Source organism: Cyprinodon tularosa, unplaced genomic scaffold (assembly GCF_016077235.1).
Source record: "Cyprinodon tularosa strain WSP-4 unplaced genomic scaffold, ASM1607723v1 ctg27, whole genome shotgun sequence".
Lineage (NCBI taxonomy): Eukaryota > Metazoa > Chordata > Actinopteri > Cyprinodontiformes > Cyprinodontidae > Cyprinodon > Cyprinodon tularosa.
In genome coordinates, this window is record NW_024038974.1 from 85001 (window position 1) to 195118 (window position 110118).

General features: G+C 37.3%; 1 protein-coding gene and 1 long non-coding RNA gene across 2 annotated transcripts; one reads left to right on the forward strand and one right to left on the reverse strand.

Moving 5' to 3' along the window:
* The first annotated feature begins 1840 nt into the window (after positions 1–1840).
* On the forward strand, positions 1841–104860 carry tnmd (tenomodulin). The gene is made up of 7 exons (XM_038289552.1): positions 1841–2040; positions 5398–5532; positions 67082–67222; positions 77285–77392; positions 95271–95430; positions 97910–98004; positions 104494–104860. The coding sequence occupies exons 1-7, from the start codon at positions 1906–1908 to the stop codon at positions 104701–104703; spliced, it is 984 nt and encodes a 327-aa protein (XP_038145480.1). The 5' UTR covers positions 1841–1905; the 3' UTR covers positions 104704–104860.
* LOC119786294 lies at positions 65137–65838 on the reverse strand. Its single transcript, XR_005281170.1, has 3 exons — positions 65802–65838; positions 65615–65728; positions 65137–65541 (listed from the first exon to the last, which is right to left on the reverse strand). It is a non-coding gene; the product is annotated as an uncharacterized LOC119786294 (long non-coding RNA).
* Positions 104861–110118: the final 5258 nt, after the last annotated feature.

A 110118-nucleotide genomic window follows, 5' to 3' on the forward strand; every position in this document is an offset into this window, starting at 1 on the left:
ATTCCACATGGTTCTCTTGTGCCATAAACCATGATAATAATTTTTAACATTTTGAGTCAATGTCCATGCTTTATATTAAACACAACCTTTCGATTGGGAGGATTAAGGTTTGCCTGTTGTTTGGACACTCATGCTTCTGCAACCCTCCCAAAGACAGTATCACAAGACATTCCTACAGAGGTGCGCCTTTGCCCAACACTGTACTTTAAAGACAAAGCAAATGTCTCATGGTCTTTCTTTTCCTATTTGGGGACTGCTCTTCACATCACAGAGACTGCATCACGGCTTCCGTATCCAGGGACCAGAGGCTGCAAGCTTACAAAAAGCTAAGTGGGTCTGATGGTGGACATCAGAACCAAATTGCTGCAAGACAGAATTTTGCAACATTTCTGAGTTTTCAAAAGCTTTAAGATGCTAACTTGAAGTGGGAGCTTTGAGAAAACTCCCCTGCTGTAAGCCTTCCATGCTAAGCTGCTAACACTAAATGCTGAAGAAAACTCAAGCCTTCCAGACTGATAAGCAGAGGTACATGTCTAGCTAAAATCAGGAAGAGTTTCCGGCTGAATAATTTGTTTCTTTGATGGATTTTGATACTATGATGTGTTTACTGTTTGGTAAAAACACTCTAACACATTAAATCACATTCTGACATGTTTAGAGCTGTTGTTTATGAAGCTAAATCAAACTTTATTTCACTAAGGGTTTAAACACTAATATAATGTTAACTGTCATGTGCTTTCTCATATGCTCATTAAATTTTGATTACCAAATTATAAGCAAAGTCATTTAATGGGAATCCTCTTCCTTTCTAGCTTCTAGGTCAACTAAAGAAGGCTAAGAATCAATTAACTGAAGGTTATCAATTTCTGATTAAGCAAGTCCTTTCATAAAACATATTTTCAAAATAATGTTTTATTGGATTTGCATTGTGAATTACAATTGCTCTTAACTAGCTTAAAGCTAATTTGACCATATTCCAAACTCTTCAAGATAAATTTGGTTCTCAAATATAAAACGCATGCCGAACTCTGGTATCATTGCACCATTTTATTAATTACGGTAGCCAAGCATGTTTTTGTTTACATGGCAGCTAAATTGAGCTGAATTTTGTAGGTTAGTCAAGAGTTTTTAACTGAAATATGTTCGTCTTGGAGCTGAAGGATTATTTTTAAACATTTTTATATTTTGAATGGAAGTTATGTTTTAAATGGTGAATTTATTCCATATATGTGCAGAGAGTTATCTGTTTGGTCTTGATTTGAGCTTGATTAACACTTTTGTTTGTTGTTCTAATACACGGACAGTAGGGGGTGTGTTCACAAACAATATATGACAGACAATTATTATGATTAAGCAACATATTTACCACCCTTACTGGGATGGGTAATAAATATATTAAAGTTTCACACCAGTTAAAATTTGTAGGTTTGCACATTTAAGCAACCAGGCTATTGTAGGCTTTATTCTACCTAAATATTTACCTTTAACAGATTTACTTATGTTTAGCTGCACATTGTCTAGGTCATATTATAGGAGGACATTATGTAAAAATTATTTATCATTGTCTCCCTTTTCTACTTGGTGAAAACATGCAGTAGTTCTTTACCAAGACTGTATGGAGAACCACTGTAATTATTTTCTGCTTAACCATTGTGTTTCAAGGACATTGGGATGTTGATAAGTCACTACAGTATTATTATCCAGCCATAGTTTATAATCTAGTCAACAGAAGGTTACTCTTTCAGGCAGATTTTTTTTTTTTCTTTTTTACCACTTTTAAAATGGGAGCGGGCCAGCAGGCGGGACATCTGCTTTGCTTTAATGGGTAACACAACTTCTTCAGTTATTCCACTCCATCTCAAACTCCCCTCCCTTTTCAGTGCACTACTAAATTACAGCAGTTGAATGAAGCTTGGACTCTTTTCCTCGAATCGGTTTGGTATTTTTCCTCAGCTGAGACGATCGGAAAGATTCCTCCTGTGGGCTTGCATCATGGAGGTTAGCAGTCAGTCCAGCAGTCAGCAAGTTTTGTGGAAAGATGTGAGTATATTTTATCATTTTCTATTTATTTTATCACAGTTAACTAATCAGCTGCAAGGATAGCTTGAAAATATGTTTTGTATGCATATTTTATTAAATCTTACTTGATGAACTTTAAAATATTAAGGATGATTAAATTAGTGGCAGGTGCAAGAAGTAGTTCTTTGAAAATATGAAAAAAATTGTGAAACTGGAGTGTAATATTACAATTAAATATTTTAGTAGTCTGGTTTTTAGTATCTTTATATCTTGTAGAATTATCTATGTGTTCTTTTCACAGAATTATAATTTGTCCTGGTAAATCCTTCAGGTTCTTTACCCTCATCTCCCCTCTTTTGTTGCCTAATCCAAACCATATTATGTACTTTAGCTTGTTCTTGCTACTTAAAATGAAGGATCAAAAAGAATTTTCTTTTGTTCTGAAACCCTTTTGCTCTGATTTCTTGTAGAGCTTGCATTGAATACAGCAAAAGGTATCAACGCATTGTTTTTCTTATATATAGGAGTATAAGGGATAATTGTTTCATTGTACTTTAAAGAAAAGGCCACCGCCTTTGCAAGTATAAATCCAGGAATATATAGTGACAAAAGTGGTATAAATATGAAATCACCTGTGGCCTAATTTAGCTACCACAGGAATTTAAATGTGGATATGAGCCTGGCCTGGTGAGGTGTACCACAGCTTAAGCTTGTTGGTTATGTAGGCGAGGAGAGTATTTTTCTGTTGTTTTCTTAAGAATTTGCTGTTTCTTGGCTTGATAACAACAGGAGGGCTCTGGGCACTTTTCCTCCCAGAGCTCAGGAGGAATTGCTTGGCTGATTCTGAACTCCTAAACCTTTAAACACTAGTTGGTGGGCACTGTGCACTCAGACTGCTCATTCAAGTTCCATCCCTGTCTTTATTTCTGTCTGACTGACCGTCTGTCTTTCTATCCCACCTTTTTCCACTGAACATTTTATATTCAAAGGCAGCCAGTGAGAGCTTTGTCCTCTAGTTAAGTTTCCACTCCTTATGCAACCTGCCACATGAGAATGAATTTCATCCAGTTCTTTCTATTTTTCTTCCCCTCCTCTTACTGAGGAATTCAGCAAGTTTGGAATTTCAGGCTACTGTAGATGTCTGTTTTTCATTGTGCCCTGAGGATTATTATAACTTTTATGTACCTCACATTTCTGTGGTTGATTTCTAAAATGCATCCAATGAAGAAATGTTCAGGTTGATTTCATATAATGGAAAAGCGATTGTACTTTTGAAGGCTGCTAAAGATTTTATCCAGAATCCAAAAGCACAGCTGTTTTTTTTTTTTATCTGAATAGTTAGTCTACTCTATCAAATAAATATTTTACATAACCATTCATTTAGAAGATATAATATATACATTTTATTACGTCACAACCCCAGACTTATGTTCTGTATTTAATGTATTTGGCAGAGGGTTTTATTCAAATTGACTGGAAAAATTAGACCCTTAGAAATACAAAACTTAGTTTTCACTACAGCAGTGGTCTCAAACTCCATACATTTAGGGTCAGTGTCCTGCAACTTTTTGATAGGTCTATGCTTACATTGCATGAATATTTGGAGTGAAGGATTACTGTAAAGACAATGACTCAGTGTAATCAGCCTGCTTTCACTTAGATGGACAACTTTTAACCAATTTTACTGCATGACTCGATTGAATTATCTCTCTAAAGTGCTTTAAGATGACATCCGCTTTAATTGGCTCTATGTATATAAACTAATTTCATCTGAATTGACTTAGCAGCTAGTGTTGGGCTACTGCATAATATACCAATAAGATATATTATAGTTATTGGTTCTAAAATGATAAAATATCACTAAGTTATGCAGTACAAATGTTTTCAAAGCACTGTATTATATTAAGAGTGAGTATGTAAATATACTGACCAATCCAAAATATGCTCATCCACAACACACAAGTTCAGCCCCCAAAAAAACGAAAGAAAAACAAAGCTGCACTATCATCAATTTTAAAGACACAAAGATAAGCAACACCAATTTTGTTAATTGAACTTAGCTCCTTTTTTCATGTATCTGCCTTTCTGTTGTCCTCTGAGACCCTAAAATGGTCCGCTGTGAATGAGAAGTTTTCATTTTCTCCCCGCTGGAGCTCCAGTGGAACAAAAGACTGTCTTTATTAATTTGTGTCCTTAAGCTTGGGGAATTGTTGGCAGCGGGCAGAGTTTTAATGCAAAAGGAAGTTTAATAACTGTAACCTTCACGTGACACATGTAGCTGTGAGTTTTTTTTCTCCTTTGGCTCTCTATCTGAGCCACTGCTAACCTTTTCAGTAGACAGTTTATTTTTTTTTTTAGAGTGACCCACATGCAGAAACCTAAAAATTAAATGCAAAGAAATGCTGTTGTAAAGTAAGATCTTGCCATGTGTTTTAAATACACTCAAGGCTAAATACGATTTCAAGGTACATTCAGGGGTTTTAGGCTAGAAAGGTCTGATCATGGGAATACTGGACCTTATTGGATTTTACCAAATTTCTATAAATTACCTCATCTTAAATAATAATCTTAAATATACAATCTTACAAAAAAAAGGAAACGTTGTGGTTTTTTCATCACAACTATAGGGAATAAGAAACAATAATGCTCTACTAACAATGATAAAGAAGATGAGGAAGCATAAAGATCCAAACTGACCAAACCGAATTGAGGCACAAAACTGGGCTAAAGTGAAAGCACAATGGATACATCAAAAGATGCAAGAAGCAAATGTATGAATAAAAAATACACAATGATAAGTGTTTAAAATGCAAAAAATAAAAATAAAAAATGTTAACATAAAAACTGTACACAAAAGTATTGACCGCCTAATTTTCTTTCTTCTTTCATTTTTTTTCCAAGTCATGAATCTTTATCTACAAGGATAAAATCTCAAGAGCTCAGCGCAGGAATTTTTTGTAAGGTTATTGTCCAAAGAAAACTAGTTTTTCAGAAGAGACATTTTTAAGCCTTGCTGAAGTATGCTAAGGACAGTCTTGTGAATGAGTCTGATAGTGAAGCAGGTTCTTTAGCCTCATGAGACAAAATCAGAGCTTTGTAGGGATATTTGAAGAATGTATGTAGCTGTAGCGCAACAAACATCATCTTCTTGTTAAAGCCTGTGCCTCATGCCACACTAAAATAATAGTGTTATTCAAGCTAAAGTTGCCCCAACCATGTATTTCATATATTGTACAACCACATACGTTTTTCAGTGGATCATTCTTTTTGAATCAAAAATGAAAAGTTCTTACTTAAATACATCATATTTCTGGTGATTTCTGTTTGATTACGTTTTCCCTGTACAAGTTTTACAAACACACTATGAACTGTTTACAGGTGGAAGCAGAAAAGCAAAAGAAGACCAGATTTCACAACTACCACTGGATGGCTCTGGTCTTGGCCGTGGTGTTTCTGGTGCTTGCTGTCTGTGTTTTCAGTCTGAGTTATCTGTGGGGCCCCAGTCTGGGAAAGGTAAGACTGAGAAGTATAAATTTCAGATATCAGTCTTATTGCTACTGTGTCTGAGGTAAATGTGGTCTTCTTGACGGATTAAAAACAACATGAGTTTCCACATCTGCAAATCATGAAGGATTCTACAAAGACATAAGATAAGCAAGAGGGGGAAACAGGAGGCCCCACAAGAAACCAGGGGCAGTGTTAATCTGGGGCCGATGGGTTACAGCTGTGTTTTCTCCCTCTCAGGTTTTGGCTGTCAGATCTATAGTTTTGTGGGTCCTTGGATCAGACCACAAACCTCTTTTAAATTCTTCATCCATTTATCCATTTATCTACTTTCTGCTCAGACTGTAAACATCTTTTCACAATGGAGGATCCTGGTAACTAAAAGCTGACCCTAATTGCTGTTGAGCAGAGTGGCTACAGGAGGACTGGAGCCTCTTGGCAATGTAATTGGGATAAACTCTTGTCCCAGCAATTTATCTTGTGAAATCCAATTCAATCGCACTTGATGGAGAACATTTTTCGCTCTCCTCCTTCTCCCCAGATTTTTCCCAAGAGACCAAAGAGCTAATTTACCCAAGTTGGAGGGAAAATACATCAATAATCTCACATCTAGGAAATGAATGCTGTGTATGTTCTAAGCTGAGTGGGAAAGAGAAATTATTTTTATGAATTGATAGAATTCAACACAATCTTAAAGCTGCTTTTATACGACTACTTTGTGTGCAGTCAAGTTCAAGAGAAGAAATCAAGGATGTGCAGTGTCCTCATAGTTGCTTATTTTAATGACAATATCATTGTTATATCTAGTAAACATTAAATCAGAACACCCTCTGCTGTCTGATTCACATTAAGGTAAAAAGTCATCTACGGAGTGCACTCTTTAGCTAAGGTTGGCAAAGGGTCACATGCACTTTCTGTAAGGATGGTATTGTCCACATGCTCCTTTTTCAACACAGATATAAATCACCTTTGAGCCATCTCCTTTGTCCTTGTTAAATATTTCATGCCGGAGGCAGAGCAGTCATTATTTCCACTTTAATAAGCTGTGATCATTCTCACGTGGCTCAAAATGTGTTGATGGCAGAGGTTGCCCAGGCGATGAATATCAAACCTGCAGACCCTGGGTTTTGCATTAATGGGGCCTTGAGGGGGAGGCTTATTGTCTGGTCTTTACATCAGAGAGTTAGATGAATCCACTTTAGAAAAATAATGGAGAAAAAAAATCACCTGTATGACAGAAGGAAAAGAAACTTTATAAAACATGGAGAAACTGAGCTATTGCACTGTGAAATGGCATCTGCTCCCTTAATGAGTTTTTCTGGTTTTGTTTTTTGTGACACTTAAAGATTTCAAATGAACATAAATATTACTAACAGACTAATCTAACCTTGATTGGTTAAAAAACATTATCCAGTATTTATCATTGTTAACTTTATCCTTAATTATTTGTAAGCATTGTGGCCCACTTGTTTTGCAGAATTGTTTAATTAAGTTGCACTGCAGGGTTTTGGATTTAAAGATCTTGTTTCAAGTGTTAATTAATTGTTTGGACTTTGACATTTTAAGGATTCATTTATTCTTATTTAGAAGTGTACTTATCACGGCTCAGAACAGATGACCCAGTATTCAAGGCAAGTTAGAATGTGGGATTACTCAAAAAGCATTAATTTAAAAACAGATCGGCGGTGCTCCCAAGGCAGGAACCTCTACAGGAGAGAAATACAGGTTAGTGACCATGATAATGACGGAGGATGGTTATGAATTTGTGAGACACTAACCTGGTTTTTTAGCTCAGTCCATGCCCAGAGAACAAGGTTGATTTCATTGACAAGACGCAGCGGTTGCCACAAAGAGAGATCCAGACACTAAAGCCTTGAAGATTTAAACAGATGAAGGTAGGCAGGATAATCCAGAGGGCAAAACCAAAGCCAATGCCAAGGGCATGCTCAGGATACAGAACCAGGAAACATCCCCAAGTTCATTAGACAGGAAAAATCCAGCAGGAATCCAAAGACAGGTTAAGGCCCATTCATACCTCACGTAAAAGACGGATACGGATACGTGTGGAGTGTTTCATACGTTCTAACCGTCGATTTCGTCCGTACTTTGACACGAAAATTGGGAGCTTACGCTTACGGACGAAACGGATCAATACGGAGCAATACTACCGGAAACGGTGGGGGCGCTATTGAGTTTTTAGTACAAAATGTCAACAGAATCAGGTCTTGGACCATCGCCATGTTTTGATCAATGACGAATCATTGGCGCCCAGCACTGCCACCTAGAGGAAATACGGGTTATTGCGCACCTCAACGGACGGAGGTATGAAGGAGTCAACGGATAGAACGTACGGACAGAAATACGGACATGCAGGCCAAACGTGAGGTATGAATGGGCCTTTAGACAAACAGATCTGAGGGGAGCAGGCAGGAGTCCAAAAATAGGTCAGGCAAACTGATCGGATGGGAACAGGAGGGCTCAGTGGTTTAGAGGCCAAGCAGGAAATCAGAAACACTAAGGTATCACTGGACACACAAACAGATTTATCATGCCAGCAGCGGTGGGGGAGAAAATAACCCGGAATGAACTCTGACAAACTGATCTGGTCTTCCAGTTTTGCTTGGGCAAAAATGCGTCTTTGCGCATGCGTGGCTCAGAGTCTGTGCTTTCTGCTCCACTCTAAAGGTTCGCTCTCAGCAGTATTGCTCTTCCTTCTCTCTGTACTTAATAAACTTTGTGGCTGATCATCTGCTAGCAAGCATAAAAAATCCCTTTGTCTAACTATCAAGATTTTATTTCTACCAGCTCACTAAACATTCTTTAATTTCTACAAAAAGGAATCCCTAAATTATATCCAAAGAAAATATTTCATTGTATACTGTTTATTTTTGGATAAAGAGCCAGGTGAAAAGGTAAATAGACCTTTGAATATTTCTCTCTCATTGTTCTCCGTTCTATCTATTTGAATATTATGTAAATGTTTCCTTGTATTGTCATTAAAACATTTTCTATGTTTACTTTGAATATGTCAGAATTTAATTTAGCATATTCATTTAATTTAGGTCTGGATTGCCATGAATTTTCTATTCCTTTTTATATCAAAACCCTGTGAATTTAAATAGACTTTGAAACCTGAGCAGTGGGGAAATTCTCAGAAATAAAGCCAAAATTGCCAAAGTAGAAAGAAGAATGTTTTTGTTCTTTGCTTTTTTGCTTTTTTTTTTTGCCATATAATCTCAAGAACGGACAAGTCGGCTCTGATACTTGGTAAATAGGGAGAGACGAGAATAATATCCGGGGACTCTGTCCGATATCGGTCTGCTGTTCTTGTAAATTGGAACAGTACAAGGGCTGAGGCTGATGACATTTCACGAGTACACGTGTACATGAGAACATACAAGTACACATATTGGGAAATACCCTAAGACTAAATCTAAAATGACTGTCAAAAACAACACTGCTTCACCGTGACTGCCAGCCCTGACACCTCTGTTGATCTCTGTTCTGGGAAAGCTGAGGTGTCAATGTTCAGGAGAGTATGGTGTGTCCATGCCACTGATCTTTATTTATTCACTGGATTGCTGATAGCCCAAAAAAAGTGAAGCCGTAGGCCGCCATATTGGAACTCCCCGCTCCCACAGAGACGTGACATAAAAATGCCATTTCACTGCAAGAACAAGTAGTTTTCCGGCTGTGGGAAGACATTTCACAGGTCAGTGGATGTACTAACCAAGACAATCCATATATACGCCGATCTATCCCATAGTATAATATGTAGCTTAATATGTCAATGGCTGACTAAGCCATTGACATTGTGTCTAATGTTAGAAAATAGAAAGTAGAGTAAATAGAAAGTCATTTACTGTGAAATTTCAATGTAGTAATTCTTTATTAAGTGGAATGTATATTGCATGTTATATTGAGGAAAAAAAGGAGCTCAAACACAGACACAAGGCTGATGCACAGACATAGCATAACAATATATGTCATTATGCATGCACACATTGCAAATAGGAAAATACTATAACATATGTGAAACGTCTTCTAGAAAAATTTACGTCTAGTTGTTTTAACTGAACTATTCAAGCTGTTTACTAGTTCTTTTCTAGAGTCCCTGGGCTAAATTTCTTCTGTAAAACTCAGAAAGAACAATGCAGGTAGTCTGTTTATCAAAGTAGCTCTACTCAACATAAAACTGTGGGTTTAAAGAGTGGGTCTATCTAGACATGTGATCTGTGGTTTAAGACCTCTAATTCGGAATGTCCCCTCCCAATGCACATTAAAGAAATGTGTGGGTGTGAGGACTCTATAGCAAGCTTGGCAGGGGAACCTCAGACCTCCTTTGAAGCTTCATCCTTTTGAGAGTTTCTTGCAGAGGGGACTAAGCTTTACAGTCTTTAAAGCAAACCTGCATCCTGTTAAACCAATGTTCAAAATAAATAGCATGACTGTGGCACAACACCGGTTACCAATTATTGCAAGTTGTCCCAGTTCTGAGGTTACAAAAAACATTCAGACCGTCACCATACGTTGAGTGCCATATGCATTTTTTTCATGGGCAAGAGTATTCGAAAGGAAGGAGTAATAGAATAAAAAAATGACTGCATACATTGATTACTGTGATTAGACTGAGCTTAATCAGAATTGTGCTTTAATTGAAAATGATGATTTATGGTCACATCGATATCCTCTAAACACATGTTCCAATCATGTTCTACAGATTAGGGTAAACTGACCTGATTGCTCTTGTTTGTGTAGGAAAGGTCAGCAGTGTCTAATCTATTTCTTACTGCTGAATCATGAGCATTGATTAAAACTGAGGTCAGATAGGATTACACAGTTTTAGATAAGCTCCCAGAGTAACTTTGGTAAGTTGAACACTCCTGAAAAGACAACAACTACATGGATACATTTTTTGGTTGATCAACATTTTTGAACCAACTTTCAAATGAATAATTGTTTTAGTTATTGGATGTCTTTAAGCCATATCTTTCTCTGAGTTATCATTGTCTGAGATTAAAACAAAAAGGTGTGACATAAAAGTATTTTTCGGAGCACTGTACATCTGTACATGATCAAGGTAAAACAACCACCGTCCTTATGGTTAACAGATGAATTGCTACAGTTGATTGATGGTTTTCTTGTTCAGTTTTGACATCTGACTGCTACACAGCATTTATTGATTCAGCAGCTAATCCTGAGCTGCATCTTTACATGTATAGAATTGGGGCATGTCATTCCAAGCTGCGGGATAAAGTATATTCTGTGTGTTTTAAACAGGAGTGATGCTGATAGCTGAACTCAAGCAATTTAAAAAGCACATATCAGCATCCTCAATCATGTTTAGTGATATAGGCATACTGTTTGTTGCCATGGCTCTCTCTTAGCTGCTAGGAGACATATTCAATTTATATTTTCACATCATAAACTTCAGGCATATAATACTCAATGGTCATCATAACAGATTCAATCAGAACATGTAATTCTTAAAAATCTTTTGTCACATATCATAGCACAGTAGCTGTGACAATGTAAGATTTAAATAAGATTAAAACACAGCTAAATGGTTGACTAACAACAAATCTTTCAAAAATGATTTGGGCTGGCATAAAATTAAAGGTTTAATTTCTCACTAATTTAATAAAAATACATACATTTGTAATTCATCTAATTGTTTTTATTTAATAGATACACATATATCTTTCTCTTAAAATTATATACTTACTATACTATAGATTTAATATAAATTATTGACATTGCTTCGGTATTTATATTAATTTCATATGTAGGTATTTAGTTTAAAAAAAAAAAATCCTGACAATAACTGTATTAACTCAGCCCTTTTTATTTCATGAACTCCATCCATTTTCTTCCGCTTATCTGTCCGGGTCAAGGGTGGGGCTGGTGCCTGTTGCTGGAGTCTATGTCAAAAGGCAGGTACACCCTGGGTGGGTCACCAGTCTATTGCATGGTATAGATAAACAGTTTCATTATCCCTGCTGCAAAGTCAAATGGGAACAACAAAAGGTAAAATGTCATGCATTGAAGGGATTAATTGGTAGAAGATTGAAAACATTTATTTAAAATGTGTCTTAAAATTAGGGTTTTAGATGTTGATTGGTAGCAATGCTTTGTTTGGTCCATCATCCAGTCTGACGATGGGGTCCGAATTAGTGGCTTACAGTATCTAAGGACAGTGCTATTTTACTGCATGATTACAAATACTGAAAAAATAATAAAACAAATGCAAATGAATACGTTTTGGAATAGATAGTTACTTGATTAAGGTTAGAATGGTAAAGCCCTTTTATTTGAACAAAAGTGCTTTAACATAATGATGGTGAACACAAAAAAGACATATATATAGACTTTGATGATTTTTTGTATGTAACATGCTTCAGTGGTTCATTGAGGTTAGTCTGTTGAATTCTACTAAACCCTGAACCTAACCCCAGCTTGAACTCAATTCACGTCTCTAAATGTGACCCCTGACCTTACAAAAGCAAATCTCCTTGTGAGTTTCAGGCACTGGGCCCTAAATGAGCAATCACTCACCACAACACGCTAATCTTCCAAACAAATGAAAAAAATTTCCCACATTTGACTTGGACAGATTATGAAAAGTTATTAAATAAATAAATAACACATCAGCACAGCTATAAAGCAAAGCCCTACTTTGTTTTATAGCAAAGCATCTGTCAAACCAGAACAGATAGCGAATGTTTAAATGGCTATATTAAAAACATAATCTACATCTAAAACTACATCTAAAGAAAATTAAAAAAAAAAACCACAGGAATAAATAAAGTGGGACGGTGTATCTGCATAGAGGCCATTCTCTGATAAACAGAGATTTTTTCACATTATTTGTGCAAACTTCAATTGTCACAGATGAAGCAATTTTTTTATGTAATGTATATGTTAACCACAAGGAATGAATACAAATTTTAAATGTTTTCATGTTTATTGACTTACATTTTCAATTTAAGATGCCTATGCATTAGTTTTTTTTATAGACGTTTATCTTACCAAATACATTTCTTTTAAAATAATTATGCTAAAAATTCGTAGAATTGTTAAACTTTGAAAAAGAAACTGATTCCTCATTTACCTCATCTTTATTTGAACAGCATTAAATTTATCTAAGATAATAATGTAAAGCATTTTGATTAGACTTCTTATTTAATGGACTTCTGGTTTGGCGGTGTAGTGAAAGGAAGCAGGGTGAAGGAGCTCCCGGCCAACTTTTCTTAAATTTCTTTAAAATAGGAGTTTTACACTTCGATCTTCTATCAAGCGCCAGAGTGACAGAACCACAGTTCGTGCATCTTTGTGACGTTACAATGGCCAGTGATAATCCTAAACAATAAAAGCTTTCTAATTCAACCAGGCGAACGAATAGCCTAGCTAGTAGGTAGCCTCAATGGCTGCAGCTTCCGCCGATTCTGGACCACCTGGCGAAAGTAAATGCGGACAACCTGGTTCCATGTCCCAACTGGTCACAGAACTATCCAAACAGCAGAACAACTTTAAAGAAGATGTGGCCGCATTAATTCAAGAGTCGATTCGGCCTCTGCAAACTTCGGTGGACGGACTTGCGGGATGAAGTGGGCTCTTTTCAGGGCCGCCTTGTAGCTGCGGGAAACCTGGCAGCCGATAATAATCCTTGAAGGAATGCCTGGAAAACCTTGAAAATCGATCTCACAATCTACGCATACTTAATATACTTGAAGGCATTGAAGATGGGCAGGATCCAACTAAGTTCATCTCCAAGTTGCTAAAGGATGTCATGGGGGACGACATATTTCCTTCTCCCCCAGAATTGGAGCGCGCTCAACGCACAGCTGGATACAAGCCAGCAGCAGGATGCCCACCGTGCCCTTTCATCCTTTTCGTCCATCGCTACCGGGAAAAGGAAGCCGCTTTGAGATGGACCAAGAAGCATAAAGTAAAGTTTCAGGGAACCACCCTGAGAATATATCCAGATCTCAGCATCGCTCTTGCAAAGAAAAGGTCGAATTTAACGATGTTAAAGGAGCGCTTTACCAGAAAGATGTGTCTTTTCGTCTTCTGTTCCCTGCCCATCTTAATGTCAAGTTAAAGGCAGAAAGCCACTTATTTGAAAAGCCTGAGGAAGCCCAGGTATTCTACGACCGCTGCGTTGCAAAATAAACATATGACGGCAGAGTTTTTTTTTTCAGGTGGGTTATTGTAACAAATTGCTTAGTTAGGTGTTGTACCTGCGAATTTTGCATTGTACGATTGGATAAAACATTTCAGCCTCAAGCGGATGCACCCCTTTTTTAAATTTTTTTATTTTATTATTTATTTATTTTTCTCTCTCTGTTGCTTGGCTTTCACAATTTAGTGAACTTCAGCCTAATATCTACATTCATAATTAAGCTGGTTATTGTACAATTGTTCTGTGGAGCTAATAATACCCACAGTTTATAGTTTATGGTACTGTTTTAATTGATCATACAAATGTAACTCCTGCTTGCTAAGTTTATGGGGAACCTTTTAAAGTCAGTTTGGGACAGTGTATGGCCTATTGGTAGACCTATGAGATGTTTAAGGGAAGGCAGCTGCCTTCGACCAGACTTGTTATTTAATATTAAAAATGTTTATAGAATTTGCTTCTCTCATCTGAAGAATACTGCAAAAATTTTAAATAGTGCTGCCACCACTCATCACAGTGGTGATGCTAATAAACATATCCATGCATTTCTTTCTTCAAAGTCTGACTATTGTAATTCTTCACTGTCAGTAACTGTAGTTAAATGCCTTCAGCTGATCCAAAGTACTGTAGCCAGGTTTCTGATGAAAATTAAAAAGAGAGAGATAGATCATATTTTTCCTATTAAAGCTTCATTTAATTGGCTCCCTGTTCATTTTCATTTCACTCTCAAAATGGGCCTCTCTGTGTTTGTTTTAATTTGAAAAGAAAAAAAAGAAACTGTAAATGTGACAAAATTAGAAAAAGATTAAATGATTTAGTGGTTGAAAATTTACAACATAAAACCAAACAATATTTAACTATATTTTCTAATGCTATTCAATTTAGTGAGTGCTCTGAGGTACTATAGAGTCCTTTTCAATTATTGATGCAAATTTAAACAGACAAGTCTGAGAATTAACAGGTGTGATTATAAACAGGAAAGAAGTTTTGGAATACTGATGGAGATTGTTTTACCAAAAACGGTAATCACACAATTTGTTATCCATTTTACAAATTACTTTTTTTAACGCAAGAGATGCAATTCTCAATCATATCTGAAACTTATTAGAAAACATTCTACATAATCTATTAAGTTACAAAAACTACTGGATCATGAGAAGACACAACTTTACACATACTACACAATACACAGCATGCATTAACTATTACACAGGGATTTTACTGTAGCACTGCAATTAGGCTGATTCCCATCTACAGCCATGCACGCTCAGCTGCATTGCAGTTCACCAAAGCATTGGATCTCCCACACCCATCTTTGTATGAAAACCACAGAAAAGTAATTTGCTCTGTACGTTGTATTTCAATATGACATGATAACCACCTGGGAACTCCTTTTAATTACCTGCAAACATATGTTGTTACAGGGGCCTGAGAATGATAGTTTGCGTTCATTTTTCCCATGGGATGAATATGTGTTTGAAACAGAGATAGAAAGAATATCAGAAAAGGACAGGGTGCCAATGCATGCAACATTTAAAAAAATGAGGAAACACTTAAGAGTCTGGATTAGATTTCTCCACATTCTCTTTTGGCTTACAGTGAACCTCTGTTTGCTGTGTGCTCATTATTGTTGTGGGCCCTGAGTATCACAGGGGGATTCTTCATCCTTGTAAATTAATCCTCTTTTATTACCATTTCACATCAGCAAGTCTGAGAAAATGAAATCTTACTGTTGATGTGAACAGATAAGGGAATAGAATAGAACAGAATAGAGTAGAACAGAACAGAACAGAACAGAACAAAATAGAATAGATCAGTTAACTGAAACAAAATTACAGTACACCGAGTCCCCTTAAGACTGAATAAAAGGGATCTTAAATTGGAAAGTAAAAGAAAAATGATTTACACCGTTTTTACAAATTAATCTTAAATATTAGGTCTCCCTAATTTAATACATCCTTCAAAAACTTTTCGTTAAAATTATGACAACTCTCTTTGAGATATAGCCAAATCCTGAGATATGTGCTTATCTGTCCTGATCATTAGTTAACATCAGTTTTTAGGTGCTGAACCAGTTTCTAGAGTGTAATTAGATATGCTTTGTTCAAAACCATCTCATTTTAGCTTGCAAGGGTCCTTGTCTGACAGGAAGTTTTTAGGCTTTAAAACAAAGGTCTTTAAGGCAGCGCCTTAGTAATCTGTTTGTTTGTATTGGCCAAGTGGGGGTGGAGGTTTGATAGGACCAAGATGCAGACACAAAAGCTTGAGGTGGTTACTTGAAGGTTTAATAAAACAAAAGGGTAACAGAAGCAAAAATCCAAAGAAATAACACCCTAGAATCCACAAAAATAGAGAAGCAGGAATACTTAAAAAAAAAGGGGGGGGCAAAGAAATGACAAAGATAAACCAGCAAAGAGTGACTGGACTGGAGGAGAATATATGGCAGAGAGAAACAAAGACGAGGCTATTTAGCAGATTGGGAGCAGGTGTGAACAGAGGCAGGAAGGGAGCTAGGGAAAGTGAGACTGACACAAGAGAGCAAACAAGAAACATCTAAGAACTCAAAAACAATCAAAAATACCTAGAACACAAAAATGGAAATAAGACCAATGAAAACTCAGAGATAAAACTTGAACAGAACCAAAACCAGGACAGTTTTTTTATTTGATGTAGAGCTGAATGACATGCCAAAGAGTTATTTCAACTTGTTTAATCTTCCGTTAGAATATTGAAATATGCAACGCCGGCCTGGTCTACAAAGAGTCTAGTTGGGCACATTTGGTCCACAAGGTTTTCTCCAAGGAATGCTCCACTTAGGTTATCAAGGTTTACATTTTTTCTTCTTGTTTTTTTTTTTTTTGCATATACAGCTATTTTCAGATCTTCCCATGGTTGTTCAAGCCTTGACTCTGGCTTGGCCACTCCAGGACATCTACTAAGTTGTTCTGAAGGTTGTGTTTTTTTGTATGGTCTGCATTTTGTGTAAACTTCAGGCCTTTTATTAATTATTTTATTAAAATATGAAATTTTTCTACCCGCATCTCTGTCCCCATTTCGTCATATTACACCCTGCTTCATCTATTGGAATGTATCCTTTGGGCCTTTCTGTGGAATCTGGTTTAAATATTCTCTGTAAAACAGAAAAAATGTTCAATACAGTACCGTAACTGACACAAAAAGACACACTTTTGAAACAGATTTTCATAAGATATAAAATGGTCCACAGCAGTTGGAACCCCTAGCATATTGGAACAGTTGGCCTACGTTAAAATGTGTACAAAGATTGTTTTTTAGGAGAAAATGGTTAGTATTTGAGACACACTGTTGAAGCCCTCAAAGTGTATTTTGTCCTTAATTACTCTGGATTTCTCCTAGCCTGATGGTATTATTTTGAAGCACAATGTCAAGGATTAGTCTTTGTTGTTGGGGGAAAACAGCAGTCCTCTCACCGCGTATCTTTCAATTCTACAAAGGGGGAAAAACAAAAGTATACACACAGTGAAAAAATAGTATTGTGATGAACCTTACAGTCAATTACCTGCTGTCTTCTCTGAATTTTCTGATGATGCTGCTACGGATAGCCTACGATAGCCTACGTTTCATGTAGCAGGTTCACCCAAAACTCTGAGTTGTCTAAACCTGAAAACAGGGAGATCCTGACATTTCCGGTTCACAAAGAGAGTTTATTCAACCTCTGTTTCGGTCACCATAGTAACATTCTCCACAGAGCTAACCTGGATGGTAGCAGTTTTTCTTCAGTATACTCAGAGTGTCCTCTGTCTCCACTCTACTTGCAGCCAATCATGCTGTTTTATTTTCTAATTTATTAGATTTTTTTCAAGTTTTGTGCAAATTATATATATATATATATATATATATATATATATATATATATATATATATATATATATATATATCATTCACTAGGTCCTTTACACACATTAGGTTTTAGAAACAAACATGCATGTCCGTTTCACAAGGATCTTATTTAAGAAGGATCGGCAGTTTTTCACAGAGAATTAAATATCTATAGGGAGAGGATTTTACAACTCAGGTAACAGGGAATAAGATTCCTTGTATTTGTTTTTGTTTAATATGAGCGAGATATGGATCATTTTATTTTTATTTAGTTATATTTACAGTACATGAAGAATTCCTGAAATAATTTTCAGATTACAGATAAATAGATGAATTAATTTTGTGGAGGAAAAGGAATTACTTTAGGATTAGGATTCACTCGATGATGACAACCTAATGAGCCTACTAGTTCAATCTGAAGCCATTCTATGGGACTGATGGCCGCTTATAACGGCCATTTGTCTGCAAACAGCCTCTGTACACATGTGAGTGTACATGTGTGTGTACATGTCTGTACATGTGAGATATTTTTTTGCAAATGAGAGAAGATGAGTTTTGCAGATTATGTATTCATACCTAAAAAGTGTTTGGGGTTTGCCCAAAAAAGTGTTTGTTTTTTAAAAGAAAAAAGGTTAGGGGATGAAAAATTGGTTTTTAGAATAGGGAAATGGTGTTTTGGCAATTGTGAAAAACTGTAGCAGGAAAATATGGCATAAGAACTATCAACTCAGTGGTGATAGATGCAGCTCCCAGCCCCCAAACTTCACATTTTCTATCACATTAGATTTGATACACTTGCTGCTATTTTTAATTCATGAACCACTTTCATTGAGATTATCTCTGGGGCAGCAGTCGTGTGCAGAGTAATTGTGAACCTGTGGATGTTGTAAACCAGTTTTTCCTGGGGAACCTTGAATAGATCGCAGGTGCTGTTGCTCTGTATGGTAGAACTGCCTGAGAAATTCATGAATGTCAAACTAGAGGAAAGTGCTCCATTATTCAAGTTGAAATTGCATTACTCACCTTGATGCCTTCCCCTCTTTGGTCCCAAGGTAGCTGCAGAGTTGTCGCTCCTGATGGCCTCTTAAAGGCCTCACTGTCAGCAGCGGCTGCTTTAATGAACACGGCTATTCCTGCTGCTTTTCTGCTGGTCACAGGTGTACAGCTTTCCAAGGCCGAGCTCACCTTTGTTTATTTATTGCTTGCTGGATGTGTACACCGAGCACCCCCTCTGAGTCCAGATGTCAACAGCAGAGGAAGAAACAAGATTTGATCAAGATATGATTCAATCTTTATGTCATGTGGTCTTTCTTGTTATTTTTGCTCTTCTGCAGAAATAAAACAATACATTTCAACTGGATTCAGTTGTGTCATTTTAAGGTAAGAAGGTGATTATTCTAAGGCAGCAACAGGCCTAATCTAAACAGCTGGACCTTGTGGGAGGCTTGCTCCTGAGTCTGTAATCTTTTCTGAATTCTCTTGTCAAGCTCATTCATTCATTAGCAAGCCAATGTCCACCGGTACTTCTCCCTGGCTGTTAAATTAGGCCACAACAGGCTCCCTTGTAAGATGATGCTTTATGCCTTCTTCGGGGGGAGCAGTCAAGAGGTTGGAAAAATGGTAATCTATAAAAAAAGAAAGAGAGTTGGCTTAGATTGTTGCCAGCAAAGTGCCTGAGGTAGCACAGTTTCATGGCGGCTGTGGCACAATGCCTTCTTTTAGAATTGCTGCAGAAAGTACTGGGATATGTATTTCAGCTAAATATTGATTTTTAGAGGCTGGGATGATACAAATGCGGGAGAAATCCTCTTAATTACTAGCGCTTTATTTTGCCAATCCAAAAGCAGCTCATATGCAGCTTGTTTAATGTACGGTATGGTGGGTAAACAGGCATAAATGCACGACTTTCCCTTTCGAGATTCTGTGTCTTCCTCCTCCCCATCTCATGGGTGTGACTGCCAAGAAGACTCTCTGCTCTGTTATACAATTTACACCGTGATTGAGCTTTCACATCCACTTTTGTTCCCCCAGTAAGTCTGTGCCACTCACGGGCTCAACATGCATTTACTGCCACAATGCAGCGGACTGGAATTAATGTGTCTATCTTTCTTTCATTATTATATTCAGTAGAAAATATAATACATATATTTTTTATGCTATATAAATTTTGATTCATGTTACTGCATTTGCTAATCAATTATACATTTGAATTTTCTGTTATTCCCAAAAAACCTATTGAGGTCCGCTTTTTGTAAGTCAGGTCCTCATTGGTAATTATGAACAATGAGTAAAAATGCTGCAATCCCTGCAGTTGAAATTGAGTTTTATATATTGACTTTGTTATCCTTGAACCACTTTATGACTATTTTGGGTGTATGCCTAATTGTATGTCTATTAGAAAAAACATCTGTCCCAAAGTTTCACTGGATAAGGTCTTAAGATGTTGTCATATTTCTTCAAAATAGTCTCTTGTTATGATATCATCTATTTTGTGAAATTCACCGTCTCCTATATCAGCATAACATAACCATTATAAGATTCTGCCACCCTTATAGTTGAAAATAGAAATGCTTGCTTTAGGTTCCAAGCTTCAATCTTTTTTTCTCTGAATGGAACAACTTTCATTGTAGCTAAATATTTACATTTTAGAATTGTCCAAACAAAGTTTTTCTAGAAAATTAGGATATTAGGCCACAGGCATTCCTAAAATCTATAATCTGGCTAGAAGAAAATATGCTTTTGGCATAGTGGCTTTCTACTTTCTCAGTGTCCATTTCAGCGCCTGTTGTCACATGTCATGTGACATCTTCATAATCTCCTCAGCTAATTTATAATGCACATTCTGGAACACACAATCTCACAAATTCATGACGTCCCCAACTTTAAATATAAAGTAATTATTGAGCATATTTAAATTCAAAAACAGAAATAAAACGATTTTCTAAAACAAAATTGAAATCAGAAAATATAAATATTTCTAGTCTTTCAAATTAAATTAAAATAAGAAACTCTTAAAAGATGTTTTTTTATATGCTAATGATAAATATCTCATAAAATAAGAGCAGTTGGAAGCTGAACGAATCCTTTAAAGATTTTTAATTTCATGTCCCTTTTAAAAGTTCTCTATCTTACTGGAAAATCCACAAATCACTTCTAAACTGTACATAAGTATGAGAAAGAAATTGTATTTCTTAAGCCATTTTGATCCAACACTTAATTCAAGGGAGAAAAATGTGCATGAACCCTCCTTGGATGAGAAGCAACCCACACATAGATCATATCAGGATGCTTCACTGATGGAGTGAGACAGGACTTTTTATGCATACCTTTTCTTCCCCAGACAAATGATTTTCCAGATTTCCCAGTGAGATGGAAAACAGACTGAGCTGAGAAAAAAATAAGTCTTCTGTTGTCCATCCTTGAGCTTTCTGCAGAAATTCAATCTGTCATTTATGTTTTCTAGGAGAGAGGGGTCCCTGTCTTGCACTATGTGTCACAAAACCACCTGGTGATAAAGATGAGTCAGCAACAGGATACAACATGGGTCACAAATAAATTGTATTTCTTTAGATATACCCTACAGGAAAGAAGCGGTTCTTTTAGGTTCAAGATAATAAAGAGTGATCCTCTATACCTGTTTAAAACAAAGCAATAATTGCTGCAGTTTTCTTTTGAGTTAACCATGGCTAACACAAGAAGATAATGATTGCAATCACATCTGACCCTCTTCTGCAGCAATCACTCTGCTAATTAGATTGATGGAGTAATTTTAGACTGATTTTTTCACATCATTACATATTGTTATAAAATGACTACATGGAAATTAGCCTAGATTAAGTTTTTGTATGGGCAGAAATACACCTTAACAACAATTAAAAGTTAAGGCTGTGGAGTAATTATAGTGAAATGGATACAGCCTGTATTGTCCTACAGTAGGAAAAGTAACAAAACCCAGAAGGAAGTGAAACATAATGGTAGCATATGCTGTAGATGAAGCAAACAGTATAAAACAATTTTGTATATCAAAACCAAAAAATAGGAATGTATAAAAGGACAAATTTGTGACATAAGAATATATACGTATCAGCTATTAGTTGTTATAAAAAGCATAGCCAGAATAAAATGTGTTCAGCTAAGCAGGTTGGCCTCAAGAAATTAGCAAAAAGGATTTGTAGAGGTTACAGTATGTGTGTTCTATTATTCAATTCATAAGAAAAAAATTTATTGATTTCAAATAAAATTAAAAAAAATTTTGTAAGTCATCAGGTTTTTTATTTCTGTGGTTTTATGCATCACTTAACTATACTGTAGGGGGCAACCATTTGGTTAATTCCCCTACACAAATTGCTGATTTTTGTTAAAGGGGTTGCTAGTTCTCTGCGTACTGCCTTAGACAACATAGCCCCTTTGAGAAAGAAAAACTTTAAAAGTAGTAATTTGGCTCCCTGGTTTAATGCAGAGCTGCACACCTTTAACCAAAATACTAAGCAACTGGAGAGGAAAATGGCACTTTACATGCCTACGGGGATCCTACCTAGTCCAGAAAAACAGTTTACTTCATAAAACTAGATCAACATATTCATCTTCATTAATATAGAAGAATAAGAATAATCCCAGATTTCTTGTTGATGGCACCGACATGCCGTTTGCAAGTGTATTAACCGATAGGTCTGTCATCAGTTAACATAATCGTAAGTCCTAATTGCAGAATTGCATAATATATAATGATGTAGCCTAATAAAATCAACAATTGCTCCTGAGAAACCAAAAATGTAGTCATTTAGTCAAAATCTAGGTCAGGATTACAGCTGACTAATTGCTTAAGACTCCTATGTAAAGTCTGGAGCACACATAAAAGTTGTTCTAACTTGAGAGAAGATTAGAAGCAGGAGATAATGATGAATGCAGCGTTTAAGGACAAATTTATTCTGTGAATGTTTTTTGCACCACGGCCATTGTCTATCACTGACACAGACGTGGACAAATTGTTATTAAGAACCTGACTTCTCTTCAGGTAAGAGAAATTTAAAATATATTCAGAAGAAAAAACAGAGGTCCTCTGGATGTTTCCCATAAAACAGCTCAACATATTCTCATCATCAGTTCCTTTGAAATCGTATGAAAAGTTATGCACAGTATTTCATACGTTTTGGACGTTTTTCCTCGAAAATACAGATCAGTGCGCATGTGCAGCCAGACAGACGAAAAAAGCAGATCCGCGCACGGACGTAAAACTGGGAAAAACAGTGCAATAATCACTTCTTCAGGTCTCTAACTAGGTTGCTTGCTGTGGGTTAGGGTTAATTGTAGGAGTGTAAATCACATCCATTATGGTGATTCGATTCAGTATCGATTTCCTGACCCAACGATTCGATTATTTTCGATACTCAAGAATACACCACGATTCGATTAATCGGTTAAATTTTTTTTTTTTTTTTTTTTTTTTTTACACCTTACAGGCTAAACAAAGTTTCAAGTTTGAAATAAATCAATGAAAGCTGTAATATCATTATGCATTTTCTTTAGAAACAACAGCAAATAACAGAAGTAGAAAAGTTGCATCAAAAAATACTGCAAAAATACTGCACAATATCAGTGTAATGAGTTCAATGCAAGACCTCGGCTCCAGAGAAACTGTCCAACATATTTTTTTAGAATGTAATAAATATACTCAGGAAAGAGAGATGTTGCGTAAAGAGTTAGACAGGAATAAAAATAAACTAGATATAAGGGAATTGTTTCAAAGGTAATCTGGGGATGTAGTTTTTGGGAGTATTTTTAACTTTCTAAGAAGAACAGGTATTTTAGGGAGAATATAATAGTTTGTCTGGTCCATACTCCATTCTGGAAGGTGGCGGTAATGCACCTATAAGTTGTTTGCCAACCGCCATTAAAAAAAAGAAGAAGGCTCCAGAGTGTCGACGTCACCGCCCCCTTGAGAGACGCTCCGCTGCACCTCTCCCAAATTGTAGCTGACCGCAAACAGTGCAGCAGACAGGAGGCCGGCTTGTTTTGTTTTTATGACCGAAATTGCGGAAAACAACTCGTGAAGTTTGACCCACTAGAAGAGCGAGGTGCGCGAGAACGCTGGGACCCTTTTTCCAGCTGGATCTCCGCTATTTTTGGTCCTCATGTCCCTCCGTCGTCGGACTAAACTCGCCCCCACTTCCTCACCGCCTCGGCCGTATCTAGACCCACAGTGTGTAGCTCAGACCACGCTTAAATACTGAGCATAATTTAACAATGTCTGTGTCAAGCTTGCTGCAACACACTGCTGTAAGAGTATAACCAGGAAGCGAGGTAGGAGGGCAAAATAGGTTTAGCGGCACCGCAGCACGGGAGGAGAATTACGCCCAGGAGCAAATGGATTAAAATAGACCGGAGGAAAAAAAAAACATGAATCGATTATCTTGCGGACGTGTCGATGCATCGGATCGTCGGCTTTTGGATCGATGCATCGATACAAAATGATTATTATTTACACCCCTAGTTAATTGTATGTTAAATTCTATGTTATTTAATGGTGCGTAACATGCGCATGCGCAAGGATATCTTGTCTCGAGGCAACACGTAAAAATACGACGAAATGCGACGAAAAAAACGTCTAAAACGTACGAAATTACTGTGCATAACTTTTCGTTCGATTTCATACGAACTAATAATGAGAATACCCTGAACAGCTTGATGGTTAAACCACATAAACTAATTCCACATTAGATGTTCATGAACAATCATCAATGTTTCCATCGTTCTACATTATAGAATGTTGAGCTAGCTCCAAAAGTGTTCTCCCTCTGACGTCATCTCATGGAGTGGAGAGGGGTTTTTATCTATTAATCAGAGCTTTACCATGGTTTACTAAATGTAGGATATTGGTGTTAAAAACAAACCTGTTTGATTCCTTATAACTCAGAACCAGCTGGTATGTCCTGGTGTATGATTTTAATGCAAAATTTTATGAACTCAATATCATGTCATCAATACTTTAAGGGAAAATAACCAACTTATATATGATTTTGCCTGACACTCCCAAAATTGGGTTAATGTACTCAATTCCAAAATGTCGTGCCATATTTTTTTGACTTCTATACTGATAAGCAGAAAAAGTAAGAAAATTATAACCATTATAATCCAGAGAGAAAGGAAAATCTTAAGAATTACCTTAATATTTATTAATCGCTTCTACAGTGACATTGCAATTACATTCTATTGCCATATACAATAGTTCCCTTTTGATTGCATGGGTGTAATTTAATTTCGGCCAAGTTATATAGAAAATGGATGGAATATGTACAAAAGAATGCCTTGAATTAGAAGATTTTATCAAACTTAAATATGTCCAGTTTTCTGAATTAATTACATTAGAGGAATGTAATAATTCTTGGTATTTGATATTTAGTAATTTTTGACACTTAAAATGTAACATCAGTTATATTTTAAAGCATTAATCCTCTGCTGAGTATTTGATTTTTGCCCCTGACTGGCTGGTTACTTATCCAGCAATCATCACTGCAAGTATGACTGATGAAAGCTGTTGCTCAGCTGCTGCGTCTCATTTGGCTAGAAACTGCACTTTGCTCTGTCAGCTAACGGTGATAACGCTTGTCAGGTTTCATTTCCTGGTGGCAGCGGCACTGACCTGCTGACCTGCATCAGCAGCCATAACACGAACAGATGAAACTGAAGGTGACTAATAAATGCTAAAAACCGTTTGAGCAGAAGGGCTGTTTTGATCTTTCTGCTCTCCTTCCTGGTTGAGTCCAGGCATGCTGTTGTCTTCTGAGCAGCTCCACAAGGGGTCCATGACTCCTTAAAGAACGGAGTGTCCTCTGGTCTTTTGTCTCTCACTGAGATAATATAAGGCTCATTAGCTTTGTGGCAGGAAAATATAATAGCCTGGGTGAAATGTTGCAGAGTTTAATTAACAACATTACTATTGTACACTAAATATTAACATCAAAATGATTTCATGCTGTGAAACAGATTCCCCTGCTGTCCCTCAACAGAAGCATTTGAGCATCCAAACACATTGGGTCAAATGGGACTTTTGGATTCAACTGCTCTTAATTAATAGCTATGCAAAAATATATTAGGATTTCAAAGGAACTGGTTGGTTCAAAACATCACTTGTTAAGAAAAAATCCTAATGTCACTAATTGGAGTAACTAGAACATGTAATTCCTTTTACCTGCATTATTTCTTGGTGATGTTAAAATCTATTAGTTGCATTATCAAAATTAGACGAAAACATCTGAAAACTGTATTTTCAAAATATTTACCGGTAAATAGGCTTTCTTTATTTTTCCAAAATCTTGCAGGAGGTCTCTATAAGTTGGCCTGTGTTCCAATGGGCAATATACCTAACTCCACTTTCTGGACCTCAGCCAGCTCTTTTGGCTGTTTTCAAATCCAGCGCCTGCGTCCCCCAAAGGACCCGGACTACCTGGACCAGGTCCTTCAAAGGCTGTAAAAATGACGATGCCGGAAGAGTACGGCTATGAATTCGAACGAGTCTAGCCTTATCCAACTATGACCACCCGTCATTCAGGGTAAACTGTGTTGCCTAGCAACCACGACAGATGGCACACAAAGCAGGCAAAGAATGGGAGAAAAACTTCTCATTAATGTTTTGTGTGCTATTTTCATTTCTGAGGAGCTTCAGCAGCAGTACCGTCATCGCGAATACCAGATTTATAGTCACCACATTGCACAGATACATGTATTGCAATATGGGCTTAAATGTCAACCAAACCCATTAGCACAGGGACAGATAAAACCTTTCAATAAACCAAACATTACCTACAACCTATTTGACTTACTTACCATTTAAATGAACTATTTTCTTTAATTTAAGACAAAACTGTTCACATACTTGTATTATATTAAACAGTACTAACAATTTTCACCACTGATTGTCGCCATTTCCTTTTTTCCTTTGGGCAAGGAGCCACCAGCTTGCTTCAACCCGCAATGAATCATGGGATACAGTAGTCCACGACGGGTACACCAGACCTGACTTTCCAAGGGAAAGATGGTTGCTTTGGTTGGCTGCATATGAAGGAGTCTTTTTTTTAGTTCAAACAGGCCATGTGATCGGCCAACGAATCTGGCTTTTGGAGGACACAGCATCCGAATTTGAACACAGTCTGTCTTTCATGACTGGACAAAATGATAAATCCAGATGTGTCATAGTTACTAGGGTCACACAAAACTGGATGAATCTTTTTGACCAGTAATGAAAGACAGAAAAACAAAGGAGCGGGCTGACATTCAGGTAGTAATTTAGTTGGGCATGGAGTCCCCTAGGTTAATGTCTGGTTTGATCCTCTGTGTTTCTACCTGGTTATTTTGCTCTCAGTCAGCAACATAAGTTAGTTTGTAACTTTGCTCCCCTCTTGCTTCGCATCATCTCCCATTGTCAACATCTGTTTTTAGCCTTCTATTAGTTCAAAGTTTTCTCAGTTTGTCGTGGGATCCTCTATGTTGCACTCCATGTTTTATCCCTAAGTTTGTTTTTCATTGTCTGCCTGCCTGCCTGTATTCCATCTCCCCTAATTCCTTTCTGTAAATAATTACTAGTTTCCCAATCATGCTGCTTTGCTCTGGTTTCCTTCACTTTGGTCCTAAAACCTACAACCACTCTGCTAATTATGAGGTTTTCTTTGGCTTCATCAACTCTGCTCATCATCTTCAGGACACAGCGTTGTTTCCAAATCAGAGTTCGGTATTTTCAGGCTTTTCCAAACCGACTCTTAAATGTTATCAGCTGTGGGTGTGACGTGTTAAACTCGGATGTTCTAATCAAAAGACGGCAACACATCCACCTCATTACACAAGTACATTAAATGTGTTTATGAATACATGACATGCCAGCTCTAATCGTTGTAGAAACAATATAATCAGGATCAAAGTAAATGGTCTTCATCAAACAATTTAACTACAACTGGGTACAAAAGCTGGTTATTGGCATGAACATTGGGTATCAGTCAGTACATATAAAATAGGATTCTGTTGATAACTTACTGTAAATACGTTTTTTGCTTGTTTTGATTTGTAACTTTCAAAAACTAACTAGTTTTCTGATAACTGAACACATCATCTGAACTAAATGCAGTTTCCTACATCAGTGGGGAATTAAATTAATAATAAGTTGTCCTCTTAGGTTGAAATGTCTTCCCTTTTAGTCGTTTTGATATACTTAACTTATGTGTCTGCAATTAAGGAGGCTTTCAGCGATTTCCAGTCTTACGTAAAAGTCCTTGAGGAACCTTAATTCTAGTTTTACTCTGGATTCACACGATAATTCTCTGGATTGTTCCAGTTGAATTTGCATCCTAAGGGGCGGACCAGTTCGTCCGGTTTCACTTTGCATGTTTTCTTAGCCAAAACAATCCGTGGATCATTCTTTGTTTCGTTTTTCAAATTAAAATTAAAAATACAAAAATACACTTTCTCACTGTTTGTTTCCAAAAAGGAAAAAACAGATAGTGAGCCATTTTCCATTATGCAATTTTGTGCACAAATGGAAAAAACAAATAACGCTGATTACGGATTGCACATTATCCTTTTTTTTTTTTTTTTTTTTTTTGATCACAAGCAAGTGGAATTACCCGGATATGATCTGGTTCACTTAAAGTCTGCTTGGAGATGCCGCAGCCAGGTTGGTAAAACAACAGAGCACCATAATTTTATGGCTCCAATGGAGGATCATTGTTATATGATAGAAGCACTGTTTAAGGAAGGTAAAAACGCTGCAGCAGTTAGGTGTTCATACATACTCGGAGAGGTCGCTGAAAAGATTCTGTGTCAACTTAGGAGAAAAAGACTTGTGACAGACGCTGACCTGGACACGACAATCCTATCATCAATAGAAAAGGTAACTTTAAGTGTTTATATTTTTAAAACCTTTAACTTTTGAATATTCACTAAAGATTTAAGACAAGAACAGTTAAAGTTTGTTTACTTTCAGAAGCCTACAAGCACATTATCCTACCATAGTGTTGCATGAACTCACAATCTTACTCAAAGCTTTGGAATATTGAATCATTTATACTTGGGTCACCAAATGCACACTTTTGCCCATTGTTCCACTTTAACTGGTGAACATCTTAACTGGTGACTGTCATGTAAATGTTCCTCCTGCTTAGTCTCTAAAGCAGTATAGCTTTTTAAGTAGATTATCATCAGAAAAATGTTCTGTACGTCCCGCCTCATTCGGGGAAAAAATACTGTAGATTGATTTCCTCAGAGAGAAGAGGATTTATCATTGTTTCTTTTTGGATGTTTTGATTCATACTTTAGTTTTGTACCATTCAGATTTCTTAGTTTATGCATAATAAATAGGTGCCCTATAAAATAAAAATAAAAAATTGGTGGTCAGTAAAACAGACAAAAATTATGGCAGCAACAACTTGTCCAGTGCAGGCTGTGCCTCAGAGAATCCAGCCAACTCATGGATGCTGCCCTCCAAGTTCACAGCACAACACTTTAGGCAGTAGCTGTTGTTCCACTCCGTGATGCATGCCTTGCACCCAACCAGGCTTATGCAGCAGGTTGCAAACATGGGCTTATCTACTGGACCTGTAGATTGAAAGAAGAATAAAGAAGCTGAATTTTGCTGACAAGTTGTAAGCAAAGTGACTGTGCGTTGACAAATGGTTAATATGCAGCGGGATTTCCAGCATGCAGAATACTTATGCAGATGATGTACCACAAAGGTAAAAACAGAAAGGAAAAGGTATGCGTTAGCAAGAAGTAAGGCATCCGATCAACGTCCAATCGGGAAGAAATGGCCATGTTGTTGTCATCTGTCAAATAGTTTCTTCATGGATCCCTGACAAATGTTTAGATTGAAAGATAATTATATGCGTTACTGTTCTCTTTCATATCAGCACATTTGTATACATAATGTAACTTCTTAAATTACATAATCAAAGTCTTGTAACCTTGCACTGCAGATCTTTCATTTTATTGAAATAGTATTGATTTTAATATGTTCTTCTTTGTGCTACTTATGTATGAAACATGCTTTGTAATTAAAACTTCCTTAATTCATACACCATTAAACCAAATAGAAGCGTCAAATAAATATAAACATAAAGAAACTAAAAACATTAGTAATTTCCCCCCCTCCTGTAATTCAAATTCCGAAACAAAGTCTAGTGGATTGCTGCAAGGAACATTCTTGAAGTTTTTGCGTGTGTCCCCAATCTTGACGATTACAGTGACTTCTGGTTTATTTCTTAATGCATGTTTTAATTATCTTAATGAACTGGAGAGCTCTTCAATGAAACGCAGCAATTTATAGCAGAGAACTTTTGAAAACGTATGACCCTGGCAGTTCCTTGAAGGGCTGTGACCAGAGCTTGCTGATTGTACACTTTACCATGCTGAAAACAATGTTTGCAACTGGTCTCCATGGTCTTATTTTAAAGCTTGTTAAAACATAGAAAGTACAATTATGCTTATTATTATGTTTTTAATGCATCTTTGGCTCCCGTGAAGCACTTTCTTGTTACCGTATGTAAATGCTGCATAAATTATATTTTAAATTCTCTGATATTCATACCTTTGGTGGGTTTAGGTTTAATGCACCCTGTTCAGTTTTTTTTTTTTTTTTCAATATGTTTCTCTGACTAGGTGTGATATCAACGTTCCAGACATTGGTAGGAAACCCAACCAACTCGCTCTAATCCCATTTCCTGTCTGTATTCTTTCAAAAATAATAGAATAAAGGCCACAAGAGCCTCAAATATTATAATATATTAACAAGATTTAGCTATCCAGAACTGAATGTTCCTCAGGGTTCTTCGTAATTAGCTGACATTCCAGGTTAACTAACAGCTTAACGCAACCGGTGTGGGAGGGGTAAAATCGATGGTTGCCTAAGAAAACTAGTGGCGAATCATTCACAAAAATTTAAACTGAAGGAACTCTTTAAGAAAAACTTTTGTTAGTTTTAAAATTGTGACCTTTTAAGATGTGAATTAAAATTATTCATTAGGTAAAAAAAAAAAAAAGACATTAGCCATTTCCCTTTAAGCAGAGCAAGCTTTCCTAATTCTTTTTACTCCGAGTTAGTTCGAAGAAATTGGCTTAAAACTACTTATATGATCTGACAAACAATTAAATTTTTTCTAATATTTTATGCAAAAAAAAAAAGAAGAAAAAACTAACCATGTTGAAGGTGTTTTTTATTTATTATTCTTGTTGGGAGTTGATGTTATGCTGTAAAATTACAGAACCACACCATTGGGAGTGTAATGTGTTGTTTTTCCTCTGTAGGTCTTTAGAGCAGTTTTTTCAGTGTTATTAAAAAGAAGGGAAGGCCGGCTCTGACATGCAAACTCATACAGCGACCATGGCAACAGACCAAGAGTTTCTCATCAGTACCCACATTCCCAATGCGACAGCCCAGTGTCTCTGCCTGGAATTATCACTTCCTCTTTTATTGTGTCTTCAAGGCAGAGCCATGGTGTAAACAATGTTTGAACAATTACGAGGTTGCATATCTCTCTGCAGCTCAGTTTAAAATTTCTTCTAAAGCATCTACCATATTATTGGGTTTGCTGACCTGTTTTATATGTAATAACGTCCCTCTGGAGAAGGTGTAAGGGGAGGGTTGTAGCTAAATCAGCAATGTTGTGGTCCTAAAAGACCAGAGGAGGTTGAAAGTTGATATAGCCACCCTGTCTTTGATCATCCTATCTAAACCAAAACTGCTATTTGTGGTAAAAAATAAAAATAAAAAAAAAATGTATTTCCTTCCATGATGGCACAAATGATATGCACAACCATTTTAAAGCAGACAAACTATCAATCAGCTGTACATTTTTCAGTCAATGTCTGTGTGCCATCACTACCTTAATACCAATTAAATTCAAGCATAGTATCTTTGCCCTTCTGAATGGCAATTTACTTTAAGTGTTTAAGTTGCTCGAAAACTTTCTTGGTCCCATTGATGTTGGTCATCTGGCCAAATTACTGCCTTGAGTCAAAATGATCCCAATTGCTGCCTTACAGGTTTCACAAGCTGTTTCTTAAATGCCACTTAGCTGCTGGATCCCAGAGTCTGCTCTTGTTGATTTATTAGGAGGTAGAATTGCTAAAAACCAGCAGAGCGACAAGGGGACACGTCCACTTTAGAGGTCACTTCACCGGTGACTGCAAGCCTTATGGTTCAAAGACACACAAACGTGTTCCACTATGTTTTTCTGCTTCAGATTTTTGAGATATGCATCTGAATACATCCAAGGTATACCTTTGATGAATATTTCATAAACTGCTACAGTCCTTTTATTACAGGAGATTGGTCATTCAAATAACGTGTTCACCCTAAACAATACACAACAGGATTCATTCAGAGCCTCTGAAAAGAAGCAGATTGTTCCTCAGCTTGGCACAGAGGTTTATCTGGCAGGGAAAGGCATGAAGCGAGCAGTGACTGGTCTGAAAAAAAGAAACAGCAAGATATGGTCACAACCCAGGCTTCTGTAATGTGAGTTTCATCTCATTCTTTAAACAACTTTCTACAGCTTTTTGAAACTCTTTTACTGAATATTATTTTGCAAAAAAATAAAAAAGAAAGCCTGGGGAAGTTACATAATTGTTCCATTGTTTTCAACAAAAAAACGTGACTTTATATCAGGCTCTCTCTGAACTCATAAAAAAAATTAAAAATCAAATTCAACCCAGTGCCTTAATAATTTATAAAATTATCAAAGAAAAATGTGTAACGTTTAATCCTGAAAGATAATGTTCTGTGAAGGCTTCATAGGTTTGTGGAACATTAGTGAACAAGCAGGATGATAAGGACCAAATCACGCCGCAGAAAGGTCAGGAAGAAAGTTGTCGTACAATGGCATACCTACGATGACATTGCTGTCCAACTAATCTGGAGAGATTAATCAGAGACCCAATCAATAGGCCTTTATTTTATTTTTTACAGCTTATGAGTGGGGCTTGAACTCAGAACCTCTGGATTCCAAGCGCAATGCCCTAACCTCTAGGCACCCCACTTCCATATTAATGCCAAGGAAACCACAAAGGTCTACACAGGGCATTTTCTTCAAACTATTAATTGTGCAAGAAATGGACAGATATGTGGCGTTAATAGAAGAGTGGCAGAAAAGAAACCAGCAACAAGATGTGGCCAAAATGTAACTTTTTGTCCTTTATTTGAAATGTATGTGTGGAGCAAAAGTGACACTGCACACAACACAGAAAACACAACGCCTTATGATCGGATATTGTGTTGGCAGCATCATGCTATGGGGGTATCTTGCAAAGGTTGATTGGGGAATTACATAATTTGAGAAAAATCTTGAAAGAAACTGTTCAAAACATCAAAAAACTTGACTGAGATTCACCAACAGGACATGAAATTCTAACCATGCAACCAAACATACAATATAATGTCTCAAATACAAGCAGAATCACTTTTTTATATGGGGTATACAAGAAAACATGGCAGTAAATAAAGATGAACAAATAATTATCCATTGAAGTGTGGCACTCGTCAGCCTCCATACAAACTGGGTATGACTTTGTGATGGTCCTTAATGTAAAGACGAACCGACTTTAGAAAAACACTCTGCCTTTCTGGGGAATCTGGAAAATGTTAGATCATTTGTCACTTCGAAAGAGTGGCTTAAGACCATCTTTATAACTTTGTGAAGTCTCTCTGTTATCTCTCAGTTGGCAGCTTGAGATAAAAATAAAAAGGATAAACCCTTCAAGTGTTTAGATGTTTTGTTTTTTTTGTATTGTTGACCTGAAGAAAAAAGGCAGTGTTTCCTCTTTTTAGTGTATCTAGGTCTTGACTACAACTGTTGGAGAAAAGGCACATTCACAGAAGATCAAACATCACTTAAAATAAAGTTAGACTCATGTTATTTCCAACCTGCTAAGGAACTCTGTAACATTTATGTGGTGAACATGTACAGTAACTTTATGCTCAAAATGAATCCCTGTTGGATATTTATAAAGCACCAAATATGCATCATGGATATTTTTTTTTTTTTTTTAAGGAATGCGGCTGTAAAGAAAAGTTAAAAAAGCAAGAAAAAATGCACTGTCCTCAGACAAAAAAAAAGTCTGAGAGGATCATACTTCTTGGATTTCTGTTTAAAGAACAAAACAAGGGGTGTTTTTTCACCTTGACTTTTATTGTGATCATAGAAACAAGCAACACATTGAAAAACAATATGTACTTTCCCTTGAGTTCACTTTACAATAGTCTGTTGACCAATAGTGCTGAATAGTTTCCAAAGTCCCCCCTGCACTCCTCCCATCTGAATGCAGCTCTATTATGGGCACAGTAGCACGCATCATGGTGATTTATAGCCACAGAGAGCTCAAGTTGTTTAAAATGACTGGTGTGATTAGTCATATATGCTTCAGAGCTGAAAAGGGGGTACACGGCGCTCCTGTAAATTAACAGCAGCTGCACACAGTAGTCGACCAAGGTAAAGTGGTCAAACGCGGTAAGCGTCAGAGTCGCACAGGGAAAAGGGCAGAAAGCGGGTCATTACACTCCTTACAGGTATCAATGGGTTTATGCAGGCGCAGAGATAGGCTTTGTAAAAGATTCAAAGTAATGAATTAAGTCTAAGAATGAAAAATGTACCAATAGAGGGACAATACCCTCAGAAGACTCACACAGTATAACCGTCTGGAGTTTCTGTAGAAAGGTGCACCAAATTTTCCACCAGCCCTCTGATATCCACACGCACCATTATTTCCCATTTAATCTACTGCCTGCTTCTTTTGCTTTCTTTTTTCATTCTTATCTCAACTTTCAACACGAGTAGGAGGTCTAAAGAAACATTCCTCTGATTCTTTGGTAACTCAATATTGAGGAAAGAAAATATTTGTTTGTGATATTTGTTAGAGCTTGCAAAAGAAAAAAAAGCTATTTATTTACTACTTAAGAATGAAATAAAAACAGTGATCCCACCATTTAGTCTGGGACTGAAGTAATAAGCCTTGAGAAAACATATCTTAGTACCGAGATTGGGGCCTCAGAAAGCAGCAAGCTCAACAGAAATCTGCCTTTGAAGAACATTAAATCTCACTGCTCATAAAGATACCACACCATACCCATGATGAGTTTTACTCATAGTAAAGTGTTTGGATATACTAAAATGATGAATCACCATAGAAATGCAATTATATATGGTATATTTAGTTGTGTATTTTTTTTCCCATTAATTCTAGTTTTGTTTGCAAATTCAGCCCTTGACTGTTATGAAATATGATAAATATAAAAATCGTGAGCTATTCTGTAAATTTGACTCAGAGAAGTTGCATGACATTTACCTACATCTAAATGCCTTTAAATCTCAAGCCACTGAATGTGCATGAATGTGTCCATTAAAGAGCTTTCATGCCAATTATAAATAGTAACTGCGAAAAAAGACCAGCACCCATTCAACACCAAAAATTTAATTAAATCAGAATAAGCTGCTTCTTCTTATTTGTTACAGAAGATGATGCATCTAAAATACAATTTTTCAGGCTACAGAAATGAACATAAATAATCCTCACCTTTGTAAAGTTTCTATGTCCCTCGCCTCACCCTTTTTATATAGTGGCTGTCTACTGGGATCTGTTTAAAATGAGGAGTGTGCTGTTGCATATGGACATAGTTCCATTATTGTGCCTAATGTGGACTTCTGTTTGAGTTTCTTTTTAAATTTTCAGTTCCACTTTGATTTATGTTATTGTGTGTTTTCTTGTTCATTGGTTTCTTTTCCATTTTTGTGTTATATTTAAAAAAGTGTTGTATTTTTTTTAGTTCCTCTCTGTTGCCCCCTTGAACCAGTCTCCTTTCCCTTTGCTCCTTCTGGTTACTTTTGTCTACAACTGCCCCCTATCAGATAATTAATACTCCCATTATTTCTGTCTCCCATATATACACCTTCTCTTCAGTTAATCTTTGCTGGTTTCTTGTTGACGTCTCCTGGTTTATTCGACTTCCTGTATTTTGCTCTTGGATTTTGTTTCTGTTGCCTTTTTTATTTCATTAAACATGTAAGGACTCATCTCTGCCTCCCTCATCTCTGCATTTTGGTCCTCAACCAACCTCCACCCAACTTTAACACAGAGTTTTGTCATTTTACCATTTTTTAACATTGATTTCTGACAATCTAGTGATCCATAAACAGTCTGTTAGGATCACACACACAGACTACCAAACCACCCTTGTTTTTGCCATGTTTACTTCTTTGGTTGATATACCTTTAAAACACAAAAGTGAAAAATAAGAAAACAAAGGTGGTATAGTTTTGTCTATGTCTCTGTTTGCCTTTTACTTTGCTACTGGTACACCTCAGTTTCTCCACAGAGGGAGAATGAAGGATATTTCTTTTCTATTTTATTTAAACTATATAACTGCTGAAAAGATTTACCAGTTAACAATAAAACTAAAATAGCTCAAACAAACTGACTCCTGATTTTGAAGGAACAGCAAAAACAACATATTACAGTAGTTTGAGGTTGATTGGTAGCTAGCTTCTATTGCTCTGTTCTACTGTTTGAAATCACTAAATTCGTAAGCCTCCCACTGAGTGATACATTTTCAGACACGAGTTGTAACAAACAAAGGGAAGAGACTGGTGTTAGTCCAAGTCTTTCTTTTCTGCCAGAGCACCAAGGGAGAATGTTTTTGTCATGATATGCATTTTAAAAGACACCCAGTGTTTTCATATGGGAAATTATGGAAAACATGTCATTAAAACCAAATAACCTTGTTTTCTCTACTAAAAATGAGAATTATTTTCTATTTTTTTTTAGTTAAGAATGAGAAATATAGCACCAGCATGTTTCCCTAGAGATGCCCAAAAACCATCTCTAATGAAGACCCTTTTATGTTCCTTTCTGTATTGTAAGCAGCCACCACATTCTCTCCCGTTGGGTGGGTGACTTACTGTTTTAGATGGTTATGCATGTTTCTTTTACTAAACTGCAGCTCTGCTTGAAATATCGGAGGGTGGCAACTAGCTTTAAGTTGGCAAATTGTCTGCTAAAATTAAACAAAACAAGCAAAACTCCCTGTCAGAAAACAAAACTGACAGAGAAGGAGGCCATGTGTTAGGTGCATTGCCAGTGGCTGTTTCTTTTTAACAGTTAATGTGGTTCAAGAAGATAGCTTCATTAAATGTTTGCATCTTGACACGTTGTATCGCACTCTTTGAAAAGCTACCGACCTTAGCATTTTGCTCAAATGGCCTTTGCCATCAGACGCTGCAAAACATTTTAACAACAAATTGATGCTTTAAGTAATTGCTTGGTTGAATTCCCAAAGCACTTTAACCTTATGCCAACCTAGTTCAAGCTTTCAATTTGATGTTGCATAGAACGCATAAAGCAACAGAGATTTTTGCATGACATCCAAGTTCAAACTGAAGTACACAACAACTTCAAAGATATTCGCTGATCAAAATTGTCTGTCATTAAAAGTCAGAGAAGTGAGTAGTTCAGAGGGTTTTCTGTTTCAACATCCCTGTGGCGTTTGTTGGCAGTATTGATAGAATTTCCTGGGGATAAAGAAGCCAAAAAGCTTTTTAATTACCAACATTCAGCTATTTACCTCCATCTACAACATAAACACACAGAAGCTTAGGCTAATTACAAAGAAGTCATGTTTAGGGGCCTTATAACTGTTTATATTTGGAACAGGGATCTAATTTTGAATCTTTTTATTGCAATGGATGCATATTTACAGCTTGTAGAAAAAAGCAACAACATGTTGTGGTTTTAAAATTGGAGGATGACAGTAGTTATTTTTTTCTGAATGTTAAGTATTTCAAAGGCTAAAAATACTTTTAAAAACAAGCATGAAAAATGTTAGTTGTTGTGAACAACTCCCACTACAAACTGAGCTTACTGTAACACAGTTTCAGGAAGGTTTAACATTAAAAGCAAAAGTTTTACCATTTCTTAGAGACATTCATCAGCTTAACTAATTACTGATCCACTTTTACCAGATTTTAAGCCGATTGGAGACCTTTGTTATGTAATGGAATGGGTGACATGCATCATGGAGCTAGTTCTGCAGCAAATGTGCCATGCTATCATGTCAATGTGGACCAACATCTCAAAAGACACTTTTTTGAACCTATGCAAAAAATTATTAGCATTAAGTCGAAAGGAGATGTAAAATTGTAGCAGCAGGGTGCAACTGATATAACTACCAACTGTGCACTAAGAAATATTGTGAGGGTTTAAGGTTCTAGTTTAAGGAATGGTAACTATACATATTTTTATTTTAAAATTTTTCAAAGCAACAACACAAACACAAACTGCAAAAGAATAGCATCTTAACAAACCGGACAAAAAATATAGTAAAAAACCTCGAGATTGTACAGATCAGATAAAAGGAGATACAAAAGGTGAGTAATGGTTAATGATCTAAATGAATGATAAAAAATTTATAAAACTAAATGAAATTAAAATTATTTTATAAAATAAAACAAAGATATGTAAAGGAAAATATAAAAGTTGACTAAAAGTTGTTTATCAGCAGATACTTAAGATTAATAAAAATCCACCGCAATTGAGGTTCAGTTAATGTTAAATTGCAATCTTTATAAGGATATAGCAACTAAAAACAAGCCTTACATTATTAGAGCTGGTTTAACAGCTTGAAGGACTCAAAGAATTTGATAAAATAATTTTAAAAAAAAAGCAAAATCCGTGATGCTTTGTTTATTTCCGGGTTCTTCCTACTCATTGTCACATTCTTTGAGAGAAATGTTTTTTGCAGTCACACAACATGCATCATACAATAAAATGGAATAAAATGGATTTAATTTAGCACAGTATTACACAAAATAGAAGCAAATCTAAAAATCAATAGTACAAAGTTAAACAGAAAGTTTCAGGCTAATGCATCATGATCCTTAAAACTGCTTTTTAATTTTTATTACTGAACCAACAGACAGGAGATGTACAGTATCCTGAATCATTATGCACAAAATTCTGTTAAGGGAATGAGTTAGAAAAATGCCAAATGACAAATTCTGTCTTATTCACTGAAAAATATGTCAAGTAATTTTATACTTGAGATTAGAAGGACTGTAAAAATGTTGTGCCAATTGGCCTGATATTATATTATTTAAAACGTGTAGCTGTTGTAGAAGACACCTTTGTCAAATGCATATGAAAAATATTCAAGAGCTGCTGTAACTTTAGTCACAGAACCACAATTTAAACACCTCTTTTGGTATTTTCACTTTTTTCAGTATTGTATATCAATTTAAACAGCCCATATATAATGATAATCAAACTGGTTTTAAGTAAACATTTTTTTTTATTTTCTCTGTGTAGGTGAGTAACACTACATTATCAGTCAGATTCTCCTTGACCGTTACTCTCTTACACCATTTATTTCAAAGTCAACCTGCTAAAAATGTATAAGTAGGTTTTAAAAACAGGACAGCATAGGATATACTGCAGAATATCACAAAGAAAATTTCTGTGCTGATCTCACCATAACTTTAATGTCAAACCATTACCACTTATCTCACCACAGAAATGTGAACTTTTTTCTTTTCTTTTTTAATTTGGGGAAAGTGAGCTTGGAATATTCATACCAAATTTTTCAAACCTTTTTAGCACAACACGAAAATCAGTCTTATTGTTTTTTTTTTCACTACAGTTAATTGACATTTGATTCCTATTGTAGGTTCTCACATGGGTAGCAGAAATCTCCATCACAATAACCATCAGTAAACTTCATCAGAAGCCATTGTTACTACTATTAGGTGCTAAAGCTTTGACGAGCTAAAAAGAAGTATGCACCAAATTCTTAGTTCAACATAGTAATAATGTATTGTTTATTTTTTTTGTTTATGTCTGCACACTGGGAGGATAATAAAACGGACATGCTGTAGGATCTCCTTGGATTTTGAAGCAGAAATTTTTGTTAATGTTATAAAATATTATATGATAGTTTGTCACGTATCGCACAGAAAACCTGGATACTGACAGGATGCATGAACTGGCTGCCAGGAAGTGGAATTAAAAAATAATTGTCAAGGGTCAGAGTCAGCTTTAGTGTTTTACTATGTTTGTATTTTCTTTGTATCTTTGTCTGCCCCATATATGTTCATTAATTATCTTCTCTGCTTTCCCGATTTCCTTCTGCTTCCGCTTTTCTAAATCTCCTGTATATACCTCAACTGGATCCTGTTGTAAATATACACTCCCTACATCAGTATTGCAGGTCCTGTTTTTATTTATTTTATCGTCCCTCGTTTGATTACAGTATGCTGTTACACTGCCCATTTCTGTCTCCGTGTGCTCCATGTCCTTCTTGATCTCCTTAAGACCTTAAGACTTTTTCAAAACTCATGTGCACACAAAATGGAGCCTGAAACTTGCATATGCTGCACACGCCATGTGAATGTTGCGATCTGTAGAAATTAAATTAGGTTGACAATGTGCTGCAAAATGTGCACCAAATCTAACCTATCCATATGAGTACACAGGTTTTGGAGAGTGGGGGATTGACAACACAGGATGTGACTGAGATTGCATCATAATTCATCTCAGAAATAAAATTTCACTTTATATAGAATTTTAATCATAGATTGACTTTATCTCAAACGTCATTGTGATGAATGATTTACTATCACACAAATAAAGAAAGAAGGGTTAATAAGCTGTTTTAGTTTAAAGTCCACATATATTTAAATGGTTCCACCCCATCAAATTCTTCTCCCCGATAAAAGCACATCTGTATTTTTGAGCACGTTGGATACTTTAACTCTCCTTGACACTTGGTAAATGAGAGAAAGAGGATGGAACTTGTTTTCAGGGATGACCAAGATTACCTGGAACATTATGGTTACTGATTTGTTATTGGATTATCCTCCCTCAATCATTGCTCTTGAATCTACTGTATGTGCTGAACTGGGTCTAGTTTGGAAAGACAGCTAATAACAAACAATCCAGGGTAGATGTAGAATTAAAAACAATTTTCATGATTTATTTGATAAGGGCAAAAACAGAGACTTCATGCCCAAATCAGTTTATCAAAGATCAACATAATTCACAAAAGATTAGGAAACATCTTAATATAAGATGATCGAGCTGAAAAGCAACCATTTTTTCCTGTATTAAATGCTACATATTGATGTACTAATTTTCCAGATTTTCAGCTTAATTTGTTTTTTCATTAATTACAGCTGTTAACCCCTCTGGGTGTTCTGGGAAATGGCTCCTACCAGCAAACCTGTAGGTTTTTAACATAGTCAATAATTAAATAATTTTCTGCCTGAGGAAACTTTCAGGAACAGAATTATTCTATGAGGCTATCCATAAATCTGAGATATCAAAGCCAGCAATAAGCGCAACACTACCTGGCTGGCCCTGGTTTGGTGAAAAATTTGGGAATTTAGGCCAGGGTTTGACTTTGTGTGGACGGGGCCTCAGATGCATCCCTGCTTCAACACAGCTGAATCAAATGAATGGCTTGAAAAGGTAATCAATCATTTGATTCAGCTGTGTTGAAGCAGGGATGCATCTAAAATCTGTAGGACAGTAGATCTTGAGGACCAGGGTTGGAGACCCCTGCTATATGAAGTTAAAGCTCAATTTTTAGACTATTTCGAAAACTTCTTAGAGATAGGGCCAAGGATGAGAGAGGTCTTGTTGGTCTCTGTCTCCATCTCCATCTCACTATACACTCTCACCTGTGTCCGACCTTTCAGATATTCTTACATCTTTTTCTGAATCTGAATTCTGACATTGTAGCATGGCATAGACAATTCGCGTTTGTAATTTGAAGATTTGAAGAACACCTACTTACTTCTGATGATTTCCTTTGGCACGGTCAGCACAAATTTGACGAATAGCTGACCAATTAGTGTTTGCGTTCAACGACTCATGCAATTACACTAGTTTTCACTAGATGTGAACGTTCTGCATTGGATGGCGCACATGACATGAAATAAATATACATAAACATAACCGAAGCCAAGAGTAACGAGTAACCTTTGTTTTATAATTGTAAGGAATAGAAAGTACAAATACTTGTGTGAATATGTAATGAGTAGAAGTCAGAAGTAGGAGGAAAAATGGAGTAAAGTATAAGTATTTGTACTTCATTACTTGACACCTCTGAATGTAATCATTCAATAAATCAAGGCAAAAAAGTTTATTATATATATTTCCACCTAACGGCTGTTGTCCAACTTCTTCGATCTGGTTGCCATGGTCATGAACAAATAACATTTATGAGCTGTTTCATTTGAGAATTAGCTTTGATTTATAAAAGCAAAATGCCTGAAAATGGTTCTTACGTCATGTTTACTTTTATAAGTAAGCCGAGAGCTGTCAAACTCAACCATTTTTTTCCTTTGCCCTCTCGAGATAATGAGATAACTATCTTGTTATCATGGTTAAACAATTAATTATTTTATCAAGATAACAAGATAATTATCTCGTTATAATGAGAAAACAGTTACTGATTTATCGTGATAATGAGATGATTAACCTGTATGAGTAATAAATTAGGCTGGCCAACAGCGCTGGATTCCCAGTCTTTCCATACCTGCGGTGCTAGTTGTGCAGTTGAGTTACCGCGTGTGCCAAATAATCAGTTTTTTAATTCTCTATTTCTTTCACTCATTGTCAGGTCGTGGTGGATCATTGGATTGCATGGACTAAAGTAGAAACAAATCTGACAGTATTTTTAAATGAAAATCTTTAATCTGGACTTATTTTGGGGGTTAATGCATCTTATACGTGTTACAGGGGTAACAGTGGGGCTGTTCAGAAAACACCCAGCTCTAAGGCACCGCAGGCATAGGTCTAAATGCTTATAAATCACAAGAAGAAGCAAATCATCAAACCAACAAAGTCGTCTCTTTACCTAAAAGTTAAACAAAGGATTATTTACAGAATTATTCTTAAAAAATCATCTGCTGTTTTGGTATTGAAGGATGTAATCAGTTTTAACGCACACTGATCATCATCGTAATAACGAGAAAATGGCTTTCGTTATCTTTAGAAAATGAGAAAATGAACTTGTTTTCCTGATAAAACCACCGTGAAAAAGTATCTGAGGGACACGACCGCTGTCGGCTTTCGTACTTTTAGTATAGATCCTACGAAAGGTTTTATAAATGATACTCCTGTACGCTCTCTGTTTAAATTATATTAAACTATACCTTTATCGTCACAGGAGTTTGTCTGTATTTTGTTCCAACTACCAACCTACAAAATAAATAGAGCAAACTTGTTTTCTTAATACAAGAGAATATCATTTACAAAACGAAAAAAGACTGCAGCAATGAATAAAACGAGATTGCCATCCTTATGACTGCTCAAGAGAGAACAAAAATCCCAAGATTGGGGTTTCATTTTCACTGTTCAAATATCGTTTTTGAAGACCAACAGACAGCCAAAAAGTTTTAAAAGCAAACAAAAGACATGTATTTAAAGGTACACTATGCAACCGGTGTTGATTTTCCAGCGAGGCTCCCCCCAGAGGGCGAAGGTAAAAGTGCACTGTCGTAAATATGCACAGCTGTTCTCCTGGTTTCTACGTCAAGCCAGGCGCGGTTGTTTTGAGCTTAGCAGACAGGCGAACGCAACGAATGCACACACTGGATGCAGCTGGCGCGACAGAAGCAGCGAGTTTACATGCAAAGTCAATGGTTGACGCGCGTCAAGGCGCAGCAAAAGGTCCCGTGGCGCGTTTTGAGCACCAGGCACAGCGCGTCTGAGCAGCTGAAGCAGTGTGTCGGGCGCGTTTAATCATCTGACGCAGGGAGAGAGACACAGCGCTGATGATCACTCCTCTTAAACAGTTTATTGACGCCTAAATTAACTTAAAATGCAGAAATCTGCCGGCAGAATATGCAGTTTGGATTATTTAGATGAAAAACACCTACCAGCTGCCGCGGTGAACCGCGAGGAGGCAACCCGGCCAGAGGCTGCTGATAAAGGGATCCCTACTGTCGGCGCCCCGCTGGTATGTGGGGGTCTGAGCGGCTCCGACAGAAATAATATTGAAGGCAGGATGATAATCTGAATGAACTGACTGCACTGATTATGTTTTCAGGTGTATTTTCTCACTTAAACACATATTAAAACTACTTTATTCCCACTGATCACAGCAAATATAGCTGCAAGGCAGAGAAAGGATAGTGAAGCTCCGCCCAACGCGCGTCAGACACACTTTTGCACCGCGCAGCCAGAGCAGCAAAGCTGCTTCAGCCGCGTCAGAACTAACTGGTACAAGCAGCAAAAAGGAAGCAGCAGACGCGATTTTGCTGCGTCTGATGTGAACGTAGCATAACTGCACAAAGATCGCCACTGTGCTAGCAACGAGCATGCTTTTAACTGGGGGCATGTAGCAGTTCTCGCCGTAAAGCAAGACTGACTCTCACAAGACTTCTGAGCCTGTGGGTGCGGGTCGGTGCTCCTGCAATTGCAAGTGCGGTATTTCCCCCACAGACCACCAGGGCGGCCGAGAATACCTTTGTTCAACCTGAAATGACTCATTTAATCATCCAAAACGTTATGGAACACATTAATTAACTGAAAAATGTTGCATAGTGTGCCTTTAAAACATGTATTTAAATTTTTTCATGTTTTTTTAACTACATATTCTATACAATAAATGCCCTAAAATTCTTAGATTTTGTACCAAATAATAGATTTTTTAACCTAATTTAACCTCATATAATTCAATAAGTGCTTTTATAAATAATTATCTTTATTTACTGTTTCCTTTCTATATGCTTTACTCAAAACTGAGAAATTGTGATGCTCTTTTTAAGTCTATGATTGATTGATTGATTGATTTTTTTTATTTCTTATTTTGTTTTTCATTGTGTGTGATACATGTACACATGGACCTTAATCCTTATTGATCTTGATATACTGTATATACCTTTATATACTGTATTGTTTATTCTTAATGCACCTTTTTTTCTCCTTGTTTGCACCTTCTTTAATTACTATGCCAATATGTGCTTGTGTTGATTGATTGATTGATTGATTGATTGATTGATTGATTGATTGATTGATTGATTGATTGATTGATTGATTGATTGATTGATTGATTGATTTCCAGTGAATGTCGTAAGATAACATGTACATTTTCACATAACATACAATTTATTGTCATGGCTAGAGAGCAGTGCTCAAACTGAGTTGAGGGAAGATGAATATCTTTGTTCTTTTTGCCAGACTTGGACTGCCATAAACATTGCAGCCCTAATTGGATCAGTCCACCTTCACAGCTGGTCACCTCACTACGGACATAGGGACTGAATAAAGGAACATCTAATTGAATAGCAGAGTAAGGCTTCTATATGTGTATTTAATTCAGTTTCTTTTCATTTTCTATCTTGAAACAATAGTTCTAGTTGATTTTCTGTAAATACATTATTGAAAATAAATGGACAAACCAGCAGTTTAACCTGACTTTTGCTTGCACAATAATAATAATAATAATAATAATAATAATAATAATAATAATACCCTTTTCCCCATTATTTGAAGATAAATTTAGAGGAAACTTCAAAGAAAATAAGACTAAACATCAGAAAAAGAACTGCAAATCTCTGCAATCCTGGTTCATCCTTGTGAAGCTAAATTCCAGATGCCTGAAGGTTTTTCTGTCCTCTTCTTATATACTTATGTCATACCCGTTGGAAGGAGATGATTTGTGGCCCGGAGATTAAAGTAGGTTTAGGAGTAAAACTTGAATCAACCCCATTAAAAAAAGAAAAGAAAAAATCTGAGGAAGGATATTTTCAAAATGCTTTAGGACTGTGGGGTTGGGAGTTACCAACAGCTTCAGTTGACTGAAAGGCCACTCAGTCAAGTAGAAGTCATAAATCCAAGTGCAACATGAAAGAACAGATTAAGTCAAGCATCTCTCTCTTTGCAGAATTGCCCTGCTGTCTAATGAAATTAAAGTTGTAGTGCTTAGCTATAGGTAGAATAATTATCTTCCAAGTCTGAAAATATCATCTCATCTGTATAGTGCTAGTGATAGTATCATGCTGTGAAGGTATTTTACGCAGAAGGGACTTAAGCAGGTGGCATGATTAGGAAATAGCATTATGTAGAAATATTAAAGAAATGTTTCAAGACATCAGCCAGGATGTTAAAGCCACAGTAACTACCATGTCTTCCAAATTGACAATTAATCCCAACATATCCGTAAACTAGTTAGAGAGTTTGCTAAAGAAAATCAATATTTTGGAGCAGACTTCACAAAGACTTTAGCTCCAGACACAGGAAATCTGAGGGAATAACTGAAAAGCTGTGTTGGAGCAAGCTGACCCAAAAAAAAAATGAGTCTGTCAGGAGGAATGGTGCAAAATTTAAGCAAAATGTTAGAACAGGCTTTTGGGGAGATTTCAAAAAGGTTTGAAAGATGTAAGGCATTTTAAAGGGCAACTCTATTAAATATCAAATATCTAATTTGGAAAAGATGTTAAAAAAAAACCAAAACTATTTATTTCATTATTCTGCCATTAAGTAAAAAAAATAAGTGTTATCCAAACTGGCCTAAACTGGCAGGAACACTGTAGTCTGATTTACTATCAGACAAAGAAAAAAAAATAATTTTTATACACTGTTTTTACAGTGTATACAAATATCTGGTTTCAGCTGTATACATTGAAGAGACTTTAAAACAGAGTGAAAAGAATTGGAAAGATGGAGTGATGATAAAATTGCTGCTCTACAAGCTCATATTACATTATTTTAGTTTGCAACATGTAGCAGCATACTGTAATGTTCTGTCAGGCTGTCTTCAGTGAGATTAATGTCATGCTCTGCCAGTGGGCTCATTTTACCCTGTTCTGACTAACTTGATGACGCATTAGTGACTGACCAGTATTTTCTAAATTGAATTTTCTCATGCTGGAGCCTGTCCAGACGCTGCTGCTTGTGTTCAGCAGGCATCCCTAAAAACCAGCCTGCATGCGTATGGCAGCGGCAAAGCATCGCTACTTCATTTATCCAAATTCACTAGACCTTGAGACTTGACAGGCTGTGTAATCAGTGTCCGCAAATATAATCCCTATGGTCGCAAGACAACAACCAAATTTCGGCAACCTCCTTTCCCTGTTTTATATTAGATTTTTTTTTTTCTTTTAAATTACCTAACAAGGGAGAACACATGCATAAATATGCACAACACATGGTATCAAGAAGCATGTGTTCACGTGTGAGAAGGCCATCTGCACTGCTGTTTCTGGGTGGGGGCTCAATGCCAGCTGTAATTATGTCCTTTGTGGATCCTCATTTTCAAGTAATATTTCCATTGGAGACTGTCTCTACTTTTTTTTTTTTTTTTTTTTTTACAGCCAAATGTGTTCTACTGCAGCAAATTCGTCTGTGTTTGTTTTGATATCTGTAGCATTTTTTGCATCCCGGGTAAACACTGTTTGTTTGGGTTTTCCCTTTCATCATCTGTATTAAAAGTGAGGATTAATCATTCTGGAAGTTGCTTTTTTTCTGTTTTGTAAAAGGTTATTCTTATACAGTAAAGATAAGTATGTAACAGCCACGTCCTGTTTTAACTTTAAAAAAATAAATTTTGGGGGGGAAAAAAACATCGCCAAAAGATCGACCCCACCGTACAAAGACAGTAACACTTTCCACAGGGTCTTATGAAGGAATTCATAGCATGTCAACCTCTTCTCATATATTTTTACATTGCAATCAAAAACTTTTTTCACAGAGCTTTAATATAGCAGACCAACATAAAGTAGTGTATTATTGTAAAAAATCAGGATGATGTTAAAAAAAAAAATTTATTATCTAAACGTGTGATATGCATTTGCATTCTGCCTTTTCCGTCAGTGCTCTGTCAGCTGCATTCATACCTGCAACTCTTGAGGTTTGTCTCTACCAGATTCACACATCCCAAAACGGATTTTTTTCAACCATTTTGCTTTGATAAATAGTTGAACAAATTAAATTGTTTTGATCGGAGTTCCACAAAACCTTTTTTAAGTCTTATTGATCATATATGACATTTGTTTTAACTTGATCAGTTTAAACTGTTCTACTTTCTCTCTCCCTGAATGTTAAGGGTTGTTTACTGTAGTAATAATCTCAACCATAATCCTATGTATTTTGCAAGCTTTAACAGATTTTCATTCAGGATTGAAATTAGCTTAAAGGTATAGTGGATGATGTTCTTTTTCTGGGTGGATCATCAAAATAAGTGGTCCTCCTAATTGTCAATCTGGCGATATGTTTACATAAGGCCATCCTCTGGCTCGCCCCCACTTTCACTTACCGGTGTTGAGCCTGACAGTGGAAAAATTGCTAATCTACTTTTGGAAAGTAAGCATGTATGATCGATGCAAACAGCATCTTTTAAACAGACCGTGCACAAGGAGAAATGGCCTTGTGCATGCTCTTGCACACCTTTAATAGGCGTTCCCTCTCAGGAGCAGGTACAGGGTTGTGTGTGTGCATTTTTTTTTTATAAAGTGGAGAGGGCAGGCCTTTTTAAACTGTGTGCTGGTCCATCACAAAAAGTCTGAATAAAATACTGTAAACATTATTAATAAAATAGAAAATGAGAGATATTTTAAGTTGTATGAATACTTTAACAACATTCTGAGAACGCTTGAGCTCTATAAATTTAAAACCACTGTGTTTCAGGCTTCCGAGGGGCAAAGAGTGTGAAGCTTAGAGAAATAGTTTTCTTTGAATCACAGGCAGGAAGGATGAGGTGATCATCGGACCTTTCCCGCTTCTTGAGTTTAAGCTTTGCCATAAGGAAAATAAATCCAGAATATTCCTTTTACAACTCAAGAGACAAACACAGCAGACTCACTGAAATCATTTATAAGGCATGCAATGCTTGAGCTGCAGTGAATCTCATTTTTTTTCTGCAACACGCTGCCCCAATATCATTTCTAAGGTGAAAATCCTGCATAGTCAGACACAAATAAAAGCAGTAAAAAGGTGCAGTAAATAAATATCAGTACTACTCACCTGGCTGACATTACATAAATAACAATAGTGCAGCTGAGAGAAGTCAGACTCAGAGTGACTCAGCGCCCATCCAGTACGTCTCTCTGCAGTTTATTGAGAGTGGCATTCAGGAGTTTTCTCAGGAATCCTTTAATGATGTCTCCTGCTTCAGACATGGATAAATGTTTCATTCAAAGTCTTGAGAGGGAGAGCTGTACTGTCATTGGTAACAAGGTTAGGTTCCTTTTTTCTACATAACTGTAACAAAAACTGGTATTAATGTATCTTTATCTGATCTTTAAACAGACTTTTTTATCTAACAACTGGCAAAAATCATAATATGGGTCAGTGAAGGGATAGTAAAAAATTTAAATATGAAGGCCTAAATTTAATAGGAGGATTATGCCCTAACACATATTTAATCTTTATTTGAAAATGTGGCCTTATTAAAGAGACCATTTTTAGTAAACACACATTTTCAAATGTTAATAGGGTGCTGCTTTTTAATGAACTCCAAAATACTGAAACATGGGAAATTTCATGGCTTTGCTGGTTTCTTGGGCTTTAATTGACTCATTAGGCCTTTTAAGGCAGGATAAAAAAAACGCTGACTGACATTTCAGAGGTGATCATTTCTCTGATATATTAAACCTAAAGAAAATTAAAAACGAAGGACTAAAGATATTTTCAAATATCTTACAGCTTGCTCTACACACTATATGAAGTACCATTAGCTCCTGTTTGACTGAAAAGCTTATAGGCGTATGAGTACCAAACATACTGTATATATATGGTATATATCAGAAACAACATAAAAGCTAATTTAAGACAAGGTTAAAAATAGATATATATTATTTTCTGTTTTGTTTGCATTAGAGCTTCTAAGGAAATATTTTTCCTCTGACCTTATTAACCATCAAATTCTCACCTAAAAAAAACATTCAGGAAGCCTCAGTTTATTTTTTTTTAAATAAAACTTATTTGTAACTGTGGCTAAAGCAAACACCTTGCAGGGTATTTCACTTAAGTAAAGTTAAAATAATAGATTTGGAACAAAATTATTTTTTCCTTTTTTGGAATATGGTTTAATTGATTATTTTTCAGACTTTTGTTATAGTAGTACGCAAAGTTTCTGCTATTAAATATATTCATGCTTTCCTATAGCATATTTTTGATGGTTAACTCTGGGTTCATTGGAAAATTTAAGCTGTTAAAGGGAAAAAAGTAATGCGATTTCGTGGCATAAGGTGGCATTCAAAGTAATGCCACCTTATATTGTAAGACTGCTTCGTAGTTTAATAGCATGTGATACACAGTGACACTGTTATATGTTAGCTAAACCAAGATGTTACACTTAATTTGTACTTTTTTAAAAGAATTTCAGACCTCATTAATCACACTTATTTGAATATAACATTTATGTATAGTATAAACTGAATAGCATCATGTTTTTCATCTTAAGTAGGATAGAAAAGTTATGGTAAAGTAGGCTATGTGAAATACCCATATTTAGGATGAGTGGTGGCCTAGCGGTTAGGGCATTGTGTTTGAAATCCAGAGGTTCTGAGATCAAGCCCCACTCCCACAGACTGCCACTCTGGCTCCCTGAGCAAGACCCTTAACCCCACACTGTACCCAAAAAGGATTGGTTTAAATGCAGAGAGTTAATTTCATTGCTCTGTACTTGTGACAGTGTACTGACAATTAGACGCTGGGAAAAAAAATCTATTGTAAAGCAACTATTAAATTGTGTTTATTGTTAATTTTTAGCATAGTTTTCCTGATCTTTGCTGTTTTGTAGTATTTAAATTGCAGTTAATGAGTTTGTTGTATTTTTTCTGTAAATATAAAGGAAAAACTATTTTCAATTACAAATAGTCTCTTTTATATATCGTTAAGTAGTCCTTAATTTTTTTGTAAGTGTATTGGTATTCACAAATATGATATTTTATATTATAGTCTTTCTATATATAATAATACTGGCCTGGTTTTGACATGTTTTTGTCAAATAGAGTTTAAGGCTTCACAAGTGCTGCTGTTTTCAAACCAGCAAAGACTTGGAAAGCACTAAAACCAAAAGGACACAATGTTAGGTGGTAAGACTGTCATAGCTGCTGCCCACCTCGATCTATCACAGTGCTGCCTATGGTTCCCAGGAGGCCTTGTGCAATGTGCAGCCCCCATGCCATTTTTTCACCCCCACATCCTCAAACTTTCCACCCCCTCGACAGCATCCACGGCCATTACCACCCTGCCATGAGTGACAACCATCCAGTTCCGCCTGACTGAAGCCTTTTTCTTCTACCCCTCAAGGACAACTAAGAGGACATATTGTCATCAGCTCATCTCTCTCATTCCCACAACTGCCTCCTCCACACACATACACACACGTACAAACCCAGAGCCAACTGCGAGCCACTCACCTGTAACAACATCTACGTGACCTTTGCTTAATGTCCTCCGGTGGCACACCACAACCCATTCGCACAAACAGCCTCCAGGACTGGCTCCGGCTGCCGCTACTCATTCGCTCCCTCTCCCTGTGAGTCTGTGCTTGAAACCCTCAAGGTGGGGGTTGTTAAGAACCACTTCAGATAGAAACCTTGAACAGAGGAAATAAACAAGCCATTGTCTGTGAAGGCTTCTTGCTCCAGAGCCTGAATGTTTTTCTTGGTGTGAATCTGAATTCTTTATCTTGTGCTCCACAGTCAGAGGGATCTTATGAAGTGAGTACTTCTTGAGAGCTATCTTAGACCCTGGAAGGAAGGTTTTTAAATGAATCACATGTATTTTACAAGAAATGTTCCTTTTACATCTGGTGCACATTTCACTGTGGTACAGTAGCTTCACTTTCTGCACAACTTTGAAATGTTCAAGTACATTTCTCAGCTTTGTCCAGCCAAATACACCACTGTATTGTTGCCTTACTGATGCTTTCTTATAAACCATCTCTGAGATTTGTTTTTGCACTTCAGCATGCTCTTAGATGTTGTAAGGCTGGTGAGACGTTTGGGACTCAACACTGAACTTGAGATGAGAGGCTGTTTCTTACAGCTGCAGTGAGAGCCTTCACATGTAAAGAGGAAAGTCCTTTGAATTCAGAAATGTCAGATTCAAGGAATCATGGGCTGTGATTTTCAGAGGGCTACAGGGCCTTTCAAAGAATGGTCAGATGTATCAAAGAAGACAGTTTAATACAAAATACGAGTTACAGAAATGTAGGCAGGGGGAAGAGAAGATTCACGTTAAATATACATTTTTTAGTAGAGATTTTTAATTTTAGGAAAGAATATTTATGTACAGGGAGGACTGCATCTCTTTGGTAACCAGTTTTATTCAGGCATTTATCTCCCACTTTTTAACTATAAGCAGTGGGGAACTATGCATATCGCCTTAGACTGAAGAAATATAAACCATCTTGAGTCAGTTTATCATTATAGTGGTTAAATATTTTCTAACTAAAAGGAAGTTTTACATTTTTGAGTTTATTCAGCATGTGTTCAGAGTGTGGTATTTGTTAACATGACATTGTAATATGGAATTTGAGTAAAAGAGACGGTACTAGCTTTAATGCAATGAGCTTTAACCAGTTGGCAATACTGACATTATTACCTTGAACACAAACAACACTGCCTTCGAGTAATATAGTAAATGGAAAGTTCATTTGATAGTAGCATTACAGTCAGGACACATTTATGTACAGATTGGTTACAGCATCTACATATCCCCTACACAAAGCATACAGGTGTATTTAGTAAGTTGCGTCCTTGAAACAGACTTTAAACAGCTCTGCCAAAGCTGCAATTAATTTCTGGTGGGTGTGTAAGTATTTGATTACCAAACAGTTGATTGCAGCAATCAATATCATTAGCAGAAATAGAGTAAAATAGGTGTCCAAAATTAAATTTTGCTCTGGAGCGCATGGAAGCTTGGACTGGCCCTGCATGGAGGGACAGAATCCCCAAACCTTCTTGGCTCATTTATTAAGTTGTAAACAATGTTTTGGTGTGCATCTTGGAGTTCTGGCACCGAGGCCTAAGGTATTCAGTAAGTTGCCTCCTGTGGAAACTGAAACGTCATTGATTACCCCCAAACAAGCTTGCTGCTGGTCTCTAAAAGTGTGTTGAAGGTTCGTTGTTTTGAAGGAGTTTGAAGCAGTACTTGTTTTTCCAGAACCTGGTTTAATATTGGCTTACATTGCATCTCTAGATCCATTTAGTACCTTTGTCTTTCCGTAGCATTACCCTTTTTTTATCTTTGTTGACTCAACCATAATTCTGTCCTACCACAAAACATCATTCTCATTTCTTGGTTATGTCATATACTTTATGTCAAACACTGCAGCTAATAAAGCCTTTGAATGACTGCATAAGTCATTCACAAAGTTTAATAGTAATTTAAAGAAGAATTCAGTGTTAGGGTGACCAAACGTCCGTATTTCCCGGGGCATATCCGTATTTCACGTCCTGTCCCGGGCGTCCCGGGTTTTTTTTAGAAAGTGAGGAAATGTCCTGATTTCACTGCGCACGACGCTCCGTGTGACGTAATCCCTGAGCCGCGTCAGTGCGGGCAGCCCTGTTCTTAATCAGAGGCTCTGTTCGAAAACCTGGGCTGCATCCTCCAAGGACACGGTCTACCTAGACTGGATCCTTCGAAGTCCTTGAAAATAAGGAGGCCGGAAGAGTTCTGGCTGTAAATTCGAACAGGTCCTCCCTTCGGCGGGTTTTGCCGGCGTATGCTCTGTTGCTTAGCAACCGTGAAAGTTGACACACAAAGCAGGAAAAGAATGAATACCGAGGTTTTCAAAACTGTTTGTTTATTTATGTTTATTTATTTTTTAAAAAGTTAAAGTGAACAAAGACTACACTCACAAGAATCCAGAGTGGAATAAAGGTTCCAACCAGCGGGAGCAGGAACAAATAAAATCAAATATAATGATAGAAACCTTAGTCAGTTAAATAACCTGCTGCTGTCATTCTGCACATCTCTGATGTTGCTGCTATTTTCAAATATCCATTACTGTAAAAATGTCCATAGCTGCATATTGGTTATTAATTCTCCAGTTTTATATTGTTAAAACACTTTACAGAATTTTATTTTTTATATTTTAACTCTTCCCTATTATGTTATTCTTATACATTTTTCTAAGGTCCTCATTTGTGTGTGACCATTTTCAATAATCTTTCTGCTGCTGTAAATTTGCCCATTGTGGGACAGTAAAGGGATTTTCTATTCTATAAAAGGGTTAGAAATATATAAGTAAATCTAAACAATGTATCTACAAAATATATCTGCAAAATCTCTAATATTCAACAACAAAAAATACTTAGTTAAGCATATTGTGCAAAACAACAATAAAAAAATAAAAATCCTATCAGATTTATAGTTCCCACTCTGCAGATCTATTAGAATCTGTCCTTAAATTACAGCCAAACTCATTTACACAGTAACAGATAAAAACCTTTAGATAAACCAAACATTACCGCCACATATCTGACTCAATAACCATTAAAACAACTATTTTCATTAATTTCAGACAGAACTATTCACAGAGTTGTATTATTATATTAAACTGAACTTCAAATTTTCACAACTGTTCTGCCAAGTAACATTTCCTCTGATCATGGAGCAAATCCCGATGATGAGATATTTGTTCTTTCAATACTGGAGTAGGCTTGCTACTTGTCAGACAACGGAAAACTTTGAACGTTGTATAATTTCTCTACTTTAGCAAAGAGTAGCGGTTTAAACGGAGGAAAGTATAGGACGCGGCGCGCCTTTCTCTGAAGAACTACTGAGCGGGAGAGACAGCCAGGTGAGGAAAAGCTGTTCTTATCTATCGATTCAGTATTTTTATCATACAGACATTAGGCTGTTATTCTTGTGTTTCCCTTAGCTTTGATTGTATGTCTCACAATTTTGTAATTTATCATTGTTCATTAAACTCTGAAAGCTATGTGACTTTGTTAATATTCTGTCCTAAAATGCGATAAGATGTGCCCTTTTTTTTTTTTTTAGCACCTGCCCCTTTAGTGGTCTCTGCACGGCCCTGCCAAGGTGTCCTGGTTTTCCCAAATGAAAATATGGTCACCCTATTCAGTGTTTACTGTTTAAGAAACATTTATAACAGTCATTTATTAGCCTCTTGAAGTCCTTCTTTTGTATTCTTTTACAAGCTATTGAAAATTATTGAGTTTTGCAACAACATCTAAGTGCCGGGGGTTGAATACTTTTAGATGCAACTGTCCAAAGTATCTATTTTGACTTGCTGACCCAACTGTTTTAAGTAAGTAGTAGAGGCTCTGGAAAACTATATTATAGTCACTCCATGACACTAATTCCATCTTTATTACTGCTGTCTGTTCTTGACACTTTAGCTCCTTTGCAATGTTAAGATTTTGTTGGGGGATGTTATTTATTGGTATTAATCATGTTGTTTTTTTATGTGTGCTTCATGAACCTAAAAAAATGCAACATGTAAAACTAGTTGTATGAACAGCTTATTTATAGCCCTGCAATGAGATTTCTAGTCAGGTGATTTTATTTAACCTGTTTTATTTTAGACACAGAGGTTAAAGATTACAAAGTCAAGAACTCCCCACAATAGAGTGATGTGATTTCTGATTAATATATGCTATTTGTACTTTGAGAATGATGAAAAAGCTGTGCTTCCAAGAAAAAAAAAATACATTTACTTAATTAATGAGTCACATTTTCACTTTTTCACTTTCATACTTGCTTTTTGTAACCCTAATTAAAATATATACTGTAATAGGCAATTGGTAGTAAGTGCTTAACAAATACTGTGCAATATGTTCATCTTAAACAGCTTAGAATTGTCACAAATAATTTACATTTTTTTTTCCCACCTTTATGTAAACAGTGAGATCTTTAGATAGATAGATAGATAGATAGATAGATAGATAGATAGATAGATAGATAGATAGATAGATAGATAGATAGATAGATAGATAGATAGATAGATAGATAGATAGATAGATAGATAGATAGATAGATAGATAGATAGATAGATAGATAGATAGATAGATAGATAGATAGATAGATAGATAGATAGATAGATAGATAGATAGATAGATAGATAGATAGATAGATAGATAGATAGATAGATCGATCGATCACAGCACTGACTACATTTGATTCCACAGACGCCTGCTGAGTGGCCCATCACAGACTGGTACTGGGAAATCGACCTCCAAATCACCCTTTTTCAGCTATAGGAACCAGGGAGGACCAGCACTTTAAAGGTTGAGCCTATAGGCTTCACCCTTGGAGTCTATCGCTGGTCGGTTAAAGGCAAAGCAGAATGGAGTCTACTGTATGTACATCTATATACGTCTATGTATGTCTGTCCAGCCTTCGTGTAACTTACGTTCTTTGAGGCTTTCTGCCCAACCAAGTAACAGAGGATCTCTGATCATATCAGAGCCAGAGAATCTGACTGCCGTGAATGATGAAGAAAAAGGTTATAAACAGTAACAGTACAGGGAAGTAAAAGAACAGATGCAAACCGAAACAAATCAGTAGCTAGAATATCCGTAATGACGCAACATAACAAGCCCTGCCTGCGTAAAGTGCCACTGCAGATGAAAATAAACTTGAGGTTTGATTAAACTCAGCTCTAGTTAATGATCAGAAAGTCGCTTTGTGTTCTTTGAGGGTTCAGGTCTCCTTAGTTGAATAGTCATAGTATTTTTTTTTTCAGTTCTAGTCATTTTAAAGCTGTTTACTCTAAAACAGAAGGTGACTTTTTTTCTCCTCTTATCCACACAGTGATCATATCTGCCATACTGTTACAAATTGTGAGCATCATACTATGAGACAAGTAATGAATACACTGTTACACCGTTTAATTGGATCACTCTGCACGATCACATGTACATATTTGCATCCTTTCCTCCTTCAATTGGACCTTGAACTGAAACATGAAATATTCTAGACAAACACCAATTGGATAGCAGCAGGTGTTATTTTACAGCACAGTCCTGCACACATCTGGTCATCATTCATACCCGGCTGTCAATATTCTATTTAAATGCCTCACTAATGAGAAAACCTTGCAAAGTCAGGCTGATCAGAATCTCTTTAAAGTTTATGCTATGCCTAAAATAAAACTCGATACGACTATCCTTGTAACTGTTACAGAGGTTGCAGTGTAGGAGGATTATGTTTTAGAAGTTTGTGTGCACCCTTATACTGTGACCACAAAATAATACATAATAAGAACATGTTTTTTTGCACAAATTAGTTTTTCGAGACAACAAATTAGTAATTCGTGGGCACAAATGAGTATGTTATGAGAATGAATAGGTATTTCATGGGCATGTTATATATTTTTTCCCCATATCAGTTTTCCTGCTTTGTAGTAGCACAACATTTGGAAAGGAGAATACTGAATAAACATAGATTGCTGTTAGACGCACCATTATTTGCTGCAGATCTGCATCAGCAGGGGAATGACGTGTTTGTACAGAAAAGTTAATAGCCTACATGCAGATTGAGTTATTATTGTTAGAGATAGTCAGCGTTCTTAAATTACTTCAGAAAGGGTATCTGTGAGTAATTTTGGTCTTATCTCTCTTTTTATTTTATTCCTGTGCTTCATATTTTCTGATCGCTGGTTATTTTTTTTACCATAGCCTCATGCTTCAGTTCTTTCAGACAACAGATGTGATATTATAATCATATCTGCTTCTTGTTAGACACCAGAGTGTAGACACAGGTGTGTTTGAAACTTTGTGATAATTTGTGGAATTCCTGGTTAAATGATACAGCAGTAAATTTAATTAACGCATTGCTCCTGCCTATGTAGATCTGTTTTTCAAATTCTACCTTAAGCCTGTACCCACCCACAGGTTCTATTTTCTCTAAATCAGGGGCCTAAGAGCATCAGATGGCTTTAGCTCTGCTGTCACTGAGATGAGAAAACCTGTGAAATGTGGCCGATTCAGGAAAGTGGAGCAGAGCTCTAATTTGGGGCAGAGCACAGCAGTAGGGTTTGCATTAATTTGTTTGCATCATCTGATTTATTCATTTGTCACAATCACTGTCTCATTCACAGCTGACTAGTAGAAAGTAATATGCAATCATATTCAATCAGGTGTAGAATGAGATTCTCAGCATTTCTCATGTGTTTTCTGATTTGTTGGTGCCAGCCTTGTTTGGTGCTGCACCACAAACCTCTGACTGTATTTTCTGCTATATTCTTGCCATGATCCACTTGCCACATGTTTCTGTCCTATTTTGCCCTTAGTAGTTCTAGTGGTACGGATGTATTTATTTTCTGAAATATGCATTAAATTTGCCATGTGTGACCATGAACATAAAATTGCAACCACTATGAGGCCTTGAACTATGTTTTTTTCTACAGAGCATGATGTATTTTTGACTGCTCAATTCTGTTAATATAATGGAACACTACCAAATTAATACATATTGTCCCTTCTTCCTCAACATACACTTAGATAGCAGGGCTTCTAATATGTTTCTTTTTTTATATCTAGCTATATTTTGTGTCCATATATCCAGGTTATGCCTGCTGTTCTGCTCACAGTGCTTCTGATTTCAACATTTGCTATCTTGTAGTTGCCTTCCTGTTACATATTGCTCAGGCTGTGCCCACCCAGTTACAGAAGCCAAGGATCTACTTTTGCTTCTGTGGGGAATTTTTTTTACCATGCAAACTGCAACTCCATGAATCTTCCTATGAGGTTTTTAGTCTCTCCTCTCCCCAGTGAGCAATTTTCCATAAGAGATCTGGCATGAGCATTGGTTTCAGTTAAGTTATCCCCTATGGTAATAAAGGTACTCAAACCCTTCTACTATGTTAGAGCATCTCTTTTTACAGCTTTCCCTGGGACGACACCCCACTAGGTGGAAATCCATTTTATAACCATCTTTGCCAAGGAAGTTGCAGGTCAGATGGGAGGTCGCATGGATGGGTGGCTGGAGTTTTACCAAATTGCTGCTTGAGATTTTCCTACTGGATAGGAAGAAAACATGTATGTGTATGTTAAACATATACTAGACCTGAATTAATGACATTTTCATTGTATATTTTGTTCTGTATAAAGTTGAATTTGTGGACAACATAATTAGACAAAACATCATCAATGAATATCAACGCTATTTACCAACTTTGGTGTAATGTCCTTAAAACAGACAGAAGAAGGATCAGTATTCAAATGTGACGTTGGTGAATGGATCGAGACAGGATGTTCCAGATGTGCTCAGTTGGATTCAGGTCTGAGGAACGGGCTGTGAGCTCAACCCCTATCTGTGGACATCAGGCCCTGATATCATCCTCATGGAGTCGGTTTCTAACTGTTTGTTCAGAAACATACACATTTGTGGCCTCCTGGAGGTCATTTTTCAGGGCTCTGACAGTGCCTCTTCTGACCTCCTTGCACAGAGATGTAGGTAGCGGTCTTGCTGCTGGTTTGTTGCTCTCCACCGGCCTCCTTCACGTCTCCTGGTGCACTGGCCTATGTCCTCATAGTGCCTCTAGCTTCTGAACATGCTGTCAGAAAAAGCAAACCTTCTTGCTACAGCTTCAAAAGTTTGGGGTTACCCAAACAATTTTGTGTTTTCCTGAAAAGTCACACTTATTCACCACTATGCGTTGTGAAATAAATAGAAAATAGAGTCAAGACATTGACAAGGTTAGAAATAATGATTTGTATTTGAAATAAGATTTTTTTTACATCAAACTTTGCTTTCGTCAAAGAATCCTCCATTTGCAGCAATTACAGCATTGCAGACCTTTGACATTCTAGCTGTTAATTTGTTGAGGTAATCTGGAGAAATTACACCCCATGCTTCCAGAAGCAGCCCCCACAAGTTGGATTGGTTGGATGGGCACTTCTTGCGTACCATCCAGTCAAGCTGCTCCCACAACAGCTCAATGGGGTTCAGATCTGGTGACTGCGCAGGCCACTCCATTACCGATAGAATACCAGCTGCCTGCTTCTGCTTTAAATAGTTCTTGCACAATTTGGAGGTGTGTTTAGGGTTATTGTCCTGTTGTAGGATGAAATTGGCTCCAATCAAGCGCTGTCCACTACGTATGGCATGGCGCTGCAAAATGGCGTGATAGCCTACCTTATTCAGAATCCCTTTTACCCTGTACAAATCTCCCACCTTACCAGCACCAAAGCAACCCAGACCATCCCGCATCTTTTCCTTTTTTCTGCGTCTCACAAACGTTCTTCTTTGTGATCCAAACACCTCAAACTTGGATTCATCCATCCACAACACCTTTTTCCAGTCTTACTCTTTCCAATGTCTGTGTTCTTTTGCCCATGTTAATATTTTTCTTTTATTGGCCAGTCTCAGATATGGCTTTTTCTTTGCCACTCTGCCCTGAACCCCAGAATCCTGCAGCCGTCTCTTCATTGTAGATGTTGACACTGGGGTTTTGCAGGTACTATTTAATGAAGATGCCAGTTGGGGACCTGTGAGGCGTCTGTTTCTCAAACTAGAGACTCTAATGTACTTATCTTCTTGCTCAGTTTTGCAACGTGGCCTCCCACTTCTTTTTCTACTCTGGTTAGAGCCTGTTTGTGCTGTCCTCTGAAGGGAGTAGTACACACCGTTGTAGGAAATCTTCAATTTCTTAGCAATTTCTCGCATGGAATAGCCTTCATTTCTAAGAACAAGAATAGACTGTCGAGTTTCAGATGAAAGTTCTCTTTTTCTGGCCATTTTGAGCGTTTAATTGACCCCACAAATGTGATGCTCCAGAAACTCAATCTGCTCAAAGGAAGGTCAGTTTTGTAGCTTCTGTAACGAGCTAAACTGTTCTCAGATCTGTGAATATGATTGCACAAGGGTTTTCTAATCATCAATTACCCTGAGCCAATGCGCAAACACATTGTACCATTAGAACACTGGAGTGATAGTTGCTGGAAATGGGCCTCTATACACCTATGTAGATATTGCAGCTAGAATAGTCATTTACCATATTAGCAATGTATAGACTGTATTTCTTTAAAATTAAGACTAGTTTAAAGTTATCTTCATTGAAAAGTACAGTGCTTTTCCTTCAAAAATAAGGACATTTCAATGTGACCCCAAACTTTTGAACAGTTGCCCGCGGGTGGTTTCCCTTTTTTCCTCAACGTCCAGGTCTTCTACCAGAGGCCTGGGAGCTTGGGGGGGTTCTGCGCAGTATCTTTCCTGTTCCTAGAACTGTACTTTTCTGGAGAGAGATGTCTGATGTATTTCCAGGGATCTTCTGTAACCACTCATCAAGTTTTAGGGTCACCGCCCCTATGACAATGGGCACCACTGATGCCTTGAACTTCAAGATTTTCTTCAAATCTTCTCTGAGCCCCTGGTATTTCTGTAGTTTCTCATGTTCTTTTTTAACTGAGGTTGCAGTCACTTGTTATTGTTACTGTATGTCAACCCCGATGGCTTTCCTCTGCTTTGTGTCCACCACCACCATGGACAAACTGGTATTTATATGCATTAGATAATGTACTATGTTCACAACAGCTTTTAAAAGAGTCAGTCCTCAATACAGGAAGGTAAAATACAATATTCTGTACAATATTCTGCAAAAGGCTCCTAACCAAAGTGGCATAAATCACACTGAAGGTTTTTCCTATGTTCTTGAGTAAAGGTATTAAAAGAGGCCTTACAAAGGCTATTCATTTCTATTTTCAGAATGCCAATTACTGTGCACAGCAGCAGCTTTTGCTATTGAACCAGTTTAAATCAAACTGTTGTAATACATTATTATCTATTTCAACCCGGTGTGCTGGGTAGATCCTCTCTGTTGGATTTTCATCAGACGAGACAGCCTGCTGAAAATGTAATTCACTGTTTTAGTATAAATCAATAAGCCCCCCAAATCTATTCCCTAACTCCCACCTTTATGTTAATACAAAAGAAATTCCCAAATAGGACTTTAATGCACCGCACAGACTTTCAAGGGGTTTAATAGCCTCTATTTTATCTATAACTGCTCAATTGACACTTAAATTTCGAGCCCATCTTAATTTGCCTTCTCTTGACAATTTTCTGTTCAACTTCTTTTCAGAGCGCAGTCCTCTGCAAGCCGTTTTAATAGAGATTTATTGGCTTGTGCCATTCTGACAGTGATCATCCATTAGGAATTATATCCCATTTGGACATCATGATTCCTTTCTCGCCCACAGAAAAAGAGTAGGTCTAGTGATCATTTTCTGTAATGTTGCACATTTAGCACATGTCTTAGAAGCTGTGTACAAGAATGCCAATACAAAGCAAGTTAAATACTAAATAAGTGGATACATTTAGAGTGAAAGCTAATTTTGCATTAGAACATTAGAGGACATTGAGATGGTTCTGATGGGGGATATAAATCCTGATGGACTCCCCATCCGAGTATCTTCATTAATCATGCGTCTCATTGGCAAGGCTCTGATTTGCCACTAAGACAGATGAAGATGAACTCAGCAATATATTTCTCATCATAACACAACCCTCACATAAATATTAATAGCATATTTTCAGCTGGTGGGCGTGAATCATTTTTTCAGACAGGGAATTTTAAGAGCTATCCATGCGTGTCCAAGAACAGTACATAAAGCGAGTGGTTGTGATAAACAACACCGCTTAAAGGCAACACACTGGAGAGAAAACCTCAACTGTAGCTGAGATTTAAAATGTCTTTATTATGATTTCTTGAGGCAAAAATCTAAAAGTGCATTTTTACATGTGACCTTTTAGTTTGCAAACACAAATATTTGACTTCACCAAATCACTGTTATCCAAAATAATACTTTTTAAAGGTATTTAAATTACTCACCACATAAATTATATTTCAAGGGGAAATTTTTTCCTGCTACACTGAGATATTCCTCTTCCTACTGCATTATGAGGAATCAAAAATAGGCGTGAAATTCTTATATTTTAAAGCTGTTCACTGTTAAAATTGTATCACCACGTCGTTTGAACCAAAGAGAACAGAAATGGAGATAAGAAGAGCAAGAAACAGTAGAGTCAAGCGCTTCATACATGGGGGATATGACCCCTATATAATAATGGGGTTTCACATTAAAGTCTAAATTAAATATTAAAAGTTTGGCAGAAAACTCATGAATGGTTCTCAGGCTATGATTGGAAAACAGAGTCATAGCAAAGTTGTCTTAAATAAATTGTTTTCATTTTGTCTCCAAGGAGAATTGAGCGATGCAGCAAACTAAAACTGTTATGCATTTTTTGCATACAAGCTTTCACACAACTCAACACACTGATGACATATAAAACATGAAATATCGAATATGAAATGGTTTAGAAAAAGTATTTCAAACCTAACTTTGGCCACCATCTCAAAACAGCTACCAAACATGTTTTTCTCAGCAGCTAAACCATAGCTCTCCTTCGGCCAACTGCTATAAGGGTAACACGCATGCCATGTTTTACTTTTTATTATAGGGCAAAGATACATAAGGAGCCTATTATTGCCTGTATTTTTGTTTGATCCTTTGTTTCCCAATGAGAAGCATTAAAAGGAAAGTTCATTAACTGGTCATTTGATTTAACAAAGTAAAAAAACAAAAAACCTCTCATGACGACTGGCTTAATTATTTATTATATTCACCTGTCCAAAACTGCCACTGCTCATCTGATCCACCTGCTCCTGCCTCTATTTAAGGCGCTTACATCCAGTTATCAGGGGCAGATTATTCTCTCTGCCAGTGGAGAGAGGGTTCTTAGCATTCATCAGTGTTTCTGATTACTTGATTCTGACCTGATGTGCCTCTCAACCACTCAGCCTGCCTGTTCCAGTCTGAACGCTTTGCCTGAACTGTCTTTGGACTCCTGGACCTCTGAACCAGCCTGTTCCTGTTCTGATCTGTTTCCCTGGCCTGGCTTTGGACTCCTGGACTTCTGAGCCTTCTTGCTCTGATATGTTTGCCTGACCTAACTCCGGACTCCTGCGTGTTCTCCTGGGCTGCAGCATCAAGGACACTCTGGGCAGTGGGGTTAAAGTTGTCTTAAATCAATTGTTTTCATTTTGCAGCAAACTGAAAGTGTAATGTCTTTGTTCCATACCAGCTTTCACACAACTCAACACACTGATGACATTAAAATTATGAAATGCTGAATATGAAATGGTTCAGAAAAAGTAATTCAGACCTAACTTTGGCCAACATTTCAGACCAGCTACCAAACCTGTTTTTTTTTCCAGCACCTTAACTACAGCTCTCTTTCGGCCAACTGTTATTGGGCTAACACATCTGCCACATTTTATGTTATACATTTAGGGCAAAGATACATAAGAAGCCTATTGTTGCCTGTGTTTTTGTTTGGTCCCTTGTTTCCCAATGGGATGTATTAACCCTTTAAAGCCCGATCCAAGAATAAAACAAAACAGAAAATTACTTTTTTTTGGTTTGAAGTCCTTATTTGGCCTTTTAACAAAATATGTAAAAAGAAAAAACAGAAATACATTTTTGATATTAATAATTTATTACTACAGTATGCGATAAGTCAAGATTATTTTTTGTGTAGTCTTCTGCCCTCTGTTATCAGGTATATCTGATTGTGTACAATAGGGTTTTGAGCAAAGTTTTTACCATTAAATTATGCAAAAGGTGACAGACGCAAAACATTTCAGAAACCGTATGTATCAAATATAATACAGTTGGCATTACAGGGTTAAAGGGAAATTTCATTAAGTTGGTGGTCATTTAATTTATCAAAGCAAAAAAAAATTCCAAACCATCTGAGTAAAAAATTTCATTTAAATGTTATTGTTTTTATTAAATAATCATCATCCACATTTTTGTTTCTGTAGTCACAGCTATGCCAAATTACTACCAGACCTGTAAAACTAGGAAATCACTTAAAAAAGAACCCATATGACATGATGAAGCAAAACAGCATGTCCAGCTGCAAATACATTCAATAAATACAAATTAATGTCTGTTTGTCCAGAAGCCATTTCTAAGGTCTCTGGGTTGAACGTTAAACAGAATGTGGCAGCAGGTGGTGTATACAGGAAAGAGAACCTGATACTAGCGATTTCTAATGGACCAACAACGCCACCTTGGGAATTTCACCCAAAGAATTAATTTTAAAGGTAGGATACGTAGATCCGTTCTACCATAGAGAGAGTCAGAGACGTGGTTATAATTTAGAAAAAACAGCAATTCTTTATTTAAACATGATTAAAATAACAGGTCTTGTTAAAATATACTACCCACACACACGGGAAGGCGAGGGGGGAGCCTGATTCAGGTGCTGAGGCTTACCTGATGGAGTGGGTCGAGGCGAAGTGATCCCAGTAGATAAAGCAAAACAGAAAGGAAGACACCCCAAATCACTCGTGGCAGCCACTACACACATGCACTCGGTAAAACAATGGACTAGAAGGGGGCGGCACTGCACACCAAAACGGGAAGTCCCCACCACCAGGACACCAGGAACCACCACGTCAGCTCTCAGCAACTGAAAGGACAAAGAGGGGCATAAATAGCTTTTCACACACAACGCACACACACACACACACACACACTATAAGGGGAGAGAACAAAAAAAAAAGAATAACCCAAAAAAACAAACATTAAGAGTCACAGGAACAATTGGAACCCAAAATGCAATTCCCCATGGACTCAGGCAACCCAGATAACTGAATAAACTCAGGATAAGAAAAATAATACCGGGAATAATAACAATCAAGAACCAGTCCAGTAACAGAGGTTGAACAGTTGTCACATAAACAGCCCTTTGAATAATCCAGCCCAGCCTATGCTGCTGGAAGAGGGCAATTTCTGCTGCAGGCGGGCTCCAAGTTTAACCAGCCACGATACCGGCTGATTAAGGCGTCTCAGACCGCACCGCCGTGGTTAAACAACAGTTGGAACCGAGGTGGAGCCACAGCTCAGGCGTCCGACTGCCGTGAGCTATCAAAAAGCTGCAGCTGGAACGTGTCAAAGCTGTGTTGTTTCTCCCAAGTTAACGCCGCTGGAATTCCCCAGATCACCAGGCCCCACACAGACCTGTCAACAAAATATTACTACTTTGTGGAGGAGCAGGAAGTGAATGAGTCAGATTGTCATACAGCATACATACCGATCCGGCCACCAGAGAAATCCCACTGAGGAAGAGGACGGAGGCAAAGCTGCCGATTACGGCCAGGTTTGATTGACGCGCTGATCACGAGCGCTGTAACCGGGAACGTCTTGTCTAACAAACCACCAAACATGCACATCAGCACCACAATTATCCATTGAGCGCACTAGCAGCCACTGCAACCTACCTGTACCGTTAACCAGCAGCCGAGGCGACCCGGAAGCAAAGAGGAGGAACCAGAGGAAGAGGGTAACCGATAATGCCACCACTCCCCTTTTATAGGGTGCCCCCCAGAGGCAATTGGCTGACACTGCCCCTGCAGCCAACACTCCTGCCTCCAGGAGCATGAGGAGATGTCCTCCTGCTACAAATATTAAAACTTCCCATGAAAGAAAACCAAACTCCATTAAGAACATATTAAATATGTTATCAAGGAGTTCATGAAGAGCCCAGAACACAATCTGTAGTTCTGCAGGCCTTGTTTGCCTGAGTTTAATGTTCATCTAACAGTAAGTGATAGATGGGACGGTAGTGGGACCTAGCCAAAGTCTGAGTTAAATATGTTAGCTACTGTGGTGTTACCTTAATCAAGTTGTTAATGCTCAAAAAAACAAAACAAAAAAACGTTTTTAAAAAAATTTGCGTGCAGAAAACCCTCAAAGACTAGGCCAAGTCATCCTTCACAGCCCTGCAAAACACTGACCTATAAAAAACACTTGATGACAGTTGTTAATAATAAAGATGGTACAAAAAATAATAAATTAGTCGAGGAAACTTTAACTTTTGTATGAATGGTGCTTGCTTGGACATCTCTTTCAGCTCCCACCATATGTATAAGAAAACTGCTTTATAAGTTATTTTGATCTATTTTTTGTGTAATAATTTAAATTTTTTGCTTATCTAAAACATTTGGCTGAGATAAAAATAAATCCGGCAGGTTATGAATACATTCACAGTACTGTCGCATTAATTTTAAACAGCTTCTTTGTGTAACATAAGCCTCTTTTGCATTTCAGATATTTATATATCTGACACTTCTGTTTTCATTTAGCTTTCTTTTTAATAAGATGCAAAGATTAATGTAACCCTACTAGCTGGTGTTTCTCTTGATATTATTTTGTCAACGTTTTTCTTTCTTTTATTTATTTATTTATTTATTTTAGGGGAGGGGGTCTGTTAAAGCGAGTCTCTATTTATTTATTTTTTTCTCTATTTTTTTTAAATCCTACAATACAATTCTCCCATGAACGTTGTTTCTGTTTTGCTTTTTATTTAAAGATCAGCTGTCAGTGTGATCCAGGCTTGTTTGAATTAGCTATCTAAGAACCTTTCAGAGAATTTTTGTTTAGGCCCATAGCTATGTTTGACACATATTTTAGCTGGGCTTCAGCAACAAAAAAACGTCTTAATGTTCTATCTCTTTAATGACCTCAACTATTGTATGATGAGTTATTCATATCATTGCAGGTGTATGACCATGGGTTTAAAGCTGTGGTGGACGGTGAAGAGATGAAGAGTGTGGTGGAGATCAAACCAGACGACCTCACTGAGATCCTTAGAATGGGAAACGGCACTAAGGAGGTTGTGGAGGTGCATGACTTTAAGAATGTAAGTAAAAGGTTAAACAAGTCTATATTGAGCTGACCCTTTTTAATGTAAAAGTGACACTTCAATTGTATCTTCAGTTCAGAAGGTAAACACTCTCAGACAGCTTTTATCTTTTGATCAGATCAATTAACAATTTTTTCTCTCAGGTTTTTTTCCATTTAAATTGAAAAATTGTTTGACAAACCACAGAAATATTGGAAAGATTAATAATTTCTTTTTTAAAATATTTAAAAATTTAAAATAGTGCTTTTTAAAAATATTTGTATATACACATGAGTAAATGGTGCTAAAGCAGAAGCAGAAGTTGAGATTTATGTGCATTCAACAGCCAGGAAAGCACAATCAGTCTTACTAAAAAAAGTGCTTTCTTCCTACTAATTCTATACAGCAACTTCTTTACAGTACAAACACAAACACCATTAAGAAACCCTTCTCTACGTGTTTCTCACAATTTTTTCTCAACTGCAATTTTGTCTGCAGTAAAACTCATTAACTTACCTTTCATTCCCAAATCCTGCTTGAGTGTGCAGCATGTTCCACATTCTGCACCTAGGAGAAAGGAGTGTGCAGCTTGACTGGGTAATGAATGCTCTTACTCTCACTCCATTATTTACTGTGAAATGTTGGGGTTGTGAGGCTGAATGTTACAGGATGCGCTTCATCCCAGACAAAAACAAAAAACATACCGAGCAGTTATTGTTTTTGTTACAATGGTGTTTGTGAGTGGAAAATGAATCAATAATGAAAATCAACTCAGAGAAGAACTACTTCAACTTCTGAAGTCTCCATCTTCCCCACCAATAAAAGTAATAAATGTATAAAACTAAAAATAAATAGGAAACATGAATAAACACATCTGCTTTTTGTTGTCCCACTTTCTGTGGATGAAAAGGAAACCATATAGATAGGTTTTTCTTTCTTTTTTTTTATCTGGTCCTTCACCACTAAAATAAAGAAACTAAAAACTGAATGCAGTGATTTAAGACTCGTCGTAAGAGAAGAAGCAAATAAAAAATAATAATAATAAAAGCTACAGTGGTTTGTAGGTAGCTTGTGCTCAGTTATTTTAGAATTGATTTTTTTAGGATAAGAAAGAGTGAATATCCTTGGTTGTTATAGGGACCAAATCACCTTCAAATATGAACTCAATCAAACCTGGGAGCTGTTGAGAGGAGTGGAAAATGAAACTATTATTCCCCTAGGGCGGTGAGCCACTCTCTTTGTACCAGCTAGGGAAAGAAGACACCCTGAGAAAATATTATCTGGTTAATCTTTATACTGCAGCCTTCAATCTGACTTTTTCAAAATATTTAAATGTATCAACTTTTAGCTCAAAATGGTCAAAACTTTTGGCTTTGTGCTTTCTATATGAGATTGCTATACAGAACAGCTTCTTAAAGGGACAATAAATAAGAAATGAACTGTAAATTTAACCAAAACCATTCTCATTTGTCACCAGGGATGGAAGTAACATTCCCGAAAAACCAATTTATTAACGATGTCTCTGTAACGTTTTTTTCCTTTCAAACCTAAAGGTACAGTCCGGAACTACTAGGGTGCAGTATATAGACCATGTTTACCTCCTGGTCCTGAGTTAATTATGTTGGTATAAGAGCAGCAGCATCTAAACATGGAAGCCAGCAAGAGAAGCAGTCCAGAAATGGTCTCAACAAAACCTAACAAACCTCGACATCCTTCTAAATTATTTGCTACTGACAGTGGCTGAATGATCTTGACCTGTCATCTTGAATTTAGCTGCATGAAATCCTTGTCTGTAGTACAGCCCCTAGTTTCCGGAGGTGGGGGGCTATGTGTTTGGTGTATTGAAATGCTAGGTGTCTTTACTACTTATCGCTAACACTTACTGCTATGATAATGTTTGCACTTACATTTCTAACATGTTGCTATATGTTTTAATCATCATAAGAGCATGCAAGGTTAATAAAAGATATATACAGCCAAATAAAATTGAAACCCATAATTCACAACAATTGCAAACCAACAGATATAAAACATAAGACCTGAAACGTAACAAAGAGAACTGGCATTTATACAGGAGTAGGAAAATGACTGGTGATGAATTGATGGAGATTTGACTATAAGGTAACAGGTGAAGCAATTATAAAACAGAACATTAAATGATCAATTTTCCAGGTTTGGATACATCAGGTATAAATAAGTTATAATTTCTGTAATTTGTATGATTATAAATTGTTTCTGAATTGAGGTATCAGTTTCTTAAAATGTCTTGCCTTTAAATAGGTTTGTATTTCATTATTATCCCTGTTCTTTTTGATATGGTCAAATTCAAATTGTGTTTAAAACTACAAGATATGATTAAAAAGTTACTGAGAAATACACAATGGATAAACCAAAAAATAAAGAGCCATTTCACTTTTTATATGTGAGGTATGGTTCCTTTGTGTAAACTCCCTATGGAACATGTTCCTATAGCAAAAGGTGAAATAAGTTTTAAAAAGAACAAAACAGTTTCAGTTTAAATTGTTTGTTTGGTTTTTGCCCTTAACCAAAATCTATTTAATGTACTAATACTTTAAAGGAAGTCTGTTCATATTCAGAATTCAAACTTTTGAAATATGAAATTGTTACATACTGTTCAATAAGTTATTAGTGTTTTTAATTAAGAGTAATTTCATTTGAATGTGCTTTATGGACACAGCCATGTTTGTCAAAGAGCACTACTGCATCCTACCGGTATGTGACGTCACGGTGTGATATCGGCTGTTGAGCAAGTCCTAATGCTGTATCTGGTATTTGTCAAAATGTGCTATTTTACAACTCATCTTGAAAACATTCGTCTTCCAAATGTTGGCTACATATTGATCCTCTCTCCAAAATCCTCCCTCTTCAAGTTGGAAATCCAACGACGAACTCGTGGTGGATTACGAATCAGAAAGGTGAAATAACACTTCTTTTTTTTTTTTTTCATTTTTACCTGATGTATTACAACATCCAACTGCCATGCACATTGGCATTGTCAATTTAACCATAGCTCTTGCGAATTTCAATGATGAAGTCCTCTCGAAATCTTAAATAATTGTTGTTGATTGCAGATGTGTCTAGTAGCTCCCATTGATTTTGCTTGTAAAGCGGGAAGAATGGCGCTAGGCTTAGAGCACCATGACGTCACTGTCGGAAGATGTCAGGAGTGAGGTGTTACTATATTTGGGCAAAAATGTCTGGTCCTGCACTCATTGCTTGCGACGAAAATTTTTTATTTTTTATTTCTTAACTAATTAACACTTAAATCACTGAAAACTTATTAGTTTTAGGTATAGATAACGATCCATTGACCATTCCTTGCTGACCGCACTTTTCCTTTCCATTCCAACTATGAAGTGTATTTCTGATCTTAGCTCGAGCTATCATGCAGAAATAAGCTTATATACTGAGGTTAAAATTAAAAAATAACTTTCTGGTACTTGTAAATACACTATATTGCCAAAAGTATTTGCTCACCCATCCAAATTATTGGAATCAGGTGTTCCAATCACTTCCATGGCCACAGGTGTATAAATTCAAGCACCTAGGCATGCAGACTGTTTTTACAAACATTTGTGAAAGAATGGGTCGCTCTCAGGAGCTCAGTGAATTCCAGCGTGGAACTGTGATAGGATGCCACCTGTGCAACAAATCCAGTCGTGAAATTTCCTCGCTCCTAAATATTCCACAGTCAACTGTCAGCTGTATTATAAGAAAATGGAAGTGTTTGGGAACGACAGCAACTCAGCCACGAAGAGGTAGGCCACGTAAACTGACGGAGCGGGGTCAGCGGATGCTGACGCGCACAGTGCGAAGAGGTCGCCAACTTTCTGCAGAGTCAATCACTACAGACCTCCAAACTTCATGTGGCCTTCAGATTAGCTCAAGAACAGTGCGCAGAGAGCTTCATGGAATGGGTTTCCATGGTCGAGCAGCTGCATCCAAGCCATACATCACCAAGTGCAATGCAAAGCGTCGGATGCGGTGGTGTAAAGCACGCCGCCACTGGACTCTAGAGCAGTGGAGACGCGTTCTCTGGAGTGACGAATCGCGCTTCTCCATCTGGCAATCTGATGGACGGGTCTGGGTTTGGCGGTTGCCAGGAGAACGGTACTTGTCTGACTGCATTGTGCCAAGTGTAAAGTTTGGTGGAGGGGAGATTATGGTGTGAGGTTGTTTTTCAGGAGCTGGGCTTGGCCCCTTAGTTCCAGTGAAAGGAACTCTGAATGCTTCAGCATACCAAGACATTTTGGACAATTCCATGCTCCCAACTTTGTGGGAACAGTTTGGAGCTGGCCCCTTCCTCTTCCAACATGACTGTGCACCAGTGCACAAAGCAAGGTCCATAAAGACATGGATGACAGAGTCTGGTGTGGATGAACTTGACTGGCCTGCACAGAGTCCTGACCTCAACCCGATAGAACACCTTTGGGATGAATTAGAGCGGAGACTGAGAGCCAGGCCTTCTCGTCCAACATCAGTGTGCGACCTCACAAATGCGCTTCTGGAAGAATGGTCAAAAATTCCCATAAACACACTCCTAAACCTTGTGGACAGCCTTCCCAGAAGAGTTGAAGCTGTTCTAGCTGCAAAGGGTGGACCGACGTCATATTGAACCCTATGGATTAGGAACGGGATGTCACTTAAGCTCATATGTGAGTCAAGGCAGGTGAGCAAATACTTTTGGCAATATAGTGTATATCATTCTAATGAGAAGAAAAATATACAATTTATTAAAATATGAATTAAGAAATGTTTATTACCAACATAAATTCAAGGAAAGAAGTATTATAAAAAAGTTTGTTATATATTTAAAGCTCCAATATAACCTTCAGATCTAATCTTGATTAAGTGTATATGTTATTAAATCATAATTAGGGGAGACCAGGTGACAGCAATTTAAAGCTTTATAAATATCTGAATGTTCAAACCTTGTTACAGCAATCAGCTAGCAGCACCCTAACATTATGAAAATTAAAGTAATTTAAGTTCACAAAGCTGTAGAAGACCTTAAAAGAACAGCAAAGTGATTTCAGGGGTCATTTCCTTGGTTTGTACGGTAATTAAGCAGTGGAAGTCAGCAGAAATAATAGTTTTAAAGTGGTAGACCAATAAATCAAAACAGCTTGTTGGACTGCGAGAGAGGAAAATAAAACCCTCTATCTGACTGCCAGAGGCCTGCTGGATGATTTAACAGATGCTTTGGTGTTTCTGCTGGGACATTTGACCTTGACATAGAAAAGCCTTCCTTTGTCCTCAAAACAAAACAAAGCATGGAATTTTTTTAGACTTAAACTTTGAAAAATTGTAAAACAAATAATATATTTGACAAATGATTAGTTTGGGTTTAACCGACCTTTAAAGACATACAGATGTAAAGATTACAAAAACTGTTGAGGCTGGTTTAAAAAGAGCAGTTTATATAGAAAAAATCAAAATATGTATATATATATATATATATATATATATATATATATATATATATATATATATATATATATATATATATATATATATATATTTTTTTTTTTTTTTTTTTGCTCCTTGTAATGACAAGAAATGTGTAGTGTTTCCTATGAATTTCAACCAATAGCATTTTTTTTCTATTTGTACGAGATGGTAGGGGGGAGCAATGTGTATTGCTGGTGTCTGACCTTAAATTGTTTTTTGTACGACTAAAGGGATACACGCCCGTTAAGGTATTTGAAAGTGTATTTCCCATACAAAAATAAAGCGTTAAATGCAAATCTGACTTCTTGCCGTGCATATTGACTATGGGTATGCTGGTCTGATGGGGTATACCGGTCTGACAGGGTACTCCAGTAAAGAATTCGTGCAGAATTTGAAGCAAAAACCATTGGTGCTCTTTTTTTTTTTTTTTTTTTTTCTTTTTACCTTATCTGTTATATTGTTTTATCTCAACTATAGAAGCAATTTACAACTTAGATCCATTTAACATGCATGCATTCTAAGTAAAACTCCATATGAGGGTAAACATCAATGACCAACCACTTTTTTAAATGTTCATGTGCATCAGTTTCATTTAAAACAGACAGAATTGTCTTTGTTCTGTAAAAGGAAAACACGTGTTATAAATGTTTCACTTCACCAGCTCATGTTAAACAAGAGTAAGCAGTGTCTCTCTTTCATTTACCACCTGGCAGTTTTTGATCAGGCAGCACAGACACAACCTTCAGACATGAAGGCTGCTACCTCTCTGCAAAGATATCAGGATATTTGGCTCCTTTTGTGCTGCAGAAGCTGTCAGTAATCAGTTTTGGCTTCCTTCCTTCAAATGGCATCTAGCCTGAAGTATGAGGTATCCAGCTGCAATAAATAAACACAGATGCTGTGAGAAAACAGCAGATGACAAACATTTTCAATAAGAGATGTTCTTGGTAATTAAGTTCTTAGTGTTTTTCTTATTTTTGGGGGGGCATTTAAATTTTATTGAACCTTACCCACAAACATTATATAGAGCATTAGGAAATAAAACTTTCAATCTCATTCTTTCCAGATTGTGCTACTGAAACGGCATCTGAAATGTGTTAATGTAGGTTTTATGCATTTTTCGTCTCAGATAGCCTTTAGCTGTGAGGAGATATTGGTCAAATTGGATTTTAAAAGAAATCTAACCTCTTTTCGTCTGCTATGACCCTACTGCCTCCTATTCTCCCTGCAAATGAAACTGAACCATCAAAACTTGCCTCCAGCGTTCATCCATCTGAAAATTCTTTGGAGCATCTTTTAAAATAAATTCATGACTTCTAGGAACTCTACTGATGATGGTGAGGATAGCCTACAGAATCATAACATTCTCCCTGGATTACTGTGGTTGAGTCCAAAATACAGAGAGCTGAAGAAGGACTGGATGTAAGAACAGATAGCTAACCTGAAAAATCTGGTGAAGTTTTGGTACAATGCATAATTCTAATTTAAAATATCTAAGAATGCAGACCCATCGGATAAAAATGTGTAAAATGTTAGAATATATTGGTAATTAATACAATCACTAGAGGCCATCTGTGTTTGTAAATCTCCCTTTTGCAAATGGGTAGTGAGGTTAGTTTACTATAATATTTCATTAGTTTGGAGCCTTCAAAGAGAGGGAACTTTCACCCATCCTCTTTCCCAATCTCTGTAGATGACCCAGAAGCCTTGGTCCTTATGCTCTACATTATTCAGCAGCTTTTCTATAGGGTTTAGGTTTTTGAACTGGGATTGCCATGGAAGGTTGATTTTGTCTGGTTAATCACTTCTGTGTTTTATAGACAGATATTTTGCATCCTTTTCCTGTTTGAAAATTATCCAATTTTAGTTTTCTGTTACAGAAAAAATCCCGGTTTATCAGAAGCCTATAAAGAACCAGAGTGCAACATGATTTTAAAGTCTATATTTTGAAGAACAGTAAGCCCACAGAATTAGAGGTCCTCAGTATACTAACGATTGAGCATGTATTTTTTTAACCCTAAACCCATGTGGGAAGTGTTTTGCTGAAAAGCTTAGTCTTAATATTAAATGAATAAATATTTTTTTTTTATAAGAGTCTCAGTGGAGTTTTAAAAAATGTCATTAAGGAGACCTAGTGATTGATACTAGTCCCTGTTTTGGTTCTTGAACATCAGCACTAGATGTTCATTATTGTGCTACATTTGAAAATAAATAATATCGACAGTTAGAAAAGCACTATGAGAGTGCAGCCCTCCACCAAGCAGGACATTTTGTCTGATGATCTGGATCATCACCATAAGGTTATGTGTTGTTCCTTAACATGAGGGACACCTTATTTAAAAATGTTATTGAAAACCGTCCACAACTTTTCAGTTTATCCTTTACACAGACAGACAAACAGACAAATTCTCCTAAAAACCAAACTTGCTTTGCTGAGGCAGCTGTAGCTACAATGTAGTTTTCTACCTTTAGTGTGTGAATGAATTGGTGAATGACTGAATGTACTTGAAAGCGCTTTGGTCTCTATACTGTACAAGTACCATTTACACAATAGTCTGCGTTAGCTTCTTAGACAGTTATCTGCTGCAGCAGATAATTGCATTCCTCCTCAGCGGCCACCAAGGGCTGCTGAGGCCTATTAAGTCAGGTTAGTGGAGGTATGGAAACACCTAAATATGCAGGACAGTGGGTCCTGAGGAGGAAGTTTGAAAACCACTGTTATAGAGCAATTACATTATTTTGTACATTCAACAAACACATTAGGTTTATTGTATCAGTATCACTAATACCAGACTGCATTTTACTTATCATATATAAAGGAAATTGGTGGTATCAAACATATTTTTAATATGATGAAAAGGACAGAATCTTTTTATTTTCATATAACACAGTTTAAATAAAGGAATTATAAAATGTATCAAATTATTTAGAATAGCTATTTTGCTGTCAGCGACTGAAATCTCACTCCAAGCTCAGATCAAAGGTAGAGAGCCCTATCTATCTTAAAGAAAAGGAAAGATATTACAGAAAGTACAATACGAATTCAAACAACATGGCTTTTTTTTCTATTTTCAAATGATTGCTAGGAGACCCAATATTTGGGCTATTGGGGATTTTGCTAAAAGTAGTCATTTTTTAACAGGGACATTTTTATGGTCCTGAATAAATGTACTAAAATCAGAGGTTGGATTTCAAAAAAGTTCTGCCTTTTTTGTTATTAGGGTGGATTTTTTAGGGTGTAACTAAATGTGTCTGCAACTTTAAATCAATATATTTAGCCTTTAAAGTATTAACCAAGCTAATACTTGCTGACAGCATTTTAGCTATTACTGAACTGGATATTGCAAACAGACACAAGCATTTTATGGAACGCTTGGAGCTTGAACATGCAAATATCTCAGCACCGTCTATTAAACTGAAATCACTTTTCCATTTCTTTTCTCTGTGTTAATGTGTCTTTCTTCATTTTCTGCTTGACCAAGCCCAGTAATCATTGTATCTCATCACAACGTCGCCCTCTTTCCTTCTGCCGCAGCTCACCAACACAGCTGACCAAAATTAAACAAAGACTCATCACAATAAAGCCTGGCATAAACATCATGCTTTTTCTGCACAGACCATTATTGTGCCATCCTCCTTTACTGCAGAGATAAAAATCACCAGTAGTAGATTATGACAGCCATCACTTTGTATTGTGTCTCCTGCAGCTGGTATCTAGTTTTTAAAGGGACAGTGCTGAAACACATGAAAAAAGGCTGACATTATAGCCTCATGGTCAAGTTAATAGATTTACAAGTGATGTCAAAACAGACGTGTGTTACTGTAATTAAATAAAGATGGAATCTAATCCATTATTGTGCCCTGGTTCATGCAACTTTTACTTCATACATTTTTAAATTTAAACTGTCAGATGTAGATTCAGCTGTCTGTTCTAATACAGAAAGCTGTGAAAGCTGCCATGCTCTAGAAAAAGTACGAACAAAAATAAAAAATGGATGCAGAATGAGCCCCAGAAAGTCTTTCAGCCATATTCTGGGTGAAATCTTAGATTTACACAGAATAGCAGCAAGTAAAAATCAACAGATCTTCTTTACGTTTTGAGGCAGCGTATGTCAAACTGAATGGAGCCAGGGTCCGCACAGTGGAGGATCATCATTGGAGCTGAAGAGAGCGTCTCCACACTTGACTGCACAGATTAAGAGAGTGACGGGGACCTATGACTGGCTAATTCAATAGGAGCACTCTCTGTAGAAAACACTTCATTCTCAACAATGTCACCTGGCTCTCCTGTGTGATATATCCTGCCATGAAGTATTATACAGCCACAGTGTAACATCCCCCCCCCCTTCCCACTTTTTTTTATATCAAGCTTTGAAGTAAGAGCAGTGTTTCAAAAGTCCAAGCAGTCATCAATTTATATGAGGAGTTCAAAACACACCTCTTCTCACTCATTAGGCTTAACTTTAACAACTTTGGCTATCAGTAAAAAGCTGTGTTTAAAACGAACGCCCCAGTTCTTACGGCACATCCACATCACAGACAGGCCGATGAATGATACATATATCTGAATTTCTGAGTGTCTCTTCATTTCTTTTTCCTTTTCAAAAGGGGATCACTGGGATAAGGTTTGCAGAACATCAGAGGTGCTACATCAGGACCCAAACTAAGGAACTACCCACGGTGACCGAGATGAAGGCTGAGGACAGAGAGATGCTGGTACAGTATGCCTTCACACTCTCCTATATGCCTCTTTTAAATTGCTGCAGTCCTGCAGGAGACTGTCATGCATATTGTCAGGAGATAACCAGAGCTGAGCTCAAATCCTCAGTCTGTCCATCTCATCCTATCTCGCCTTCCCTCTGACTGAGAAATAAACAGGAGTTTGTGGTGCCTGTGAAACTACCAGAAAGCAAACCACAAACCCTCTGCCTCTTTGTGGCCAACATCAAATGGGGCTTCACTGTCAATCTTGAGCCAACATTAATTTTTAATCATCTCCTCCAAAGGCTCTACCCAAATAGCCTAAAGGGGGAAGGGTTGTTGAAGAGGTCTGAGCAAAAGGTAACCCATTAAAATGGTATTTTTAAGCAAAGTTTTTCTTTATAAAATTCACAAGGCTCCCCCTCACCAAGTTTAGGGTGATTTATTTTAGTTATCTGGCTTCTTAAAGTTGAATGTGAACTTCAGAACAAGGAGTAGAAAAAAATTCAGTCAATCAAAATTCCCATTTTTCAGTGTCACACTGAAATTCAGCAAGTGGGCCACATGTTTAAAGAGAAAATCCTTTTCTCAAATGCCTCAGCTTCTAGCATACTCTCATTTACATTTCAGATTTCAGCTAAGAAGAAGTGGCTGGCAAATATCTGACGCTCCCCACTGCTTCATCTTAAAAAACAGAGTAAGCCAATTGTCACTCCAGCTTTAGTTTTTAACTTTAAGAACACAAGCTGTTACACCAAAAAGCACTGTTTTTGTTCCTTTCATCTTCATATTGTCTGATCCACGTTTACAGATACTAATTGCCCAGGCAGCGCCATATGTCCTTGCCATCTCTGTCTTCCTTTGTGTACTGGAAAGCCTAATTGGCTCAATTCGTAGCTCTAGAGTGAAGCATGAAAGCACTGAAAAGTGACTTGGGCTCATATCAGTATTAATGGACACCCTCATATTTAATGAAAAATAATGATTCAAAGGGCTATTTAAGTTGCGTTTTACTTTAATTTGCTCTCACTAGTGCAACCTTACCTTTAAAAGGAAAAGTTTGCTGGCACCCCGCCCAATTATATTGCAAAGGCTTGACTTAAATCTTACCCATCAAATGTTCTTATGACTAACTTATATTTTTATTCAATTTAAAAAAATCATATTTCTATTTCAGTATTCATCATTTTGTACAGTGGGGATTCAGATCAATCAAATACACCAAATATACTAATCCTAATAAACATAAATTATCTTTTTTTTAAAACACCTTAGGTAAATCCCATAGACAATGATCTCTAAACCCAGTACAACACCTCCGGATCAAATTAGGTGAAAATCTTGGTGAGGAGGTAAGCCGGCCATTTGAATAGCTTAAGTTAGTGCAGAAATAGATCTACACCTGCAGGGAATGTTAAACCCTCCTGTTCTATTGAGATATTTGGTTGGAAGCTGGTTGCAGATACGGCAGCAAATTATAAAAAGTGATATATATAAAACAAAACCAGATGAAAAACGTAGCACTCCCAAGTAGTTTTCAAGACTCAAGTAGCCTTGAGTCTAATCTAGGCATTATATAATTGATATTGTGTGAAGCATTGATAGTAATATGTTCTGGGTATTTTATTTTTGTTCTGGAGAACTGCAAAAGCATCAAGAGTAGATGGAGCTTGATCTTTGTTAACAGAATATTTTCTCTTACAGTATGACAAAGAGCCAAATAAGTATCTCTGATATTGGAGGTAGATGTTTATGAAAACGTTATAGCTGTTGTTTTCTAAATCAGCTTCTATTTCTGATTAAAATAGAGGATAAGGAAAGTCTATGAGACAGTGTTTTATTTCCTGTAGATTATCATTGATGTTTAAGCCAAGATCCAAAAGTTCTATGTCCCTAGGAAAGGTTTCGATTTGTAGAAAATGGATGCCATACTCATCCAGAAGACGATCCTGTTGATAAAATGGTAGAGACATTTGAACTGACCTCTGATGATGCAATGAAGATTAATCATGGTTTGAGTTTTTCAGTCTGATGCTGGTTAAGATAAGATTGGACTACAATGGTGACTCTCCTGTCCTCTAAGGGCTGACAAAGAGTCAGAGCAGAATCTGGATGGCTGTTTATTACTGCAGTTTGCACCACCTGAATCTATAGAGTCATATAATTGGTACTCTGTTAGCGCAGGACTAACCTGGCATCAGCTACATTGATATGCATAGAACATAGATGAGTTCTATGTTATCAAGCTGGGACGGCTGCCGTTCAGTCTGCATGTGAAAAGGAGGGACGTTTAATACTCCGAGCTGATTAGGTGAAGTGCCAGCTAGGGGTGTAAATCACACCCATCATGGCGATTCGATTCAGTATCAATTTTCTGACCCAACGATTCGATTATTTTCAACACTCAAGAATACAACACGATTCGATTAATTGGTTCATTTTTATTTTTTTTTATCTTATAGGCTAGACAATGTTTCAAATTCTAAATAAATAAATGAAAGCTGTAATAATGTTATGCATTTTATTTGAGAAAATACAGCAAACAAAAGAAGTAGCAAAGTTGTACTCCACCTAGGCCTATGAAAACCTTATTCACTGAAAAATAATAATGCCCCTGTTTTATAGATTCTGAAAGCAGAAAAAAATACTGCAAGGCATAAGTGCACCAGCAAATTAAGTAACAAAAATAGGCCTATACTACACCGCAGCACGGGTGTCAGAATTACATCCAGGAGCAAATGGATAAAAATAGACTGGAGGGGGAAAAAAACATGAATCGATACTCTTGCTGACGTGTCGATGCCTCGGATTGTTGGCTGTTGTTTACACCCCTAGTGCCAGCTAGTACCTACCTTCCATAATACGCTTTTAGCCAATCGTAGCATCGAATTGTGACGTTTTCACAACTAGCAGAGTAAGCTGATAAATCAAACTTTTCCTAAATCCTGTCAGAAGAAAAGCATAGACATCTTTCCCATCTACAAATGCTCCTTTTTTAAACTAGAAGTTGTCGCTATTTTAGCTAAAACCAAGTCAATTGCGGTATCGACAGATGAGTTCTCCAGCGTAGCCATGTTTGTTGCAATGCCCCTCTGACTGTCGTCATTTCTACATGTCCCGCCCCAAAACCCACTGCTGGCATGTCATTGATCCAACTCACTGGTTGTTACGAGAAAGACGTATTATTGAGAGTCCTTCAAAATTGATTTTTTAACTTTGCTGTGAGACTGAAAAATCAGATATCGTGACATTTCAGCTTGCAGCGCAAGGTTAGCACTGCAGGGATCCACAATTGCGACATTCAACGATTTCTAAAGAGTCTTTAGAAGTACTTTGCTAACCTAGAATTTCGAAATTTTGGTGAACCTTGCACTGTTTTAGGCGTTGGTTCAGGATCTCCTTATTTTGCCTACCCCATTTTGTTGAATGTGTAGGGACTCTGGGGTGGGGGACTGGCCCCCCTTTAGTATGTAGAGTCATCCTTTGTCAGGAGGTATTTTATCTTTTTAACCTCCTTCCACCTTATCTCAGTCTTTGACAACTTAAGTTTTGTAGCTTTTTCTTTATGCAGACATCTGATGTTTGGCTTGGAACTGAAAATACTTTTTAGATTCCAGTTGGGATTCATGCTTTTACAACAGGGTCAACTGACAAAGAACATCTGTAATCAGAATGTTTTTAGTTGGATTTTGAATGAAAGGAATCAATTCCAGAATCTTTTCATCACATAGAGCAAGGTTGAAGCTATTTGAATTATCCAACTCTTTTGCTGATACGTTGAGGAGGTTTGCAACTGCAACCCTGTCTCTCTATGTGGGGTCCACCATGTGTGCAGCCTTAGCTGTGTGGATTTTTGACTCCATTGTTGCTGACGGCAAAAGTTTCAAAATAACATTTTCAAGCAAAACACTTTCGCGTCAGTGCATGTCCAACTATATATGTATGTATTTATGATTTATTTAGAAACACTTTACATTCAGTGTTAAAGATTCTATGCCTTGCTTAAGAAATTATTAGCTGTTTATTATTAGCTCATGCTTGTGCACCAGCATGGGGGGGGTGCTGAAAAGTCTCACAGAGGAATGAAGTTAAGACTGGGGACCTGGAGCAATTTCATTACAAATCGATTTAGGTGATCCTTCTGTTCACTGATTTCCGTTTATCTAAGAATGGGATTTAATCAAGATAACCCAGCAGATATCCTCACAAGAACAACCCTCTCTAACTGATTCTGATAAATCCAAATTTGCTCCCACGCTACAGGGGAGATACTGTATATTCCCCACAGCTGCTTCCTTTACTCCTTTAGCATCTTCTTAAAGTAGAATGGCGATACACTGGTACCATATTCATTATAAACAAGTTTTAATTTTTGCGAAAACTGTGAACACCTCTTGCTTTTGGTCTACAAAAAGGAAACATTCTTTAAAGCAACCAAGATACCACATTCTACCAAAGCATCCCCAAGAAAATTCCTCAATGGCAAGTGCTCTCCCGATCAGCAGGACACTTGTCGACTGGACTAAAGAACTCGCTTGAACCAAGAAGTAATTCACTGAGCATGAAAGTCATATTGATCTAGTCCAGGGGTCTGCAACCTTTCATATTCAAAGAGCCGTTTTGACCAGAGTTCGACCAAGTAAAAGTTGTTTAGAGCCGCAAAATATAACATTTCTTTTACTAGAAAACCTTTTTTTCTTTTAATCTTATATAGGTAATTAGTTGTTGCCATCTCAAACAATCAAAAATTCATTTATTTTTAATGTTAAAAAATATAATTTACAAGCTAATTAGGGATGCACGATATTGGGATTTTGGCCGATATCCGATATGCCAATATTTTAAAACTCATGTAGCCGATAACCGATATCGATACCGATGTTAAAGCTGGACAAAAATAAGTAGTCATTGAAAATAGCAGTTTTGTTATCCATTTCTGACACTTTGAAAAATAATATACTCAAATATATTTTCATATGCTGATATCAAATAGATTTTTAAAAACGCGGTATCGATCTATTTTACTTTCAAAATCTGGTGAAATTTCATCGTTCTGTTACAAACTCTCGTGATATTTTGCAAATTCTTGTGAGATTTTGTTAGTAAAATAGATCGATACCGCGTCAATATATCAACATATAAAAATATGGCAACATTTGGTGAATTTTCGGGGGATTTCGTAGCATAACGATGACATATAGCAATATTTCATTAGTAAAAGAGATTGATATGGTGTTTTTAAATGGCAATATATCAGCATATGAAGATATTGGGATATTTTAATGGATCAATATTTTTTCCTCGTCTTTACACTGGAAAAACGATCTAGAAATAAGTAAAACTTTCTTAAATTAAGTGTATTTACCCTTGATTTCAGTAGGTAAATGAGATAGTTTGCCAATGGAATGATTATTTTTACTCTTAAAATAAGGTAATTAGATAATATTCACTTGAAATAGGAGAATGCAAATGTGTTTTCTTATTTTAAATCTAAATTGTCTTGTTCCATTGGAAAGATGTCTCTTTTATCTCCTCAATTCAAGAACAAATGCACTTATTTTAAGAAAAAAATGACTTATCAAGATTTAGTTTTTTGCAGTGTAGAAGTTAAGTCTGTAAAAAAGAAGTTTTTGAGGAAGAAGAAGAAGTAGCATTTTATTTTATTTTTTTTTAGACTTTAGAAACTCAGAAGCTGATCAAATATCGGGTTAAATATCGGTGGGGGGGCCGATGTCCGATATTCAGTTTTAAGGCCGATACCGATAGGAGGCCGATTATATTGTGCATCCCTACTTAAAACATATTTCTGGTTCTTTTAATCTCATTCTTTTCCATCTTATAAAAAACACTAAAGCTATTGATGCCGGTATATATTAAAGTAAATTATTTAGCTCTTTATATACATTTTAGCCACTATTAAGAGCCGCTGGAGAGGGTCCAAAGAGCCATATGTGGCTCTGGAGCCGCAGGTTGCAGACCCCTGATCTAGTCCAACAGTTAGCAAGGTCTGATTACTGAAGAAACCTTTGTCATTTTGTTTTTTCAAGTGCTGTCAATAAGTACTTCCCCCTTACACATTTCTTAAGGCTTTTTTGTCAAACTGAAATGCTTTGTATCGTCTGAAGGTTAGACAAGGACAACTATGGCGATCAGAAAAAAGCCTTTAAGAAATGATTTCATATAGGGGGCAAAATAAGCTATTTAAAATATACTGACCTAATGAGCAAATGCACCTCTCCCCTTAACCTAGTTAGTGATCATGACACTCTTAATGTAAACAACACATTAGTTATTGTGATAATTTATATCATCTTACATCGATGTGGAGAAATGTTGTCCCTCTCCTCCATGCTATAATTCAGTCACAATGGAGGGAAACTTGTCACACCACAGGATCAATGTCAGATTTAAATTTCTGTATTTGACAAGTTTGCTCCATAACCTTAATTTTGCATTTTTCCTTTCTTTTGATTTTGGTCCTTTAATGTTTACCATATTCATTTGAGAACTGATTAACAGATATTGTCCCTCAAGTCTTCCTGTAAGAGGCCAGAATTAAATTAAATTCAGTTTATTATATAGCTGCAATTCACACCGTACGTCATCTCAAATAACAGAGATTATTAAACCAGATCATACGGTCAAACTGATTCAAAGTCACCTATCTAAGGCTAACCACGTCGATTTATTTACTCGAAGGCAAGCCCTCACATCCCTCACTATACCTAAGTATCCACAGCTGCTTTCAATTTGGATGGAAGCAGGTCAGATGAGATCAGGAAAAATTGGAGTGCTTCACGGCGTCTTTTCTGTGCTTGGAACATTTTGAGAAAGATCGGATTTTGTATTTTGTTCAATCGTTGAAAGAGTTGTGTTGTTGTTCGGTGATTATCCGCCATAAGCAGCTGCTACCCCAGGAGTGAGGGATGTACTTAGCTGCTGTATTTAGTCAGACACAAAGAGATAGTTATTCATTTAGAACCTGCCGGTGTCGCTTCCAGCGCTTCCTCTTCCAGCTCCATATCCGAGCCGAGATCATGTTGAGGTTTAGGAAATGTTATTAACAGTAATGTTCTGTGATGAGCCGAGGCTTCGAGACATGATTCAAGTACTGTAGTGGAGTAGTTTTAGGGGAGGTGTCAAAAATAAATGATGTCCGAAACGTCGCTATATACCACGTGACCCCTTAAGGAATTGGTTCAGATCGCCCAAGAACTTCGACAGTCATTTAAACAGCCTCAGTATTCAGTCAAGATGTGGAAGTTAGTAGGAGAGTTGCAGTCAGTTGGATAGAGTTCGGATATATTCAAAGAATAGATTGCATTGAAAAACAAACAATCAAATTGGTTTAAAGTATTTTGGTTAAATTAAACATTATAATGATTAGAATCTGAGCAAGCCACTGGTTTCAGCTGTATTACTAGTATCAAGTAGTATTGCTTCCCGAAGAAGAGTTACTATTGCAAGTGGTATCAAGACTAAGTATGCCTTCCGGTCCAAGGGCTGATGGTTCAAAACCTGAGATCACTAAGGTCTGGGGTTTCATATTGTTTTGGGGCTTGAAACAGGCTGGACATACTGTAAAGGACAGCTGGAGTTACTAGCTATAGGCTACCTCTTAGGTATAGTAGATAATTTCTTGTAACAGTGGTCCTCTATACCTTTAAAGTGTTATATACTAATTTACATTTCATAAACTAATACCTGGTTAAACTATCTGTGCCAGAGGCATATCGAACCGTGTTTCCCTAACATGTTTCCTGCAGCGATCATATTAGCCGTCAACCTTCGGCTAAGAGTCTCACTCTGCAGGCCAGAGGTTCGCTCTGGATGGTTCTGACCTGGAAGCTGTGATGCCTCCATATTCCTTAGCATCACTACTCTCTCCTGAGTTTAAGCTGGCTGATGGTTCCACCATATAAACCAATTCCAGACTAGATGTTCAGGAACAATCATCAGTGTTTTCATCCATCTTCATTATAAAGTGCTGAGCTAGCTCCAAAAGTGTTATCCCTCATGATGTCACCACATTGAGATGAAGTTTTGCTAGTTATTACTTAGAGCTGTGCTGCTGTGGAGCTACTAAATGTAGGATATTTGTGTTAAAAATGAGCCTGTTTGATTCAAAATAACTCAGAACCACCTGGTATTTCCTGCTGCATGATTTTCATGCAAAATTACATGAAATCAATATTGAGTCATCAACACTTTAAGGTCTAGCATTCATTTTGTAAGTAAATTGCTTTTTTTTTTTTTACCCTGATTGAAATACTTTGAGCTACAAACTTTAGAAATAACATGCATTAGCTTTGAGTAGGGTGCAAATGCTCCATCATTTGTTTAGAATATTTGTGGTGTTCTCTAAAAATTAAGCATTTTAAGTCCTGCCTGTAATTTAAACAGAAAAATATATTTTTTTTGTGGCCCATTTTTTAATGCATGCAGCATTCTTAATTTAAATGTAATAAATGTAGATAGGTGCCATATACCTGCTAGAAAAGTATAAGGTACCAGTCTGCTTTTATGAGGGCTTTATAGATTGGATTAAATGGATCTGTTGTCTGTTATTGTTTGCAATGCAAAGTTTTATAATCATTAAATGCACAGGACCCTAAATGACAGACACTAAGTCATCTAAATTCAGATCCACAGAAATAATTGTCATGAAGGCACAGGAGGGGTGAATAAACTTCTTATTTCTACAGACTGATGTCAGCCGATAGAGAAGTAGGCATTGATAAAATCAAGAAAAACATAAGAAATACTGCCTTGTCTCTAAGTTGGGGAAGACTTGAGAGTGGAAAGGGTTCTTTTTTTCTACTGGATTGACTCCTAAGTGTTCCTTTCCTTCTATGGATAGTTTAAAACTTTCCCTTTAAAGGAATAGTACACCCAAAACATGATTAGCCTTCATTTTCTACTCACCCCCATGCTGAACAAAACTCTGGAGTACTTTTTTGATATCTCAAATGCATCTGGAGATCTGGGAGGCTTCTTGCTGTCTGCTGACATTCAAATAATGGAGGTCCATGGCGCCCGAGACAGAAAGGTCCACAAAAGTCCACAAAAACGTGTCAATATTCCTCCATACTGCTCGTCCAATGTAATCCAAGTGTCCTGAGTGGGTAGTATCCAGAATTTACTCGAAACGAAGTCATTTAGAACGTTTTAGAGCCTAAACAGTAGTGTATAGGATTTCCTAATAGCGCCCCCATGCGCGCTCACGATTCTACGGAAGCCGGCAGACCAAACCGGAAGAAAGTGCGCATTCAGCGTCTGCTCTGCCGATAATGCAAGCGTAGAAGAAGAAATGTGCTGTTTACCTGTGCAAAGAAAGAAACAACGAAAGAAAAATGTCTGAGGACTTCAGTGTTGAGGAAGAGCATGAGTTCTTTGCCGAGCTGAATGCGCTGGTTTGGTCTGCCGGCTTCCGTAGAATCGTGAGCGCGCATGGGGGCGCTATTAGGAAATCCTATACACTACTGTTTAGGCTCTAAAACGTTCTAAATGACTTCGTTTCGAGTAAATTCTGGATGCTACCCACTCAGGACACTTGGATTACATTGGACGAGCAGTATGGAGGAATATTGACACGTTTTTGTGGACTTTTGTGGACCTTTCTGTCTCGGGCGCCATAGACCTCCATTATTTGAATGTCAGCAGACAGCAAGAAGCCTCCCAGATCTCCAGATGCATTTGAGATATCAAAAAAGTACTCCAGAGTTTTGTTCAGCATGGGGGTGAGTAGAAAATGAAGGCTAATCATGTTTTGGGTGTACTATTCCTTTAAGTTTCAGAGATTGTCAAGAGTATTAAACTTCAAATGGGCCAACTCTGCATCTTTGCAATGGGGGACCAGGGATCTACTCTCTGCTGTGTCAGGAAGGAATCCTGGGTAAAAAAAACTCATATAGCGTTGCTTAAAAAATGAAATACAAATTACTTGATGAATGATTATCTCCTATATTTGCTCTTAGAACTTAAAACTTGATTTCTTCTCAGCTCGCCAATGAGGTCTATTAGGAAACTGCTTACAATAAAGAAGTAGTTATCTTATTAATGTAGCACACGCAGTATATCTTATTTATATAGTTTAATAAAAGTATATCTTAATAGAATTGTTTAAGTCGTCCCATCTACAAAATGATTCATATCTGGGCAAAGAAACAGACTATAATTTTAGTCTCTCTACCGATTATGCCACTGAAGGTATTTTAACAAAGGACACAATTTACCAAAACAAATTATAGCGCAATCATTATTGGCCTGGTATTCCTTAAGTGTACAATCATGCATATGTTGCCTGCTGGGTTGCATTATTTATTAGCTGTCAGCCAAACTTGATTAAAATCAAGTTTTAGATTCACTTTTCTGCTCACTTTTCTGTTTATTGTAATTTCATAGCAGAAAATTCACACTAAAAATGTTTTTTCTAACAGTCCTATCAATTCACGGACTTTATGAAGAATCTTATGAGACCATTCACATAGTGCACTGCAGGACTTTGATGTATTTACATCCTCTGCAGTGTTGTTGTTTCTTTGCACACAATTTTCTCTGTTTGCAGTTGTTGCCTGTGTGGGAGGTTTGGGGTCAGTGAGTGAGTGTTGGTCATCCATATTAAGAAGCTGTTTAATGGACCAAATAACATTTACTGACACTGTTAAAGGCTGTGAAGGAGGGAGTGGGGGATTTTTGAGTCAGACTGGGGGAACTGGGACGAAGCTCAGGGATTACTCCCTCAGACATTTTATTGAGAAGGAAAATTGAAAAGGGAAGAAAAAACCTGGCAAACAATTGGTATTTTTCACCTGGCTCCCCCTCCACATAGGCTGTGTTTCCTTATCAGCTGCTTGCAGTTTTTCCTACAGTTTTTTCTTTTGTTTTTCACATCAGCTCCTAAGCCTGCTGCTGTTCCTCTGAGCCCTCGTTTTTTCTTGAAAGCCTGTTGGGGGTTAAGCTGGGAACCATTACTGCTTAGATTTAACCCCTGTGTGCTCTGTGCTTTAACACTTGGAGAGGAACTTGTGTTGTGTTGATCTTTTGCAGGTCACATGTGGGTGGATGCACACAGAGGACCGTTTAGGGGGCCGCAGTGTGTGAGGACAGACTTGGGTCACTATTTATTTCCTGAATAAGTCCTCCCACCTACACTATATTGCCAAAAGTATTTGCTCACCTGCCTTGACTCACATATGAGCTTAATTGACATCCCGTTCCTAATCCATAGGGTTCAATATGACGTCGGTCCACCCTTTGCAGCTAGAACAGCTTCAACTCTTCTGGGAAGGCTGTCCACAAGGTTTAGGAGTGTGTTTATGGGAATTTTTGACCATTCTTCCAGAAGCGCATTTGTGAGGTCGCACACTGATGTTGGACGAGAAGGCCTGGCTCTCAGTCTCCGCTCTAATTCATCCCAAAGGTGTTCTATCGGGTTGAGGTCAGGACTCTGTGCAGGCCAGTCAAGTTCATCCACACCAGACTCTGTCATCCATGTCTTTATGGACCTTGCTTTGTGCACTGGTGCACAGTCATGTTGGAAGAGGAAGGGGCCAGCTCCAAACTGTTCCCACAAAGTTGGGAGCATGGAATTGTCCAAAATGTCTTGGTATGCTGAAGCATTCAGAGTTCCTTTCACTGGAACTAAGGGGCCAAGCCCAGCTCCTGAAAAACAACCTCACACCATAATCCCCCCTCCACCAAACTTTACACTTGGCACAATGCAGTCAGACAAGTACCGTTCTCCTGGCAACCGCCAAACCCAGACCCGTCCATCAGATTGCCAGATGGAGAAGCGCTATTCGTCACTCCAGAGAACGCGTCTCCACTGCTCTAGAGTCCAGTGGCGGCGTGCTTTACACCACCGCATCCGACGCTTTGCATTGCACTTGGTGATGTATGGCTTGGATGCAGCTGCTCGACCATGGAAACCCATTCCATGAAGCTCTCTGCGCACTGTTCTTGAGCTAATCTGAAGGCCACATGAAGTTTGGAGGTCTGTAGTGATTGACTCTGCAGAAAGTTGGCGACCTCTTCGCACTATGCGCGTCAGCATCCGCTGACCCCGCTCCGTCAGTTTACGTGGCCTACCACTTCGTGGCTGAGTTGCTGTCGTTCCCAAACACTTCCATTTTCTTATAATACAGCTGACAGTTGACTGTGGAATATTTAGGAGCGAGGAAATTTCACGACTGGATTTGTTGCACAGGTGGCATCCTATCACAGTTCCACGCTGGAATTCACTGAGCTCCTGAGAGCGACCCATTCTTTCACAAATGTTTGTAAAAACAGTCTGCATGCCTAGGTGTTTGAATTTATACACCTGTGGCCATGGAAGTGATTGGAACACCTGATTCCAATAATTTGGATGGGTGAGCAAATACTTTTGGCAATATAGTGTATATTGACTGGGTTTCAGTTGCGTAACAGCACATTGTAGCTTTTAAATCAGAACTACCGGATGTTTAAGATACAAAATACAATGATCAGAATCAATGAGAAGATAGAGATCATTTTAACATCATGGACACAAGTAATGTTATGCATGCCTTTTTTAAGGTGTTCACACAGTTAATGGATATATTCAATGATTTAAGAAAACAGCATAGCTCCCCGCTAAACACCAGATGTCATTTAGACGTTAGTTTTTAGGCTAAATCCTGTCGCTCCGTCATAAGCACCCATTTACGCTACCCTCTGAAAGCCAACCCGTGCTGAGTTCAGAGCAAGCTTGGATCGGTTTATCGTGCTGAGCTTGGTTCCTTAAGATCGCTAACAGATCGCGCAGCTCATTGTCCCCTAGTGACAATCTACGGTACTACTGCTGTCTAGAGGGAAAAGAGCAAATCAACATGGCCATGCCCGTATCACTTTTAGGAAATTTAGGAAATTTCAAAAATTCAAAATCTCAAAATTCGTTTGCGGAGAGTCAGGCAAAGAAGGCAAACTTTGGTGAATGTACTGGACAGAGTTGGCTTTGGAAACGACAAATGATAGTCTAATCAGGGCTTACAGATACAGGAAACAAAAACAGACATTGGGGTTCATCACACTGCTACGCAGAATCATCTCTGGAAATTGCATGGCAAGGTAGGGAAGCTAGTATTTTATGAATGTCTGAAAATTTCATGATTACGGAGGCTGACTGCAAGGAGATGACCTGGTCTGCTCATGCCCTCTTTGTTATCTAAGAACCGAGCCAGAACTGAACCGCTCCAAGCACTACTGATGAACTAGTATTATAGTAGCGTGGTTCGGTTGTGTCTGGCACGGTCCCATTCAGTTGTGCTTGCCATTTACACTGAACAGTTATCTCGGTTAATGTGCTCAGACTGATCTTTGCACGGTCTCAAAAAAGGTAGTGTAAATGGGGCTATAGTCTTTATTTAGTCAAGAAATTGTTGTTGAAATTTGGGCTGTGTTTGTTCACTCTTATCTGAAACTTACGGCTTTTCAGCTTTATTTTTTTAAACAGAAGGTAGACGATGTTTGAATGTAAATCATGCCGTATTTTCAATGTGTTTTCAACCAATTTTTGCTTTTTGGTAAAGTTCTCTCATTTATTCTACATTTCAGAGGACCTGTTCTTAATATTAATAATGTGGCCTAAAGGTAGATAGGACATTCTTTTATTTCTGCATGGATCATCTAAAAGAGTGGCCCTCCTATCATTCTGGTCACATGTTTACATAAGGCTGTCCTATGTGCTCGTCCCCATTTTCACTTACAGGTGGTGAGTCCGACTTAGTGGAAAAATTGTAAATCTTCTTTTGAAAATTAAGCTTGTATGAGTGATGCCAACAGCAACTTTTAAACAAATCGTGTACCAGGAGAAATGGGCTCCCGAATGCTCTTGCACGTGTTTAATGGGCGTTCCCTCTCTGGAGCGGGTACAGGGTTGTGCATGTGCATTTCTTTTTAAAGTGGAGAGGGCGGGTCTTTTCAAAATCGAAAAGGAGCGAAAATCCTCCACTATACCTTTAATTAAGCCGACAACATAGGCATAGTTCTATCTTAATCCATTAAAACTTCCATAGTTATTCCAGCTCTCAGTCGTTCTCCTGCATATTGTACGTTACTCCCATTTTCTCCCTCGGTCACTTAGCAGGAATATATTACTCTAAATGGAAGAGGTTTTTTGATGGCATGCTTTAAATGATTACATTTTGGTCTACAAAAAAAGTTATAGAAAATGTCAAGATTGTGTAATCAGCACTGTAAGCATGTTTGCATAGAGACCAAAACTGCATTTTTTTTTGTTTTGCAATCTATCTATTTTCCAGAATTTCTATTAAAACTTGTTAACTTTTTTTGTGCACTTGTATAAAACGGCCCAGCACAAAGAGGTTACTCCTAACACACACTAATTAAAGGCCTCCATTGCAGAAATAAAACCTATTATTTTCAGATATACTGTAAAATTACACTTAACGATTGTGTTAGTTGATTACATATGACAGAAAGGTCTACAGAAACATGTAGTTGTATTTTTAAAGCAATTTATCAGATTCTGCCACTCCCCCCAACATAAATATCATGCATCATAGCGATTTCCAATTGCATTTACATATCCTGTCAACATGTTAATTTTAGAGTTTCAAAAATTATTAAAAAAGTGCATAGTTTTATACTGTAACACATGGACTGGATCTCTAGAGAGTAATAAAAACATATACCACAGCAGCCCAATTTAAACATACTTTCTGTCACTTCAAATCTTGGAAAAAAACGATAATAACTGAACCATTAAAATTTTTCTCACATCTGCATTATTTTATTATGGCTTTCTTTTTAAAAAAAATTCAAATGTTAAGGGAACAAATGAATGTTTAAGGGTACAGAACCATTAACCAAGGACAGCTTAGTTAGTGTTTTTAAGAAATTCTTTAATTTTGCTTTTCTTACTGATAATTGTCATCATTCATCATAGGTTTGCTATGAAAGTGTTTTTGATAATAATCCATCAGACGGGTTGAGCCTAAGATATATTAAGCAATATGCTCAGATCACAGTTTGCTCGGTATATTATGTGTACCCATTAGTCTATCTTTGTTATGGATAGGGGTACTGTGATTAAATGATACCCTGGCACCAGCACTGAGCCTGGTAAGCAAAAGTATTTTGTTATCCAAAAATATCATAGCAAAAGAGAGACTGTGGAGAGGTCTAATTTACAAATCCTCCCCAGGTCAGATTTGTTTCTCAACCGGACTACCAAACAAATGGAATCCATCTGGATGGATTGCAACATCTAAAAACTGCAGATATTAATTGGAAAAATCACCAATATTTGTATTTATTATTATGTTAATTTCCACTGTGTTAAAACGCCGTTAAATTTCATAGACATGCATGGTTTGTGGCGCAAAGTTAGCATGCAATATTTACCATCTTCTCAAAACCTGCAGTATTGATGGCCCAGGATAAGAAGCAGGGGAAAAAAAGATCTGAGGTGTTGCTAAAAAATAAATCAACCAAACAGTGTGTCAAAGCCTGCTGTTGCTGGTCTGGGGAAGATGCATTTAGAGTGTATTACTTATTAAAAGTACATTGATAGCAAAAAGCGCTGTTTGGTCACAACTGGCATGAAAACGCATTTGGCATGAAATATTTACTGTTTCCTGAAACATTGTGGTAATGTCTAAAATATTAATGACACAATAAAAAAAATCAATCAAACACAAAAAAAAACACTGTGCTACACAAAAACTTACACCGCAATCTTTAAAAACAGTTGTTGCTGTTTCACTTTTGGAATATATTATTTTATGTATACATAATATGTTGTCAACATTACTATTCCTCATACAAAGGGTTGATAAATATAAATGAAATAATTCTTTATCTGGAGAGGGCAAAAATGGAAATACATATAACCTTCTGCACCCTAAAAGGTATATATATTATCTTTTGTATTAGTGTAAATAAGATGATGAAAAGGTTGCCCTGCGATGGACTGGCAACCTGTCCGGGGTGTACCCCACCTCCTGCCCATTGACAGCTGTAAATTGGCACCAGCACCCCTCACAACCCCAGCAGGGATAAGCGTGAAGGAACATGGATGGATGGATGATGAAAAGAGCAGCCTGCAGGATTTATTTTAGATATATTACTCTGTTTGTTATGAAATAATGTGTCTTCCAAAATTCACTTACTAGATAGGTAAATAAAATCAAAAAATCACTGTGTTGGATTTGGCATATGAAAGCTATTGGGTATGGTAGGAAAATCTTTGTTGATCTCTGGCAAACACCGTTTTAAACAATGTGTCATGTCGACAGGCTTTTCCCCCCTTGGGACACAGTGGCAGGAGAGGGTAAATTTGTTAACTACAGCACAACTGGTATATAATTAAGTTGTGCACTGTAGGCGAAAAGCTTACATGCTCCAGGAGCAGGCTCCTAGAAAACAAATTACCATCATTTTCAAGGTCCAATACATGATAAAAAGTTGCTTGTGTCTTAATAATATATCATTTGTCAATAGCAAAATGGAAAACCCTTTCAGAAGTGTGTACAAACTGGCAGTCTGTAATCATGTTGTCTTTGTGCTTGTCAACTGGCATTTAGAAATCCATGCCCCATGCTAAAATACTGACCTTTACCACTTCGCCCCCCGGGTGCGCTCTCTCTCTTTCTCTTGCTCCTTTAAGTTATTGGAATCGTTTCTCAATGTGAAGTCAAAGTCTTGTTGTGAGCCCAATGCCCTGACCTCCATTTACTTTCCACTGAGGACTTGCTTAGCTTCAGCGGTTAAGAGGTCCAATTAGAGAGTGCTGTTTATGTTCCCAGAGTTTGATTTTTAATTTCCACAGTATTGCAGCACCACCATCACCCCGCAGCACACGCCAGTCCTCGGACTTATCATTGGTGTTCTGGTGGGGGCTTCAAAGTGAAGAAGAGTGAGTCCCGCAATCAAACATGGCCTCTGACGTGGCTGAATACACTTAAACTGAGATTTTCTTCTTTTTTTTCTGTTTTTTTTTCTTCTTGCTGCTGCTGAAAAACAAAAAGAAGCACAGAGGGTGAGATTCTAATTCAACTGAGAGTGACAAGGGCCAACATGAGGGAGGGGGCAAGACCGTATAAATGATTCCCACTCCGGCTATTGCCCCAGGATTCTACATCAAGCTTAACTAATGTGCAATTAAGCTGCAGACTGGAAGAAAATAACCTTGTAAAAACATTTGTCAAGTGAACTGTTTTTCTGTTCTGAGAGGCTAATTAACAAGGGAATGGGAAGAGAGGGGTTTGTTTGCGTGTGTATTTACATATACATGACAAAAATAAATATCTGCATGATAGTGGATTGCTAAATGCATTACTTAATCCCCTTCATATGTCTCTATTAGACAACACTGACATGTAGTCCCTATCATTAAGCAATAATAGTGTACTTTACAGCTCATGAACTACAGTGTCTACAAATTAAGCCCTCTGATGGTGCTAAGTGCCAAGTGGAGTAAAGGCGGGCAAGAAATTGGGGGAGAGTAGAAGGAGAATGCAAGACTTTATTGTGTCTGTGGCATTAATCAACATTTCAACCACTCTTGCAATAATGAAGACCACTTCTAAAGTCATTTAAAAGTCAAATAATCCCTGGATTTCAATGATGTTTAATAGAAAGAGGCTTGCCAGCAGCTTGAGAGGAGGGTGAGAGTCATGGCAGGGCAAAGGGTGTCAGGAGGTTGCTCTCCTCTCTGAAGACACAAAGGTGATAGATGGAGCTACAAGATGGTAACCACCCCAGGCAGAACTGTGAAAATGCAGGACATGTACGTGTGTGGGGCAGTAGGTGTTTTAGCAGGGGCCAACAAGCTTTTTAATGTGTTTTTGTTGCATATGTGTGACAGTAAGTGAGTTTGTGTGTGTGCCTGTGTGTTGTTGTCTGGCAGGTTGATGAGTCCGAGGCCACGGATATGAAGGTGGAGGACCCCCGAGTGTGGGTACCTGCTGAGGAGCCCATCGTTAACCTGGACTTCCTGCTTGACTCAAAGATCTGGGAGATTTGCCAGCAGCTGCCTATCCACTGGATCCATCCCTCCCCGATGACTGGTGAGGGCAGGGGGCATAGCTGCCTCTAAATGCAGACTATTAAGACTCTAGCTGGAGGGCATCCCCACTGGCCATGTGGAGGTCCATAGAGGCAGCATGATTTCCCAGCTTTATGAGCAGCTTGTCCAGGCCCCTTTTTGTTTGTCACCAGGGTAATGAGACAAAGAGGAAGAATACAGACTGTAACAGACATCCACAGTTGAACTAGATTTAAACAATGCAGGGGGATGTCATATTACATCAGTAAAGAAGAACAAATATTCCCAAATTATTTTAGAAAATACCTATAAAACCACATTTCTATGTACAGTGCACTGTAAAAAAATAAGTAAAGTTTTGACTTGGACTGAAAGCCCACTCAGTAAAAAATAAAACAGTAAACCCCAACTATAAATTGTTGGAGTTTAGATAAACAGACAGAACCTCATATTGAGTTTTAGCTCCTTGTCAGTCTCATATCACAAAAAATCGACAGTCTGAAGTCAGAGTGAAGATCAAGATAAACACAGTTTTGACTACCAGCTTCACACTAAAGTTACTTAAACAGCTGTGAAGATCGCTGTTTTGATAAACACCCCCGAAAATAATGATTTAAAAACATGAATATTCACCTAATGATTAGACAGTTATCTTTGTGTTATTTAATACTGCAGGGAGCGGGAATCAAATTGTTTACCAAAAAGTTTGGCACATTAGCTGCAGAGGTGATATGAATATTTATTGAACAGTAGAGTATCTGAGAGCCATTCTCATGTTGTGCAACAATAGGTTTAGTTTGGCTGAGAATAACTATTAACAAGTGTCAAGTTCAATTATGGATAAAATTAGTAATTTTAATCAAAATTACCAAGTCGGAGCACCGGCTGATTATAAAGAATCCAAAGCTTAACAGTTCCTAGTCTATGTCATTTATTTTGTTGTGAATACCTGCCTAGTGAGATGAGGTATTATAGAACAATAGATGAAGGGGGGAATGTTTACACCAGCCTTTTAAATTTCTGCACAAATAAACGGAAAAAATTAAGATACAGGAAAAATAATCAACAGCTGTAAAACAAAAACAAAAAATTTAAAAGGAGAACAAATAAGAATAAACCTGATGCAGTACAACATGTAGTGACACCAAAGTTGGGTGTGTTCGGTGAATACAAATGTTTAGGAGCCAGGGTTTGTCAGAAGTCATTAGGGCACATTTCTTTAACCCATCAAAGAACAACTATTGCTAGAAGTTCTGAGATCCAGTCTCCAACCCAAACCAGAAGGGAAGATAAATCAATATTCTGATAAAAAAGTTGTCTTAAAATAAGATTGGCGGAATAGCTAATAAATATCATTTCGGACAGTTGATTTCTAATTTGAGTCAGTTACCAGTTAAAGTGATTTAATAGAATATGGACCACCGAGCAGGTAATGGAAAACAGACAAGGACTAATTTGATGGGCTAGGCTCAGGCTGAATGGCATTACATAGTTAATTGGAGACTATTTCATCTTTATATGTAGCATTTGCTGTTTGATGCGTAGCTTTTTGTTTTTGAATGTCATTTAGTTTGTTTGTTAAAGGAAAATGTACTTAGCTGAGATATGTTATTTGTGATCCTTTTTCTTAATAAACAATAAAAAAAGATTTAATCTTTTTCTTGGTGAGCAAGAAACAGACGTTTAAACCTGTCCTGCCAAATGCAGCCTAAGGAGAGCTGTGCACAAAAAGAAAAACATTTATTCAGCTCACCTCAGTCAATAATTTGCAGAAGCAACTTCACCTCCTCTTACAGCAGAGTCTTTTGAATCATATTTTAACCATTGTTGCACATCTTAATTCTGACCATTCTGGCCATTTTGCATAACTCAAACTCAGACATGGAGAGCAGCTCTGGTTTGTCAATATTTTGTTTGTATTTGTATTTGTCAGTTTAACATAATATTAGAAATAAACAATTCCACTGAAGCTCTAGGTTCATGTCCCAAAGAAAGCTGAACTCCTTTGACTCAATACTTTTAGAGCCTCTGAAACGTTGTCATCAGGGTTTTTTCTTGTATGTAACTCCTTTTTACTCTCAAAGTCCCTTAACCTGCAAATTGTGCTTTGTCCTTGCCCATTGATATACAATAATGTTTGCAGCTTTTAACATGACAAAACGCGAAGCCTTTATTCATAATAAAACTAAATATTAAGAATAAAGATCTTAAAACAATCTTACCTCTTAGATTCTGTCTTTTTCTGGCTGTTTATCGTGGTAGGCTTTTTTTTCCCTCCAACATGCTGTTAATATGATGTTTTACAAATTAGATACTGGGTGTGAGTACAACAGGAACAACGTGGTTGAACAGAAAAAGAAAAAAAAGTAAGCCTGGGATGAGACTGAACACATTTCACTTGTTAATTACAAAAGGCCACAGGGAGAATGGGATGAAATCTTAATCTGTTTATTTTTAGTCCTCTTTCAAACTCTGATGATTTTCCTTCCCACCTGCTGCAGATGGTGAGGTTCAGGATGTGGACACACCTGATGCGGAGGTCCCAGGTCATCGTTTTACCCGGGACATCCTGGATCGCGCTCCTGTGAACGATTATGTGAGTAGTGCTCTTTCCTTCCCCTTCCTCACTACCAGAGACCACACTATACGCTACAGTGAGCTACTTCAATCAGACCCAGCTCTGCCTTGACTCTTTCTGCATATAAATTGCTCACTAATTGATGTTAAAACTGACTTTGTGCACCAGAGGGCATAGCAATTGCTCTATATATCTGTTTAAGCAAGGCTAGTTCATTGAAGACTCCCTTAATGTCTCCCCATTAATTGAGAGGAATATCCAGCCTTTCAAAGGCAGCAACTTGTGCCTTACAGCACCAGTTACTGCTTTTTTTTCTCCTTAGTCAGAGAACATCCCTGCATAGAGAAGCACTCCCAAGGTCACTCATTGCTGTACAGATAAGTTGCACTTATTAACTGCGGTTTAATTATCAAAGCACATAAAATGAATGCAGGGGGCAAGTGGACTGTTTTTGCATCCTGCATGTAAACCACTCGATACAGTATGATTAATTATCGTAGGCTCTGAGGGAAACTCACACTGCTCTGTACGTTACAATGGAATGACAAAAGCAAACTGCAGGCTCACATTGAAAATACCGGTGACACACAGAGGAGAAAGGGTATGCACAACTTACAGGTGAGTTGTGACTTCAGGTAACTTCAAGGATAATGAGTCTTCTCCTCCTCACAGGGGCAGGAAATGAAGAGAGGCGTGCAGAGAAATTAGATGTCCTGTAATGTAGACATTTATCAGGCTCGTCCCACAAACACGGTAACTTTTTTACGACCTCTATCCCAGCCTCTCCGAGCACTTTCTGTCTTTTCCATTATTGTCCATGCTATGAGATGCAGTACTGCGCAATTAAAACATACCAAGGGGATGAAAAACTCTGCGCTTCTTTTTAAATATTCTGCCTCTATCTGCTAAGCAATGGGCATCATTGCAATCCCTTCCAACAGTATGTCCAGACCGCTGTGTTTGTGGGTTTGCTGATAACAAAGGCCTTTGTGGCCAAGCGGAGGGCAGGCAGTAGTCTGTAATTGGGAGTCTGAGCTTACCCTCATGTCAGTGGGATGCCACATGTGTCAGCCAAGCCGCATTTATTTTTATTTATTATTATTTTTCATCCTGCGCTCATGTTAATGTGCACAGACACACACACACTCACACACCCACAAACTGATGGTTCCTTTCTTCTGTCACACATAAAAAAAAAAAAAAAACATGCGTTCAGCTCATCTGCATTTCACAAATCTGGGATCCTGAGCCATTCCAGCCCACGGAGCACATTCACAAAGCAGGATAATCGGTTGAGTCCTTTTAGCAGAGCCTGACAGATATATGTAGCTAAACTTTGCCACAGCTGCCCTGTCAGAGGCCACCAAGCTAGCCCTGGAAAAATTCAAATTAATAACTGTCTAAACTGACAAGCCTGTAGAGATTTATTTGGCACCACTGTACTTGACCCAAATAGCTAAATATAGCTCCTGATATGATTTGACCATACTGTATGTAATAACATGTGGGCTTTGCATGGTTACAGTATATTTCTGGCATGGCATCTTTCGGTAACTACACATGCTATATAAGCCTTTTAAAAAGTATATATATATTTTTTTTTAATCTTCTAAAATTAGTCAAACTATTGAATGCAGTGTTTTTATTGTGACATACCAAAAACAATTAATTAAAATTATGTTTTATATTGAAATTTCTATCAGTTGTTCTTAGCTCTAGCTAAGCCTTATTGATAAATATTTATATAATGCTGAGTCTTTTATTAGATTCTCAATTCAATTAGCCTAAGACTTTTGTGCCAGTCTAACATATAGATATAAATTGATCTAATAAATTGCATCAAAGTCATGGTGTATTTTAATTTTCCTCTTGTAGTGTTGGGTCTTCTGCAGCCTCTAACTGGTTTTCCCTTCAGGGTCACCTCTGACCAACTTGCCTGTCCAGCTTGATGCTTTCATCATTCCAGAGATAGTGTGTTTAGGGTGATGTTTAAATTTCCATCAATGTATTGCTGGAAATCCATTAATTTAGTTGTTGTTTATATCCATATCCCTGGCTAATTTAGATTAAGGATTAATTATTCTAGTTGTGACACCCACAAGGTTACTTCCGTTCAGTCGACTTTAAAATTAAGGGGAAGAAGTGCCATTAAAAAATTTGTATCTGATTTGAAACCAGACGTCTGTCTTTCAGAAGACAAAACATAGCAGGATTTCTTATTTCCAAGAAAAGTTCAAAAAATTTTTTTTTTTCTTATTTCCATTTTATTTAAAATGGCATGTCAAATATTATTTGACATCAGAAATTAAAAACTTGAAAATGCATTGCAGTTCTTTAAGTGTTTGATTATTTATGTTTGTTAAGGAGCTCTAATAAGTATGAGGTTAGAGGGACACTTTGCCATCCCCCACCAAAATTTTAGCTCCCTCAATAGATTCTCTGCCAGACTCATGTCTGGTAAATATGTAGGTAAATATTGTAAGGTTACTCACAAGATTCTGTAAAGTATGCTTACTTAAAGGCACATAGTCACGTCATTTGAGATTTAGTTGAATTTATGCACCAGTTACTCATTCTGGTTTCATATATGATTTTTTGGACAAATTATCCTGCTGGCAAAGTAATAATTTTTTCTTTTAATTTTAACCTTTGCTCAATTAGTTAGTCAACATTACCTTTTTGTGTGTATTTACCATAAAGGCATCATGTGTACAATTGTTCAACAAGCCAAAGCAATGGAGGCGGGTGAATGTGGCACTCACAGAATAGCTGCAAAAAAAAATAAAATAAAGACCAACACAGCAAAATCTAGAAATAAGCAAAAATGTCTTAAATCTTTTACCCATGATCTAAGTAGTAAAGAAGATGATTTGCCAATGGAATTAGTATTTTTACTCTAAAATTTTTACTTTAAAATAAGATACCTGGAAAATATGCAATTTAAATAAGAGAATGTAATTTCTTTTTATTATTTTAAATGTAAATGTTCTTGTTTTATTGGCAATGTGTCTCACTTACCTCCTCAATTCAAGAAAAAACGCACTTCTTTTAAGAAAAAAAAAATACTGTACTAATACTGTACTAAACTGTAGCTAAAGCTCACAAAGCATTTAGATGTGGCTGTGAAGTTTATAGACACACGTGTACATGTCCTTGTTACTGGTGTTAGCAGGGCTTTTGAGCCCCATCCTCCAGGCTGTCAGTTTTCAGTCATTGCAGCACGGTTGGAACCTATTTAGTAGCCATGTCATTAACCACCATCTGGTTTTCTGGTAGGTCAGCGGTACTGCAGGTAGATGGGGCCGGTGCTGGGGTTCTATTTAGGCTCAAAAAGCACCGTCAAAACATTACCGGGAAGAACACTCGGACTATATAGCCTTATTTAATTATAATCATAATTATTATCATATCATATTATCATGATCATCAAAATATTTTTCTACCAATTAGGTGAGCTCTGAAGCACCCAGCTCTGAAATTCATTAAGGGGTATCAGATTATAGAGTGTCAGGTGGAGATACACACCACACTTTTTACAAAATTTATAAAATATTTTGAAAGCCATCCTCCTTCCATAGTTCTATAAGGCACTATAGGAGCCATATTTTGTGTGATGCAGACCAGACATGTATAAACCTGAGGCAATTCAAAGGCAGCTGTTATTTGCACCTACCGAGGAACCTTTAGGTTGAGCATAAAGCTTCTTAGCATTATCCTAAAAAAAATGATGGCACCGCTAATTTAGTAAATATCCGTTTTCACTGTTAGTCCACCTTCACTGCACAGCACAGGGAGATTAAAATGTGAGGTCAGGTCTCAGCAACAAATTTCAAATGTTGCTCCATCCCTTATACCTGGAATAAAAAAGAGGGCTTATTGAATACAAAGCAGGGTGTGCGCGGATGAAGCATTATTGCTGCTGTTTTGATCACAGAATGAATGTGATGAGCTCTACGCTGAGATTTAATAACACATCCAGGAATGTGCTTCAAGCTCATGAAGAGCGGTGATCAGGGTGTGTGAAATAATATCAACAAGTGTGGAGATTAGAGGAGTCATGCTTTGATTCGTTACATCTTATTGAATGACTGACACAGTTTTCTACTCTGCCGACTCATTCCAAGCCTCCCATATCATGCACAGAGGTGTGTGTCTGGGTGTTTGTGTGTGTGTGAGAGGACGGTGTGATGAAATCAGATGCAGTCAGGGGGTAATGGCTTTTACTCTTCATTAATGCAGCTTGTTTATGAGTGACTGTCTCAGATTTCCCAAGGTGAACTATTCTTATCACCTTAGCTTTCCACAAGAGAGGTGATTAATATGTAGACTGCGTTTTAAAAGGATAGCTCTGATGAATTCTCTTTGAGCTACAATGCTGCCCATTGGCTGTTTGAGTTGATAAACGTCATTTGAATAAAATATTTCCTTCATTTTTCTGAGCCAGAGTGCCAGACTTTGTACCATCCCAGTTTGGGCTGCGAGCAGCAGATAAGATTATCGTTGGTCCATTGACAGCTTTCGTGTTGTTTCCATAACAGATTGTTGCCTGGAAGCTGATGACCTGAAACCCGACTCCAACAATAAATCATTAAAAGCCTACCTGAGCCTGTCGTAGCCATAAATCAAACCCAGCTAAGCTCCATGTTTATCTGTCACACAATTTCTGTGTGTTTTAAATATGTCTTATGTGTGCGTAATGTTACTTACTTTATCAAAGCTCCCATCAGAAGCATGACAGACTCCCTCATAGGTCTGGCTTATAACAAGTTCACAGAAACTGAAGTGCTTTGCAGAGGTCCTTATATATCCTGAGCTCTTTTAACATTTTAAAGTACAGCCTAAAGCATCCATATATGTTAGCTCTACTTTAGGAAATCGACCATCAAAAAGTAAAGCTTATTAGTAACGGAATAGTTTTTAACACCTACATTCTGCTGCAATTACAGCTTTAAGTCAATTATGAGATTTGTTTTTTAACTAGTTTAGATATTTGAGGTGATTTTCTGTTTTGAAGTGGTTTAGCTCAGCGTCTATTCAAAATGGTTCAACTTTTCCCTTAAATAGCAGCCATTCAGGCAATTTATGTATGAACATACTGTATGATTGTGTCATTGAGTTAATTTATAGTTATTCTTCTTTACAAGCAGAAACACATGAGTCTGCTAATAAAGTATTTGCAGTACGGCTGTAGTCTTCATTTCACAGTTATGGCCTTTGTGTTGTTTGTCACTTAGAATCTAATAAAATGCATTGGTATTCTAGGCTGCAATATGACAAAACCTGGAATAGTTCAAGAGATATGAATACATTTGAAAGACATTGCTGCATCCAAAGATGTAAACAAAAACAAAGGGGGATTTTCTGCTCTGTGACTTGCTGAGTATATTAAAGAAATCCCTTTATATCTGAGGTGGTAGGGGACCGACGGGACCGTTTCCCTCAGGGTTAAACGTTTCCCACACATTTTCTATTCCCAACAGTTGATGTGTTTTGTTCTGCATGACTGTGCGTTGTTGAATCATTGCAAGCGTCCATGAACCGGTTTGTTGCGAATGTGGAGGCCGCTTCTCAGGATCCAAGGAGATTAACAAGGCCGCGCCGGATTGTCTCCGGGGATTCATTTGCTAAAAGAGATTGAAACGTGGTCAAATGAATTTGCTACCTCAACCCGTGTGTTGCCAGTTAAGTGGCACTTTCTGAACCACCATTCAGAGCTGTTCTTGATCAGAGGCATGGCACTCAGCCCAAAGAGTCAATGGGGGCATGAACTAAGCAGCACAATGGAAAAATCCAAGGGCCATTAATTCTACCCAATTTACCTTTCGTTTGGGTTTCATTTGGCCCCTCTATAAATTCAGAGGCAGCCAGCAAGAGCAAATGAAAGAATCCTTCTTAGGCGATCATTACTCGGCTAATTGCTTTAGGAATGGGCCATGCACTTAAAGTCAAGGTCAGGAGGAGGGCACCATGAAGTGAGGAGCTCTAATTTGAATGCTCTGCTGGAGGCGGGGCAGCCATTTTAGAGCAGTCTGTGCTCAATCTGAGGGAGTTAAGAGGTCAAAGATGAAAGAAATAGTGTAATTATGTTAGTTACTAGCAACTAAGATTCCCTCTGACAGAACATAGTGCTGGTTGAGAGGTTATGAAGCCTGGAATCGCTGCACAACTGTCAGTCGCTTTACCTCAGTTATAATAGAAAGGTCAGGAGTATTATCATATTTTATGCTCCTGAAGCTTAATTCAAACCTGTGCACTCTCGCAGCTCTCTTGATCTCTCAGTCTGAGCCATTAGACGTGACACGACTTTGCATTTTCACACACATTAGCTCTGATCTTTTGACTGTTGTCTGGCTTTTACGTCCCATCTCTTGACCTAGAACCAAAAGTGGCCTCATCAATTCCCATCAGCCACTCCACTTCCTATTCCTCCTTTCCTGCCCTTGCCTCTGGAGGACTGGTATTTGTTGTGTGTGATTCTAACTCTCCTCACTCTTGTGTCCTCTGCAGAGGGAGGTGGGAATCGAGCTGGATAGCCATTTAGATGACCGTGGCTACTGCTGCCAGCACTGCCGACGTGGCTATCGCTACTGCCGCCGCTACTTTGAGCCCCTGGGTGGCTACAACCCATGGCCATACTACTACCAAGGAGGCCGGGTCATCTGTCACGTTGTGATGCCCTGCAACTGGTGGATCGCACGCATGCTGGGGAGGATCTGATGTGTTGGAGCAGTTTGGGATTCTGCTTTATTTTTGTTGATGAATTTCTTTAAAAACAGCATTTTTTATTCATTGATTATATCATCAGTTGCATTATTAGCATTACATATTCTGTGCTACCAGAAAAAATAAATTGTCCTTGCTTTTTTGAAATTATTATAATTTTACATTTTGGTATTCTACTAATCCATAGATGTACACAAGATACACTTGAGGATGTCTCTGATTCTTGATATATTTTATTTTAAACTTTTAACTACCGTATATCTACTACCCTAAATTAGTAAGCCACAGTTTGCAGGTACTTTTAGGTTAAAATGCAACATGTTTTTGTTGTGTTGTTGTTTTTCCAGCTATTTTTTTCCTCTCTTTTGGTGAACAGGTGGTGTAAAAACACACAGGTATATGACTTTGTTCTAGTAGCTGCAATGGTTTGTATGGGTGGAATTATCAAAAATGCAGGTTATTCATATAATGAAGGCAAACTTGGAATTAGAGTGTGTGCATTAGTGTGCTTAACCATTTATTTACTTCCTTCTAGTAAATGAAAGTAAGAAGAACATGTAAAAATCTGTTAGTTATTGTAAACATTAACATTTTTTTTGTCAGTTTTACTGACTTTTACCAGAAATACCAGGAAGGCATTATGTTTTATACATATGTTTTATAAAATCACTGCAATTTCTTTTTCTACTACTATTAAGGCAACCTTTTCTGACAAATTTACAAGTCTTTAAAAAAATCTGAGCTGTCTCTTAAAGCTCCATTCACAAACTGTGAAAGGCCAAACCTCTCCAGCTGAACATTGAGCTCAACGCTGTTATACTTCCGAGGCCTTCTGGCATAAGTCAGAAAAAAATACAAAGGCTACTGCATGAGTTGTCAAAATAAAAGTTTGTTTCTTTCAAAAGTGATTAACCTCTTTCGGCAAAGAAAACTGAAAAGCTAATTTTTTATTTTAATTCATTGCTGTTAATCTCAAAAGAAATCCTGCATTATTTTTATCTAATAAAAAGTATTAATTTACACATATAATGTTTTTTATAAGCTTGTACAACTCAAATGTTTCTCTTTAAAATATCCCCTCTTTTCCAGTTTCTACTAAAACATTTAGAAGCTTGTGAAAAGAACCTATGACAGCCATGTTTTATGAGGTTGCATAGACCGTGGAGGTATTCCCAGTAAAGATTATTTTGGTTTATATCTCTGTCTCTTTTCCTGCTTACATAACTAGTAGATAAGAGTTTTTGCAATACCAACAACAGCCCCCCAAGGACAAAACACAAAGGTGTGAAAGAATCAACAAGAAGAGAAGCCTGCTCAAAAATCAAGACATGCAACAACAGAGAAAGATATATATCAGGCAAGGAAAAAAGGTTTTGAAGACATTTTTTGGGATAAAGATGAGCTCTGCCTTCACACAGGTCTACAGTGGCATTTCAGAGCCTCATATTTCTTTTAAAAATAACAAGAGATAAATTGAAAGATGCTGAGAATTATCTATGAAAAGAAAAATAAACCAGCACAGAAACAGAAGATTAAGATGGCCAAGCTTTGATAGTGAACTCAGTGTTACAAACTGGCTTTTTTATATTGTTTTTGGCACCAAACTAAACTTTGCTTGTGCAATTAAATTGGTAGGAATCTATAGTGTCTTTTGCGGTGTACTTACTGATCAGTTCTCCTCCTTTGTTTCCACAGCTACTGCTGCGGTCTGTACAAAAAATAATAAAATAAAAGCCTTAAAAAAGTGTTTCTGTTTAAACATTCTGAAACATACTGATTTGCTCAGGCTGTTATGATCTGTAACAATGCATTTGCAGTGCTGAGCTTAAAAAAACCCTAATCTGTTAATAACAAATAAGCATATGAGATGTGCATTTGTAATTTATGTTCTTTGATCATAATGACAAGGTGCACAAACACCCAGGAGAATCAAAATTACAAGAGAAAAAACAGTGGGAAAGATTCGCTTTTTATGACAAGTCTTCTGTATGTTATTTTTCCAATTAAAATTTCATTGTATTGATAATCTCGCAGGTTGTATTTTGAGAAGTGTTATAAATAAAGTGCTCATGATACCCAGATGTGTTTGTGTAAAAATTTATCCAAAAAGCAGCACTTTCCATTGAACAGACATAGACATATCTGTGTCTCTCCTCTCCATTAATCCCTTTACTCATTAGAACAGGCATTTAGCTTGGTGAGATAAAACAGATGTATTGTTTCTTTTTTTATAACTTCTGTGCATCTCATGGCTGATAATTCATTTTTTATGATGATTTACAAGCATCTCGCCCACAATGTAAATATGCATGTTGACTCACGTGGGTTTGATATGATAATGTCAATGATATCAAAAATAATTGCTAGTGACATTACTTTCAGTGGAGGCAAAAAAAAAAAGAAAAAGAATTGGAAACACTATGGAAATGTATGCAAATGATTTGTGAATATGTTCATAGTTCAGACTGCAACCAGATTGTTATTTTTAAATCAATAATGTCAATAGCCCAGAGCAATGTGTCAAGTAAAAAGAAAAAAATGCTGCTATGTGTTAACAAATTCAGTAAATGCAAACATATTTCAAAACGCTGACAAGTGTCACAGCCCCCGAGGCAGTTCTAAAGAGTTTATAAAATTAGTGTTTATATAATACATTCCTCACTATTTCCCCCATTCATCACATCAAATATTAATGCTATTCCACTGGAATTTATAGGGTAAAAAAACACAACATACTGTTGTTTTATTATGAAATCCCCTTAGTTGTCTATCAGGCAGTGACAATCTCCGAGGACATTTTGGTGAAGACATAGGAGTAAATTGCTGTGAAGTCTCTAAGAGTAGCTTTGAATACCATGGTTTACCACGACTAGAGAGGCTGATACAGATATTACAGCAGGCTTCTTGAGTGCGCCTCACGCCTGTTGGGACAAAGGTCTAATATATACCATTAAACTCAGACTTTGAGCTAGAGATGATGTACAAATAAAATGGTTTGTAGGGAAAACCTGGAATGACCCTGCATTGTTGTGATGGTTAAAAACAAAGCAACTTATCCTGAAAGATTTGTCACATTACCATTTTATCTGGGTGCATGACTTGTCTTTTACCATAAAAGTACACTGCACGAGTAGGTACCATAGGGGAGAATAAAGGGAGACTCAAAGTGCTGTCACTGCTAGACACAACCTGGAGAACTAAGGAAGTATATGTGTATTGGATGATGGGAGGATGAGGAAGTCAAAACCTAAGGTAGGTGGAATGAGGGATGAAGAAAGGTGAGAGATAAAGCATATAGGATTGGGAAAAGGTTGATCAAGGTCGATGGATGATGCAGGTAAGGATATTAAGAAGAACATTGGATAATTGAGACAGATGACTTGAGGGATAATTGGTAAAGTATGGTTGGAGATAAAGGCACGAGAGGCGGAGATTAGGAATAATTTGGTACAGATTATGGCATGAGGGAGGAAGGAAGTATGGATTAGGAATTAAAGAAAACGGTATGACGAATATCAGAGATGGTGGGTAAAGATAAGGAATTAAGGTGAGAAATACAGAAGAGAGGATTTTCTGAGGACAAATACAAAGAAATGACGAAGTACAGGTTTAGAGATTACAAGTTATACAGTTTAGTTATACAGGAATTTGAAGATGAAGGGATGAGGATGATGAATAAAGGGATGAGGGGTGAAGGCTGTAGCGGGTGAAGTGGGGGGCGATGACTAATGTAGCAGTGATGAGTACGGGCTGGAAGGATACAGGACGTAGAGATTATAACTAAGGAGTAAAGGTGGTAGGGATGAGGAATGATAAAAGGAGGGGATAGGATTGAGTGTTAAAAGGTGCGCAGATATAGGGGTGGTGCTACATGATGTAGAGATGAAATATGAAGGGTTTAGACATGAAAGATGTTTGAATGAGGATGAGATGAGAAATCTTTGAGGTAAGGATTTAGGGATGATAAAGGAAAGAATGGGACATAAAAGGTACTTAGATGAGGGTAAAGGGATGAAGAGCAGGTGGAAGAAGCACGTAAAAATGAGGGGTGAAGGTCAAGGTCAGAAATTATGGAAAGGGTGATAGTATGAATAAGAGATGAACGATATAGGGATGAGAGTGAGGATGAGAATTGTGAAAGGTGGGGATGAAAGTTAAAGGAGGGAGGGATGGGTGAGGGAAAGTGAAGAAGTGGGAGGGGATGACAGGGTGAGGGACAAAGGAAATAAACAAGACAAATTAGTAAAGAAGGGGGGAGAAGTTCAGGATGAGGAAGGAAGAGCAGATGCTAAATCACTGATGGACAGTTCTGAAATGGTGGGCTGTGTATAAATAAACACATTTATACTAAGCAATGTGACTAAGACACATGTTGACATTGCAACACTGGGATTTTTCTAAGATCTATTTATTCCACTCATAGGATATTTTGTAAAATTCACACACTTTTTTTCACGTAGCCTTAATTCAACCAACATTTAAAACTTTATCCACTTTGTTTTAAGTGAGCTCCCTTAAGGCGGATGCTGTTAAAAAAATACATTTTGATATAGCAGTTTTAACCCTTAGAGTTTGTTCAATATTTAAGGTAAAAAAAGGGGAATCTGACCCACTTTCTGTAACGGCAGCTGCAGCTTAATAAATAATTCTCCCATGGCTCATTAAGCATCATCCACTATAAATGAAATATACATAAAAAAACAATCCAAGTTGGCTGAACTGATATGAAACAAGCCTTTCCAAATAGCTGACAAGATCAGAGACTTTGAGTTTATTTCTGCGAGAAGAATAAAAATATCATTTTATCACGTTTTATATTTTTTAAAGCAAGTTCATTTGCATTGTTGCTATGCAAATTCATGCTAGTGAACTCCTCCATCCACAAATTAAAGTTAAAGAACATATCATTTTTAATAAAATACTTATTTTTTTCTCATGCATTTCATATAGGAACGACGCCTGCAGCACTTGTTTATCACTGTTTTGATGAGGGAGGGGAAAAAAGACCCGTGCTCAGCAGGATAAACACAAATACCAAGCATTTACCAGGTTATCACAGTTCAAAGGATTTCTTCCCCCTTTTTTGCTGCACCTAGCCCGAGGATTGGCCACTTTTCTGAAGCTTGCGAGTGAATTAATGTTTTTTGTTATTTATCAGAAATGCAGGACAGACTTCACTTCCAGCTGCTTATTTTCATTTCAAATAATCCCTTATTTTTTTGGACGTGTGAGTTACTATTCTGGAGGAGAGTGAAAAAAAACTAAATGTATGAGGAGTATCTGTATTTAGATTAGTGACCTGAAGGAATCTCTCCAATCCAGATTAAAGCTCCAACTCTGCTGAGGTCACATGCTTCACTAGTGCCATCTTGTGTACAAGAAGGTGTACTGCTTAGATCTATAAAAAAG

What these genes read in the sequence shown, in the direction of transcription:
- tnmd (XM_038289552.1), top strand. Translation starts at nt 1,906, where the DNA reads ATGAAGCTTGGACTCTTTTCCTCGAATCGGTTTGGTATTTTTCCTCAG. An exon ending in CTGAGGACAGAGAGATGCTG is followed by an intron (nt 77,393 to 95,270) that starts GTACAGTATGCC and finishes GTTGTCTGGCAG; the next exon opens with GTTGATGAGTCCGAGGCCAC. An exon ending in CCATCCCTCCCCGATGACTG is followed by an intron (nt 95,431 to 97,909) that starts GTGAGGGCAGGG and finishes CACCTGCTGCAG; the next exon opens with ATGGTGAGGTTCAGGATGTG.